This window comes from Salmo salar, chromosome 17, assembly GCF_965601325.2.
Source record: "Salmo salar chromosome 17, fSalSal1, whole genome shotgun sequence".
Classification (NCBI taxonomy): domain Eukaryota; kingdom Metazoa; phylum Chordata; class Actinopteri; order Salmoniformes; family Salmonidae; genus Salmo; species Salmo salar.
Genome location: NC_138307.1, coordinates 58,312,991 through 58,457,169, shown reverse-complemented (window position 1 = coordinate 58,457,169; position 144,179 = coordinate 58,312,991). Strand labels below are relative to the sequence as shown.

The 144,179-nt window shown below is 43.4% G+C and overlaps 6 protein-coding genes, 1 long non-coding RNA gene, 2 other non-coding genes and 3 pseudogenes across 14 annotated transcripts in view; 9 read left to right on the top strand and 3 right to left on the bottom strand.

Annotated features, from left to right (window-relative positions):
- LOC106576235 (protein ADM2) overlaps positions 1-7,056 on the top strand; it is a 17,298-nt gene extending 10,242 nt beyond the window's left edge. Inside the window, exon 3 of the mRNA XM_014153283.3 lies at positions 2,982-7,056. Within this exon, the coding sequence (XP_014008758.2) occupies positions 2,982-3,420 (439 nt within the window). The 3' untranslated portion in view covers positions 3,421-7,056. The remainder of the gene's footprint in view (positions 1-2,981) is intronic.
- An 18,635-nt stretch (positions 7,057-25,691) lies between these two features.
- LOC106576231 (uncharacterized) lies at positions 25,692-31,473 on the top strand. 3 transcript variants are annotated; one of them, XM_014153279.3, is made up of 11 exons: positions 25,692-25,815; positions 26,119-27,275; positions 27,841-27,968; positions 28,151-28,336; positions 28,500-28,578; positions 28,817-28,941; positions 29,338-29,533; positions 29,660-29,752; positions 29,963-30,028; positions 30,277-30,362; positions 31,042-31,473. In XM_014153279.3, exons 1-11 carry the CDS (start codon positions 25,738-25,740, stop codon positions 31,212-31,214), a joined length of 2,367 nt encoding a protein of 788 aa, XP_014008754.2. In that variant the 5' UTR covers positions 25,692-25,737; the 3' UTR covers positions 31,215-31,473. The 3 variants fall into 3 exon arrangements, with proteins under 3 accessions (XP_014008754.2, XP_014008756.2, XP_014008755.2); XM_014153281.3 differs by having other exon boundaries at positions 25,765-25,957; XM_014153280.3 differs by having other exon boundaries at positions 25,765-26,017.
- A 559-nt stretch (positions 31,474-32,032) lies between these two features.
- Positions 32,033-41,599, bottom strand: LOC106576252 (gelsolin-like; annotated as a pseudogene).
- Positions 41,600-48,502: 6,903 nt separating this feature from the next.
- Positions 48,503-60,827, bottom strand: ttc41 (tetratricopeptide repeat domain 41). The gene is made up of 17 exons (XM_014153278.3): positions 60,597-60,827; positions 56,266-57,105; positions 55,878-56,064; positions 55,498-55,715; positions 53,931-54,088; positions 53,304-53,787; positions 52,890-53,129; positions 52,456-52,645; positions 52,054-52,247; positions 51,877-51,936; positions 51,657-51,787; positions 51,128-51,317; positions 50,840-50,990; positions 50,491-50,643; positions 50,146-50,306; positions 49,896-50,022; positions 48,503-49,776 (listed from the first exon to the last, which is right to left on the bottom strand). Exons 2-17 carry the CDS (start codon positions 57,068-57,070, stop codon positions 49,155-49,157), a joined length of 4,071 nt encoding a protein of 1,356 aa, XP_014008753.2. The 5' UTR covers positions 57,071-57,105; positions 60,597-60,827; the 3' UTR covers positions 48,503-49,154.
- LOC106576234 (endoplasmin-like) lies at positions 59,494-69,383 on the top strand (annotated as a pseudogene). The gene is made up of 16 exons (XR_014381061.1): positions 59,494-59,578; positions 62,735-62,837; positions 63,307-63,448; positions 63,877-63,993; positions 64,392-64,723; positions 65,225-65,456; positions 65,584-65,700; positions 65,963-66,100; positions 66,219-66,296; positions 67,296-67,361; positions 67,485-67,754; positions 67,962-68,207; positions 68,354-68,490; positions 68,641-68,719; positions 68,842-68,997; positions 69,201-69,383. The product of XR_014381061.1 is annotated as an endoplasmin-like (transcript).
- Positions 66,518-73,825, bottom strand: LOC106576233 (glycosyltransferase 8 domain-containing protein 2-like; annotated as a pseudogene). Its single transcript, XR_014381185.1, has 9 exons — positions 73,575-73,825; positions 72,550-72,647; positions 71,843-72,041; positions 71,530-71,647; positions 71,357-71,441; positions 71,137-71,247; positions 70,705-70,871; positions 70,374-70,486; positions 66,518-70,211 (listed from the first exon to the last, which is right to left on the bottom strand). The product of XR_014381185.1 is annotated as a glycosyltransferase 8 domain-containing protein 2-like (transcript).
- A 3,605-nt stretch (positions 73,826-77,430) lies between these two features.
- On the top strand, positions 77,431-82,967 carry LOC106576232 (ankyrin repeat domain-containing protein 16). The gene is made up of 7 exons (XM_014153282.3): positions 77,431-77,882; positions 79,030-79,250; positions 79,381-79,423; positions 79,606-79,714; positions 79,930-80,091; positions 80,193-80,271; positions 82,606-82,967. Exons 1-7 carry the CDS (start codon positions 77,548-77,550, stop codon positions 82,758-82,760), a joined length of 1,104 nt encoding a protein of 367 aa, XP_014008757.1. The 5' UTR covers positions 77,431-77,547; the 3' UTR covers positions 82,761-82,967.
- trnay-gua (transfer RNA tyrosine (anticodon GUA)) lies at positions 78,020-78,107 on the top strand. The gene is given in 2 exon segments: positions 78,020-78,056; positions 78,072-78,107. It is a non-coding gene; the product is annotated as a tRNA-Tyr (tRNA).
- On the top strand, positions 78,677-78,764 carry trnay-gua (transfer RNA tyrosine (anticodon GUA)). Its single transcript is given in 2 exon segments — positions 78,677-78,713; positions 78,729-78,764. It is a non-coding gene; the product is annotated as a tRNA-Tyr (tRNA).
- Positions 82,968-88,492: 5,525 nt separating the features above from the next.
- On the top strand, positions 88,493-100,775 carry gdib (Rab GDP dissociation inhibitor beta). The gene is given in 11 exon segments (NM_001141733.1): positions 88,493-88,587; positions 96,017-96,124; positions 96,472-96,571; positions 96,953-97,087; positions 97,383-97,581; positions 97,909-98,040; positions 98,373-98,472; positions 98,572-98,743; positions 99,085-99,229; positions 99,319-99,373; positions 99,507-100,775. Coding segments are annotated over 11 exon segments (1,347 nt in total). The 5' UTR covers positions 88,493-88,542; the 3' UTR covers positions 99,663-100,775.
- A 181-nt stretch (positions 100,776-100,956) lies between these two features.
- Positions 100,957-102,168, top strand: LOC106576229 (uncharacterized). The gene is made up of 2 exons (XR_014381184.1): positions 100,957-101,791; positions 101,923-102,168. It is a non-coding gene; the product is annotated as an uncharacterized LOC106576229 (long non-coding RNA).
- A 1,366-nt stretch (positions 102,169-103,534) lies between these two features.
- LOC106576228 (ankyrin repeat and SOCS box protein 13) lies at positions 103,535-123,353 on the top strand. Of its 2 annotated transcripts, none has more exons than XM_014153274.3 (7): positions 103,535-103,684; positions 108,475-108,489; positions 108,793-108,980; positions 109,201-109,357; positions 109,438-109,572; positions 109,739-109,930; positions 122,789-123,353. In XM_014153274.3, the coding sequence occupies exons 1-7, from the start codon at positions 103,657-103,659 to the stop codon at positions 122,803-122,805; spliced, it is 732 nt and encodes a 243-aa protein (XP_014008749.1). In that variant the 5' UTR covers positions 103,535-103,656; the 3' UTR covers positions 122,806-123,353. The 2 variants fall into 2 exon arrangements, with proteins under 2 accessions (XP_014008749.1, XP_014008748.1); XM_014153273.3 differs by lacking the exon at positions 122,789-123,353 and adding an exon at positions 112,721-115,611 and having other exon boundaries at positions 103,537-103,684.
- Positions 123,354-144,179: the final 20,826 nt, after the last annotated feature.

Below are 144,179 nucleotides of genomic sequence, written 5' to 3'. Positions count from 1 at the left end.
GGCTGGCCCAAGGGACAAAACAGACAAGTTCACACTTGCTTGTGAAGACATTATATAAAAGCTAAGGGCATCAGCACCAGGTGAAGGTAAAGCGGTCAGGTCAGATGGTGTAACAGAGAAGAGAGGAGGACAAAAGGACATGCCAAGAACTCCCTAGGTGGGAGGTGAACCCCACAGGTACCCAAACACATTTAACCTCCTTTAAACAGCAGATTTGCTCTTTCTTTTTTCTCCCGCTCCGCCTCCCTCCAGTTACAAATTCTCCAAGAGAATAGTTTTTTAACAACATCACAGGGTCTTTATGGCTGTCTGCCAGCCCAGAATAGCCTGACTAGCGAAGCAGCCATCGTCTGCTGCGTTGGGTCGGGCTCGGGGTGGCATGTTGTGTTATGGGAGATTCCAGCGCTGAGTGAGCCACAAAGTCCACTACTGCTCCACCAGGGGTGGATGAGGGCATTTGCCACCCAACAGGGGGTTAAATGGGTATTATAAACACACACAAGCACACACACAAACTACTTGGTCGATGGGGTGGATTGGGACTGACACAATGTCTTAGGGCAGCAGGTAGACTAGCGGTTAGAGTGTTGGGCCACTAACCGAAAGGTCGCTGGTTCAAATACTTGAGCCGACAAGGTGGAAAATCTGTTGATGTGCCCTTGCGCAAGGCACTTAATCCTAATATGCTCCAGGGGCACCGTACTACTATGGCTGACCCTGTAAAACAACACACTTGACTGCACCTATCCGGTATACAATAAAACACAACCATTTTTTTATGGATGTGAAGCTGGGTACAGCACACCCACTTATCACAGACGTCAATTCAACGTCTATTCCATGTTGGTTCCACATCATTTCAAACAACATTGATTCAACCAGTGTGTGCTCAGTGGGCATTGTTAGGTACTGGCAGTCTACACACCCCATCAGACCTGTTTTTGTCCAGGGACTCCCAAATGAATCTGTTCTGGAGCTGTTTTACCTTTGTTTTGTTTATTCACCATCTCTTGTTTCTGAACGGATTAAGTTTCCTCCTTCCTCCTGTGTGAGAAACACATTTTCCACCATGGATTCCAAACACAAAAGGAGAATGAGCCTGTACAGAAGATTGTATTTCAGCCTTTTTGTGTACAGAAAGGTCAACTAAATAAAAAATTAACTGTAATGAATATAGACTATCCAAATCTCTATAGCAACCACATTGCAGTATTTATGCAGTATATAAACGTTGCTTTTTCCACACAGTCAAATACAATTTGTGCCTGTCTGGCAGCCTGGTTTTTGGCACAGACGGCGGGTGTGACTTGGCCATGGCCTGGCCACAGAACGGAGCTGAATGACTAGGTGCTCCTGGAAATAGTGCTCCCTCTGCACTACCACAGTGGTTACCAGCGACACCCACCATCACCAGGCACCAGGGCCCTGCCCTGTACGGGCAAACAGGCTGGATGGCAGGGAGACAGACACAGCTGGTGGCAAAGCTCATTCACTATTTTCTTTGTGTTGGAACTCTGTGTACATGTCAAATATAGCCTCGAAACTGTCACTGACTGACCACTCATGGTGCTGTTGCTGGAATAGCACTATATGTTTGCTTGTAAAGTAGCTAGATTGTCTAGTTACATTGGGCTTCAAGCCAACAACACACCAGAAAACTCAGTTTTAGGTTAAATTAGATGAACAAACCCATAAATGCTCAAAGTCATGTTTGTAGTCTGCAGAATTTTGACCATAAACAACATGTTTGGCAAGAGCCTGGCCAAGGCGCTGAACACATGAACTAAGAGACCGCCTTGAGGAGGCAGAGAAGGGTTTGGAACCCTGCTCATTAATATGGCCAATTCTCACTGTGTCTGTGCAGAGATTGGTTGGTTACCACTTGCACAGTGGCGTTCTACAGTGGGCCTACCCTGTTATTTTTCACAATCCAGTCAGCGTTTCACAAGGAGAACGCTGCTCTTTTTATAATTACGCTGTATGCCAACTATCATTACTGCTTCTCCTAAAGAGCAGTTGGACGCCGGTCAGAACCTGATGCTGTTTCTGTGCTCTTCAAAATTGAAAAAGGATACAAACGGGACGTTTTCTCTTCCTTGTTCTAACTTTATCATGGGAGGACATTTAGCACACAAAAGTCATACTTACTACTTAAAAGAATTGAGGCTTGATATACCTACACCCACTGGCGCCATTTTGAGAATCGAATTCCCTGACTCACTGTGGCCAGTGCTTCGTCAATATGACTTCCGCAAGGTGAGCCTCTACCTATTTATAGCATCTGTAACAAACGAAGACACAGAGACACAAATTCAAGCCCTCTGAGCAAACACACTCACAACAGTTCAGAGAAAAGCATCCCCAGTGCCAAGTTTGAGTTGAGCAGCCAGTGTCATCATCAAGACGAGAACAGATGGCAGGGCCTCCTCCTCAGCACTAAAGCCAGAGTCAATCTGAGATGTGTTTGCTAAACAGGCTGTTCCTGAAACTTGGTGATGTCTCCTTCCTGTGGACACTTGCCACAGTTTGCTCTGTACATTAGCCTTCCCTCTCTTGCGTGGATAGTCAGTAAATCTCCAGAGCCACTCTGTCTGTTTGCTTTAGCTAAGGTGGACATGGGGTCTCAATAGTTTTGACGTCCAGTATGTTGATAATACCATAATACATTTACAGCAGCCAGGTCCCCATGCTGTTTTGTTCCTGTGCTGAAAGGCCATTAGTCTCGTAAAATGCATTAAGACAGGATGGTGACACATCAACCCTCACCATGCCATTCCATGTGTGTACCATTTACTGTCAGTGTGTGTTGACATAAAATGCTGTTGGAAGTGTGCTTCACATCAGTCTGATAATAACTAGGCCAGTTCTAAAATTACTTCTCTGATTCAATGGTCAGCATTGACCCAGAGTGGAAAGGTACAGACATCAATCTTAATGACCCAAGATCTGAACTCTTGTCTTATTTTTTCCTGTATTCCCAGGTTGGAGCTGCTTAAGAAGCTTCATGTGCTGAGAGAGGAGGAGATCTTCACTCCAGAAACTGGCACCGAACTCGCCAGCCCAACAGACTCCAGCCCATCATCAGATCTCCAGCCCTCCATCAGATCTCCAAAATGGCTGCCTGGCTACCTCCTCAGAGACACACCACCCACTGTCATGAACACAGCCCATCTTGAACCTCTGGTACGAGCGAGGCGTGAGGAGGGTGTGGAGCCCCAACAGACGGGGTCAAGAGGTCGTCGCCAGGCCCAATCAGGGCCGCGGGGGGGTCACCACCACCCCCAGCTGATGAGAGTGGGGTGCGCCCTGGGAACCTGCCAGGTTCAGAACCTCAGCCACCGGCTCTATCAGCTGATTGGCCAGAGCGGACGGGAAGACTCCTCCCCCATTAACCCCCGTAGTCCGCATAGTTACGGATGAGCGACTGAAGCATACTTCTCCCTCTTTCTCTGAAAACATCAACACCCCAGCAAACTTCTATCTATAGACATGTATCTCTATTTTATGTATCACAGATAGCCTTTGTATTAGTATTAGATGTAGTCCACACCTTTTTTAGATCCTGAAATGACAATTTCTGTACTTTTTGAATGTCATTTGCCTTACTCCTCTGTACACCTCAAAAACGCATCATGCTGTTTAAGAAGAAGGAATCTGACATGAATGAAAGCCTCATAGCCGACGCTTCCCACCACCAACCACCACTGGGAACGAATACCTGTCACCCAGAGATGCTCTGGACATTTGGGTCTCGTCAAAGTCTTTGTGTTTCTCCCGGCCTCCTGACTAGTCAAAGAGCTGCAAGGGGCTCAGTTTGACTTCCTAATCCTGTTAATGTAAGAATAAATGCCCCTGTCCACCGGTCTTTCTACTTAACACAAGCCAACGCAACTGGACGTGTCTGTATAAGGCCTGATGACCTCCACAGCAGCAGTTAGCTCTGGCCCCATTGATCAAACACTTAAACCACTAATGTGGATTTCTACCAGGGCTAGGATCAGATCCCTGTCAGAACGACCCGATGAACCCTTTTACCCCACCCTAAACCCTGCCCCCTTAGATCTGCCAGGACAATTTGAGGGACCATGTTTGACATATCTGGGTTAATCCTCTGATTTACAGACCACCAGCAACCATTTGTGGGCAGACACTGACCTTATAGACACAGACACTGACCTTACAGACACAGACACTGACCTTACAGACAAGAACCTACTGTCCTCTCTCATCTGCAGCCAATGATGTTCCCGACAGTAGCGGTCTGTGGTTCTGTGAAGTATATGTTTCAACAGACCACAGCCTTGACAGCCGCAATCAGCCATAATAGTCAAGTTCAGCAGTGGCTGGATGGAGTTCTGCTTCTGGACTCATCTAGTAGAGACTGTTTATAGAAAGAGAAAGAAGAGGGTAAACATTTCAATGACTCAGTTCCTATACAAGATGGAGGTTTTCAATGTTTTTATTGTGAATCATCGCAGATCTTTTTCAGCGGATGAGATCTATTGGTTGGCTCGTGAACACAGTGAACACTCCTGCTGCCCTTATCTCAGGGTCTGAGTGGGGATATTATCCCCTTCACGTGATTCTTAAGTTCTTCCCACTAAGTCTCGACTTTATGTTTACGGCAATTTAACCAATCAGACCTAATCTCTTTAGTTGTACCGCTATGGTGGCGAGGTGGTGCACATCGTCTGCTGTATTTATAAACAAAATAAACCTTGACCGTGCCTTGCCTTGCCTTGCCCAAGGGACCGTATAACTACTAGCTAAAGCATCACAAGTTGCCAACCCAAACCCAAAATCTGCCACTAGCAGTACTGCCTAGGAATATTTAGAGGCTTACTTTGTCATTATCAATAATAAGTTATGATCCTAAAAATGGTAGTAGTTTAGTGTGTACACAACAATACTTTACATTGTATGCTTGTAGTGTGTCAAATGAGTCCAAATTAGCACAGAGTCAACAGAAAAGTTCTCTGCTTGTTACATTGTGGCTTTGTAATGACAGACCACGGATACCAAAAGTTAGGGAGCCAGAGTGCCACATTTTAAATCTGGATACGAAATATGGTAAAAAAAATATATGCCCCTAGATTCCCTTTTTCCCTTGTTATAACTGTCTCTGAAATGGTGGGCGGATGCCCTCACTAAAAATAACCAAAAACAACCTCAACTCAGCAAGCATTCAAAAAACTAGCCCAACCTTCAAAAGGTGCAGCGCCTGTCGGTCTGAAAAAACAAGCCACAACATCTCCATGACATCTTTAATACCCATAATAATCATGCAGTCTGGCACTTTGAAACACATTCAAATGTTTCATATTCTCAATGTCAGAGGATTACAATAATTGAAATAATCCTCAACGTTCAGACTATTAGTTTTTTAACAACTTTGATCCAAACTTGCTGATGTTGCTATTGCTGCAGTTAGAAACCAGGTCAGCCATTAGTCATACGTCCATGTATTTATGACTATGACTATGTAACTATCAGGTTACTGTGTCATAATTAAACAGTCACAGGAGTACCCAATATCAGCTTAGAGTCTTTTAGGGTCCAGGTTTTTACTGTTTTGTTTTGACCACAGCGTTGCCTAAATGAAATCATCCTATAACTAATTAAGTTAGTTGGGCAAGTGGTTTAAATTCACCAAATATCTGACAATACTTGACAGTAATTTTGTTTTTTTGTGATCTACATCATAGTGTGGTCTCTATCCATATCCCCCTTTCATTTTGTTTGACATATTTTAGTCTTTTTGGACTGAATCATCTTAATTAAAACTGGGGCTTTATTTTATTTTAGAGTTAGCTCATTTAATCGTGGAGTGATTCTCTGTCTCACTCTCTCTATCTCACCATCTCTCCCTCTACCACTCTCTCTCCTTCTGTCTCAGTAATTACGGCGACGCCAGGTCGCAGGTCATAATCAGTGGTTCATTGGTTCTTTAAGTCTAATCTGTTCAAAGGCTTTGTGAAACACACATGCCATTGTCTCTGCTGTAATTGAGCTAATCAATGTCTCGTGACAGACCATTAAAAGGCTTTTCAAATGCTAAGAACCCTGGTGAATCTCTCGACTTCTTAACCACCACTGTCACAAGTGTGTGTTTGTGTCTGGCCGGCCACATATAGAATCAGGAACCAACCTTGTGTTTGTTGGATTTTTGTTGGGGCCATTTTGTTTTTGCTATACTTTTTCTTTGTGTTGTGAATCTCATATGACAGTAATTACACGTCAGTGTTGTGTCACTGGCGGGTCCATAGTCATTCCTAGCAGCATAGCTGAGTGTTTTGTCTGGGTAAACTGCGTACCACCAGATTATTTACGACCTTTGACCACTAATACCTCCCCTTGTGTGCTAAGAGAAACACTCTCCATCAGTCTTACATCAAAACTAACGCTGCCATCGCCTGCCATTGTTAACTTAACCTATGTTGTAAAGAGATGCAAGAGATTGTGTTGGGTGTTCACGTCTGTATGGGAGTGTGTATGTGACTGTATGTGAGTGTGTATGTGTAGGTACTTATAGTATAGTCGTCTAAGCTAGGGATCTAACACATCACAATCCCAGTCTGTTTTCCCTCGTTCAATATTTAATTACCGTATACTTAAGGTCAGAAGCCTCTTATAGGGTCACAGCAAACTGAGCAAAGCACTTTAATGTTGTTAGTTCCTCACAACTTGAATTTCAAACATTGCAATTATATTTTTAATGACAGATGGGAGTTATTGTATATGTTGCATTTGATAAAGATCTGTATTAATGTCTTTGAAGAGTTGTCAGTGGAGTGGAGGGAAGATGATATCATGCGCACTTGTGCATATTATATATTATTAGTGGTACTATGTAAGAAAAGTAATATATTTAAGTTATCTTTGTATGTTTATATATGTATGTCACCAAAGACACTATTTATCTCGTATTTCCCACGCTTTTAAAAGGTGACCTTTTGTTAGGAAAGAAAAATAAATCCTAAATGTAGCTACATGTTCATGTCAGACAATGTCCTTCATTCTCTGTAAAAATAAAGAACTACACTGTAGTGAGATAAAGTCTAGTGTGTGCCTCTAATTTGTGAAAGTGTGTGTGTGCGTGTGTGTGTTTGTGTGCGCGTGCGTGTGTCTGCATGTTTACCTTCACGTGTGTGTGAGTACAGTATGAGCAGCTCTTCACAACAGTTATTGTTAACATCGATGCCATTGTCAAAACCAAAAATAATGAAGTTATAATCAGAATTAAGTCTACTCCGCAGAATTATACAAACATTAGAGAACATGACAGTTGCCAGCACTCATTGATATTACTACATCTTAAAATAAATATAACTAGAGGTACCAAGAACATACATATTACTCAATATTTCCTTAAAGGAACATAAAAAAAACACCCCTTCCTGGAATCTGGTAAACCTGGGCAAAAGTGACATCATAGTGGAAAAATAGATGGGTGAAAGTTCTCTTGACCATGATGCATCATTGATCCAATGTCCTTCACTCTACTACTCCTAACAGCTCGTTAATCATTATTCGTCCCAGTAAATTGAGCAAAATTCAACAGACAAACAGAGAACACAGGTATAAATACACAGGGAATAATGGTGAAGATGGGAGACACCTGGAGGGGGGTGGAGACAATCACAAAGACAGATGAAACAGATCACGGTGTGATAGAATGGCTTATAAATGCAAATGGTTTATAGCCTAAATATTGATTGTGATAAGAGACTTACATTTTTTTGTGGAATTCCACCTTCATTTTTACAGTGCTTTATTTATACAGATTAGAAACAGGAGGGTCAGTAAGATGGTACATTTCTTTGGAATTGGTACCACAGATAAGGTTTTGTCTCCATCAAGTTGGTGGCAGCTCAATTGCCACTAGTTCTGGTGTTACAAAGCACTTCATTTTAACAGCGTAGTGGAATCTGTGATGGCATCTGACAGTGTCAGTGTGTTGATCTGGTTTTTGTTGTCAGTCTATATAACACATTAACATTTACACGCCACAGTACAGGTCAGCGGGAGAGATGTAAAACTGTACTTAGTCCATAGAATTCATCTTCCTCTCACTACCATGGTATTCATCTCACAAATACAGCATATATACTTGGTGTAAATCAGCTATGGGTCGGTGTCAACCACTAACACGAGAGAGATGGAACAAGAGAGATGGAGAGAGGGGGAGGGTTTGGAAGATCGAAGAGAGGAGGGAATAAGAGAGGGAGCTGGGAAGAGATAGGAGGACGTGGAAAGATGCACGTATGGAGAGTATAGACCCCTTTCTGTGTTTGCAAACATTGCCACACGGGGGCGATGCATGCAAGTGCTCAATGCCAGCAAAAAAAGTAGCAATTTACATGTTGCTTATGAGTGTATTTCACACTATTTCATAATTGGATTTTAAGGCTTGTGTGAATGTCCTGCTTAATTTAATGTTTGTGTCATCATTGCAAATCAACTGCATTATACTTAAAAAAAACACTTCAACCAGTAAAATGGCTCTTTGGCTAGCGTTTGCTACAGCGTATGTCAATGAGCGTCAGCATTCTAGCTAGCAACTGTTATTTTTGCAAAGATCCCAACCAAATATAATCTTAGCGACTGTTCAAGCAATAACTAAAACATCATTGTAAGCGTATGAGAACCCCCAAAAAGTATTTTGTTAGAAGTAAAAACACGTAAATCTATGTTGAATGGGAACAGATGGAGATGGCTTTCTGACTGCCGCCAAAAGTCACGTGCATCTGTGCTTGATGTCAGTGTGTCTTGTAGTGAAAAAGGGCCTATAGGAGATTGTGGGAAAGAGACAAGAAAAAGAGGAGAGAGATAGACAGAAATGGAGAGGAAGGTAGGGATTGAGTGAGACAGATAGAGAGAAATACAGATACATATCGGAGAGATCTATAGTATGTCAAACGCTGCTGGTCAGGTGATAAACTGACAGAACCCAGAACCCTTCTTTCCACAAACACCTGACTAGAACCCCACATGTCAGGGTTCACCCTCTTCCCCTGTCATAACATTTACATTCCATTACATAGGAGTTGCGTTGCAACACACACATGCACACACTATCAGGCTGAAAAGTAATGTGAAAGTGTATAGGTTTGCAGGACTCTGTCAGCCACTTTCATTGGGGTTTCTCCATGTACATTTTTGTGGGTGTTTTGTCTTCCAATAAAACGCTTGTTGAGCAAATTAAGAAATGCTAAGTAAATCCTCAAATCTGTAGAATCATGCAACCCAGATACAGTGCCTTCAGAAAGTATTTGCAATTTAAAATGTGTTAATTTGAGATTTTGTTTCACTGATCTACACACAATACCTCATAATGTCAAAGTGGAGTTTTGTTAGTAGAACATTTTAGAAATGAATAGCAAATGTAAAGCTGAAATGTCTTGAGTCAATAAGTATTCAACCCCTTTGGTATGGCAAGCCTAAATAAGTTCACTAGTAATTTAACAAATCGCATAATAAGTTGCATAGACTCATTACGTTTTCTATAATAATGGTTAACATGATTTTTGAATGACTAACCCATCTCTGTACCCCACTACAATTATCTGTAAGGTCCCTCAATCAAGTAGTGAATTTCAAGCACAGATTTAACCACAAAGAACAGGCAAGTTTTTCAATGCCTCACAAAGAAAGGCACTGGTTGCTAGATGTGTAAAAATAAAAATAAAGTAGATGATGAATATCCCTTTGAGCATGGTGAATTATGAATTAGGCTTTGGATGGTGTATCAATAAACCCAGTCACTACGAAGATACAGGCGTCCTTCCTAACTCAGTTTCCGGAGAGGAAGAAAACTGCTCAGGGATTTCACCATAAGACCAATGGTGTGATATGAGAAAAATGAGGATGGATCAAAACCACCGTAGTTAATTCACAATACTAACCTAATTGACAGAGTGAAAAGACGGAAGCCTGTACAGAATAAAAATATTCCAAAGCATGCATCCTGTTTGCAACAAAGCACTTAACTAATACTGCAAAAAATGTGGCAAAGAAATTTACTTTTTGTCCTGAATACAAAGCGTTATATTTGGGGTAAATTCAACGAGCACCACTCTTCATATTTTCAAGCATGGTGGTGGCTGCATCATGTTATGGGTAAACTTGTCATCGGCAATGACTTGGGAGTTTAAGATAAAAAGTAACAGAATAAAGCTATACTGAACAAAAATATAAATGCAACATGCAACCATTTTAAAGATATTACTGAGTTACAGTTCATAGAAGAAATCAGTCAATTGAAAGAAATTCATTAGACCCTAATCTATGGATTTCACATGACTGGGCAAGGGCTGGCATAGGCCCATCCCATGCCCATGGGTGGGCATGGGATGGCATAGGCCCATCAACTTGGGAGCCAGGCCCAGCCAATAAAAATGAGTTTTTCCTCACGAACGAGCTTTATTACAGACAGAAATACTCCTCAGCTTTTTGATATGCCACGCCTGTCAGGTTGATGTATTTTCTTGGCAAAGAAGAAATGCTCACTAACAGTGATGTAAACAAATTTGTGCACAAAATTTGAGAGAAATAAGCTTTTTGTGTGTATGGAAAATGTCTGGGATCTTTTATTTCAACTCATAAAACATGGGACCATAACTTTACATGTTGCGTTAATATTTGTGTTCAGTATATACACACAGGCAAAATCCTAGAGGAAAACCTGGTTCAGTGTGCTTTCCAACAGACACTGGGAGACGAATTCACCTTTCAGCAGGATAATAACCTTAGGCTGGCCAAATCTACATTGGAGTTGCTTTCCAAGATGACATTGAATGTTCCTGAGTGGTCTAGTTACAGTTTTGACTTAAATCGGCATGAAAATCTATGGCAGGACTTGAAAATGGCTGTCTAGCAATGGTCAACAATCAAGTTGACCGAGCTTGAAGGATTTTAAAAGGAATAATGGGCAAATATTGTACAATCCAGGTGTGCAAAGCACTTAGAGACTTACCCCAAAAGACTCACAGCTCTAATCGCTGCCAAAGGTGCTTCTACAAAGTATTGACTCAGGGCTGAGAACACTCATGGAAATGTGCAAAAATGTCTAAAAACATGTTTTCACTTTGTCATTATGGGGTATTGTGTGTAGATGGGACAAGAAAAAAAAGATTTAATCAAATTTCAATTCAGGCTGTAACACAACAAAATGTGGAGTAAGTCAAGGGCTATGAATACTTTCTGAAGACACTGTATAAAACGACAGCCTAAACTCCTTTAGTAGTCTCAGTTTGCTGTTTTGCTTGTTATCTTGTAAAAGACAAAGCTGCTTGTTTTGGGGGGGCCAGGGTAAAAGCCAGGGTAAAGAATGATTATCCACGGACACTGCAACTTTAGATATAGACTCAAGGTTTATTTAGAGCAACCACACAACTTCAGGGGACAAATAAATGATTCAATCCTATGAACAAAGAGCTGGAACCTGAAAAGGCATCAAACTCTTAACTCGAGCTAACCCCTGCTCTTTACACCCCAGAGCCCCAGCATCCGGTATCAAAATAAAAGTCCTCCGATTACGGTCCCACACTATCACAGTACTGCTATGGTTTATTACAGCTTGTGTCTATGTCTATGTTTGTGTGTCTGTGCGTGTGAGAACACAGACTTCTTCTCACACTGTCTTCATTGATATACAGTAGACGTTGTCAATTCTAATCGGTCAGCTGGCAGTAGAGTTTGGCTTCTAACCTTGGTCTCAAGCTCTATTTGAACTCAGCACTACAGATAACCTAGGAACAGAGATTGGTCTCAAGGTTGAAAGTACTGCTTAACTGCCAACCCAATGCAACTTTGTAATGTCAGTGTTTAAACCTTGTGATTCACTCACAGAGGAGTTGTCATGGGTTATTTTCTGGGCAGACTCGGTACCTTGCAAGGATCACGTAGATCTCTGTGGTCAAGCATTCTTTCACAATGACGAGAGACAGGCCATCGTCTGAGAGGGCAGGGAGGTTCACACTCTGTGAAAGAGAGAGAGAGACGGAGAGGGAGAGGTATGAGTGAGATGGTAACTCTGGTCAACTGAGATTAAATGGTTACATACACACACATACACACACATACAGTAGCTCAGTGTAACTCACTTTATCCGGCTTGAAGATTACTACAGGTTTTGATTTGAAGTGCCACTGACATGCGTTCAACAACTTTGTTACAGTGGATAGTTGAAGAAAGTGTAACAAGTATAGCGCATGCACACACACACACACACACACACACACACACACACACACACACACACACACACACACACACACACACACACACACACACACACACACACACACACACACACACACACACACATCAAGACTCATGGTGTCAGATCTCATTTGCCTGAATCTTACTGACAGGAAGCAGGCTATGACTATCATAATAAACACTCATGGGTGGGTGATGGATATATGGCCTGCTTTAAGCCTTAAGTAAAACATAATTTAACTGCTGTAATCACACATAAATCTCTGGACTCTAGTGTGGAAACAAATGTGAGAGACCTAGAGGCTCAAAGGCCCTGGAAAATCAGCAGCTGCGCTTTTCTCACTTGTGGGAAAACTAAAGTATGGTTTACTGTATTGGGGAACTCCAGAATCAATAGCGCTGTGAAGTCATTAGGTCTCATGTGATTGGGAAACACCCTTGCATTTCTCTCCGAATGTCCGAAAGCTACAGTTCCATACTGTCACATATCTCATGTGTCTGGCCATGTTCACTAACTACTGTAACACCCTCTGGATACCATACAGTACCACACCCTCTTACACACCAGCCAAGCTTCTGGGAGAGTGCACTGGTTCTCTTTTGATTACCATGGAGGTAACTCACTAGATCATAGTTGCCTCAGATTCCTGCAGGACAGTAAGATGATTGACTGTAATGTGTGGGTGGTGTCAATTTAGACGTCCTGTCTCGTCCGCTTCATTACATTTAAAACCCATGGAGTCGGCCATATTGAAGTTTGCATTACATGGAAGTATGGGGTCATTCGAGTCTGGTGTCATAATTGAACGTAAGTGTTGCCAACTTAGGTCTATTACATTACACACCATAGGCCAGGTTGGGAGAAAATGGGTGAGAAGGTTCATGCTAGCAGCCCTGGGGAATAATATTCTTGACATGTACTGTAACCAATACACTTAACACTTTTAAGATAGACTAGGAGTGACATTCAAAGTAATTGCCATTTCATTATTAATGGATAAACAGTAGTGTGTGTGTGTGTGTAAAAAGCAGCTGTTAGGCATTAATAAGTGGGGTCATTTTAACCTCAGTCATAGAGATGAAATAGAGAAGTATGGAGAAGGGCTCAGCTGGTCTGTGAGTTCATTCACTCCACAGGCATCAGCAGCGACAGAGGAGCGTGACTCCGCACCATGCCTCACATTCTCAGTTCTCTTTCACTCTTGCTCACACATACACACACACACACACACACACTCATATGCATGCACATACACACACTTGCACGTGCAGACACACACGCTCTCTCACTCTGTCTGTGCTTCAGACCTTACCTCAAAGTGACACAGCATTCTCTATTCTAAAACCACACTGGCTAGACACCCAGTCAGTTCCTAAACCCTCCCCTGAACCCGCGATCTCCAAACCTGGGTGAAGAAGAATACGTGCCGTCTCACACATAGTATCTCTCCTCAAGCAACCTCTTCACCCACTGAAAATGGAAAAGATGACCCGAATAATTATAGGCAATGCTATTACTACCCTGCCACACAAGATTATAATTGAACACAGATCAATTATAATCATTATGCAATGTGTTTTTGGATTAGCTGGGTTTGACGTTGTAAATAGAGGATATGATAAATATCTATCCAGATTTTATTTCATGTCACATGAACCTCTGGCATGACTGATGAGAAATGATTTATTTCCTTTTCTGTTTAAACACTTAAAATACTTGGAATGTACGTGCTTCAACATCATATTGTTCAAATGATGTCAGGAAACATGTTGTCATGTTGTCGTTGGCAATATACCAAATTGATGTAACAGTTCAACAATCCAACTACAAATGACTTACCCAAGGACAAGCACCATTGATTGACACGTTCAAAGCAGTGGAGGCTCCTCAGAGGAGGAAGGGGAGGACCATCCTCCTCAGTGAATTTCATAAAAATAAAAATAGTGAAACCTTAAAAAAAGTTATTCTTTTTAGATAAAACTATACGTCAGCAAATAATTTATTAAAACACACTGTTTTGCAATGAAGGTCTACAGTAGCCTCAGCAGCACTCTGCAGGGTAGCACCATGGTGTACCTGGAGGACATCTAGCTTCTGTCCTCCTCTTGGTACATTGACTTCAATTCAAAACTTAGGAGGATAATGGTTCTCACCCACTTCCACAGACTTCCACTTTAATTATGGCAACTTCCGGACCTATCAGAGCTCTTGCAGCATGAACTGACATGTTGTCCACCCAGTCAAAATATCAGAGAATTAATCTAGTACTGAAAGCACAAGCTACAGCTAGCTAGCATTGCAGTGCATTAAATGTGGTGAGTAGTTGACTCAAAGAGAAAGAAAGACAATAGTTGAACAGTTTTTAACAAATGCATTTCTTCCAAAATGAAGGATAAGCAAGAGAGAGAGGGAGAGAGAGTGCCAGAGATAGTTATATTTGGTTGTATTTTTTTAAACATTCACTTAATGTTAGCTAGAGAATGCAGCTTGCTAGTTTAGCCTACTCAAACACCCGGCTCAAACAGAGAGAGATGCTATGTTAGCTAGCTGACTATGGCTATCCAACACTGGAACTCTTCCAAGTCAAGGTAAGCTTTTGGTTTTATTAATTTATTGCCACCAGGTCCCACCGATGTATCTGCTCGTCGAACATCTCATTCCAAAATCATGGGCATTAATATGGAGTTGGTCCCCCCTTTGCTGCTATAACAGCCTCTACTCTTCTAGGAAGGATTTCCACTAGATGTTGGAACATTGCTGCAGGGACTTGCCTCCATTCAGCCACAAGAGCATTACATCACTGATGTTGGCCGATTAGGTGTTCCAATTCATCCCAAAGATGTTCGATGGGGTTGAGGTCATGACTCTGTGCAGTCCAGTCAAGTTCTTCCATACCAATCTCAACAAACCATTTCTATATAAACCTTGCTTTGTGCACGGGGGCATTGTCATGCTGAAACAGGAAAGTGCCTTCCCAAACTGTTGCCACAAAGTTGGAAGCACAGAATCGTCTAGAATGTCATTGTATGCTGTAGCATTAAGATTTCCCTTTACTGGAATTAAGGGGCCGAGCCTGAACCATGAAAAACAGCCCTAGACCATTATTCCTCCTCCACCAAACTTTACAGTTGGCACTATGCTTTGGGGCAGGTAGCGTTATCCTGGCATTTTTAACAACGCACACCTTTTAATTGAAATGCATTCCAGGTGACTACCTATTGAGAGAATGCCAAGAGTGTGTAAAGCTGTCATCAAGGAGAATGTTGGCTACTTTGAAGAATCTCAAATATAGAATACACTTTTTTTGGTTGGTAGATAAAAGTAAGAGTTGTCAAAAATATATGTAGTAAAGAGAAGTACATACAGACCTCAGAACTCATTACACTAACTCTACATTACACCACATGGTAAAGTCCAAACCAGCTTACTTAGGGGGAAGGTCCTTCTTCACAGCATCTGTAACATGTTGCTCAATGAATGCCTTCCCTCACATTGTTGTGTGTGGAGAATTGACAGATATCCATTTACTAGTGATTACAATGGTTGATAACATCACCCTCTTTTGGTTACTAAAAGTACTACAAGTATTGTCTTCAAGGCAGGATCCCATCTTCATCTTTCACAACATACAGTACCAGCAAAAGTTTGGACACAACTACTCATTCAAGGATTTTTCTTTATTTTGACTATTTTCTACATTGTAGAATAATAGTGAAGACATCAAAACTATGAAATAACACATATGGAATCATGTAGTAACCAAAAAAGTGTTAAACAAATCAAAATATATTTTGTATTTGAGATTCTTCAAAGTAGCCACCCTTTGCCTTGATGACAGCTTTGCACACTCTTGGCAGTCTCTCAATTAGCTTCACCCTGAATGCTTTTCCAACAGTTTTGAAGGAGTTTCAACATATGCTGAGCATTTGTTGGCTGCTTTTCCTTTACTCTGAGGTCCAACTCATCCCAAACCATCTCAATTGGGTTGAGGTCAGGTGATTGTAGAGGCCAGGTCATCTGATGCAACACTCCATCACTCTCATTATTGGTCAAATAACTCTTACACAGCCTGGAGGTGTGTTGGGTCATTGTCCTGTTGAAAAACAAATGATAGTCCCACTAAGCACAAACCAGATGGGATGGCGTATCGCTGCAGAATGCTGTGGTAGCCAAGCTGGTTAAGTGTGCCTTGAATTCTAAATAAATCACTGACAGTGTCACCAGCAAAGCACCCACATACCTCCTCCTCCATGCTTCACGGTGGGAACCACACAAGTGGAGATCATCCGTTCACTTACTCTACTTCTCACAAAGACACAGCGTTTGGAACCAAAAATCTCAAATTTGGACTCATCAGACCAAAGGAAAAATGTCCACAGGTCTAATGTCCATTGCTCGTGTTTCTTGGCCCAAGCAAGTCTCTTATTATTATTGGTGTCCTTTAGTAGTGGTTTCTTTGCAGAATTCGACCATGAAGGCCTGATTCACGCAGTGTCCTCTGAACAGTTGATGTTAAGATGTGCCTGTTACTTGAACTCTGTCATGCATTTATTTGGGCTGCAATTTCTGAGGCTGGTAACTCTAATGAACAAATCCTCTGCAGCAGAGGCAACTCTGGGTCTTCCTGGTTTCATCACAGCGCTTGATGGTTTTTGCGACTGTTCTGAATTGACTGACCTTCATGTCTTAAAGTAATGATGGACTGTTGTTTTTATTTGCTTATTTGAGCTGTTCTTGCCATAATATGGACATGGTCTTTTACCAAATAGGGCTATCTTCTGTATACCACCCCTACCTTGTCACAACACAAAAGGAAATAAATTCCACAAATTTACTTTTAACAAGGCACGCCTTTTAATTGAAATGCATTCCAGGTGACTACCTGATGAAGCTGGTTGAGAGAATGCCAAGAGTGTGCAAAGCTGTCATCAAGGCAAAGGGTGGTTACTTTGAAGAATCTCAAATATTTTTTGGTTACTACATGATTCCATGTGTTATTTCATAGTTTTTATGTGTTCACTATTATTGTACAATGTAGAAAATAGTAAAAAATTAAGAAAATCCCTGGAATGAGTAGGTGTGTCCAAACTTTTGACTGGTACTGTACGTTATACCAACATTTTGATCCAACTATACAGAAAACAAAGGTTTGATTTGATATCTTGAATTAATCAATTGTCCGTATAGGGACATTTATCAGAAGAACGTATTGCAAAACATAAATATTTTAATAGATCTCAAACAAAAATAGGGTTGGTATCAAAAGTGGTTAAACAATAACAGTTCAAAGACTATATGAAAAACAGTGGTCACGGTGCGAGTATGGTCTCTAGCGCCACCTGGCAGAATAAGACGGTCTCTCCTCCCTGTCCCTGGCCTGTCTGTCTCACCAGTGGTGTGCTTCTCTGTGTGTGCAGAGGGAATCCAATCTCTATTTTCAATGTTATGACTGTCCGTTCCTCCAGCACGTACCTGCCAGGTAGGTGGCACCAGCCTGCCCAATGCAGCACTCCGGTCCTGTCTATGGAATGAAAGCCCGGTGCTGAAGCAGGTCTGGGTTTGAGGTCTGAGATCAGGTTTCTGTTGTCACTCTGTGGCCCGAACACTGTGGTCTGGAAGGCAGGCCAGGGCCTGGGAGAAGACAGGTGGTTCTGTCAGGGGTTTTTGTTTTGGTTCTTGGCTGGTTCCTGATCTGAATCTGGTTCTGGCTGTGTGTGGAGGGTCTTGTTGGATGGGGCTGACAGGGAACTGTTTACGGAGGGGTCCAGAGTGGTGTGTGTGGTGCCCCTGTACCAGGCCAGGTGGGAGTGGAGGGGTACGGCTGTGTTGGGTCTAGTCCCACTGCTTAGTCTCCTAGTGGAGAGGTGGGAGAGGGGTCTGGACCTGGGGACACAAGGGATCAAAGGTCACCTGGATTCTGTGTTTAAAACCCTAAAAGGACAAAGTTCAACTCTGTTAGTTTAAGATTCTTTACTTGAGGTCCTGGGACACAACAAGCAACTCCAGTCTAGACCCCATTTTTTGCAGTTTGCTGTAGTTTATGTTCAATGAGTAGAGTGTTTATCATTTGGCAAGCGATTGCATCGGTCAGATATTCCCTTACCAACCCAGTTGCTGTTTGAGGTGTGGCTTAACTTTCAATCCTGCACTGGGTCTTACTGTTGTAAGTCTCTGTCAGTGTGTGATCAGACCCCAGGAAGCACATGTACAGGTCCAGAGCTCTCTGCAGCAGTTCAACAGCCTCTCTACTCTTTGTATTACTGGGGTCCTGACACAGAAGCCTGCCCCCATTGGGATATTTAAATAGACACAATCGCAAGTCCACAGCACAGAACAAAAAACACACAATCACATGGATCCAAAAACACACAGCAAAGGCAGACACAGATGGACAAACAACCTAGTACTGATTTTATCCTGTGGATTAATGCTGAAGGACAAATAACATTTATAATTAAAGTGTGAAAGGGGGTGGTAGCACTCCTAATTAGAAGCTGAGATAATGATCAAGTTTTTCTGTTTAGTTTCTTGTGGGCTTTTTACAATTTTTTCTCCCCAATTGGTAGTTACAGTCTTGTCCCATCGCTGCAACTCCCGTACGGACTCGGGAGAGGCGAAGGTCGAGAGCCATGCGTCCTCTGAAACACGACCCTGCCAAGCCACACTGCTACTTGACACACTGCTCGCTTAACCCAAAAGCCAGCCGCATCAATGTGTCGTAAGTAACACCGTACACCTGGCGCCCAGCCCACCACAGGAGTCGCTAGAGCACGAAGGGACAAGGACATTTGTTGTGATGCCTCAAGCACTGCAGAGCCTTAGACCGCTGCGCCACTGGGGAGCCCGTTATTTTGGAAGATACCTGTATATCACAGGAGGCTGCTGAGGGGAGGATGGCTCATAATAATGGCTGGAATGGAGTGAATAGAATGGTATCAAACACATGAAAACCATGTGTTTGCTGTGTTCGATACCATTCCATTTTTTTCTGTTCCAGCCATTACTATGACCTGTCCTCCCTAAGTAAGGTGCCACTAGCCACCTGTGCTGTATATACTGGGAACTATTGAGGCGAGATGGAGGGAGGAAGAGAATGCATAGACTAAATAACAGGACAAAATTATGTCCTCAATTTGAATGGATTGCTATTAGTGGGGTTATGGTAAAGAAGGAGTTAGAAGAACCAGAAGCAGAAGCAGAGGAGAGGGGGTAGGAGGACAGGACATCCGTCTCACCCTGCTGTGTCAGCACTGGTGTCGGCCCAGACGTCTGCCAGGCATTCCTCCACCTCCACCACTAGAGGGTGTTCTCTACCATACCAGCGCCTCCTGGTCTTCAAGGCAACCTGGAGGTGCTTCAGCACCATGCGAGTCATGCAGGCTATGTCGAACACAGAAGTCACCATGTTCATTTAAGATTGTCTAGGTTGAGTAATAGCATATGTCATTCACATGGGTTTCACATCTTACTGATGGGAAGCAGGCTATGACTACTATAACAAGCAATCATGGGTGGGAGATAGATATGGCCTGCTTTAAGCCTTTAGTAAAACATCATTTAACTCCTGTAATCACACTTAAATCCCTGGACTGTTGTGAGGAAAGAAATGTGGGAGACCTAGAGGCTCAAAGCCCTGGTAAATCAGCAGCAGTCATTTTCTATGTAGTAGCAAAATGGTTTACTGTTTTTTGGGGAACTACGGAATCAATGGTGGTGTGGCAACTTCGACATTAGGTCTCATGTGATTGGGAAACACACTTGCATCTCTCTCTGAATGTATGAAAGCTACAGTTCCATGATGCCACATACCTCGTATGTCTGGCCATGTTCACTACCCAGCTGGCACATAATGTTCTGAGAACCATATGCTTTTTACAGCTTGGTGAGAGTATGGTTGTCCTATGGTTATTTTGCATATAACCTTCCCACCTTCCTACACACAATACCCCATAATGTCAAAGTGGAATTCTGTTTTTCAAATTTTGGACAAATTCATAAAAAATGAAAAGCTGAAATGTCTTCAGTCAATAAGTATTCAACCCCTTTGTTATGGCAAAGCTAAATAAGTTCATGAGTAAAAATGTGCTTAACAAGTAAAATAATAAGTTGCATAGACTCACTCTGTGTGAAATAATAGTGTTTAACATGATTTTTGAATGACTACCTCATCTCTGTACCCCACAGATGCAAATATATGTACGTCCCTCAGTCGAGCAGTGAATTTCTAACACACATTCAACCACAAGGACCAGGAGGGTTTACCAATGCCTTCGCAAAGAAGGGAACCTATTGGTAGATTGGAAGAAAAAGAGCAGACATTGAATGTCTTGAGTCAATAAGTATTCAACACCTTTGTTATCCCATTGAGCATGGTGAAGTTATTAATTACACTTTGGATGGTGTGTCAATACACCCAGTAACTACACGATACATGCGTCTTTCCTAACTCAGTTGCTGGAGAGGAAGGAAATTGCTCAGGGATTTCACCACGAGACCAATGGTTACTTTAAAACAGTTTCAACATTGTAGTTACTCTACAATACTAACCTAACTGACAGAGTGAAAAGAAGGAAGCCTGTACAGAATAAAAAATATTCCAAAACATGCATACTGTTTGCAACAAGACACTAAAGTAATACTGAAAATAATGTGGCAAAGCAATTCACTTTTTGTCCGGTATACAAAGTGTTATGTTTGGGGCAAATCCAATACAACATATTACTGAGTACCACTTCATATTTTCAAGCATAGTGATGGCTGCATCATGTTATGGGTATACTTGTAATCAGGATAAAAAAGAAACGTAATGGAGCTAAGCACAAGCAAAGTCCTAGAGGAAAACCTGGTTAAGTCTGCTTTCCACCAGATACTGGGAGATTAATTAACCTTTCAGCAGGACAATAACCTAAAACACAAGACCAAATCTACACTGGAGTTGCTTACCAAGAGGACAGTGAATGTTCCTAAGTCGTCGAGTTACAGTTTTGACTTAAATGTACTTGAATTTCTATGGCAAGACCTGAAAATGGTTGTCTAGCAATGATCAATAACCAGTTTGACAGAACTAGTGCTAGCTGGGTAAGTACTGTAACACTCTCTGGGCCATGTTCACTAACTACTGTAACATCCTCTGGGTAGCAGGGAGGTAACTTACTAGACTAGATCATAGTTGACTCAGATTCCTGCAGGACAGAAAGATGATTGACTGTAATGTATGGGTGTTACGTTCCCCAGTTTCTGTGTTGTTGTGGGTTGTATGTATGTGTATGTATTTCAGGAAATGGTTTCCTGGATTCCCCCAAGGAGCTGATAGGTCGGCCCCATTGCAGATTGGAGCTGACCCCGTTAACCTAAGCTAGCATTGTTATTCAAAATCTTATTGAAACATGTTCTCAGAACGTTAATTCATTATCTTCAAATAACCTAGAATTTACATTCTCTGAACATGAATATAACCTCACCAGGAAAACAATCATGGAACCACAGTAAACCGTTCTAAGAACCTCCCTGCAAACTAAAAATTAAGTTCCCAGAACTGCCGAAATGTTCACTTCTGTTTCGAAGAACGTTTAAAAAAAGCATTCCTCTTTACTAGTCAGGTAACTTACTAGACTAGATCATAGTTGCCTCAGATTCCTGCAGGACAGAAAGATGATTGACTGTAATGTGTGGGTGGTGTCAATTTTGACGTACAGTGTCGGCCACATTGAAGTTTCCAATATTTTAAAACACATAGGCTCGTCCACATTGAAGTTGTCATTATATGTAAGTATGGGGTCATTGGAATCTGGTGTCATATTTTAACTTAAAGGAAAAATACACTCAAATACGATATTTTGGAATTTTTGTCATTAGTCCACTGTTGATACAGTACCAAAATGTTTTGCAAGACAAGTTTTCTTAGTTGACCCTCGAATCCCGATCGGTTGGTCTGAAATTCTTAGTTGACCCTTGGATCCCAGGTCGGATCCTGCTCGGTGGCCATGGACCTTGGGTCTGTGTGAAAATGTGAAATACGGACCAGTTTCAAAATTATATTTGAAGAGTTTGAATGCTGTATGAATGGTTGTGCAACACTTTTGAATGTGGGTCAAAAGGGAAATAAAATGTTTTTTCGCCCATCTACCGGTTGTCCCCGCCTCCCGCTAGCACAGCAGGTGGGAGGCTGGGGCGTCAGCGTGCACTAGCTAGATTGATAGTTAGCGACACCGTGTGCTAGCTTGAAAGTTAGCTATCACCCGGTGTCGCCTCCCGTCTGCTGTGTAACGGAGTCCTCTTTAGGACTAACTGGCTCCCTTACAATAAAAGATAGCAGTTTTGAAACAGCAGTAAAAGTGCAGTAACTGCAGTCGACTGTGGTATTTTGGATGCAGTATAATTACTGCATAATTACTGCAGTAAAAAAAACGGTATTATTTTGGACACAGTATTTGCAGCATACTGCAGTTATACTGCAGTGGGTGCTGCAGTTATACTGCACTATGACTGCAATCTTTTTTGTAAGGGCAAAGTTACCACACAGTGTCCTTCGCTACCCGCCTGCCGAACACCTGCTTTCACCGTTGTTAACAGAACTGCGGGAAAACAGCGCGAAGGACACTGTCTACCGGTGTACAGCTAGCTAGCTATCATTGTTGCCCCTGCCAATTCTTCTGTGGGGTTTATAGGCTGTTGGCATCCAACATTATTGTGCATTCATTTTAGGGCTAGGCATTCCACTAGCGGGACAACTTCTGGTGAAACTGGAGGGCGCGCAATTCAAATAAATAATCATAAAAATTATGGCTATTAAACATTTAGGTACATATGTGTCTTACATCGGTTGAAAGCTTAAATTCTTGTTAATCTAACTGCACTGTACAATTTAGAGTAGCTATTACAGTGAAACATGCCATGCGATTGTTTCAGGACGGCGCCCCACATAAAAATATTTTTCCACCTGCACAGGATTCATAAATTCATAAATAGCGATTAAATATTCACTTACTTTTTGAAAATCTTCCTCTGATTTGTCATCCAAATGGTCCCAGCTATAACATGTAGTGTCGTTTTGTTAGATAAAATCCTTCTTTATATCCCAAAAAGTCAGTTTAGTTGGCGCCATCGATTTGAGTAATCCACTCGTTCAACATGCAGAGAAAGGAATCCGAAAGTCTACCCCTAAACTTTGTTTCAACTAGTCAAAATATGTTTCTATTTACTCCTCAGATACCCTGAAATGTAATTAAACTATAATATTTCTTACGGAAAGAAGTATGTTCAATAGTAAACCGATTTTAGCAAGTGGGTCCTGTCTTCATGGCGCGCGCAAACACGAATTTCCAAGACTGTGTCTCTGTACTAAAACTGATATTTCTTATTTGTTTTTGAAGTTACAAGCCTGCAACCTTGAACATAGACTGCTGACACCCTGTGGAAGCCATAGGAATTGCATCCAGGGAGCTAATTTTCAGTATGACCAAAAACTTGCCATTCTAAGAGGATGGTCTCTCTCAAAAAAAGTTCTGGTTGGTTTTTCTTTGGATTTTCTCCTACTATATCTATTGTGTTATATTCTCCTACATTATTTTAACATTTCTACAAACTTCAAAGTTTTAACATTTCTACAAACTTCAAAGTGTTTTCTTTTCAATAGCACCAATTACATGCATATCCTGGCTTCAGGGCCTGAGCAACAGTCAGTTTACTTTGGCACGTCATTCAGACGGAAATTGAGAAAAAAGGGGCCTAGCCCTAAGTTAACAGCACCTTCTGTACTGGAGCATCCCCACCTCCCGCCAGTCCTAACTTAAAAATGGACCAATAGAAGTATAAAGAGGGTTTCCTGCAGATGCAGGAATGCCCACATGCAGGAATCACCCGAAATGCGGGCTGCGATTGCACCCTTCTCAATTGTTGTGGGATAGGAGGAGGATGCAGCAGAAAGGAGTGATAGTAGGCTTTGTAACATGAGTTTCTGAAACATGAAGTCGTTCTTTGCCTTTATGAAGTATAAACTGAATGAAAGAAAGTACAGGGAGGAAAAACCGACAGGGAAATCGTCTATATGAATCTCCCCTGTGAGCGAAATGACCCCAAAAATTAGACGTCCATCGGAGTCGGGCGGTGCTCACATGGTCATTTATATACATTGGATACTGTGGGACAAAAGGTCGGTGCTGCTCTTGGCTCATATTTTCAAGACCTGAGCTATTAATGACTTGAGTCAAGTGTGATATTTGTCAGCATAAAGCTGAGTGACTCACTCATACACTGGTTTTGTGGCTTTAGTCCAAAATAAATATGCTGTACTATAATGCAGAGTTACCGACACATTCTTTGCGATCATCTTAAATAAATAGAATTGTTGTCCAATTTAAACTGCCCATGTCGTGTGTGTGCGAGGTAGATTGATAGCCTATCTAGGCTAGAGAAAATATTGTATCCTAATGTTGAAAGGCTGCCAATGTATTGACTGTGCAAGTCAAGGTGGATAGGTATAAGAAATCTCAGGACAACTTCTCTCTTCACTTACGAATCTTTAATTAACTCTCCAGATGGTAGGGTACATGATCGCTAGTATTCAGACCTGACATCACACAGAGCAAATCAATCAAAACCAATCTCAGGCTGTGTCGACTAATACTGTAAAGCATATCTACATTTACTTTAGAACAAAAATATAGGCTATTATAATGAGTTAGACCTGAGTTAGGCCTATAGAAATAGCATACCAAAATATATTTATATCCCTCTATAACACACAACACTCATTGCTGTACTACGTAAGTCGTTTCTTTTTGTTGGTATCTGTACTTTACTTTAATATTAATATTTTTGACAACTTTTACTTCACTACATTCCTAAAGAAAATATTTTACTCCATACACTTTCCCTGACAACCAAAAGTACTCGGTACATTTTTAATGCTTAGCGGGACAGGAAAATTGTCAAATGCTGAAGTTTAACAAGAGAACACGTGCTCATCCCTACTACCTCTGGTCTGAATGACACGCTAAACACAAATATATCTTTTGTAAATAATTTCTGAGTGTTGGAGTGTGCCCCTGGCAAATTGTGCCATCTGCTTTGCATAAGGAATGTTAAATTATTTATAATTTTACTTTTACTTTTGATACTTAAGTATATTTTAGCAATTACATTTACTTTTGATACTTAAGTATATTTAAAACCAAATACGTTTAGACTTTTACATTCACTTTTACTTGAGTGACTTAATATTAAGGTATCTATACTTTTACTCAAGTGTGACAATTGGGTACTTTTTCCACCACTGCATAGCGGGAATATTAATCTAGACCTACAAATCCTAATCGTTGGGAATGCAGATGGGAGACTCCTGATCAGAATACCAAGCAGGCAGCCATTGCGAGTGGAGTTTACCAGTCAAATTGCTAGGGTTAGAGGTTCCAAATTCGTTCAATATGTTATATTTCAATAGTACATCCACCACCACAGAGTGGCAGTAGCTAGCTTTGGTCACAGTCACACACACATAAATTGTTAACTTGCTAATGCCGAAGAAGAGATGTACCTTTCCGGCTGTGTCGTTTTGGTCGCAACGGTTCCACTTTCCACACGTGTTCAACCAGGTGCACTTGTTTTTCTTTACGAGTTTTATCATATTTGATTTACGTAGCCTGTATTTGGGTGAACTATCACATGTTATGTAGCCGCTAGCCAGCTAGCTATAGTAGCTAGCTAGTTATCCCAAAATTGATCACACTTGTGCGCGTATGTACGAAAAAGTCAACTTGTGTTTTCATATGCACGTATTTCGCTAATCGAATTATGGTAACTAGTTAACGTTACATAGCTGCTAACGTTCATGCCTATGCATGCTGTCACATTTTAGGAAACAATGGAAAGACATTAATATAGTCTTTCTGTTACAGATAGAGAAAACAGGTTATGCTGTAGCCACCATGCTGAGGACTTCAACATCCACCGAACAAGGGGCAAGTGAGAATTCCATATTGCTTGAGATGTCTCGAATATCCCCTCTTCTATTTGAAGACACTCCTGAATTAATCTCATCAGTGGCACCTGATACAGTCGAGGGATGCAAAAAAGCCAAAAAGAAGAAGAAAAAGACTAAAGCACTATCTGAACAGGGACCAGAAGGACCAGCAATTGAGCATAATCAAAAGGATGGTCACCAGTTGACAGTAGAGAAAAGGGGTGAAGAACCTAAACATAAAGAGCAAACAGTGACCGAGCTGGAAGTGGTGGAGAAAGAGAGGAAGAAACTCAAAAAAAGAAAGCAAGAGAAGCAGCTAAATGTTGTTCAAGATGAAATGGAGGTACCAGATCCTGAGGAACAAACTGGTGGGAAAACAAAGAAAAAGTCAAAGAATCTTCCAACACAACAGGTGGGAGCGGAGGGAGTGACTGCTGATGAGAAGAATATGAATAGCCGGAAGAAAAAGAGAAGACATAATGACATTGAGCCAGAACCGAGGATAGACTGTGTCCTCTCAAAGGCTGCAGTAGACGTTTCAGCTGTAACTGCACCAGATGAGGCCAGAAAGAGTAAGAAGAAGCACAAGAACAGACAAACAGAACTTGAGGAGGGAGCGGAAAGCCGTCGGACAGTTTCAAGAACAGCAGATGATCCAGAAATCATAGAACTGCACACTGAAACAGTCAAGAGAGGTAAAAGTATGGTAACTGAGGCAGAGGAGAATGTAAAAGAGAAGAGGAAACGAAAGAAAAAACACAAAGAGAGTGATCTGAATGATTGTCCAGATAAAGCAGACCTTCCTGGTATAAAAGAACAAACTGAAAGAAAATTGAAGTCAAAGAGGTCGAAAACAGATGGAGGGTCTACAGCTGTGGAGGGCAGCGGGAGAAAGAAAAAACACAGCAGAGAGTCAGACAAGGGACTGGACAGTGTCCACTCTGCAGAAGATGTTTTGGATTTAGCTGTTCCAAATGACAACAGGACTCATGATGCTGGAACAAACGGTGAGACAGAGGAGGGTGCCCATTCAGTCATGGTTGAGACAGGGACCCAACACAACAATCCCAGCCTAAAGGAAGAAACTCTATGGTGAGTAGAAGGAAACCTGGTTCACTTGTATTGAAGTGTGAATCTAGCATATTTTGAAAGAGTGATTTCCTAAGTGAACACAACCATTGACAGTAGGGCAATTCCACAATAAGTGTGATGCTGAGACTCAGATTTTTCATTTTAATGTATGCCCAACAAAAAATAATGTTTGAGAAGTTAAACGAACCATACAACTCTAGGCACAATGATAACTTTTAACCATTTCCCCTGAACATTTTACGAACACTCATTTAAGCTACTTGTTGAACAGTGCAGATGCAAAGATTGGTTACAGAAGGAGGGCACCAGGTGCACAAACCCTCATTCTGTTACCAAACTTTGAACCTGCACTGTTTTTCAACTAAATGTGTTTTTGTAAAATTTGTGGAACTTTAACTTTGCAATCATTGGTTTTTGTTTGACATTTTTAAAGTCAAATCTGAGTCCCCGCGTCACTCTGTTACTGTGGAGTCGCCCAGAGGCATTTGCTGGTGAAAACCAGATGTTTTGTGAATGCGGTGTACCAGAATTTAATTTAGAATTGTCTCCCCTCACAATGCTACAGTGTGGACGACTGGCAGGCTCTGAATGATCTCAAAGAGTTCATTCCAAATGTTGAGTCAAAGTCGGTTGACGAGATCAATAAGATGATAAAGTATGATCTTGATCGATTCAAGGAATTCCGAAGACAAGGTAAGCCTATTCTTGAGTCACTCATGGTTCAATATTTGAGTGTTTATCACGCTGTTATGTAATATTGTAGCAATGATATGTAAGATTTTACTGTGTTTAGAGATGAGACTGAATTGTATAATTTGTTTTATCATTTTAGACCTAATCAGTTAAACCCATGTGGAATGTTCTGTTGTTCCTAGGCCTTTCCCTGCGAAGTGGAAGATTCAATGCACAGGAGAACGAACAACTCAAGAGTAACGTCTACGACTTCCTGGCTCTCACTGGGATTCAGAGTGGCTCTATGCTCTTCCATCCACAGCGCTTCAAAGAGGAAGAAGGAAATATCAAGAAATTGAAGAGGCAGCACAGATTCCATGAAAGAATAGGTGTGTCATCTTGTAGCCAGGTTCATTCGATTAGAGAACTTTATCTGACAAGTTTTATCCACATTACATCCCTGTTCTTCAGCATTGTCTACAGTGGTCAAAAAAATATGCTTAGGAATTTCCCAGAAAACTGATCTCACCTCTTCCTAACCTGTTGTTCCAGCTGAAGGAATACCCAGGCCTTGGCATCAAGTCTATATACGTGGGAGGAAATTATTTGATGGCAGCAACTACAAGGGCAGGTGAGACGGGGCTAGTTACTATAAGGAAATTACCATATCGGTCATAAACGGCTATGATGGCTATACATTATGTTGCCTCTATATACAGTGTACGAAAGTATAGTAATATTGAATTTACATTTTCTTTAGTGTTCACAACTGTGCTCTTGTTCTGATATGAACCACTTTATGGTTTGCTAACATTTGCAGACACATTGAGGCACTTTGAATGCTTATTTCCTTGATTTCCTTACCAAAGGTTCACCGAAGAAGAACTTCACTCTTTGAAGAAATTGCAGACGTTGCACGGCAACAAGTGGGCGACGATCTCGCAGTTGACTGGCCGGAGCGAATCGTCCCTAGAGAAACGTTTCGCTCAAATGTGTAAGTCGTTGGGAACTGGACTCCGCATAAGGTGACTGACTCATCGCCAGTGTCCCCCCCCAGCGCCTTAGTTATTGTTTTTGTCTTGTTGATGAAACAGAAGAGAGGAATATCCAGCATCGTGGTAAAATGTTTTATTACATATTCTGCAGTTCTATCACGCGTGCAATGATGGCCGAAGGAAAATAACTGGTGTGTTTGAAGTAACTTCTTTGTTGTTGTTGTAATATCCCAAACAAATGTGGCAGTTTCACCAAGTACTGATTACAGCTTTAATATATTGACTCTGACATCCTTGCCGGACATCCTGCTCCACTTATCTTTTTGGGGAAAATGGTTGTTAGCTTTGTATGACCTGGGGCAATGCTCCCGCTTCGTTTGGTGTGTATTTCTCAGCTGCAAACAAAGGTGCGTGGACCGAGGAAGAACTGAAAAGACTAATGGAAGCTGTGCGGAAGCACCTGGTGGGACAGGCAGAGCCTGGCAGTGGACCAGCCACCATCAGGAAAGAGAAGCTGTACAGCAACATCCCCTGGAGAGATGTGTGCCAGACGGTTGAAACGCGCCACTGGTTGCAGTGTCGAATAAAATGGTGGGCAGGGGGTTTGAGGAGTAATTTTACAAAATAAACAATTCTCATTGAATTATTTACACAAACGTTCAGATTCAGAACTTTTGTCTGACTTTTTAGACTTTGTCTTTGATCCTATTTTTCCAGGTTGGCTGTTTTGAAGCACAAAATGGCATATGGACAACCAGTATTCAATGGCGGCACAAATTCCTTACAGGGCAAAGTGGATTTGATCAAAGCGTAAGTGTGTTTATTTCCATTCAATCTATGCGATGGAGAATCTGTTTTTTGCTACTTTGTTTTAAGATTTATTAGCCGTCTAGTGACGTTGACTTGGACCTTTCTGAACTGTTGTGATACACAGGACAAACGGTAGACTTTTGGTCCTGATATCTGCATGTGAAACTGTTGCATGGTGAAATTTTAACCATGTCATTTTTGACCTTTCAGGTTGAATGCAATGCAGATAGAAGATGCTGCAGATATCGACTGGGAAGAAATTGCTTACATAATTGGGTAAGAGGTTATTAAACACAGATTGTTGTTTTAGACAATGTGTCATGGATGACCTTGTGTTTGACATTTTCACTGAGGGAGGTTTGTATGGCGTTAGTATTCACTTTTAGGATTGTCTAAGTCTCTGAATACAACGCTGAGATCAATGCATGACAAAGCCTTTACAAATGTTTTCCATCTTCTAGGAGTGTGATGTACGTTTTGTAATGCAGTGCTATGTGCTAACATTTGTATGTATTTCATTTAAGGAATGTCACGCCGCGCTACGTACAGACACACTACTACAGGCTAAAGGTAGCCAACGTTCCATTGTGGGAGAGCATGTCCTTCTGTGGTAGGTGTAAGCTACTGTCATAAACACTATTCTGTTATTTTACAGAGTAGGGCAGTCCCACTCCTTTTGTATTTGTTGTTTATTGGACAGGACAGAGTGCGAAGTAGAGGAGCGCTAGAGGACTGGGTCAGATTCAAACCCAGGCTCACAGCGGTAGTACACAGTACCTGGGAGCTCGAGGCAGCGGCTTAGACCACTGGACCACCCAATAAGCTCTATCGCTAGGTTTTTAGCATTTTGTTAGAATAGTTAAGTGTGAATCACTATGATCATTGTTTACATTTTATTTTACCTTAATTTAACTAGGCAAGTCAGTTAAGAACAAATTCTTATTTTCAATGGCGGAACAGGGCCAGAAGGACAGATTATTACCTTGTCAGCTCAGGGATTCGATCTTGCAACCTTTCTGTTACTGGCCCAACGCTCTAACCACTAGGCTACCTGCCGCCCCAGACATAAAGGGAGAGGAAATGTTGCTATGTCCCCCTTGACCGTACTATTTAATATAATGAAACTTTGGGGAAGAGAGCTTTGATATAGTCCCAAATCACACCTATTCCTATAAAGTGCACTCCTTTTGACCATGGTCAAAAATAGCACACTATATAGGGACTAGAGTGCCGTTTGGCATGCTCATGGTTTGCTGGAACCATTTAATCTCTATGTATTTTCTTTTCAGAGATCATCGACTTCCTCAACAGTAGAGTTCTCCCCAAATTTGAAGAGCGCCTCCAAGTTCGGTTAAAATCAGGAAAGGTGGTGTCCAGAAACGATCCTCAAGAGCTCTTCCTCCTCTCTGAGATCTTTGATAATGAGGACAGCGACTACTACAGCGAGGTTCAGAACAGTTGATGAAAACAAAGCACATGGTCCCTGTGGGGGTAGCTGTCTGCCCCTCTGTCCCAAAATTAAGGATTCAGCTCGTTCATTGTGGTTATTGACGATCAACTTATTTGTAATTAAATGTTAATTTGGTTTTCTGTAAGACATTAATGTCATCACTCCATAACAATTTGTAATTGTTTTGTGCGTTTGCAAAATCTGACAATGCCATTTTTAGTGCCCCTTTCTTATTTTTGAGAATAAATGGCTTCTAGTTGCCCAGTCTTGATTGGCCGGTCTTCATCCATTGCGAGCGTGTTTATGAAAATCACTAAACCAAAGCCTCTTAGCTATTGACTAAAATTAACAGAGCTGGTGTCGGGCATCATACATTTTATTTAGTTATGTGAATGTATTTGACTGCTTCCAGTTGTGCTTTGTTGAAGCTTTTCTGTTTCTGTCCACTGTTGGCATGTTTGATAGACATGACATACCCTTGGGGTCGTTATGGAAACCCAGTCTGCACAAGATTCTCAAACAGGAATATCTGAACTCTGCTCAACAGGGCATTGTACAGAAGCAAAGAAATCCATGTCCCATTAATTACAAATGTAGTAATGTACTGCTAAAGAAACATGGGCTAACAGTATTAAGTGTGTAAGAAAAGGAAATTACATGAAGATTCTCTCTTCCAGAAACAGCAATAGTGTGAAGATATTATCTATCACAAATTGGTATCCATGGGCAGTCTAACAGTTGAAAGGAAAGGGGATACCTAGTTAGTTGCACAAATTAGTCAAAGGCTTTGGGTGAAGTTGCCCCTAGGGGAAACCTCACCCTGGAGTGGTTCAGACACGGAGTCCAACCATGGCCCGTTCAAGGGGATCACTGCTCCAGTACCCATGGTCCCAGCCCAAGAACCAGCCAGTGAATGTGGGAGGCTCATGACCTTGCTTTAACTTCACTATGGGTGTACTGCTATCCCGCTTGGTAGGGTCCGTCTCTATGTAACAAACCGCTGACCACAGAACAGGAAATATGCAAGAGGAGTGAGGAAAGAAAACATTTAATTTAATGGCACATTTAAGTTCCCATCGGCACTTTTATCAGGTAATTATGTGATCTTGTTTTAAACCCACCATTGCTTACCTGAGGCTATACCCTCTCTTCTCATGAGCTTCACCTCCAATCCAAACAAAGATCTGAAGAGTACATGGAAAATGTTTAGCGAATCAACAGGGGTGCATTATTAGCAACAACAAAACAGGCACGTTCAGCAGGATGCAACGTCTCGGAACATTCAGATCTAAATATGCTATGTAGAACAAACAAGCCCCACTGACATGTGGAATAAGGAATCGCATTGGTTCTTTCATGGGATTTCTACAATGTTCGGCTATGGAACGTGGCCCTGGTTGCACCTTGACAATCCCTCTACTAGTCACCTGTTCCCAGGTGTCCAAGAGCATGACATCATCTGGGGCCAGGTCTTGTGTCATCTCCCCAGGCACCTCTTCAATCTGTGGAAATAATATTGTGGCATTTTGACAACGGGCCAGGTCAGTGCACATTCAGGAGGACAAGGAAATGGTTTCCCACACTGTTACGTATAAAATGTGGATCAAAGGCTATTTCATTCACAGAGGAAACTGAATTTGTCCAAACGTATATTCAAATCATGTCAAAAATGTAAACAGGAATGCAGCAAAGTAAGCTGGAAAATGCTATACTACAGTTATAACAGGGCAGACTCACAACAAACTGGCCAGTTTTGTTGGAGCAGGCAAACAGGCGGTGGACGAACGTCCATTTTGTTTTTCAGTCTGGCTGAGGTACGGTAGTCCGCTTTACCTCCCAGAGCATCCCAAAAGTCATCTTGACACACAAACACATACAATTGTGGATCTGGAAGAAGATGGAGCGGATGGATAAGCTTTGTCTTTTATCCTCATCAGTAACATTCTGTGGCTATTGGCTAAACATTTCCTAGTGAATTCGACTGCTGACAGGGAACGTACCTGCTTCTTCACCCTCGGCCAGCTCTGAGGCTGAGACCCCTAGAAGGTCACTTAGCTTTTGAGCTCCATGTTTCTCACTGTCACCTGTCCCCTTTCCCACCCATATGAAGGAGGATGCCGGGGTCACCAGCACAAAGCCATCATTGGAGTTCAGATTTGAGGCAGCAGCATCAACCTTGAGTGGAGAGAGGAAGAGAGGAGGCAGTGAAAATACTGTACACTGGAGGTACTAACTACAGTTCTGCCATGGCAAACGGACTGTAGTCAGCTTCACCAAGAAACCAACCGGTACATCACAATGGATAGCAACTCAACTATCTACTGGGGTGTATTAGTGTAGTTTTGGCTTGTTTGCCTCCATTTGGATCCTAGTGAATACACCCCAAGAGTAACCAAATAGGTGTACCTACGAAACATCCTTTATTGAGCTCTTCCCACCTCACCTTCCATCTCCTGTTACTCAGCTCTATGGCACATGTGCAGCCAGCAGGGTTGGACCGCACCTGGAACAGCTCTGTCTGCAGCCTGGACCTGGCCACCCTCTCTGGAGGTACCACCCTGGTGGGGTGGGCGGGCTCCTTACCCTGGATCACCCACACCTTCATCACGGTAGAAACAGACAGAAAATCATAGAGTGAGTCAGATACCTGGCTTTTAACCTTCCCTCATTTCATTTCATTTTACATACCAATGCTCTGACCCTGTTGATATCCGTGTCTGAATCCTGGCTTAGGCAGGCCACCAAAAATGTTGAAATTTCCATCCCCAACTACAACATTTTCCGTCAAAATAGAACCGCCAAAAGGGGGCGGAGTTGCAATCTACTGCAGAGATAGCCTGCAGAGTTCTGTCATATTATCCAGGTCTGTGCCCCAACAGTTCGAGCTTCTACTTTTAAAAATCCACCTTTCCAGAAATAAGTCTCTCACTGTTGCCGCTTGTTAGACCCCCCTCAGTCCCCTGCTGTGCCAAGGACACCATATATGAATTGATTGCCCCCCCATCTATCTTCAGAGTTTGTACTGTTAAGTGACCTAAACTGGGATATGTTTAGCACCCCGGCCGTCCTACAATCTAAGCTAGATGCCCTCAATATCACACAAATTATCAATGAACCTACCAGGTACAACCCTAAATCCGTAAACATGGGCACCCTCATAGATATCATCGGGACCAACTTGCCCTCAAAATACACCTCTGCTGTCTTCAACCAAGGTCTCAGCGATCACTGCCTCATTGCCTGCGTCCGTAATGGGCCAGCAGTCAAATGACCACCCCTCATCACGGTCAAACGCTCCCTAAAACACTTCAGCGAGCAGGCCTTTCTAAACGACCTGGCCCGGGTATCCCGTAAGGATATTGACCTCATCCTGTCAGTAGAGGATGCCTAGTTGTTCTTTAAAAGTGTTTTCCCTACTATCTTAAATAAGCATGCCCCATTAAAAAAAAGGTAGAACTAAGAACAGATATAGCCCTTGGTTCACTCCAGACTTGACTGTCCTTGACCAGCACAAAAAACATCCTGTGGTGTACTGCATTAGCATCGAATAGCCCCCGAAATATGCAACTTTTCAGGGAAGTCAGGAACCAATATACACAGTCAGTTAGGAAAGCTAAGGCTAGCTTTTGCAAACAGAAATTTGCATCCTGTAGCACTAATTCCAAAAAGTTTTGGGACACCGTAAAGTCCATGGAGAATAAGAGCACCTCCTCCCAGCTGTCCACTGCACTGAGGCTAGGAAATACTGTTACCACCGATAAATCAACGATAATTTCAATAAGCATATTTCTACGGCTGGCCATGCTTTCCACCTGGCTACCCCTACCCCGGCCAACAGCTCTGCACCCCCTGCAGCAACTTGCCCAAGCCCCCCCCCCCCCCCGCTTCTCCTTCACCCAAATCCAGATAGCTGATGTTCTGAAAGAGCTGCAAAATCTGGATCCCTAAAAATCAGCTGGGCTAGACAATCTGGACCCTCTCTTTCTAAAATGATCTGCCGAAATTGTTGCAACCCCTATTACTAGCCTGTTCAACCTCTTTCGTATCGTCTGAGATCCCTAAAGATTGGAAAGCTGCCACAGTCATCCCCCTCTTCAAAGAGGGAGACACTCTAGACCCAAACTGTTACAGACCTATATCCATCCTACCCTGTCTTTCTAAAGTCTTCGAAAGTCAAGTCAACAAACAGATCACCGACCATTTCGAATCCCACCGTACCTTCTCAACTAGGCAATCTGGTTTCCGAGCTGGTCATGGGTGCACCTCAGCCACGCTCAAGGTCCTAAACAATATTATAACCGCCATAGATAAAAAAGACAGTACTGTGCAGCCGTTTTCATCGACCTGGCCAAGGCTTTCGATTCTGTCAATCACCGCATTCTTATCGGCTGACTCAATAGCCTCGGTTTCTCAAATGACTGCCTCGCCTGGTTCACCAATTACTTCTCAGATAGAGTTCAGTGTGTCAAATCAGAGGGCCTTTGTCCAGACCTCTGGCAGTCTATGGGGGTGCCACAGGGTTCAATTCTCAGGCCTACTCTTTTCTAGCATCACTACTCTGGACAGTTCTGACTTAGAATATGTGGACAACTACAAATACCTAGGTGTCTGGTTAGACTGTAAACTCTCCTTCTAGACTCACATTAAGCATCTCCAATCCAAAATTAAATCTAGAATCAGCTTCCTATTTCACAACAAAGCCTCCTTCACTCATGCTGCCAAACATACCCTCGTAAAACTGACTATCCTACCGATCCTTGACTTCGACTATGTCATTTACAAAATAGCCTCCAACACTCTACTCAGCAAATTGGATGTAGTCTATCACAGTGCCATCCATACTACCCACCACTGCGACCTGTATGCTCTCGTGTGCTGGCCCACGCTACATATTCGTCACCAAACCCACTGGCTCCAGGTCATCTATAAGTCTTTGCTATGTAAAGCCCCGCCTTATCTCAGCTCACTGGTCACCATAGCAACACCCACCGGTAGCACACGCTCCAGCAGGTATATTTCACTGGTCATCCCCAAAGCCAACACCTACTTTGGCCACCTTTCCTTCCAGTTCTCTGCTGCCAATGACTGGAACAAATTGCTAAAATCTCTGATGCAGGAGACTTATATCTCCCTCACTAACTTTAAGCATAAGCTGTCAGAGCAGCTTACCGATCACTGTACCTGTACACAGCCCATCTGTAAATAGCACACCCAACTACCTCATCCCCATATTGTTATTTATTTATTTTTGTTATTTTGCACCCCAGTTTCTCTACTTGCACATCATCATCTGCACGTCTATCACTCCAGTGTTAATGCTTAATTGTAATTATTTCGCCACTATGGCCTATTTATTGCCTTACCTCCCTACATTTGCACACACTGTACATAGATTTTTCTTTTGTGTTTTTGACTGTATGTTTGTTTATCCCATGTCTTGATTAAAAATGATCTGGACCGTATTATCGGGGCCAGACAGTGATAAATCAAAACAATCCAGTCACCTGTACTGCCGCTCCTCCCAACTCGTCATCCAGCTGAGCAGCCAAGATGGCCGAGGTGCCAATTTCATCCTGGCTAGAATCCACTCTTTGCCTGTGAAAAAGGAGTACTTTTCAAGTGCTATTCACATACATTTATGCTTAGGTTATATCATACAGTATAGTTGGTTTAGATGTGTCTAATACAGTATGTAACAAAAGCCCTGGTACACATAAATGATGAAGCCTACAGTAACGATAGAAGGACGATAGCAGTTTTTGCTGTAAGACTATGTAATAACACATAAAGCTTCCAGAAGGATAATCTCCATTGTTTTTACCATATGTAGATGACCAGTCCATTACGGCCTCCATGCTGGTAGTTGTAGAGGATGATGTAGCTGTCTCCCCCATAGAATCGCCCATAAGTGGAGGGCTCCACAGGCACCTTGTCAGCTCCCTCAATACGCCAGATCTACGTAGGTTAACAGGTAAACACAGTTCTTACTAGTAGTTGTCCATGAATGAAAAAAAGGTAACACCCCTTGCAGTTCTTTTCTCAAAGGCTTGTTTGTGAGATTGTGACACCTTTTTGGTGGGTGTGCAGGCCCACAGTCGTAACCCTTAGGGGCTGTAAGTATCCCTTTACTGAGGACACATAACTACCATAAACCTTGAAACACAATATTTAAGGTTAACTACCATCGTACTATATGGTGTTTACTTAGGAAACCCCAGTATCCCCGGCCCCCCCAAAAAATGTCCTTACCTGCTCTTCTCCATTCCCCTCGTCCACCATCCCATGCTGAGCCGCCATGGCGTCCGAGTGATGGCGAGTAGAGGCATCGAAGGGCACCTTCTTGATCTTGGCGATTTTGTTGGACACGTAGGCGGTTCCCAACCCCACTGTATGGTCCGCGTCACGCCAGATTTTGAAGAACTGCTTGAACAGAGGGGTCTCCCCATTCTCAGGTAGGATCTGGGTGTTTCGGGTAGCCCATCTTTGTGATAAACTGTTCGGCAGCACTCATCACCGCACTTCTCTCCTCTGTTAGCATCCTTACCTGTTTTTATTCCAAATAAACTCATGATTAAACTGCAAATGCTGAAGAACTAAGTGACTTCCAGGCACAACAGTATTCAAAAGAAGTGTCTAATCAAAGGGAAGATAAAAGCTTCTGGGTTTTACAGTCAAAAGAATTCATAGAGACCAGCTGCTGAGAAGAAACCAATACCTTTCCAGACAAAGATCATGCCATTGGGGCCATTGTCCAAGATAAAGCAGTCACTTAACTCCAGGGAATTCTGTGAAAACGGGTTCTCTGATGCTACCATATCCATGCCCATATCCCCACTGGCATTTGACACCTTTTGGAAAAACATTTCAATGTAATATTGGTATTTGAAGGTCTGCTCAAAAACTGCTTATTACATAGTATTTAACGATTCAATTGTTTAATTCAAAAATGGATCTGACCTTGTACAATTTCACCAGCTTCCTATTGGACACGTCTGTATTTGTGTCATCTGCATTTGCCTCAGGCAAATCGGGTTTGGGTCCAATAATCTGGAACGAGACCACAAGTCAGGCATCTCACAGCAAATTATCACCATTATGTTAAAAGGTAACTAACTATAGATGTTTATTGGAAACATAAACAGTTGCATGATATGAAGTGTATAGAAATTGACAATTTTTTCCGTCCCTTTCTCCTCATTGAAAGACTCACCTCCAGCATCTTCTCACATTCTGCCCCCTCGTCACATATGTACAACTCAGCCCACCCACATCGTTCATTGTCACGGATATCCTTTGACACCTGAGTGGCCTTCAGCTTCTCAAAGTTATTGGCCTTGGAACCACACCATTGATAAACCTCCTGTAATACAGACGAGTGAAGATTATCAGTACAGTGGACCAAGTGTACTACTGTAGCTCTAACTCCTCTGCCTGTTGACTATGTTAAAGCATACTGCAACGTATACAAATTATCTTTTACATTATTCATGTGGATTACTTACAATAACAGCTTACTAACATGGGCAATGTGTCACAGTCGTTGTAGGAATGAGAGGACCAAGGTGCAGCGTGTGTGTCGTTCCACATTTTATTTACTCTGTGAAACTATGCAATACATAAACTGAATAAACAAAACAAACCATGACGCAGAGGTGAAACAAACACTACTCAAAAATAATCACTCACAAAACCCAGGTATAAAAAAACCCTACTTAAGTATGATCTCCAATTAGAGACAAGGACCAGCTGCCTCTAATTAGAGATCATACCAAACCAACCAACATAGAAATACAAAAACTAGAACCTAACAACATAGAAATAGAACACAGAATAAACCCCCCTGTCACGCCCTGACCTACTCTACCATAGAAAATAACAGCTTACCATGGTCAGGACATGACAGTACCCCCCCCCCCCAAAAGGTGGAGACTCCGAATGCAACTAAAAAACAAAAGGGAGGGTTGGGAGGGTAACCAGTGTCAATGGCGGCTCTGGTGCAGTACCCAGAACCTTATCATCCAGCGCATCCTCCAGAGGAGGCGGCGGCTCTGGTTCGGGGCGTAACCCCCGCTCCGCCCGCTGATCCCTCTGCTTCTGTGTCACCGGACCGTAGATCATCGCCAGAGGTTCCGGGCTGCAGGCCGCCGCCTCAGGACTGGGAACTGTCGCCGGAAGCTCTGGACTGGGAACTGTCGCCGGAAGCTCTGGACTGGGAACTGTCGCCGGAAGCTCTGGACTGGGAACTGTCGCCGGAAGCTCTGGACTGGGAACTGTCGCCGGAAGCTCTGGACTGGGAACTGTCGCCGGAAGCTCTGGACTGGGAATTGAACAGCTCCTCTCTCTTCAGCCTTCCACAGCCCTGAGGCTGGGTATTGTAGTCCTATGTACATGTAGTCATCAGAGGAGGACTACAGCTAGTCCGACTCTTCTCTGGAGCTGAAGCTAGGCCAGGACATGCCTGGGGCCACAGTTCTGGGTGTGTGGGGCTGGCACAGGTGACGCCAGACTAGTAACACGCACCTCTGGGTGAATGCGGGGAGCAGGAACAGGTCGTACCAGGATGGATAGACTCACTGGATGCCGGGTACGTGGAGCAGGCACAGGATATACTGGACCGTGGAGGCACACTGGAGGTCTCGAGCGTAGAGCTGGCACAACCCGTCCTGGCTGGATGCTCATCCTAGCACGGCAAATGTGGGGCGCGGGCACAGATCGCACCGGGCTGTGAATACGCACTGGTGACACAGTGCGCAGCGCCGGCGCAGGATATCCTGGACCGAGAAGGCGAACTGGAGACCAGGAGCGCTGACCTGGCACCACCCTTCCTGGCTGAATGCTCAACCTAGCACGGCAAATGCGGGGCGCGGGCACAGATCGCACCGGGCTGTGAATGCGCACTGGCGACAGTGTGCATCACAGCATAACACGGTGCTTGCTTCTTCACTCGGTCTCCACCCTGACTCTGCCAAACTCCCCGTGTGCCCGCCTCTCATGCTTCCGTCGTTGCCGTGCTAGTTCCTCGTAACGTTGCCGTTCTGCTCTCGCTGCCGCCACCTGTTCCCATGGGAGGTATCCCATCCAGCCTGGATCTCCTCCAACGTCCAGGATCCCTTTCCATTCAAAATGTCCTCCCAGGTCCACTCCCGATCACGCTACTTGGTCCTTTGGTGGTGGGTGATTCTGTCACGGCTGTCGTAGGAATGAGAGGACCAAGGTGCAGCGTGTGTGTCGTTCCACATTTTATTTACTCTGTGAAACTATGCAATACATAAATAAACTGAATAAACAAAACAACAAACCGTGATGCAGAGGTGAAACAAACACTACTCAAAAATAATCACCCACAAAACCCTGTCACGGTTGTTATAAGGAGCGGACCAAGATGCAGCGTTTTCGTAGTTCCACATATTTATTAAAAGTGAAACTGAATGCAATACACTAACAACTTGAAAATAGGAAAACAACCCGTGACGCAGAGAGGACAACACACTACTCAAAAGACAATAACCCACAAACAACGAGAATACCCCCTACTTAAATATGATCTCTAATCAGAGGCAATGAGGATCAGCTGCCTCCAATTAGAGATCAACCCCAAACAATCCCAACATAGAAATAGAAAACTAGAATTTAAACATAGAACTAGAAAACATAGATCAGACACAAAAACACCCCCCTGTCATACCCTGACCACTCTACCATAGAAAATAACAACTTATCATTGGTCAGGACGTGACAAACCCAGGTAGAAAAAAACCCTACTTAAGTATGCTCTTCAATTAGAGACAACGAGGACCAGCTGCCTCTAATTGGAGATCATCCCAAACAAACCAACATAGAAATACAAAAACTAGAACCCAACTACATAGAAATAGAACACATAGAATAAACCCCCGTGTCACACCCTGACCTACTCTACCATAGAAAATAACAGCTTACCATGGTCAGGACGTGACACTTATTGAATGTCTTTCAACATTCCAGTAAAAGCATGAGCTGACGCACACCCCAAAATGATAGTGGAGGTGCTGACTAACGGAATAGTAAACTTTGTAAAAATAAATACATTATCGCGTACTCGAAACATACAGTATGATTCCAACAATTTAACAGGTAAACCAACGTTTTGGTCCACAGTACCTTCTACCCAGCACACAGTTCCTTCTTGGGTAGAAGGTACTGTGAACACTGAAGAAAAGACTGTGCCAAAACGTTAGTTTACCCATTCAATTGTTAGTAGCATACGTAGACTGTGCGACTTCCTTTGTTTCTTTTTACACGCTTTTGAACATTACCATGTACTTCAGTCCAGTTTTGAAGTAGCCTGAAAATGTTCTTGACTCATAACCCTGCACCTCACGGTACTGAATAGGTTTGCCACCCAGGTAGTCATCCATTTGGATGGTAAAGATGGCAGCTGCTCCACTCTCATCTTGTGTACAGTCATCTCCTGCACGACCAGAGAAATAATGATCGTTCACATTTCAAACATTATTTTCACAAATAATGGAATGGATTTCAATTGTAAAAGTGCATAAACACACATCAGTGGACTGAAATGTATAAACACTGTACAACATTTCAAGAAATACAGTCATTCCAAACAGATAAGTTTTACCATGCCAGAAGTGAAGGTCATACTGTAGATGCCCAGAACGTTGCTTGATGGTATTAAGTGAAATCTCCACCAAACCGGGGCACCCTGTCGTGCAAAACACTGGCCCATTGTTTCAGCTGCCAACATTTCTTTTCTTGCCTGGCTACCAATCCGCATCACTCCGGCCAAATGCCTCACCCACTAACATTTCTTCTCCATGATGACCAATAGAGCAGTCAAATGAAATACCGTATGAGTCATCAGGCAATATCCCCCCCTACAATAAAACCACCTTCTGCATGGATGATGTTCTCATGTCAGCAGATAAAAAAATATTTTGCTCTGGTTTAGTTAACAGATACTAGTTATAGCCTTCGTGGGTTAACCTACTTTCCCTTTACACTTTTCAGAAAACGAATGGACACAGATTAAGCCTGGTCCTGGACTGAAAAACACTTTAAAATGGAGAATCTCCATTGAAGACCCTTCTTAGTCCAGGACTAAGCTTAATCTTTGTCCAGGAAACTGGCCCTATATCATGCCTAAGGCTTATCTTGCAGTTTATAAACTGCCCAAGAAACCTCTCATGATTATTGTGCAAGGGAGTCATTAATCATGAGATAAGGTAATACTTGAGGGAGTGCCTCATGACTACCCAACGTCTCAAATTAACATTTGAGAAGATAAGTAATTCAATTAAGAAATATTTTCTAATGTAGAAAACAACTGTATACAATTTAAATTGTAACATTTATTCAACATCCTATTAGAACATCTTAACTTTGTTTTAACAAAAACAAAAATCCACAACGATATTTCATTGTTATTTCTGACTTTCAATTAGGAAGGTAATCAAGAGAATTGGATAACATAATAAGCTATTCTAAAGTTGTAAACTTTTAATGTCAAAACAAATCTTAATTCAAAACAAAGTAGCCTGGTGTGTACCTGGTGTGCAATAATAAATAAACGATTATGCTTGTCGTTAGCGGCTGGTATCAAGAGGTTGCTCAGCAATAGAGTGACACCGCGCTTCCGTAGATTGTGTGGGATAAAATGGCTGTATGGGCGACTCCCTTCTGCACCAGGTACAGGTAACTGCCAAAATAAAGGAAACATCAACATAAATCGTCTTAATAGATCGTTTGGCCACCACGGCTGCGTTTAGACAGCCCAGTTCTGATATGTTTTCAACTAATTGGTCTTTAAAACCAATCACAAAATGTGTTTTTCAAACCTGATCTGATTGGTCAAAATTTGTGAAATAAAGATCAGAATTGGGCTGCATGTGTAAATGCAGCCGATGACCCAACAGCTTCAATGCACATTGGCATAGATTCGACAAGCGTCTGGAGCTATATTGAAGGGATGTTACACCATTCTTCCACAATTTGGTGTTTTGTCGATGGTGGAGGAAAAGGCTTTGTCAGGCGCTGCTCCAGAATCTCCTATAAGTGTTTAATTGGGTTGAGATCTGGTGAATGAGACGGCTATCCATAGTAAAAAATATATATAGTATTCCAATAAAACTATTCTATTAGAATCCACAAGAAAGATCTATCAGATCAGATTGTATCCTTTAGGAGTCCAATAAGACTGGTTCCAAAATCTGATCAGATTTTCTTTTGGATTCAGGATTTATTATTGGAATCCTATAGTGTAGTACCCCGTATTATCAGCATATTCAACAGCATTTAAAACCTCTCTGGGGTATGTGGGACGCTAGCGTCCCACGCGCCAACAGCCAGTGAAATAGCAGGGCGCCAAATTCAAAACAACAAAAATCTCATAATTCAAATTTCTCAAACATACAAGTATTATACACCATTTTGAAGATAAACTTCTCGTTAATCCAACCACAGTGTCCGATCTCAAAAAGGTTTTACGGCGAAAGCATACCATTAGATTATGTTAGGACAGCACCTAGACAAGAAAAACCACACAGCCATTTTCCAAGCAAGGAGAGGCGTCACAAAAAACAGAAATACAGCTAAAATGAATCACTAACCTTTGACGAGCTTCTTCAGATGACACTCCCAGGACTCAATGTTACACAATACATGTATGTTTTGCTCAATAAAGTTCATATTTATTTCCAAAAACCCATTTTACATTGGCGTGTAATGTTCAGAAATGGTCCTGTGTGGCTCAGTTGGTAGAGCATGGTGTTTGCAACGCCAGGGTTGTGGGTTCAATTCCCACGGGGGACCAGTACAGGGGGGAAAAAATGTATGAAATGTACGCATTCACTACTGTAAGTTGCTCTAGATAAGAGTGTCTGCTAAATGACTAAAATGTAAATGTTTTGCCTCCAAAACTTCCTGTGAATGAGCACATCAATTTACAAAAATACTCATCATAAACATTGATAAAATATACAACTGTTATGCATAGAATTAAAGATAAACTTCTCCTTAATGCAACCGCTGTGTCAGATTTCAAAAAAGCTTTACGGCGAAAGCACACTTCGCAATAATCTGAGTACAGCGCTCAGACACCAAAACAAGCCATACAGATACCCGCCATGTTGTGGAGTCAACAGAAGTCAGAAATAGCATTATAAATATTCACTTACCTTTGATGATCTTCATCGGAATGCACTCCCAGGAATGCCAGTTCCACAATAAATGTTTGTTTTGTTTCGATAAAGTCCATATTTATGTCCAAATACCTCCTTCTTGTTTGCGCGTTCAGTTCACTATTCCAAATGCAGAAGGCGCATGCACTAAGTCCAGACGAAAAGTCAAAAAAGTTGCATTACAGTTTGTAGAAACATGTCAAACGATGTATAGAATCAATCTTTAGGATGTTTTTATCATAAATCTTCAATAATATTCCAACCGGACAATTCCTTTGTCTTTAGAAATGAAAAGGAACTCAGCTCGCTCCCACGGCCGCGTGTGACTGAGCTCATGGCCTACTGCCAGACACCTGATACAAACAGCTCTTATTCTCTCCCCATTCACAGTAGAAGCTTGAAACAACGTTCTAAAGACTGTTGACATCTAGTGGACGCCTTAGGAAGTGCAATATGACCCCACAGACACTGTATATTGGATAGGCAATCACTTGAAAAACTACAAACCTCATATTTCCCACTTCCTAGTTGGATTTTTCTCAGGTTTTCGCCTGCCATATGAGTCTGTTATACTCACAGACATCATTCAAACAGTTTTAGAAACTTCAGAGTGTTTTCTATCCAAATCCACTAATAATATGCATATCCTAGCTTCTGGGCCTGAGTAGCAGGCAGTTTACTCTGGGCACGCTTTTCATCTGGACGTGAAAATACTGCCCCCTACCCCAAAGAAGTTTTAAGAAATATATTACCTTCAACAGTGTTATCTTGTGAACAATCCATCAATGTTTTTGAATTATTGGTGTCGTAAAACATTTTGCTAACGGGTTAGCAATTATCATGTTTGACATTTCAGTGGAAATACTGCTAGGCCTACGATCAGCTTTTTGATAAGCGGTTTAACAAACAAATAGGTTCCGTATTATCGGCATACGGTCCTCAGTTATTGGCCACCTTACTATTTTGTTCAATTACAAGATATATCAGTTTAATTTTGTTCAAAAAAGAGATACCAACCTCGTATCCGAAATGTTTAGATATCTGGCTAGCCTTCCAGTAAATAAATAAATGACTTGCCCGTCAAGTTTTCATTGTGTAGCCCAGTGCGCAATTCTGTAGACTCTTAAAATGGTTCTGCACCAACATCTTCTAAAAATAAAAAAAATACAAAAAATAATAAAAAAATATAAATAAATACAAATAAATAAAAAATAAAAAATGTATGAAATGTATGTATTCACTACTGTAAGTCGCTCTGGATAAGAGCGTCTGCTAAATGACAGTGTTGTAAACAAACAATGTCTCATTATTTGTTTTACAGATGAATCTTATGTTTTGAGAAAGTAGATAACAGTTTAATACTAACATATGAGTATGAATAATTTAGGTAAAAAGTTTGATATTAAATGTTGTGGTCTGTCGCGCAGTCGAACTTTACAATATACAAGGTGTCCCACAAAATATGTATTACATTACTGAAAACTCAAAACCTAACTTAACTTACATAAATTGCAATGAAAATCGGTGGTCTGCTAGCTAGAAGGGTGTATTTAGTCGCAAAACGTACCGTTATTTTCCAGGTCATTTAAAGGTTGAGCTCGAGTTGATTTAATCCTCCAACCGCTAGTGTCCGAAGTGATTTTTTTTTTTACTAGGGTAAAATGTTTTTTTTTTTTTTTAAAGGGAATCAGAGTTATGTTATAGTTTTTTTCCAGCAAGACAAACAGATATAGAGACGGATACAGAAAGTGGTTAATTAATGGCACAGACAATTGGCTGAGCTGTGGCTCAAACCCCTGTCACCGAGGGGGCATATCTGTTCTGGAGCCAGGAGTTTAGACCGCTAGACCAGAATCCAGCACACTGCTATGATTTTTCTATTAGATTATTGACTATACAATCCAATAGGATACGCATAATCCTATTGGATTCTAATTGGATCCTTGTATTGGAATCCTATAGGAGTTCAATGTCTGTGTGCGTGTACGTGTTTGTGTACGTGTGTGTGCAAGCGAGAGAGAGACCAAATAATGCATGCAGAGCAGAATTAGGCTGATACCCGCTAATTATCAAAATCCAGAAAAGAGCCGTTAAATTCTACAACCACCTAAAAGGAAGCGATTCCCAAACCTTCCATAACAAAGCCATCACCTACAGAGAGATGAACCTGGAGAAGAGTCTCCTAAGCAAGCTGGTCCTGGGGCTCTGTTCAAACACAAACAGACCCCACAGAGCCCCAGGACAGCAACACAATTAGACCCAACCAAATCATGAGAAAACTAAAATATAATTACATGACACATTGGAAAGAATTAACAAAAAAACTGAGCAAACTAGAATGCTATTTGGTCCTAAACAGAGAGTACACAGTGGCAGAATACCTGACCTCTGTGACTGACCCAAACTTAAGGAAAGCTTTCACTATGTACAGGCTCAGTGAGCATAGCCTTGCTATTGAGAAAGGCCGCTGTAGGCAGACCTGGCTCTCAAGAGAAGACAGGCCATGTGCACACTGCCCACAAAATGAGGTGGAAACTGAGCTGCACCTCCCAGCCTTCTGCCAAATCTATGACCGTATTAGACACAAATTTCCCTCCGATTACACAGATCCACAAAAAATTTGAAAACAAACTCGATTTTGATAAACTCCCACATCTACTGGGTGAAATACCATCACAGCAGCAAGATTTGTGACCTGTTGCCACAAGAAAAGGGCAACCAGTGAAGAACAATCACCATTGTAAATACAACCCATATTTATTTTCCCTTTTGTACTTCAACCATTTGCACATCGTTACAACACTATATATATATATATATGTATGCATAATATGACATTTATTTTTTATACTTTCTATAGAAACTTCACGTCAGGATAGGCAACCGAAATGAATAATTCATGTATGTGTGTTATATTAAACATAGAGGAGGGAGTAAAATGTAGGCAAGCAATAAACATTTCAGAACAACTACTAGTTGAGTAAGACATGGGAGAGATGACAAATTTTGGCAAAGAGATTTATTTCTAGACTAATACACTTGAAACAAATTGGCAAACCGAAAACTGCCGACATTACTAGTGTTTTCTCAACTCGCAAGCAAGTCGCAGCATTGAAGAATTTAGTCGGCAAGACGGAGTTGCTCTTCCTCCCGGGGAAGGACTGCCCGTTCCATGATCTCGCCATCACGGTTGACAACTCCCTTGTGTCCTCCTCCCAGAGTGCTAAGAGCCTTGGCGTGACCCTGGACAACACCCTGTCGTTCTCCACTAACATCAAGGCGGTGACCCGATCCTGTAGGTTCATGCTCTACAACATTCGCAGAGTACGACCCTGCCTCACACAGGAAGCGGCGCAGGTCCTAATCCAGGCACTTGTCATCTCCCGTCTGGATTACTGCAACTCGCTGTTGGCTGGGCTCCCTGCCTGTGCCATTAAACCCCTACAACTCATCCAGAACGCCGCAGCCCGTCTGGTGTTCAACCTTACCAAGTTCTCCCACGTCACCCCGCTCCTCCGCTCTCTCCACTGGCTTCCAGTCGAAGCTCGCATCCGCTACAAGACCATGGTGCTTGCCTACGGAGCTGTGAGGGGAACGGCACCTCCGTACCTTCAGGCTCTGATCAGGCCCTACACCCAAACAAGGGCACTCCGTTCATCCACCTCTGGCCTGCTCGCCTCCCTACCTCTGAGGAAGCACAGTTCCCGCTCAGCCCAGTCAAAACTGTTCGCTGCTCTGGCACCCCAATGGTGGAACAAGCTCCCTCACGACGCCAGGACAGCGGAGTCAATCACCACCTTCCGGAGACACCTGAAACCCCACCTCTTCAAGGAATACCTGGGATAGGATAAAGTAATCCTTCTAACCCCCCCCCTTAAAAGATTTAGATGCACTATTGTAAAGTGGTTGTTCCACTGGATATTATAAGGTGAATGCACCAATTTGTAAGTCGCTCTGGATAAGAGCGTCTGCTAAATGACTTACATGTAAATGTTAAATGTAGTTTGTGCACGTTCACGCGAAGGGGGGGGGGGGGGGGGATTCCGGCAGGGGGGAGATTTTCGGCACAACACCTGTCGGGTTCCTATTGGTCAGTTACCCCGCTGCCTGCCCGCAGCATGAACCATTCGGATCGTATTGATGTATTTGATACCATTCTACCAATTCTGCTTCAGCCAGTACCACGAGCCCGTCCTCCCCTATTAAAGGTGACACACACACACTCAATTCTACACAAGCACACACCTTTGAACTCATGACCCAAACTCTACATTACATGGTAAGGTCCAAACCGGCTTAGTCCTACTTCACAGCATCTGTAACGTGTTGCTCAATTAATGCTTTCACTCACATCGTTTACTAGTGCTTACAATGGTTGATTACATCACCCACTTTTGGGTCCTAGAAATACTGTAAATATTGCCTTCTGAGAGAAAAGGTCAATGTTGTTGCACAACAGGATGAGAAGCTAAACCATCTTACAAAACATTTGATCAATATTTAGATGCAACCCTACAGAAAACAAAAAAGGATCGATTCATTTGACAACATGAAGTGAAGTCAAATAATTATTTTCTGTACAAAATAGGGGCCATATCACTCCATTTTAAACATGCAAAAATGATATTTTAATTTATATGGGAAAAAAATGTATTTTGACAAATTTCAATATTGAAAAGAAAACAGCTGATTGGTATCAAAAGTGGTAAAAGAATAAACACTCAAACAGTTCAGTGGTCACCATGAGAGCAGTCTTCTCTAGATCCTTCTCTTCTCTCTAGTGCTTCCTGGCGGAATAAGACACTCTGTCTCTCCAGCTCTGTTCTCCTCCCTGTCCCTGTCCCTGGCCTGTCTGTCTGACCAGCGGTGTGCATCTCTGTGTGTGCAAAGGGGATCCAATCTCTCTGTTCAAAGCTGTTACTGTCCGTTCCTCCAGCACGTACCTGCCTGGTAGGTGGCACCAGCCTGCCCTATGCAGCACTCGGGTCCTGTCTATGGAACGAAAGCCTGGTGCTGAAGCAGGTCTGGGTTTGAGTTCTGAGATCAGGTTTCTGATGTCACTCTGTGGCCCGAACACTGTGGTCTGGAAGGCAGGCCAGGGCTTGGGAGAAGAAGACAGTAGGTTCTGTCTGTTGTTGTGGTTCTGGTACTTCACAGATTCTGGTTTCAATTCTGGCTGTGTATTGCGGGACTTGTTGGATGGGGCTGACAGGGAACTGTTTACGGAGGGGTCCAGAGTGGTGTGTGTGGTTCCCCTGTACCAGGCCAGGTGGGAGTGGATGGGTGCAGCTGTGTTGGGTCTGGTCCCACTGCTTAGTCTCCTAGTGGAGAGGTGGGAGAGGGGTCTGGACCTGGGGACCCGAGGTGTAAGAGGTCTCCTGGATTCTGTGTTTAAAACCCTAAAAGGACAAAGTTCAACTCTGTTAGGTCCAATGACCTGTAACTTTCTCTTAGATCCTATGAAAATGCAAGAAGAAAATTAGCATTTTAAATTGTGTAGGAGCTAAAGAAGGCTTACTGTTGTAAGTCCCTGGTCAGTGTGTGATCAGATCCCAGGAAGCAGATGTACAGGTCCAGAGCTCTCTGCAGCAGTTCAACAGCCTCTCTACTCTCTGTCTTACCAGAGCCATGAAATATCTGCCTGCCTGCCATGACACACACAAGCTAAACATATTACACTCTGTGCAGTTGCTAACAGTCTAGAAGAAAAAAAAGTGTAAGAATGATTGAGAGTTGTGGTGCTTCTGTTTGAAAAATGAAATAATTACCAAGTTTGATCAAGGTGCCTGCGAGGCTGCATCCCTTCGCCTGAAGACGTGGCGATGTGGGGGAACAACGCTTCATGTCCTGGTCTTTGACGTGCACCGTGTGTCGATACAGCTCCACTGCTAGCCTCTGCCTGAACCTGAACATGTCACTCTTCACCACACTGTAACATTAATATACTGTCACTGACTGAGTTAACTACTGAGGAGGGGATGGGAGGAGGAAGAGAGAGAAGAGGGAGAACAATGACAGAGAAGAAACTACTGAGGAGACAATGGAGGACACAATTAATGACGAAAAAGAGGAGAAGAAGAACCAGAAGAACACTAGAAGAGATGTAGTCTCACCCTGCTGTGTCAGCGCAGGTGTCGGCCAAGATGTCTGCCAGGCATTCCTCCACCTCCACCACTAGAGGGTGTTCTCTACCATACCAGCGCCTCCTGGTCTTCAAGGCAACCTGGAGGTGCTTCTCAGCACCACGTGGGTCTTGCAGGCTGAGTCTGTCACATATACATTTAAAAAAAATCATGACATTAATCTAAGCTTGCCTAAATTGAGACATACAGTACCAAAAGTCATTCACATGGGTTTAGGTCTAACAAACAGCAAAAGACATAGAAACCCCTGTAGCTGAACCTATGAAGTATAGAAACGTCCCACATGAGACTATACCTATTTATGCTATTTAATACACACCTGTGTATCCCACAGAGCAGTGATACAGTGGCCTCAGCACACAGGTGGAGTTTGTGGTGTCCCATATTGATGATGTCACTGAGTATCTGAGAGGCCTCGATGGTTTGGTCGTCTGCAAACAGCAGCTGGCAGAGTACACAAAGCAACTGACCTGATAGGGGTGAAACATGAAATACATATCATTTCAGCACACTAAAAGCATTTACTTACGTTGTGAATGAAACAATACATCAGGTTGATTATTTAAAAACATGAGACCCATAGTGCCCCAACACTCTGGACAGATACCCTTTCTAACAGTGATTCTCTCATGTCTCTCAAGGCAGGTAATGGTGAGAGTCTGGGCAGTCTTCAGAGCTGATCTACAGTATGTCTCTGCCTCCCTGTGCTGGTCCGTATCCACATAGAGCTCAGCCAAAGTCTGCCGCACTGTGAGCAGTAACATCACACTCTCCCTGTCTCGGTCCTGCTCACCAGCCTGAAATGACAGGAAATTGGGAAGCAGAGCGATCATTTCAGCAGGCTGTATGAAAGCCTTTCATAATTGTGTGAAAGTCTATACACTAAGAACATAAAATGGTATTACTAGAGCAATTATAGTGTTAAAGCAAAGTCTTAGCATAGTGGCTAGGTTTTAAAGGGATAATCTTCTGGTATTTATTAAAATTAGTCCACTGTTGATATAGTCCCGAAATGTTTTGCATGTCAGCAGTTAAGTTTTATTTTGCATCATCATGATGATGTTGCCGGTATCAACAGTGGACTAATGAAAGAAAATAAAGTTTCCCTTTAAGAGTGAGCGGTGGGTCTAACTAACCTGCGTGAGGGTGTTCTCAGCCTGCAGTAGGATCTGCTCTGCTTCCCCCTTCCTGTTCAGACAGAGCAGCAACTCAGAGACCAACAACTCCACTCTCCCTTTCACACCTGGATCCCACTGACAACCCTCTTCTACAGGTGGGGAACAAACAACAAAAACAGTCATAATCATCACTGAGACATCATCAATAATCAAGTTGTTATCAGGGATGAATAATTACCTTTGCCGTCACTTTGGGACTCAGTCATGAAGGCCATGTTGCTGTGTACCTCTCTCTGCTCTGGATTGAATGGAGACAATAGCTGCATTATTTACGGATGGTATATCTACAGTTTTATGATGTTATAACTGATCGCCACTGAATGCATGTTGAAATATGTAACCGTGATGATTTTACCTGTATGTGTAGCAGGAGGGAATGCCCATCGCCCTGATTGGATAAAAGTAGGAGGGTGGCTTCCCTTACCCAGCAGGCTCTGGTACGAGGTGTTGGGGTCATAACCTCTGAGGATCAGGAGAGTCCAGTACCTGACAACATCCATTCTCAGCTGAGGAGACTGGCTCCAAGTTGTAGACAGGTGCTCTACAGTCCTAGGGTCAGATAGTAAGTGGATACCGTTATGTAAATAAATGATGGATAAACATGTGAATCTGTAATCTGATAAAAAGGCTCACCCAGTTTTGATGTGTTAGGTTAAATATATGATGACAGTTAATCTACGGCTAAACTATTTTACCCAACAGTAACTGTGTGTTCCCCTAGTGTCCTTATGTGTGAAGTGTATGTCCATGCTCTTACTGTGGATCTATGAAGAAGGTGTGTAGCTCCCTCCAGGCCTCACTCTGCTCCAGGTGCCAGGGGAGCTCCTCCAGGATCTGAGGCCAGCTACAGAGCTCCCTGCCCTGCCTCTGGAAGAACTGGGCCAGGCTGAGATGGTAGCCCTGTCTGGTCCTCCTCAAACCCCCTGAACCTTTACCGGGACGGACCCCTACAGATCAAAAAGTAGAAGACTAAGGAGAATTGGAAATGAAATGATTGGTCAGTTGGACTCTTTAGTGCAGAAGAGTTCCACTTACATGCAGATACTCCACTTTCATTGTTAGACAAAGATGATGAACCAAGTAAAAAGCACCACCATGTTGGAAGGACCAACAAATGAAGGCCATTGTAGAATGTCCATTCTATGCTTTCTATTTCTAGGCTTGTAACTTCCACTCCCGTCTGCCACTCACTCAGCAGGAGAAGGTCCATAGCTTGGCCCATTGATTGATGGGTGAGGCACAGTGTTCCATTGGGTCTCTCCTGTACCCAGGGTCCAGCAGCAGTGCGGAACCGGGCCCACTCCATAGGTAGAACCCGTAAGGACCCAGGATAACCAAGAACCTCCAGCAGGACCAGGACCTGCTCCTCAGTCAGCCCAGCATGGGAGAGGTGAACCAGGCATAGAGTGTCCCATACCCAGCCTCTGAGATCTGGAGAGAAGGAAGCAGTAAGGTTAGATGCAACAATTCATCATAGAGTGCCTACCTAACAATGTTAATTCTTCACCTTTATTGAGAAAACACTACAGTGGTTATTCTTGCTGTATGGCACTTAAAAAAAAATAATTCCCAACTGAATAACTAGAGAGGGTAAAATGATCCCACCTATGTTGGACACCTGAGAGGTAGGTCCTCCTGTTCCTTTGGCTGGACTGGCCGTACCCTCACTGACCCCGCCATAGTCATTGATCCAGCGCTGAATCACCCTGGCCCACAGCTCCGCCACAGAATCCACTTCCACATACTCCTCTATCAACTCCTCCTCCTCCTCCTTCCCCCTCAGGATGTGGCACGTCTGCAGCTCGCTAGCCACCACCGCCAGGAACAGCGGCAGGCGGCCCATTCCCAGCCTGGTAGTGGTTCCCAAGATGAATTGCAGCAGGGTCCTGTGCGGCTCCTGGCAGGGAAGGGTAAGGTGTTGGAGCAGGACGCTGCGGCGGACCCAGGGGTCTGATAGGCCGGGCCAGGGGAGGGTGTGAACGTCTGGGCGGAGGGTCAGCCTCTGGTAGGTTACGTCTGTGGAGGTCGCTGTAATGAGGATCTTACACTGGGGAGGCAGAGGGTCAGGGAGCCAGCATAGGTCCTTCACCTGACAATGAATTAATAAACGTTAGGAATTCATGTTCACTATATAAAATAATATGCTTTGTTTTTAATCTTGATTTATTTCAATGTAAAATACACTGTACAAGAACCACCACTAGTAGTGGTCTGGGCAAAGTAAGGCATTACCTCCTGCATTGAGAGCTCGAGGGTCCCGGTAAGTCTGTCTAGTCCGTCCAGAACTAGAACACAGGGTCCCAGAGCAGCCGCAGCAGAGAAGGCCTGAACCACAACATGACCTGGCTTTACATGGTGCTGCAACCCCTCACTCCACTCAGCCTGGGGCCCTAGTACAGAGACACAATAACAACCCCTCACTCCACTCAGCCTGGGGCCCTAGTACAGAGACACAATAACAACCCCTCACTCCACTCAGCCTGGGGCCCTAGTACAGAGACATAATAACAACCCCTCACTCCACTCAGCCTGGGGCCCTAGTACAGAGACACAATAACAACCCCTCACTCCACTCAGCCTGGGGCCCTAGTACAGAGACATAATAACAACCCCTCACTCCACTCAGCCTGGGGCCCTAGTACAGAGACACAATAACAACCCCTCACTCCACTCAGCCTGGGGCCCTAGTACAGAGACACAATAACAACACCTCACTCCACTCAGCCTGGGGCCCTAGTACAGAGACACAATAACAACACCTCACTCCACTCAGTCTGGGGCCCTAGTACAGAGACATAATAACAACCCCTCACTCCACTCAGTCTGGGGCCCTAGTACAGAGACACAATAACAACACCTCACTCCACTCAGTCTGGGGCCCTAGTACAGAGACATAATAACAGTAAATGTGTAGCCTTAGCAATGACTTAAAGAGAAATACCACTCAAAAACGATATTTTGGTATTGGTTTCATTAGCCCACTGTTGATACAGTCCCAAAATGTTTTGCATGTCATCAATCAAGTTTTCAAGATATAGAACTTTCAAAATATGTGTCACAGTTTGATGAGTGCACTAATGAAACAAACACCAAAATATTGTTTTTTTGTAAAATTTTCATTTGAACAGTTTTCCTCCTGGGCTGCACTAAAAAGAAATAGTAAAAGCACTAATAGCCTCTGTCTATGGCCGTCTGTTTATGCCATGGCCATGTGTGTCACTGAACCACAATGTATCTGCATGTGTGACATGGTTGGTGTATCTTGTAGTTTATTTTGTGCTGTTTTATTGTATTATCATGTTGATTTGTTTATTGTTTGTTCTCAGGGCACCATTGAGAATGAGACCCTGGTTTCAATTAGGTTCCCCTGAACAAATCAAATGTATATATCAAAAATAGAAATGCCACACTAGTTACTTAGAAGAGTGAGATGAGAGGGAACCATCGGTCTGTCTCACCGGTCTAGACCAGACAAGCGGTATGACAATGTTGACCTTGTTCCTTTCTGAAGAACAAGGTCTGTGTTTGGTTTCTCACAAAGTAAATACATATATATATTTTTAAAGTCAGTATTGAAGTACATCTTATCTAGCAGTAAAGGTTATATTCACAGGAAAAGTAATTGAGTGTAAACAAATTTCTGAATAAATGTCAAATTGGGAATGTAAGTACACAACAGTGCTATAACGGGTTACATTTGGAATTGATGGGTTAGATGACAAAGAAGTGAATAGGTTGATGTTATTGTAGTCGTTTCTATCCCTCACAGACATAGGCAATAACACTCCGGAGTGTTTACCATAATGGGCCAGGCGTAGCTCAGTGGTGATGCGTCTCAGTACAGATCTGATATCCACACTGGAGCTGCTGATTCCACAGAAGTGAGGGATGGCCGGGATTCTAGGATTCTTCGTCCGGAACTCCTGAAGCCACCTGGCGGCCAGTGAGGACTTCCCACAACCCCTCTCACCACAGAGCAGGAAAATCGACCCCTCGGAATCACGTTTGTCATAGTGGCTGAGGGCAAAAGGAAATAGGAAGGACAGTCAAAATATGTTTTTCATTGATAAAAAAATATCTGAACACTATGAATGCATAGCTCCATCTACTTTTAAGTATGGCAAATCTCACAGTAATCCGTCACTGATTCCAGCTTAATGTGGACACCAAAATTCTTACCCTGTTAACTTAATAGTTGAATTCCTTGAGGTTGCTAGACTCTGAGACGTGTCAGAATGAGTGAGAGAGGCAGTAAATGTGTTGAGTGCCTCCAGGACAGCAGTGGTCTGGGTGGAGGGGGCAAACCAGCGACACAGAGCCTGGACAGCACCTTCATGATAACATCTATCAAGGGAGTCCAGGAGGCCTAAAGAGCAGGGGAGAAAGCACTGCTTTAGGGCTTGGAAGATCAGGCAGACCACGGAAAAACACAAATATGAACCGGACTGAGCTAAGTTAGTCATCTTCGCCGTCTTTTCAAAGCTGGTTGAACTAAATGGAATTAAACAAAGTAGATGTAAACAGAACTAGATCAACTAACAGAACTGAGCTGCACTGGTTCACTTACCTGAACAGGTTGGCTGCAGGTCCAGCGACCCATAGAGCTGTTCCATGAGGCCCTTCCAGTCCCTCTTCACTAGGTCCCCCAGATCCTGCAGCGTTCTGAAAAACCTTACAGGTTGCAGGCTGTCCACTACCCTGTTCTTCAGCGCCCTGGCTCTGTGTCTCTCCTCCTCTGTCAGTTTGGAGAACACGCTCAGCAACAACCTCTGACCTTCATCTGTGTACCTGTCTTCATCCTCCTCTTCCCCCTGGAAAGAGTAGTCTCTGAAGTAGAAGAAGCAGTGTCTGGTGTCACCCATCAGGGCTGCCTGGGTGATCTGCAGCTCTGTCAGGGAGCACTTCTGGTTCCTCCCTGTGAGGACCCAGGGGTAGCCTCCCTCCGCTGCAACATGCAGGTTCCTCTCCACCACTGAGAGGGCTTCTCGTTCTGGACCAGCAGCTGGGAGAGGTGTGGGGTCCTGCTCCAGCCTGAAGGGGCCATATCGGTGGCCCAGGAGGCAGAGGAAGGAGGAGGAGCGGGTGATAAGGTCTAGGCTGATCTTCAACTGCTGGGAGGAGAGGGAGGTACTATTGTCAGGGAGGTCAGAGGGACGATGGCTCTCCCGGTCAACCCAGTGGGTGTCCAATGGTCTGAAGCAGGTGCCTCTGGCCTGGCAGAGGGCATCCAGGTGGGGGAACACCTGTGTTCTCAGGTAGTGCCACTCCTGAGACAGATCTCCAGGTACGGAACACAGCACGGGCTGGAGAGGAGCAGTAACAGGAGGGGCGGTGGAGTACGACCCTCCCCGGCCTCCCTCCTGTGGTTCCATCTCAGGCCGATGTAGCTGTGACCTGCTGTGCCTGTCTGAACAAAATAATGAAAAACAAGCATATCAAGAATAATCATCAACTAGATATCTAGCTACAGTGTTTGGCAAGTACATGGTATTATTGGTGTAAATATTAGAGGTTGACTGATTAATTAGGGCCGATTTCTTGTTTTCATAACAATCAGTAATCGGCTTTTTTTTAATGCCGATTATGGCCGATTACATTGCATTCCACGAGTAAACTGCGTGGCAGGCTGACCACCTGTTACGCGAGTGCAGCAAGGAGCCAAGGTAAGTTGCTAGCTAGCATTAAACTGATTGTTTTTTATAAGATAAATCTTCACATAATCACTAGTTAACTACACATGGTTGATGATATTACTAGGTTAACTAGCTTGTCCTGCGTTGCATATAATCAATGCGGTGCCTGTTAATTTATCATCGAATCACAGCCTACTTCGCGAAACGGGTGATGATTTAACAAAAGCACAATCGTTGCACGAATGTACCTAACCATAAACATCAATGCCTTTCTTAAAATCAATACACAGAAGTATATTTTTTTAAACCTGCATATTTTGTTAAGAAATGCATGTTAGCAGGCAATATTAACTAGGGAAATTGTGTTACTTCTCTTGCGTTCATTGCACGCAGATGCAACAGTTTGGGCCGCCTGGCTCGTTGCGACCTAATTTGCCAGAATTTTACATAATTATGACATAACATTGAAGGTTGTGCAATGTAACAGCAATATTTAGACTAAGGGTTGCCACCCGTTCGGTAAAATACGGAACGGTTCCGTATTTCACTGAAAGAATAAACGTCTTGTTTTCGAAATGATAGTTTCCAGATTTGACCATATTAATGACCAAAGGCTTGTATTTCTGTGTTTATTATAATAAAGTCTATGATTTGATATTTGATATAGCAGTCAGACAGAGGTGGTAGGCAGCAGCTGGCTCGTAAGCATTCGTTCAAACGTTACTGCGTTTGCCAGCAGTTCTTAGCAATGTTTGATGCACTGCACTGTTTATGACTGTCACGGCTGTCGTAAGGAGAAGCGGACCAAAGTGCAGCGTGTGTGTCGTTCCGCATTTTATTTATAATGCGAAACTATGCAATACATAAATAAACTGAATGACAAAAAACAACAAACCGTGACGCAGAGGTGAAACATACACTACTCAAAATTAATCTCCCACAAACCCAGGTGGGACAAACACCAACTTAAATATGACCTCCAATTAGAGACAACGATGACCAGCTGCCTCTAATTGGAGATCATCCCAAACAAAGCCCAACAGAAATACAAAACTAGAACATAACATAGAAAAACTAAACTAGAAAACCCCCCTGTCACGCCCTGACCTACTCTACCATAGAAAATAACAGCTTACTATGGTCAGGACATGACAATGACGTCAAGCCTATCAACTCCTGAGATTAGCCTGGCAATACTAAAGTGCCTATTAGAACATCCAATAGTCAAAGGAAAATGAAATACAAATGGTATAGAGAGAAATAGTCAACGCATCATAATTCCTATAATAACTACAACCTAAAACTTCTTAACTGGGAATATTGAAGAACTGGGAATATTGAACCACCAGCTTTCATATGTTCTGAGCAAGGAACTTAAACGTTCTCTTTTTTACATGGCACATATTGCACTTTTACTTTCTTCTCCAACACTGTTTTTGCATTATTTAAACCAAATTCAGCATGTTTCATTATTTATTTGAGACTAAATAGATTTTATTAATGTATTATATCAAGTTAAAATAAAATTGTTCATTCAGTATTTTTGTAATTGTCATTATTACAAATATATATATAAAACATTTAATAAAAATTGTGTGATTAATCGGTATCAGCTTTTTTTGGTCCTCCAATAATCGGTATTGGCGTTGAAAAATCATAATCGGTCGACCTCTAGTAAATATGCACTGCAAAATCATGACATGCAGGTAACAGTGCATATTTCCCACATAAAACTGCTCAGTGACTGGATATCTACATAACTAGAGGGGAACATTTAAGAAAAATAAGATAAACATCTAAATTAAGATGAACTCACACCTAATAAAACCCAATATGTGAAAACATCTAGCTTGATGTAGGCCTAACCTGTAACATAAATGAACACTTGAGTGTGTCAGATATGTAACATGTTTGGTGGACTGTTGACAGGACCCATTTGAAGCTGCATCACGGTGTCTTCTGACTGGCCATTTTTCTGGCAGAAGTTACGGGAAGCGAAGGCATAGAGAAATGGATTCAGGCAACTGTTGGCATAGGTCAGTAATACAACAAAATACAACTTGGTAGAGAAGTTTTTCAAGTTGTCAGACTTGGCCAAATATCCTGACATGTTTAGCATGATAACAACTTGGAATGGCATTGAACAGATGACAAAAGTCACGATGATACTGGTCACATGTCTGGTCATCCTGGACTTTTGGGAGAAAGCTGAATGTTTCACTGTCTTAATGGAGGTGGATGTAGGATGTTAGTAGGAGGGAGACAGATAATACTAATCCAAGTATCGCCATCACCAAACCTCCCACCCCAGGGCTATACTTTAATGTATTATAAGAGATGTTAACACAATGGAGATGGTTGTCCTCCCCCTCCAACATGTTGACTGTCAGGAACGGTGAAGATATTACAACCACAACTCCCCACAGTATGGGAAACAACCACCTCCCCAAACTCCCATCACGCCACCTGGCCCAGCACTGGGGTGCAGAACTTGGTAGTCGTGCTGGACACTCATCAACAGGACGGTCAGCAGGCTGGAGAATGTACAGCAGTAGGCAACGAAGACAAAGAGCTTGCAGAGACTTGCCCACGTCCCAGCTGAAGAGTATTGCATAGACCAATAGCGGCACGCATATTAGCAGGCTCAGCATATCTGACACGCCAGGCTCAAGAACAGTTTCATACTCAATTTGTATCTGTACAGATGCCAACAGCCGATCACAGCTTTCACTGCTATGTTATGCCCAAAAGATAGCAGAGAGCCAGGACCACTCCAGTGATCATGGTGCCAGTCAGTGGAATCGGGGGAAATCTGGAATTCCAGAGGTGCAGTTGAAGTTGGAGGAGTTGAAACTGTCAATCGTTCTGAGACTGAAGATGAGGGAGAAGGAGTTGAATTTAATGTAGACGAGCAGCTGAATGTTGTTAGCAGTCGAGAGGTGGGTTGGTAGTGTCTGCAACTGAGTCGCAGGCATGGTATCAATGTGAGGAAGGAGAAAGACTCTGATCACATGAAAAAGAAAGGGGAGGGTCTATTCCATACCAAATATGTTGTGTTGAGGTCTACAACCTGTGACAGTTGCACAAGCAAGTGAATGCTGGCATTTGAAATAGATTAGTAGCTATTCCTTATAGACTCATTTCATAAATCAAAGCAGAGATGCACACGCACGCACCTGTGGACACACACACAGAGGCACAAACTATGCCACAACGTGTGAATGGACAATAGTTGACAAACAAAATTCCATAAAAGTGTTGATACCTGTACTAGCGGCCAATAGTTTGTTCCAGAGATGGTTGCCAGATCACAAGGCTGTCTGCGTGATCCCGATTAAAATTAACGTTACAAATAAAATCCGATTTTTTTTCCCTAGCAAAATATATGCATTTGGCAAAATAAAAGCATGTTTGTAGGTAGTCTGAGGTGCTTGATCTTTTTAGTACAACGTCGATGTCAATGCATGCCTAGTACTTCGCTGAGAAGTTGTGTATGACAAGCCATAGCAACAGTGGTAGTCAAGGTGAACGTATGGGCTTCCGGATGAGCCTCTCATAACTGTAAATGTGCTGACGAATGTATATATTTCTAATGACGTGTTGCAATGTATCAGACGTGATCTTATCGCTTTTTATGATAACAAAATCCTTGTTTAACGTGTAATTCGGCCAGTGGACACTAGCCACGCTTTGAACATGTACAATCGGACATGTAATACTACGATTGTAAGATTGAAGCGGCCAAAGCTTCTGCCATTGGTTATTGTTGTGCGTGTGGAGCAGCTATAGTCCACTTCATCAATCCACCTCCTCTAAAGGGGATCAGATAAAGTAGTCTACAACCCTGGACGCACACAGTTTCAAGCCTATGCCGGGGTGTAGGAATAAAGTACAATATAGTAAAATACGGGACTAGGACTATAGTGATATATTCTTTCTATTAAAATGAAGCGAATGTGGATTGTATGCCTCCTTTGTGCTCTTCTAGCTTTCAGTACGTATGAGTTATAAATTGCATAATAGAATAGAATTTCAACTTCTTTGCTGCTACTTGTCATGTCATGATATTTTCTTATAGTTGCAGTATAAGCAGCAGTGAATGTGCTAAAATGCCATCTTTTGATTGCAGTGCAATGTTTTGTTGACCGATAAGTGTGTCAAATGGGTAACATTGTAGAAAACCTAGGACTGATTTGCGAGTTTCTGGTACTTTCTCTTCATCTGAATCCTGTGGAGCCAGACTAACATTGAAATAAATGCCTAATGCTTCTCTTTTTTCATTCATCATATCTGGACGTTATGGTTGTTTGCTTTATGGGCACGTTATTCAGATTTTTACTTAACATTTTGTACATATTGACACTGCAATGTCATACCTAAGACCTCTGCTTCCACAACCACACCGACTAAACAGAAGCACGATTCTAAACACCCTCATCCCACACAGTTATGCTCTATTTGTTCCAGTTATCAACAACTAACTACCAATGGTGTAAAAAGTACCCAATTGTCATACTTGAGTAAAAGTAAAGATCGAAAATGACAAGTAAAAATCATACTTGAGTAAAAGTAATTGGTTTTAAATATACCTAAGGATCAAACATAAAAGTATAAATCATTTCAAATTCCCAGACGGCACCATTTTCTTTTCTTTTTTTTTAATTTACGGGGAGCCAGGGGTACGCTCCAACCCATAATTTATACACGGAGTTTAATACATCCGCCAGATCAGAGGCAGTATGGATTACCAGGGATGTTCTCTTGATAAGTATGTGAATTAGACAATTTTCCTCTCCTGCTAAGCATTAAAAATGTAACGAGTACTTTTGGGTGAAGAGGGAAAATGTATGGAGTACAAAGTACATTATTTTCTTTCGGAATGTAGTTAAGTAAAAGTATAAAGTTGTCAAAAATATAAATAGTAAAGTACATTTACCTCCAAAAACTACTTAAGTAGTACTTTCAAGTATTTTTACTTAAGTACTTTGCATCACTGCTAACTACCCATATAATAATCTGTTTGCTGTGGACAGTGCAATCAGTTTGCTATGTGGGTATAAAGATGGAAACCGAAAAGGTATCAAATCTTTATCAGCAGTGAAAGTGAACTTTTTCCCGGAGCTTATCAGTTTATTAGTACAGTATCGGTCCGTTCTGAGATGGAAAAGTGCCATGCCCTCTATGGAAGGAGTCAATGAGATGTAGTATTGTGGCTGTTATGCTTCCAGATAGAGGGGAAGACTGGCTACCAGATGAACTTAGTGAATTTATGGCCCAGTGGTTGTTCTGTCACATGACATGGGTCAATTTAAGTTATTAATACAAAATAGTTGTATTTTTACTGGGTATAAGTTTTTATTGTTTAAACCCTCAGATCTATGTTTAATTTTATTTCATCTACAGGTTCTGTCAGAGCGGAGGATGAGGTTGACATTGATGGGACAGTGGAGGAGGACTTGGGCAAAAGTAGAGATGGCTCCCGGACAGATGACGAGGTAGTCCAGAGGTAAATGTGTTTAAATATTTCAGCAGAGTGTTCTGTCATGCAGTAAGTCTTGAGACTAACTGGTGACAAGAGCGCCCCATTAGACTTCTCTACTTCCTCCCTCTTTTCCAAAACACAACCCTTTATACTGACCTTACATGAACCATGGGAACTACTTGCCTTCTCTCCTTTCGGCTTGCTATTTTCAGTAAAAGATAAAACCCATGTACCATCCTCTTATTTGCACAAAGACTGAGTGGAGATTTGTTGATGTACTATTTAATTTTTGGCTTTACATCCGTTCCTATTAAGCCTGTAGAAGTACACCTGATCATTCTTCAGTTCGTTAGAGAGCAACACACAACATTTATACGGGGTTTCCCTATTACCAGTCACGCAGATGAGGCCTCTATAAATATTCTCTTTGGGGAAATCTTGAGTCTATGTACCTTGTTTGTGCTGATCTCTGATTACACTTCTGTTCTTCCAGGGAAGAGGAGGCTATCCAGCTAGATGGCCTGAACGCAGCGCAGATAAAGGAAATCCGGGAGAAATCAGAAAAGCATGTCTTCAAGGCCGAGGTGAACAGGATGATGAAGCTCATCATCAACTCCCTGTACAAGAACAAAGAGGTTAGTGTCTGCTCCGATCTATATAGACAATGGTGTTTTGAACGTTTACGCTTATAGTAATAATAGGGCAATACAATAAATATTAATTTCTTTAACTCTCATTAAGCAATATTTTGTCATTTGTTTAATTAGAAATGAGTTCACAACGAGTCCATCTGGCTATCTATCATTGCATAAACCTGAGAGGTTCAGCGAGGTAACTTAAAGTCATTGAATAAGGGTTGAGATAGTTAGGAATGTCGTTTCGGGGTGGTGCTTCGCCCTGCCGGCATCTCTGGGTAGGTGGGGGCGAGCGCACCAACTGACTAGTACACCCACTGATGGGAGCGGCCATTAGTATTGTCTTTGTATTGTAGTTTAAAAAAAAAAAAAAACAACACAATTTTCAAAAGAATCATTTGGTGATGTTTCTTTTTGTCTGTGTCCAGATCTTCCTGAGGGAACTGATCTCCAACGCTTCCGATGCCATGGATAAGATCCGGCTGCTGTCCCTGACCAATGACGAGGCACTCACTGGTAATGAGGAGCTGACAGTGAAAATCAAGGTCTGTTAAGGTACCTCAGCGTTAGCTTTCTGTGTGACGCCCCCTTTCAGTCCTCCGACTGTGGGCTAATTAGCAACCCTTCACTGAGCTATCTGGAGTGAAACCTGAGACCGAGAGAGTAGTTAGGATAACATCTCTAAATTTACATCTCAGTTTTTGCTTTGCAAAAAGGGACATCAAAACTTTCAACACCTGCGGCAGGACATTGTGTGCTTTCCCTTTGAGTACATACAAATGAATAATAATTACTGTACACACTTGGTTTGCTTTTCTTTTATTCGAAATGTGCATAGATTAATAGTAATAAAACAAAGTTTCAAGCTAAGTCTGTCATGTACAATGCAAAGTAATCCAAAACCCAATATAACATTTCACTGTTTGTTTCTCCTCACCTCCAGTCTGACAAGGAGAAGAACATGCTCCACATCACCGATACTGGCATCGGCATGACCAAAGAAGACCTGGTCAGGAACCTGGGCACCATCGCCAAGTCCGGCACCAGCGAGTTCCTCAACAAGATGACAGAGATGCAGACGGAGGGCCAGTCAACCTCTGAGCTGATTGGTCAGTTCGGCGTGGGCTTCTACTCTGCGTTCTTGGTGGCCGATAAGGTGATCGTAACCACGAAGCACAACAATGGCACGCAGCACATATGGGAGTCTGACTCCAACGAGTTCTCCGTCATCGAGGACCCCCGCGGGGACACCCTCGGCAGGGGCACCACCATCACGTGAGTCAGCAAGGCAACTGTCAGCAAGTAGCAACCATTCAGTCAATCTAGCATTAGTGTATGTGGATGATTTGTACTTACTATGGCAATTTTAGGCTGGATATGGACAGCTCTGTTAACAGTCTATGATGAAGAAGAATATGGTTAGTTGTTGTTTAGCAATGTAAACCCTCATAACAATAATACATGTTATGATGTAGTTATTGCCTCATTTGTTCAGATCTTTTTGGCATTACTGGCTGTGGAACATTCAATCAAAAGGCTGTCTAAATTAGACAGAGACCCAAATGTTAAACCAAAGCTGAACTAATAAATGCTCCAAATTTGGATTTCACTGTAATGGACATTTGTTTCATTACTGTGCTTTTATTTAAAGGTCAAGAAGTCTGTAGTCTCGCTCAGGCGGTACAGCCAGAGGAATCTACTTATGTTTGGAAAGGTTCACAACTGTAATGACTAACATGAAGCTCTTCACTGCAAAGCATTCTTTTTCTCCCCTAGTTTGGTGATGAAGGAGGAGGCAACAGACTACTTGGAGCTGGAGACCATCAAGAACCTTGTGAGGAAATACTCCCAGTTCATCAACTTCCCCATCTACGTATGGAGTAGCAAGACTGAGACTGTAGAGGAGCCTATTGATGAGGATGAGACAGAAGCAGATAAGGATGAAGACCACGTTGAGGTTGCGGTGGAGGAATAGGAGGAGGACAAAGACAAGCCAACGACGAAGAAGGTAAAACATTGTTTTGAAGACTAACTACTGTCTGCAGCAGAAATGGATCCCATCGAAGCGAATCTCAATGGAAGTGTATCTTTCAATTTTAACGACTGTCCTTTCTCCTTTATTTTTTTCCCCTCAGGTGGCGAAGACAGTGTGGGAGTGGGAGCTGATGAATGACATCAAGCCCATCTGGCAGAGGCCTGCCAAGGAGGTGGAGGAGGACGAGTACAAGGCCTTCTACAAGACCTTCTCCAGGGTGGGTGTTTGTCTAGAGTTTATTCAGACTCGCTCTCCTAGCAGATACTAATCCATTTAGTGGTTACATAGAAGTCTGTATTCCCATTTAGATTTAGCAGACACTGGTCTCAATGGGTGATCTTAGGTCAGATATGACTCATCTGACTGGACATGAACTGAAGTGGTCTTGTCAGGCAAATCTTCAGTTGCCAGGCAACTGGTTTAATGACAGATAGAGGTTGTCTATGTAAATAACTTCTCACTCTATTCTGCTCATGCAGGACACAGACGAGCCCATCTCCCACATCCACTTCACAGCAGAGGGGGAGGTCACCTTCAAGTCCATCCTCTTTGTGCCTGCCGCAGCTCCCCGGGGACTCTTCGACGAGTACGGTTCTAAGAAGAACGACTTCATTAAGGTGCCACAGCAGTTATTTGGTTACAAAGCAACTATGGATTGGCATACAAGCGGTTCTCAGTGCAGTATTGATGTGTCGTAATAGTTCTCTGTCAGTAACAAACTTCCATCTCTCTCAGCTCTTTGTGCGTAGAGTTTACATCACTGATGACTTCCATGACATGATGCCTAAATACTTAAACTTTGTGAAAGGAGTGGTAAGTATTATTCCTTAGTAGATGCATAAACTAATCCAAAGAGCACCGACAGGGTTAAGTCTGGATACCAGTCTGTTTAGCCATCATTCCACTCCTTGCCACTCCTGTCATGCTAAACATTGGCATATGATAGGGGTACAATTAGTAAAATGTTAGCTAATCAGACTGGTACCCAGTGTAACGGTTGTCGTCGGGAATAGAGGACCAAAACGCAGCAGGAATGTGGATGCTCATCTTGTATTTATTTTAAAAACAAAGTGAACACCAAAATTAAGAACTCACGAACAACAAAACAGTCTTGTCATGCTCACACAGGCAAAACAAGAAACAATCTCCCACAACACTACACCAAACAATTACCCATATATAGGACTCTCAATCAGAGGCAACGAGAAACACCTGCCTCCAATTGAGAGTCCAGCACCCAAACTTAAACATAGAAAACCTAAACTAGACAGAATGCAGAAATACAACCTAGAACATACTAACCTAGAACATACACCCAAAACCCAGGAACACATAAATCAAACACCCCTCTACAACACACACAAAACCCCCACCATACAAAACAAACATCCTTCTGCCACGTCCTGACCAAAACACTAAACAACTACTCCCTCTGCTGGTCAGGACGTGACACCCAGGCTATATAAGTGCACCCATTGAGGATTGATTGAATGTTAAAGCTGCAATTTCACGTAGAAAAGTGTGTTATAGATCTATAATTCTCATTGAAAGCAAGTGTAAGAAGCAGTAGATCTGGTTTGTGTGCTATTTCTATGCTTCCTGTTCTTAAGTTTAGTTTTTACGTCTTTCGTTTTTTTACTCCAGCTTCAAACAGCTGAAAAAACTATATTTTTGGTTATGGAAATATATTTCTCAGCGGTTTACATGGTACAGTAATTTTCTACACAATACAAACTTAGAATTTTAGCAACCAGGAAATGGCAAAGCAATTTTTGCATATTGCATCTTTAAATTTCTTCTCTGTTCCATCAGGTTGACTCCGATGACCTTCCTCTGAACGTCTCAAGAGAAACTCTCCAGCAACACAAACTTCTCAAGGTGAGGCTTGCTTTCAATTCCCTCTATCAAACAACGAAACCCACCTGGACCTCAACACTAAACTCAACCACTTTTCACTCAACAACTCCGCTAACAACATACTTAACATGCCTCTTCGGCCAGGTCATTCGCAAGAAGCTGGTGCGCAAGACCCTGGACATGATCAAGAAGATCGCAGAGGAGCAGTACAATGAGAAGTTCTGGAAGGAGTTTGGCACCAACATCAAGCTGGGTGTGATCGAGGACCACTCCAACCGGACCCGTCTGGCCAAGCTGCTGCGTTTCCAGACCTCCAACAGCAACACGGTGCTGGCCAGCCTGGAACAGTACGTAGAGAGGATGAAGGAGAAACAGGATAAGATCTACTTCATGGCTGGGACCAGCAGAAAGGAGGTGAGGGTCTGGATGAGAACACTGTTTTGTGATAGAAAATAGAATATGTAGGTTTGTAAATGTAGAGCATAATAGCGGAGTTAGTTATAAACCTTGTAATGAAGAGTCAGGATCTGTAAAACATAGTAGCCTCCTTCCTATATCAAATGTCCGACAGTTTGCTGTATCGTGCCCTGAGCTTAATTTCCCCTCCATCTTTTCCGTCAGGCCGAGTCGTCTCCCTTCGTGGAGAAGCTGTTGAAAAGGGGTTACGAGGTCGTCTACCTGACAGAGCCTGTGGATGAGTACTGTATCCAGGCCCTACCGGAGTTCGACGGCAAGCGCTTCCAGAACGTGGCCAAGGAGGGCGTCAAGTTTGACGAGAGCGACAAGACCAAGGAGAAGAGGGAGGCCCTGGAGAAGGAGTATGAACCTCTCACAACCTGGATGAAGGACAGGGCCCTGAAGGACAAGGTTAGGGGTCTTCTCAATAGGCTCAATGGGAATGTGCATTGTTATTGGATAGACACTAGTCAGATGGCATCTCCTCTGTTTGAAAATGTTTGCCCAAGTCTTGAAAAAGCTTAAAGCTGAATCTTCTCTGTTTGATCGGTCTGTAGATCGAGAAGGCTGTGCTGTCCCAGAGGCTGACCAACTCTCCCTGTGCCCTGGTAGCCAGCCAGTACGGCTGGTCCGGTAACATGGAGAGGATCATGAAGGCACAGGCCTACCAGACAGGAAAAGACATATCCACAAAGTGAGCAATGTGAAACCATTTTGACCTAATGTTCAGTATATGTTCTGTAGGATAAGACCTTACAAGAACTCGTAGTGGCTCAAGTCCTAGAGGGTGTTGACATAGTTTCTGCTTATTACCATGTTGACACCTTTTATTTCTGTTGTCCAGTTATTATGCAAGCCAGAAGAAAACACTCGAAATCAACCCCAAACACCCTCTGATTAAAGAAATGTTGAAGAGAATAAATGTGAGTACCATTTAGAATTCAACACAAATTGCTTTTCCGGGCATACACCCTTCTATTTCAAATTTACGCCAATGAATCATACATACTGTTAGGAACCTATCAAATTCTCCTCCCTACCTCAGGAGAATGCAGAGGACCAGACGGCCTCAGACCTGGCTGTGGTGCTGTTTGAGACGGCCACACTACGGTCAGGCTACCAGCTGGCTGACACCAAGGCCTATGGAGACCGGATAGAACGCATGCTCCGACTCAGCATGAACGTGGACCTCAATGAAGAGGTACGCTCAATATAACTAACATTACCCATGTGTAAACAGGATCTGAATACTTACTGCTACTTCACCAATATAATAAACACTGACTATGCAAAGTGTGTTATAATGCAGTACATTATGGCTGGATTCTGTATACGAGAATTGATTTGGGGAATGGGCACGAAGAGGTATATCTTCGCTTATCTTAACTTCCTTACCTGTCACAGCCAGAGGAGGAGCCAGAGGAGGAGGTTAAAGCAGATGAGGAGGAAGATGAAGATTTGGTAAGATGGGAGGGGAGTCTAGCACAGAACTGGGGAAAAGAGTATTAGTAATGTTAGTAAGACACGCAATAGATAGTGATGGTCCTTTTTGCTTCATGTACGGATGTGTTTTTCATTTTGCTCTTTCCAGGGAGCCACAGGAAGGGATGAGCTGTGAGACAGACTGAGCGAGGGGGTGGGAGGGAAGGGTGAGGGAGCGAACTGGGGGGCAGAGCTTTGACTGGAACTAGGTCCATTTTCTCTGATGAAAAGGATCGGGTGGGTGTTTGGATTTTAGGAGCTTCTGTTGATTATTTTCTACATTTCTACATGACTGTAAATTTGTTAATATTTAACTGAGCCGGTTATGGTTATGGAGTGCTGACTTCCTGTCACAAGAACCATTAAATGTTTCTGGAAAGGTAATCTCTCACCTGTGGTGTCTTCTTTTTACCTGTCATTTCTGTTCTTTATTAGCCAATAGTCAGCCAATTCAGACTTTCCACAGTCAAATTTCCAGCTTTTTACTTAGGAAAAAGCTTTAAGAGATCACATTGTTGAGTTTCAAGTCAAAACAACCAATACAATTATGCTCACTCATCTCACAACGACCATATACATTTTGATTCTGTACATGTCTAGCTTGGAGTTCTTGAAGACGTTTTGATAGGAACCCTCAAAGAAATACCATCTCAAAAAATGTTAAAACAGCAATAGGATTTATCAGAAAGAGGCCTCCACAATATTTACTGTTCACAGTCTGAAATGACCCTACACAACCTCTGTTCAACATCCCTCAGATTTTACCCTCAGGCCGTACCAACAAGAATTTCCCGGTGGGGTCTGGGATGAACCACTTCTCCCACCGGTCCAGGTGGACACAAGGGTAGTCCCAGAGCTTGAAGCGGCCGTTCCAGTGCAGCAGATGGGCCCCCTGGAGGAAGGTCTCAGAGTAGCGGGCGTCTGGGCTCCAGCCTATAGGAGAAGAGAACAGAATACACAGTAAATCAGCCTCTAGAAGTAGCTCTATCCTACATTATGACACCCAGGCCTGTGTACCAGAGCCATATCTCTATACGTGGCTCTGCTGTGCTATGTATGAGGTGTGGTGATGTCATCAAGGTGAGGCGATCTCACCCAGGTGTCGGACGTGCCACAGAGGATCGATGATTGTGTATTTGTCATGGAACACGATCAGCATAGGAGGAGTCGCCACGCCCCCTGCCATGGCACTGCTGTATATGTTTGCCCTAGGGAAGGAGGGCATCAAAGTAGAACATTTATATTTAATTTCCCTTATAATATTGAAATGAAACAGAAATATTAAGCTTTCATAGTAATATCTGCTTATTATTTATTATTGTTATAGACAGCAGGGTTCATTTATTCTGGATTCACCTGGTCTTAGGTCAGTTTGGTGGTTATGTGGAAAAACATGATCACAGGTCAAACATACTTCTCTACTCACTTTAAGTTCTCCTGCAACCATTTCTCCAGCTGTTTGGTGATCTTCTGTTTCTTCCACTCTCCAATGTCGGCCACAAACACCCCAGCGTTGAAGGAGCAGTCGCTGGGGTTGATCCCCAGGTCTCTCACTTCCTGTTTCCTGTAGTCCAGGAAGCCCATGTACGATGTCTGGGAGACAGGGTCATTAGGGAAGGAATTTGATTTGGATTCAGAATCGGAGACAAACTGATAGTTTACTCAGCGTTGAGATTTATGAGACAGCTTGTCAGGTTGTTATTTCAGAAGAGAATTAGAGAGTATCTTCTAGGCTAGGTGTAGGATAAACTCAAGTTCAATATATTGTCCTTTTACCAGGATTGATTGTAATAGAGGTACCTCTGATCTTATTTTGGCAAAAAATGCCCTCTTGTGGCAAAAAAGAAATGACACTGACCTGCATGCCCATGCTGCGCACCATCTCGTGGGTGGAAGGCAGGTCAGCCTGTGGCGAAGGAAGCAGCATGGCCTTTCTCCAGCTTGGTATGGTACAAGTCCTTGATGTCACCTGTCGTTACTGAATGTAAATACTGAAAATGCAGACACCAATTTATGTCAACTACAGCTCAAGACAAAACTGGACTGTATGGCACAAAGATAAGGACACATTTCTGCACCTTGCACAATGATATCGTCGTCTAAGTAGATCACCCTCTTGTGGCTGATATCAAGGAGCGGCAAGTAAAAGCGCACAAAGTTCAGCTGCAAAACAATCAAAGCAGGGACTTTAGGGACAGTGACTGTGGTTAGGTTATAATTACTTCCTATGTGAGTGTGTGTGTGTACTCACTGGGTGCAGCAGATCTGGTCGGGAGGAGTCTGGTTTCACCTTCCCTTTCAGAACCATGGGGTTGAACTCCAGAATCTTATACTTGATGCCCTTCAGCTCGGTCTTCTCTATGTACTGTCTATGAAAACACACATGAACATAATGACAGTTCAACTCACTCCATTTTAAAGTAATTTCTCAGTTGTCCTTTGAGGCCTTTATTGAAACAATTCAGATAATCAATTCATTAAAACATCCTGGGTTGGTACTAGGAACTGAAATTGCTACACATCAAGCAGTGACAATGGAAGGGGGAGGGATTAGTGTGAAACACCTTGTCAGCTTGATGGAATCACGAAGAGTGACAATGTAGAAGAACACGCTGGCATCTGTGTTGCTATAGATGCTGTTGGTTGCCATGGCACTGCCCATTCGTTCCTCCGCAGCACAGATGACCACTGGGATGTCATCCTCTCCCTCCGCAGCCTTCTCCACAGGACCTTTTGGCGCACGCTCTGGGTCCTTCCTGGTTTCTGTGAGGGAAGTACAACCAGTTTGGGCTTGGTTAAGTTTGACCTAGATAGTTTGTGTGTATGCATTGATACGTAGGCTACGTGTGCCTTTCTTTTAAATTATGTAGTTCTGTCCTTGAGCTGTTTTTGTCTATTGATGTTCTGTATTATGTCATTCTGTATTATGTTTCATGTTTTGTGTGGACCCCAGGAAGAGTACTGTAGCTGCTGCTTTTAACAGCTAATGGGGATCCTAATAAAATACCAAAAGTAGTCACATCTATTTTTAAAAGCTATTACAACTATTTCAATTGCTAAATAATTTGCCCCCTAAAAGCTATCCCATAAGAGGCAAAGGAAATGCTTATTTTTAAATCAACAAGCATTCATAGCCTCATGCCAACTGCTGTTCTTAGCAGGTTTTTGTGCTGCCAAGTCCTAGTTCCTTTCTCTTGCTGTGGCCTGCACCTGGCTCTCAGGTCAGCATGTCTATAGAGTGGGACCTGTTAAAGAAGCTGGAGGGAATTACCTGTGAGTTTGAGTTTGGGCCGAGACGGGCCTCTGAACAGCTTACTGTGCGGAGTAGACACACTATGAGAACCAGCATCATGAGCAGGATATGGTTTACTGTGACACAGCAGAGAGAGAGGGAGAGAAAGGGACCATTCAATAAAGTCAGATGCAAGGGAACTGAAGCAGAGGTCCTTCCAAACTGGATCAGTTCAACTTAAGCACAGTTTCCACTATAATGCTGTCACCTCTTATCCAATCATGGCAGATCACATATTGCTGAGATACTCAAACAAACGACTCATCCTCCAGGTGGCACGACTAATTCTACCTAATAAAATAGTTATACCTTCTCTTCCTATCCACACACCTCAACCATGTGTCAGCTGTAGTCAACCTGAGTGGCATCAATCTTGTGCTGACACATTCACCCCTGGATGACCTAAACTGTCTGCCTCAACAATAACAAATAAAATAGTCATTAAAATATTGCTTCACTTCTGGAAAATTTTAAAAGCCAGGCTACCAACTGTACTCTGTGCCAAAAATCACCTGTTTGTGTTGTTTGAGTAAAGGCATCTGTTAACTTTCTAAGTAAAGTATAGACTGTAGAAAATAAGGGTGTAGAACAAGGCACAACTGTTGTGAAAACTAATGAAAAAATCCTTTAAATAGTTGCATCATGTATTGAATGTGAAGAACAGATGACTTAGATGATGAAATGGGACTATTTTACAGGCTCGCTTTCCTGGTTACCTCATCAGTGTTGAGGAACATTTGGGATTGGCAACACACACACAGAGAGAGAGAGTCTCAAACATAATTTATGGAGGTGTTGGAAGCGTTCCATCTCAGCTGAGGCAAAGTATACTCCAGAGGAATCTGGGGGGGTTTTGCTTTACCATCTCCGCTACAGCCACCACGTTTACAAGAGTATTTACATGCAACAATGTTTTATTACTCATTTAATATATATGAAAAGGTAATGATGTCAAAACTAGTATAGGCGAGGGTAATTACAGGGGCAATCCTGTGGTCACTCACTTTTCCTCAAAAGAGCCATTGTTCATGTTTCTTCCAGCCACATCTGAAAAGACAGAGAGAACCCAGAGAGCAGTGAGATTCAAAGGCAGACAGACACTAAGACAAATAGACAAAGAGTAAGCGAGGGAGGGAGTGCCATATTCCTTGGCATTGGTGCACAGCTGAGGATCCAGAAGGGTGTCTTCACAGACATAAATCCTTCCCAAAGGTGCTCCCGAACAAGATCTGACAGTCCTCTCAGATAGTCACAGTCCTCCCCACTGCTGTTAAATACAGGAAAACCCCTCTGACAAACATACCTCCAAATCAACACTAATAGTTTAATATTGGGCTTCACATGAGCCCGAGTTGTTTACCAGTACCCCTCAGGGTACCTCGCCTATCCACAGGAGGCACTTAGGAAGAGTCATAAGAACATAGGCCTAATGATTGGCTGCAGATGAGGAGGCAAAAGACGGAGTACTTCGGGCAGAGTGAAATGTGATTGGGGGTACAGTTAACAAAAACAAATGTTGAGACCAACTGGTTTATAATATTAAATCATTTAGTGGGTGCTTATATTGTCCTATTTCACACATGTAAAAGTGTTTATTATACACATGTGTGAATTGGAGATGTGTTTTTTGCATATTCCAACTCCCCCTGAGACACCCTTAAAGAGTGGGGTCACGGCCAGGGTCACTATTGTCCAGCGCCCCTGGAGCAATTAGGGTTAAGTGCCTACTCAAAAGCACATGGACCAATTTCTCACCTTGTCAGCTCAGGGATTTGAACTAGCAACCTTTTGTTTACTAGCTCTGGCTCAATGCTCTAATCGCTAGACTACCTGCACCCTAGTCTGTTTCCACTGAAACATTTGCTGATGGAAATAAAGATCCTGCAACATTATGATGTTTATGCTATGAGGATCACGTACCCTACACGGTATGATTGTCCACACACCGCATCTGTATTTATGCTGCAGTAGTTTATGTGTCGGGGGGCTAGGGTCAGTCTGTTACATCTGGAGTATTTCTCTTGTCTTATCCGGTGTCCTGTGTGAATTTAAATATGCTCTCTCTAATTCTCTCTTTCTCTCTTTCTTTCTTTCTCTCGGAGGACCTGAGCCCTAGGACCATGCCTCAGGACTACCTGGCATGATGACTCCTTGCTGTCCAGTTTCAACTGTTCTGCCTGCGGCTATGGAACCCTGACCTGTTCACCGGACGTGCTTGTTGCACCCTCGACAACTACTATGATTATTATTATTTGACCATGCTGGTCATTTATGAACATTTTAACATCTTGACCATGTTCTGTTATAATATCCACCCGGCACAGCCAGAAGAGGACTGGCCACCCCTCATAGCCTGGTTCCTCTCTAGGTTTCTTCCTAGGTTTTTGGCCTTTCTAGGGAGTTTTTCCTAGGGAGTTTTTCCTAGCCACTGTGCTTCTTTCACATGCATTGCTTGCTGTTTGGGGTTTTAGGCTGGGTTTCTGTACAGCACTTTGAGATATCAGCTGATGTACGAAGGGCTATATAAATACATTTGATTTGATTTGATTTGATCTGCAGAACTGAACACACATGAGAATGTCATGACTTTTGTCATGACTTTTGTAACTGGTCACTCTCTATATTACTTTATCAGTATGGTAAATGTATACTGTACCCCAAGGTGTTGGCTAATACAGTTATATCTAATGCAGTATGCAGTACATATTGCACTGTTTCTCTCTGTGACATACATGGCTCACTAAGGGCCTGGTGAATCAGCACGCATGTGGATCTGCTTTTGAAAAGACTCTTGGTGCTTCCTTCCTAGTGGCATTTTTCAGTAAGCTTTAGTCTGTCTCTCCCTAGAGGCTCTTTCTATCCCTCTATTTCTTATGCTTAAATTCTAGCTCTCTCTCACCCACTGTCTCTTTTGGATGTAATGTGTAAGTAAACAGTAGAGAGATGTAAACTACTCTATAAACAATCAATAAAAGTGACATGACAAGTTGTGTTGTTTTTGGTGCTGGATAAACTAACAACTAGTTCAGCTGTGAGATCATCATACTGTACTCTTCTGCCCATTTTCAGAGAAAATACTGCAAATCCACTGACGTCAGATGGCAATAATAATAATATCTGTATTAGTTCAGACTTTTCACACATGCTGCAGACAGATTCTCTGGGCAAGTTCTCCTCCGTAGAAAGCATCACTATCCAAGACTGAGCCAGCATAAACGACTTGGTAATGTTTTTTAGTGGTTGTAAAATATCCATTAGGTGAAGCGTTTTGCGCCCTTGTCCAATTTCCTCTCTTATACAACATTAACATAAAAAGGGTTGTGTTCATATGTTTTTTAAGGGGTTTCAGACTCTTTTCAGTGTTCTCTACACACATTTTAATGCTCTTTGGGACAACTTTCTCTAAATTAGTCCAAACTAATCTCAATAATAATGAAATGTACAGAGATGGATAGTCATAGATATGGCTTAATCAGGAGTTTACAAGATTACGTTTTTTTTAATAGCCTACTGTATGTGAGATTTAAAACATATAGAAGAACTAGGAAATCCTCATTAAACAAATATTTTACTCTGTTCTGGTAGATGAAATGCACAGTTTCTTCACAAAAGTGAACCGTCATTCAAGGTGTCAAAGAAGTCAGTGCCAACTGTTATTTTACACTCAGCCTCTGCTACCGCCACATAAAGAACACCATACAACCATAGTCTGGCTTCATAACCACACAGGCTGCCTCAACTATGATAAGGGAACATAAAGTAGGCTCCTAAGTAGCCTAGTTGCTGCCATGTTGCACACCTTTTACATGGAAAGCATATGTTTATTTTTTTTCATTATGGGCAACTACTTAGGGGATATCCAACCCAGGAAATACAGTAGAATTACATTAGTTTAAAAAACAATTGCACAAATAAAATGGAAAAAAATATCAGATGAACCTATAGCAATCTACTCAATGCATCACACATAGATTATGATAATGACAACAACAAAAAACATGTATGAATATTACCTTCTTAAAAAGGGGTGTGTCTCCTTTTCTAGCTTTAGAGCAATGCAAGCTATGGACAACAACGCACACAATCAAAGCAAAACTCTAAATTCAACAATGTGTCATAAAATAAATTAACTTACAGGGAAAAGGTGCCACAATTATTCTCAACGCTTAACTATCCACCGGTCTCTGCGCATGATCTTGAATTAATGCTACGAAGAGAAGCTCCTTCACCCACTCAACTTTACTTTTATTTTCTTCTTCAGGAAGTTCTTTCCAGATGTTTTTAATCTTGTTCACCCATGGAAAGCTCCGCGGGTGCCACATGCCTTCTTGTAGATAATTACTGAGATTGCGTTACACTCTACAATAGCAACTGTGCTTACTAAATTATTTCTCATAGGATGCATGTTTTTTTTATAGCTTACCTTTACATGTTTTAGCCTATTGTAAAAAGAAAAGTAGATCTATAGGCCTACAATTGAATAACTTTACTATATAGGCCTACATAATTTGTGGCAACTACCATTGCAAGCAGAAGTTATTATTTACAAAGTCTAAATCAACCTATGCATTATCATTCAATAGAAGTTATTTTGAGAGTAATGAATATCAAAAACTACAAGCCCCAGTGCACAGTTCTGCTACAGGCTACTGGACGATCAGAGTGTATTACCGAATTTCTTGCAGGAACATGCTGCAAGCTATTTTTAGCCCATAGCCTATGGTAGAACAGTGTTGTGCATTGCTTTAACGCATTATTGTCAGGTATTAAGTTCACATTTCCTGTCTTTTGAGTTTTTACGGTAAAAAGTAGAGTAGAACTCAATTGAAATGTGTAGGCTTTTGGTTGACCAACAATTTAACCTACTTGTCACCATTTAAGCTACTTGTCACCCTAGCTTCTGATCAGATACACCATCAAGCTATTTTAGCAGTTTAAACGGTGTCAAATAGTTAATTGTATTACATTATATGTACGATGGATGATGAGAACGCATTGAAATATTTAATCAAGCTTACCCAGGATGGCGAATTGTGCACACTTAAAAAAGAACTTGGTGGCAACATTGTTGCACATTTTGTCAACAAAAAACATTTCGGGAAATCGGGTGATACATTGTTGCATTATGCTGCCCGTCATGGCCACTTGGACATTGTGCAATTTTTAGTAAAAGAGATTGGGATGGACATAGAGCTTTACAATACCGACTACAAAAGAGCTCTGCATGAAGCTGCGTCCATGGGACAGCGGGAGTGTTTGAGCTATCTGCTCACTGAAGGAGCCAAAGTAGACTGCTTAAAAAAGGCTGATTGGTGAGACAAACATTAACACGCAAGCCATGTGCAAACATTAAGACAACGTTATTCTATATATATATTTTATTACATTTTGAAGTGTATTTTAGGAAAAAATGTATTGAAAAACACATTTGTTTCTCCGCTTTCTATCCCCTTCGATAGCTCAGTTGGTAGAGCGGAGGACTGTAGAGGCTAAATGCTGAAATCCTTAGGTCGCTGGTTCAAATCCGGCTCGAAGGAAAATATTTTCTTCGGCCCATGTCATATCAGTTCGAAGTTTTTTCGCCATGTGCATAAATGCTTACTCGCTAACTCTCCTCAACAATGCATTAAAATATCAATCAAGAATCAAATGCCAAGTCCAAAAATAATAATACAAAGTAATAAAACTCGTTGTGAGATGTACACAATAGAATAAATAGTATGATTTATAAAATAATATATGTCCAATTATGATGACTGTTATACAAGTAGTAAAGTAACTTGGAATAGCAGCTTAAAAATATATAGTAATAATAACTAGTAACAGCAGTGGTGACCCTGTGTGCGTGTGTCATGTATACCAAATAACAAATTAGTTGTTCTAAGATTCAATTAAAGTTCTGGTTTCAATTGATCATATAGGTACTGATTAATTGAATGACCAGAGTCAAATTCATTAGAGAGCAAATGGAAGCAACCGGCTGAAACGGGGAAGGACAACCAGAATTTGTCAAATAAGAGAGGCTTGTGTTTTTTCAGTTGCAAAACGGTTTTCTACCCTGTGCACTAACGAATACGATCCTTCTTTTTCTGAACACATATATCTCCCTTCGATAGCTCAGTTGGTAGAGCGGAGGACTGTAGAGGCTAACTGCTGAGATCCTTAGGTCGCTGGTTCAAATCCGGCTCGAAGGAAATGTTTTAATAGGTCCATGTAATATCACTGTGCCTGCATTGTATACCATTATCAACACACTACTATGAATATAACAAATCATTAAATACTACACAAAATTGGGGTGGGAGGGTGAGTAAAAAAAAAAATATATTGATTGTATTGCCTTTGTGACCCAATAAAAACAATTGTTTACCAAAATAATTACCTCACAAAATGCAACACGTACGTGAATTGAGATATGTGCAATTCTGGTCCACCATCGTGACCCACCTCTACTTTCAGGACCCCTCTGATGATGGCCTGCACCCGGAGGAACCTGGGTGTGATCCAGGAACTGCTGTCCCACGAGGCCGATCCCACGCTGAAGAACAAGGACGGCTGGAACTCCTTCCACATCGCCTGCAGGGAGGGAGACCCAGCGGTCATACAGCACCTCCTACTGGCCAACCCGGAAGTCTGGAGGACAGAGAGCAAGACACTGAGGACTCCTCTGCACACTGCAGGTAATCTCTGTGCTAACAAATCAGACATGTCACAGGTCTGGACATATTCACAGGTATTTTGAACAATATGCATAAAATATATATTTTTCTGGTTCATTACCCTTTCTCTGTCTATTCTCTGTTCCTACAGCGATGCACGGCTGTGAAGAAGTGGTCAGCATCTTGGTACAGAGGTGTGTTTGTCTATGTTTGTGTGTGTGTGAGAGGCGGTATGAATTAGGATATGTCTCAGAGGATTTGCATACTTGTGAGAAGGCATGTTAGAGTGTCAGTGTTGAGGCTCTGTGTGTTAAAGTGATCATGTGTAATTGTGTGTGGGTGTAGCGCTAACTGACCCTCACTTCTCTGTTTGCAGGTGTGGTTATGTTCCGGATGGCAGGGACAGCTGTGGGGTCACTCCCTTTATGGACGCAGTGAGGAACGGACACATATCTGTGGCCAAACTACTGCTGGAGAAGCACCAGGTACACTGGAGACTCTGAAGGAAAATAACATTTCCATCTATCAAAACATATCTGAGATAACTGAAATTTGCACCAAAAAATCAACTTGTCTGTATCTCACTTAAATTCCACCATAGTCCCCTTGGGAAAATGAATCCACCTCAACCACTCCAGTACCCCTGGACATTGAATAAGATACTGACCTGTATATACTTGTATTCTCGTGTGTCACACAGGCCTCTCCGACTGCAGCAGACATCCTGGGGGCCCAGCCGGTGCACCATGTTGCTGTCACAGCCCAGGAGGAGGCGCTAGAGTTCCTAGTGAGGGACCTCGGAGTGGACGTGAACCAGACAGCCACTGACATGCAGCTCACTTCCCTGCACTACGCTGCCAAGGTTAGCTCTATTCTGTAAACGTCTATAATCAGGCCTATCCTGTACATAAAGGCAAATTGTGTGCATAATATTATATCATGCCTGATATTTTATATTTTCAGGAGGGCCACACAAGCACAATCAAAACACTCCTCACATTAGGAGCAGACCTTCACGTCAGGGACAAAAAGGGAAGAACAGGTACTGTAGAGAAATGGTTCCCAAACTGTGGGGCGAGGGGTTGGCGGGGGGGGCACGGGTTCCCCCCCTCAAAAGTATATTATAACTTTTTTTTTTTAAATGAACTCAATCCGGCTTTAAACTGAAAGTTTTAATAGTAGAATGCACAAGATGTAATTTCACAATTGGGTAGTGCATCATCAGATCCTCTTGTCATGTTAGTCTTCGCATACCTTAGAGAGCTATTTAAAACTTGTCAAAATGTCCAAATCAACTAGCCCATGTCAGCTAATGTTTTTTAAATGTATTTATCACATGAATACATATTAACCATGGGAAAATGTATAGAATTGCAAGAAAATTTGCTTTAAGACTGCAAAGTTTCTTTGCACCCCATGACAAAATGTGTAGAATTGCACAAAATAAGCTTTAAACCTGCAACATTCTCTCCACCAACAAGAGTGGTGTGAACAGTTTGTATCATGAACAGTGCTTGTGCAGGGGTGGCGCGGGATGTTTCCCAATGCTGGAAGAGTGAAAAAGTTTGGGAACCCCTGTGTAGAGGCATAATGCTGTACATTATGATAATTGCACTTTGCTTGTAGCAATACACATTAATCAAAACAACTGATTGGAGGCCAAATCTGAATTTGTGCAACAAGAAAAACTGGAAATGTAAGTTTACATAATACAGGGAACAGGATGTGTTCTAATTACATAACTTCTGTCTTGCGTATGCAAGTAGTTCTGGCACTAGAACCAATTCTCAAACCACTCTATTTAAAAAAAAATATGGTACTTTCTACTTAACTAGGCAAGTCAGTTAAGAACAAATTCTTATTTCAATGACGGCCTAGGAGCAGTGGATTAACTGCCTTGTACAGGGGTAGAAAGACAGATTTTTACCTTATCAGCTTGGGGATTTGATCTTGCAACCTTTTGGTTATTAGTCCAACGCTCCAGCCTCATATAGTCACAAGTACAGTTGATCTTGAATGCAGGTCATTGAATCCTGCCCTTGGGCACCCTGTGTTAGGGGTCATCACAGGTCCAAAAAGTTGGACCCGTTCCAAAATGGATCTGGGGCTTTCCCACCCGACCTGATATGCATAAAGTAATTTTCAAAAAACCTGTTCAGATCAGAGAGTAGAAAGAGAGAAAGAAACCTCAGACTGGGCGCTGCCAGCTCCATCAATAAAAGAGTGATATTGGCGAAATGATCCACATTTAGGCCCTACGTGTCCTTAAAAACTGCCTATTACAAATTACAAAAAAACTATTTGTTGTGTTTCGATGGGTAGCATATTCAAAACTTCATAGCCTATTGTTTCATTGGTTTTTACTGTCCTCAAACATTAACTGTCCAACTCACTGTTTAGCTGTTGGAGATTTGAGCGCTAAATGCATCAGGGCATTGCATGCATACAGGCCTAGACGTCCACTAGAAAAGCTTAGGCCTAGCCCTAGAGAGAAAGATAGATATGCTGGCGCCATGTTCCCAACACCGACATGCATTTCTTTATACTTGTCAGATGGAACTTAATTTGGCCAACAAAAAAACACTTGTTGCATATTTAAAGAACTGGTTTAAACCTTTACAAGCGTTTTTAACAGACTAGGCCTATATTGTAGCAACTACCTATCAAATGACAGCAATAGGCTAAAGCTATTTATTTTACAACAGGAATACTTTTAACCTATGTTAAACTAAACACTGAGTACAAAGTTAAAAAAGACAGTTAACTTAATTTAGCCAACAAAAATGTCTCATAATGAAACAAAACACTTTTTGCATATTTAAAGAACTGGTTAAAAAGTTTAAAAATTGCATCAAACCTGAATAGCGAGTTGCACTCAGTCCATTTGGCCATGCCAACTTTCTTCTCATCTTTGTCCACTACAATATTAAAACTTGTCCCTGAGGACATTCCCCTTGTCACCTTCTTTTCATTATACTATTTCTCCTCTAACTTTCGTTTTACTTTAATGAAAAAGGCCTCCATCTTAGCAATCAACAGTAGCCTAGTTCAAGGCTCCTTTCACTCCTTTCGCGTGTGAGGTGAGCAGGGGTAACCAGTTTCCACTGGACATAAGCTACAAGCTCATTCAGTTCTCATCGCCTCACACACATTAGATTAGCAGAGGACGGATCCACCCGAGACCCGTGGCAATTATATCAGACCCGACCCAGATCTGAGACACAACTTTGGGTCCTGGGTTGGATCTCTGAATTTTGGGTCTGTTGGACCCGTGAAGACCTCTACCCTGTGTGTGCACTGTGCAGATCTCTGCGCCAGCAAGTATCTAACATTGATTAATTAATCTACTGCCTGTGTCTCTCTGTGCTTCCCCCAGCTCTTCATATGGCGTGTACAGGGCAGCATGCAGAAGCGGTCAGGACACTCCTACAGCTGGGGCTAGTAGACATGGTAGATGCCTCGGGCACCACTGCTCAACAGCTTGCCAAAAAAACAGACGTGCTCAGAGTGTTTGATTGTGATTTGACATAAACTACTGTCTGAATGGAGAATCAATAAATTATGGACATTAATGGTATTCTGATGGCAGAATAATAACTTCATATCATTTCTTTCTGTGTGGATTTTGTTGATGGGGATGAAACAATACAGTGCCTTCAGAAAGTATTCACACTCTTTTACTTTTTCCACATTTTGTCGTGTTAAAACGTGGGATTAATAAAATAATTTAAAAAATGATATATCTTGAGTAGATAAGTAATCAACTCCCTGAGTCAATACATGTTAGAATCACATTTGTCAGCAATTACAGCTGTGAGTCTTTCTGGGTACATTTCTAAGAGCTTTGCACACCTGGGTTGTACAGTATTTGCACATTATTCTTTTTTAAATTCTTTAAGCTCTGTCAAGTTGGTTGTTGACCATTGCTAGACAGCCATTTTCAAGTCTTGCCATAGATTTCCAAGCCGATTTAAGTCAAAACTGTAACTAGGCCACTCAGGAACATTAAATGTTGTCTTGGTAAGCAACTGAAGTGTATATTTGGCCTTGTATTTTAGGTTATTATCCTGCTGAAAGGTGAATTTGTCTCCCAGTGTCTGTTGGAAAGCAGACTGAACCAGGTTTTCCTCTAGGATTTTTCCTGTGCTAAGCTCTATTCTGTTTCTTTTTATCCTAAAAAAACTAGCATACCCATAACATGATGCAACCACCACCATGCTTGAAAATATGAAGAGTGGTAGTAAGTGATGTGGTGTGTTGGATTTGCCCCAAACATAACACTTGTATTCAGGACAAAAAGTGAATTGCTTTTGTTGTGGAAATTCTTTACAGGGACACTTGAATTCAATCTTAAATTAATCATTATTTATTATCAGCATGCTGGAGAGGTTCCAACCAACTCAATGCACCAAGTACACATGCCGATCAGGAGCTCTACCCGGGGCAGTCCCGTTAGTTCTCTTATATACATACAAGTTATATTTGCATTTACATTTACATTTACATTTTAGTCATTTAGCAGACGCTCTTATCCAGAGCGACTTACAAATTGGTGCATTCACCTATAATATCCAGTGGAACAACCACTTTACAATAGTGCATCTAAATCTTTTAAGGGGGGGGTTAGAAGGATTACTTTATCCTATCCCAGGTATTCCTTGAAGAGGTGGGGTTTCAGGTGTCTCCGGAAGGTGGTGATTGACTCCGCTGTCCTGGCGTCGTAAGGGAGCTTGTTCCACCATTGGGGTGCCAGAGCAGCGAACAGTTTTGACTGGGCTGAGCGGGAACTGTGCTTCCTCAGAGGTAGGGAGGCGAGCAGGCCAGAGGTGGATGAACGGAGTGCCCTTGTTTGGGTGTAGGGCCTGATCAGAGCCTGAAGGTACGGAGGTGCCGTTCCCCTCACAGCTCCGTAGGCAAGCACCATGGTCTTGTAGCGGATGCGAGCTTCGACTGGAAGCCAGTGGAGAGAGCGGAGGAGCGGGGTGACGTGAGAGAACTTGGGAAGGTTGAACACCAGACGGGCTGCGGCGTTCTGGATGAGTTGTAGGGGTTTAATGGCACAGGCAGGGAGCCCAGCCAACAGCGAGTTGCAGTAATCCAGACGGGAGATGACAAGTGCCTGGATTAGGACCTGCGCCGCTTCCTGTGTGAGGCAGGGTCGTACTCTGCGAATGTTGTAGAGCATGAACCTACAGGATCGGGTCACCGCCTTGATGTTGGTGGAGAACGACAGGGTGTTGTCCAGGGTCACGCCAAGGCTCTTAGCACTCTGGGAGGAGGACACAAGGGAGTTGTCAACCGTGATGGCGAGATCATGGAACGGGCAGTCCTTCCCCGGGAGGAAGAGCAGCTCCGTCTTGCCGAGGTTCAGCTTGAGGTGGTGATCCGTCATCCACACTGATATGTCTGCCAGACATGCAGAGATGCGATTCGCCACCTGGTTGTCAGAAGGGGGAAAGGAGAAGATTAATTGTGTGTCATCTGCATAGCAATGATATGAGAGACCATGTGAGGATATGACAGAGCCAAGTGACTTGGTGTATAGCGAGAATAGGAGTGGGCCAAGAACAGAGCCCTGGGGGACACCAGTGGTGAGAGCACGTGGTGCGGAGACAGATTCTCGCCACGCCACCTGGTAGGAGCGACCTGTCAGGTAGGACGCAATCCAAGCGTGCGCGGTGCCGGAGATGCCCAGCTCGGAGAGGGTGGAGAGGAGGATCTGATGGTTCACGGTATCAAAGGCAGCAGATAGGTCTAGAAGGATGAGAGCAGAGGAGAGAGAGTTAGCTTTAGCAGTGCGGAGAGCCTCCGTGACACAGAGAAGAGCAGTCTCAGTTGAATGCCCAGTCTTGAAACCTGACTGATTAGGATCAAGAAGGTCATTCTGAGAGAGATAGCAAGAGAGCTGGCCAAGCACGGCGCGTTCAAGAGTTTTGGAGAGAAAGGAAAGAAGGGATACTGGCCTGTAGTTGTTGACATCGGAGGGATCGAGTGTAGGTTTTTTCAGAAGGGGTGCAACTCTCGCTCTCTTGAAGACGGAAGGGACGTAGCCAGCGGTCAAGGATGCGTTGATGAGCGAGGTGAGGTAGGGGAGAAGGTCTCCGGAAATGGTCTGGAGAAGAGAGGAGGGGATAGGGTCAAGTGGGCATGTTGTTGGGCGGCCGGCCGTCACAAGACGCGAGATTTCATCTGGAGAGAGAGGGGAGAAAGAGGTCAAAGCACAGGGTAGGGCAGTGTGAGCAGGACCAGCAGTGTCGTTTGACTTAGCAAACGAGGATCGGATGTCGTCAACCTTCTTTTCAAAATGGTTGACGAAGTCATCCGCAGAGAGGGAGGAGGGGGGGGGGGAGGGGGAGGAGGATTCAGGAGGGAGGAGAAGGTAGCAAAGAGCTTCCTAGGGTTAGAGGCAGATGCTTGGAGTTTAGAGTGGTAGAAAGTGGCTTTAGCAGCAGAGACAGAAGAGGAAAATGTAGAGAGGAGGGAGTGAAAGGATGCCAGGTCCGCAGGGAGGCGAGTTTTCCTCCATTTCCGCTCGGCTGCCCGGAGCCCTGTTCTGTGAGCTCGCAGTGAGTCGTCGAGCCACGGAGCAGGAGGGGAGGACCGAGCCGGCCTGGAGGATAGGGGACAGAGGAAATCAAAGGATGCAGAGAGGGAGGAGAGGAGGGTTGAGGAGGCAGAATCAGGAGATAGGTTGGAGAAGGTTTGAGCAGAGGGAAGAGATGATAGGATGGAAGAGGAGAGAGTAGCGGGAGAGAGAGAGCGAAGGTTGGGACGGCGCAATACCATCCGAGTAGGGGGAGAGTGAGAAGTGTTGGATGAGAGCGAGAGGGAAAAGGATACAAGGTAGTGGTCGGAGACTTGGAGGGGAGTTGCAATGAGATTAGTGGAAGAACAGCATCTAGTAAAGATGAGGTCAAGCGTATTGCCTGCCTTGTGAGTAGGGGGGGAAGGTGAGAGGGTGAGGTCGAAAGAGGAGAGGAGTGGAAAGAAGGAGGCAGAGAGGAATGAGTCGAAGGTAGACGTGGGGAGGTTAAAGTCACCCAGAACTGTGAGAGGTGAGCCATCCTCAGGAAAGGAACTTATCAAGGCGTCAAGCTCATTGATGAACTCTCCAAGGGAACCTGGAGGGCGATAAATGATAAGGATGTTAAGCTTGAAAGGGCTGGTAACTGTGACAGCATGGAATTCAAATGAGGAGATAGACAGATGGGTCAGGGGAGAAAGAGAGAATGTCCACTTGGGAGAGATGAGGATTCCAGTGCCACCACCCCGCTGGCTCGATGCTCTAGGGGTATGCGAGAACACGTAGTCAGACGAGGAGAGAGCAGTAGGAGTAGCAGTGTTATCTGTGGTGATCCATGTTTCCGTCAGCGCCAGGAAGTCTAGGGACTGGAGGGTAGCATAGGCTGAGATGAACTCAGCCTTGTTGGCCGCAGACCGGCAGTTCCAGAGGCTGCCGGAGACCTGGAACTCCACGTGGGTCGTGCGCGCTGGGACCACCAGGTTAGAGCGGCAGCGGCCACGCGGTGTGGAGCGTTTGTATGGCCTGTGCAGAGGAGAGAGAACAGGGATAGGCAGACACATAGTAGACAAGCTACAGAAGAGGCTACGCTAATGCAAATGAGATTGGAGTGACAAGTGGACTACACGTCTCGAATGTTCAGGAAGTTAAGCTTACGTTGCAAAAATGTTATTGACTAAAATTATACAGTACTGCTGGCTGGTGGAGTAGGCTAGCTAGCAGTGGCTGCGTTGTTGACTTTGAACGTGTAGCTGGCTAGGTAACCTGATTGATCTTATTCATAATTCATTCATCATTAACGTTTGCTTCATTCACGTGACCAACCAATACTGGGCCATGCATGTGACAGACTAATACCTCACGAGGCTTCTTCTCTCGGATGCTGAGACCTTGAAACTGAGATATCCCTTGTTCAAAACAAGGGTCTGGGCGTACTGCCAAATTGCAGATACTGATAGTGAGGATTCATTCAATCACTTTCATGAACACAGAAATTGGTTATTAGAAAAGCACAAACATAAAATGTTCCATCACACTTTGCCAATTTTTTTGCACATTCACTTTAGTGCCTCTTGCCCGCACCTCCAACAACACTTCTTTCAGCATCTGGTCCCCCATCCAGGGACTGACCAGAACTAAGCCTGGTTAACTTCAGAGGCAAGCCAGCAGCAGAATGCAGGGTGGTATGCTGCTGGCTCTTTGTAGGGACTGGGTGTATTGATACACCATCCACAGTTTAATAACTTCATCATGCTCAAAGGGAAATTCAATGTCTGTTTTATTTTATTTTTCTCCTACCAATAGGTGTCCTTCTTTGCGAGTCATTGGAAAACATCCCTGGTCTTTGTGGTTGAATCTGTATTTGAAATTCACTGATTGACTGAGGGACAGAGATTAAGTAGCCATTCAAAAATCTTGTTAAACAATATTATTGCACACAGAGTGAGTCCTTGCAACTTATTATGACTTGTTAAGCACATTTTAACTCCTGAAATGATTTAGGCTTGCCATAACAAAGGGGTTGAATACTTATTGACTCAAGACATTTCAACTTTACATTTTTTCTTAATTAGTAAAATGTTTGGTAGTGTGTAGGCCAGTGATAAAAAAAAATCTACATTTAAACCATTTTATATTCAGGCTGTAACACAACAAAATGTGGAAAAAGTAAAGGGGTGTGAATACTTTTTGAAGGCACTGCATGTGACAGTTTGGAATATAAAGGATTAAAGAAAGGATTAGGAGAGTTTTTATGTTGTTATGATTGTGTGAGTTTGTCACCTGACCTACTGACTCAACAAAGCAAACAGAGGATGCAATGTGGACTGGATCCTGTCCATCCGGAAAGACTTGCTAAGTGAACCAAGGTGATCTATGCATAGCAAACGCACACAGATATATACACACACACACACGGGAGAAAACATACACACACCGTATAATGGAGCTATTGGCAATGTCACAAAGAGGACACCTCTGACAAAATAAATACTGAGCATAGGCAGGTGGTGGACTACGGTAGCTACAGGAGACTTTTACAAATTACAAGACGAATAAAAGCACGATTCTTATGAAAAATATATTTTGGGAAATGTTCATTGATAAGTACATAATCGATTCATTACCAATACCCAGAAATGTGAGAAATGTTCTCCGTTATTGACAGGCTCCTCCCCTACAGTGAAGCAGAATCGCTTGACGTTGAACTGCAGCCCCTTTCGTTTCCAGCTTTGCAGATCTCCATTTTCTTCGGGCCACTATTCAGGAAAAGAGGAGAAAATACTTGGGAAAATGAATGAAGAATACGACGTTATCGTGCTGGGTACCGGACTGACGGTGAGAATCATTTTACCATGCCAGTTCGTTCCTTGAATAATCTAAGCGATGCTCAGAGGCAATATATTCCTTCAATTGCCACTTTGTGTGCGAGCTTTGCTAACCCGCTAGCTAGCGTAGTTCAACTATCGGCTGGGCCTAATAAGCTAGCTAGCTAACTACTGTCAGTGGTCACGTCTGTCAATGTCTCAATGAACTTAACTTTCGGTAGCTAACTAGGTAACTACTAATACGTTTAACGTCATTTAAGGTGGTGCCTCAGTCTCATATTCATGCATGCTGTTTATCAATCAAGTTGGAAAATCTAACTGGCATTGGTAGCTAATTGGTTAGCATGATAGCTGGATAGCCATTGTAGCTAATGCCAGCTTTGTTTAGGCTAACGTGTCCCAGTTTGACAGTGTAATGTCCTTTTTTAGTTTGAAAAAGTGTGCATATGCTCTCATGTTGAATGTGATACGAAGGTAGTGTAATTTTCGAATTGGATACTCATTTATGTAACGTTACTATCACCATGCGATGAAGCTTTATTCACGAGTGCTTGGATTTTTCAACAGGCGGTGGTTTTGGTTTGTTTTGTGGAGGAGATTCTCCCCGCGAGTATTAGTTTAGTTACTGTAGTTAACTTGTAACTAGTTAGCTAATCTAACTGATGTACACTGTTAGTACACTGAACACAAATATACGCAACATTTTCAAAGATTTTACTGAGTTACAGTTCATATAGGTAATCAGTCAATTGAAATAAATTAATTAGGCCCTAATCTATGGATTTCATATGACCCAGAGTACAGATATGCATCTGTTGGTCTGGTTTGACCACCATTTGCATCATGCAACGTGGTTGATTGTGGCCAGTGGAATGTTGTCCCACTCTTCTTTAATAGCTGCACAAAGTGTTTGGATATTGGCGGGAACTGGAACACGTCCTACACGTCGATCCAGAGCATCCCAAACATGCTCAATGGGTGAGATGTCTGGTGAGTATGCAGGCCATGGTAGAACTGGGACATTTTCAGCTTCCAGGAATTGTGTACAGATCCCTGCGAAATGTGTCTGCATTATGCTTAAACATGAGGTGATGGCGGTGGATGAATGGAACTAAAATGGGCCTCAGCATCTTGTCACAGTATCGCTGTGCACTCAAATTGCCATCAATAAAATTAAATTGTGTTCATTGTCCATAGTTTATGCCTGCCTACCATAACCCCACCACCATCGTGAGGCACTCTGTTCACAACGTTGACATCAGCAAACCACTCGCCCACACAACGCCATCTGCCATCTACAGTTTAAACCGGGATTCATCCATGAAGAGCAAACTTCTCCAGCGTGCCAGTGGCCATCGAATGTGAGCAGTTGCCCGCTGAAGCCAGTGACGACGCCGAACTGCAACCAGGTCAAGATGACGAGCACTCAGATGAGCTTCCCTGAGATGGTTTCTGACAGTGTGCAGAATTTTTTTGGGTTGTGCAAAACCCCAGTTTCATCAGCTGTCTGGGTGGCTGGTCTCAGACAATCCCGCAGGTGAAGAAGCCGGATGTGGAAGTCCTGGGCTGGCGTGGTGGCCGGTTGGATGTCCTGCCAAATTCTCTAAAACGGTGTTGGAGGTGGCTTATGGTAGAGAAATTATCCTGCAGCTGCCCTGGTGGACATTCCTGCAGTCAGCATGCCAGTCAGCATGCCTCTCTCAGGACTTGAGACATCTGTGACATTGTGTTATGTGACAACTGCACATTTTAGTGGCCTTTTATTGTCCTCAGAACAAGGTGCACCTGTGTAATTATAATGCTGTTTAATCAGCTTCTTGATATGCCACACCTGTCAGGTGGATGGGTTATCTTGGCAAAGGAGAAATGCTCACTAAAAAGGATGTAAACAAATTTGTGCACAAAATTTGAGAAATTAGCTTTTTATCTATATGCAACATTTCTGGGATCTTTTATTTCAGCTCATGAAACATGGGCCTAACACTATCATGTTGCATATATATTTTTGTTCAGTATAAATAGCTAGCTAATTCAGTGTTTGTAAAATGATTGGGTAGTGAACAACAGACACCTGCAATTTATGAACCTTACTCCACCAAACCCGAACATAGCGAGCTAATGTCACATAGCTCAGGGTTTCCCAAACTCTGTCCTGCCCAAGCACTGCACAGCTCACTCAAGTTATCAAAGCGAAAACCAAAACGTTCACCCAGGGGGAGCCCAAGGACCGAGTTTTGGAAACCCTGATTTCGCTAGCTAGTTTCTCAAGTTGATTCTGCAGTACTAGTTAATTACTTTGTATCCACTAGCCAGCCAGCAAATTATATTTTTATCAAAGGATATTCTGTCACAGATATTAGTTCTCGTACATTTTGTAGCTAGCTCACAAGAACATGCATGGAAGAGAACCAAAATGACCGATAGTATGTTGTTCCCACTGCTTTACTCAGCTGTAAAACACTTGGTTGAGGCATGACAGGAAAAACTTGATAGAATTTACTGTACTGTGAGGCCTCACTCAGATCTATTTACAGTTTCCTGTCTGTCTCGCATGTCTGACTCAGGTGGGGGAGTGTGTTGTTAAAAATAACAGTTCAGCAATAGATCACACACAAAGACAATCATACTGTTACATTGGGAAACAATCCATTGCCAAGGTTTGAAAGCAATACTTTCACTGATACAGGTCCAGCTAGTTCCTTTGCTGTCAGTCACACTGACTGTGACATTCCATGATTACATAACTTAGGAATTCCATATTCCATCCAGGAATTGTGTGAAATTGTTCAGAATCCTGTGCAGCCACGTTTAGTGTAGTCCACTCCAACAGGATGTGGCAGTCAGGAAGGCATTTTGGCTTGTCAGCAGTAGGGGTAGGCAGCCTGGTTGAGAGTGTTGGCTTTTGGGTTGGTGACTCCTGTGTTGTTTTAGACTGCAGATGGGTGTGGTTCGGTCGCAGAGGAACTGAGAGTACAGTGCAAGTTTAAGTTCTGCAAAAGCAAGACAGACCGTTGGCAGAACTCTGAGGCATCACGTATACTTAACTGGCGCCATATACTATGATACAGTGGTATGATACGAGAGATGGGCTTAGTTCCAACTGATGCAGGTCAACCCTAGCAAGGATCCAGTTCTGTTTGGCATTTATTCAAGCATCTCCCTGCCCGCCACACACTCCACCCTGATTGTGGTCCATGTGGTTGAGAAAGACATGGTGGGGAAAGGAGAACTGGCTGTTCTGGGATATGCTTTTATTGTATGTATCCTCCTCTCTCTGCAGCTGGGGCCTAGCAAACATCTACCTCTAGTCTGGGGGGGATGGTGGTGTCCTTGTCCGTCTGTCCCCATACTTAAAGGATGGGGGCGGCAGGTAGCCGTTAGAGCGTTGGGCCAGTAACCAAAAGGTTGCTAGATCGAATCCCCGAGCTGACAAGGTAAAAATCTGAACATCCCCTGAACAAGGCAGTTAACCCACTGTTCCAAGGCCATCATTGTAAATATGAATTTGTTCTTAACTGACTTGCTTACTGTAATTTCCGGACTATTGAGCGCACCTGAATATAAGTCGCACCCACTGAATTTAAAAAATAGATATGATTTTGAACATAAATAAGCCGCACATGTCTATAAGCCGCAGGTGCCTACCGGTACATTGAAACAAATTAACTTTACACAGGCTTTAACGAAACACGGCTTGTAACAAAAAAAAAAAAAATTAGCAGTAAGCTTTAGTTGTCTTTTTGCACTGAGTCGATTCCTCACGCTGCTGTTTCCAACGTCTTATCGACTCATTAAGACCAAGCTCCCGTGCAGCAGCTCTATTTCCTTTTCCAACAGTCAGATCAATCGCCTTCAACTTGAAAGCTGCATCATATGCATTTCTCCGTGTCTTTGCCATGATGAGGGTGACAAAATGACTACCGTAATCAGAATGATGGGAAGTTTGAGAGCGCTCGATTTAATCTAAACAGTAAACAAAAAAAGTTGTTGACCTTAACCCGTTCGGCAATTTCATTGGTCTAATGAAAGCTTCATGCCGCCAAAAAACTGTGCACGTCACAGAATGTGTTTTAAAAAAAATAAAAAAAATAAAAAAATCTATATATTAGCCGCGTCATTGTTTTAAGCCACGAGGTTCAAAGCGTGGGGAAAAAGTTGCGGCTTATAGTCCGGAATTTACGGTATTTAAAGGTTAAATAAAACAAAATGAGGCCCAGGAGGGCGTGGTCATCAATATTATGGCCCCTCTTTTACACCATCACTTGATACTGTTGGTTGTCATGTGATGCCATTATTGGGATGTCATTCATATGATGTAATTTGAGAGTCCTGGCCAAGCTAAACTTTTTCCTGATAGAAGGATAGAGGGCTGCAGTAGCGGATGAAACATGGAGGCATTAGATTTAGGTAATAACTTTGGGTGTCATTCAATTAGAGCAAGGGAAGAAGATGAGGTGATGGTTCTAGTACTGTGTGTGGATCCTGAGAGTGCGCAATGACATTACAGATGCAGTCCAGATATTGGATCCCAACCTTTTGGAGTCACACATGAAGGAGTTGTGGGGAAATGTCAGCCAGGGTGGCACTGGCACACAGTCACTCTTGTTCCCAGCGTGACTCACACTGTGGCCTTTTGAACTTCAGAGAGCCGCCCAACACTTTACCGTCTTCAGAGTGGGCCTCAGTCAGTCACTCGTCATAAAAATCCACCTACTTGTTATAGGGCTGCTATGTTAAAGATTAAACTGTGAAATCCCCCCCCCCCCCCCCCCCCATCCATTTACTGCCATATATTCTTCTGGAAGTTACAGCACCAAAAGAAAATATCTTTTGTCACACACCAGATAGTGAAATGTTGTTTAACAAGGTCAACCATAGTAGAACGGCGCCCCCGGATCAAATTGGGCTTAACTGCCTTGACAACCTTGACACGTCGACAGGTTTCTCACCTTGACGGCTCGGGTATTCAAACCAGCAACCTTTTTCCTTATTGGCCCAACACTCTAACCACTTGGCTACCTGCCACCCTCCATGTATATTTAATAGATTTACAAAACCGTGATGAGAAACAAGGACAATTTTACGCCACACAACCAAATTGAACATGTCTCCAGCTTTCCTCTGATTGTCTTCCTAAATGAATAGGGACATATGAACAGCTTGCCTTCCCACATAATCCGAAATCCTCAAGACACGTTTGGACTTTCAGTTGCACCTTTTATGGTGCCCTTTTCCCACGAAAGAAATACATCTGTAATAATTGGTACTAAAATGGTAAATTGGTCATTATGGATGGAACATCAAAGGCATTACCTGCACCTTTTTCTAAGATGCCTTTTATGAAACAGACATTCCTCATGTGCTTGTGGTAGACTACCAGTCAGTGAGATGAGCACATGCTTCCACTGCGGATGTGCAGCACAGGCAGTCCTGCATCTCGTTAATCTCACGTTGAGTGACATCGATGCTTCTCTCTGAGAGTGGACATTGATTTTGTTTCCCTGAGAGACCTGACCGGTCAGTGCTTTTTTTTAGCTCAGTAAAAGTCCCTGTTTGTCTAACGTTAAGGCCCATGGTCAGAAAATGCAGTGGTGAGGAAATGATACTGTTCTTAAACTTGCCCAGCCCCAGACAGAGGGGTTGGCTAGGGCCAGCATGGGGCAGGCTAGTGGGTCAGGGACCCTGTATCCCCATGATGATGGGAACAGCAGAGGCAGGGTGCTGTTTTTGTACACCGGAGCCCTGTCCTAAGTTGCCCTGATCTGAATGGGGCTGACTCTAGGGAGATGGAAACTGAAACAATAGCAGAGTCACTTCCTGTGACACAATGCATTGTGTCAGACCTGGCAGCAGTGCACACCAGGAGTGTGGAATCATGATGCTGTGGTGTCCTGTTTGTCGTATTATTAGTCATTGTCAACACAGTGTAGCCTATAAAATGTCTCTCCCACAAACACAACCTGTCACCTCTTCTGCCCCCATTATATTCAATCTGAGTCATTCCACGGTCTTATCTAGGGTGATTTGTTACAGTAAGATCAAATATGTAGGCAGAAGCTACTGGATGAGGTAAACATCTGTCAGCACAGTGTTCTGAATCAGGCTGCATTTCAGTTGAACTTTTTTTCTGAATATTGTCCACGGAATCACATGACGCAGAGTGTATTGCTGCTTCTACAAACCAGCTGCCGTGATCTTAAGGTCTTTTGAAAGACGGTGGGAATTCGAGTCAGTCACGTGCGCACCTTTTCCTCTGGCCGGCCGGCAGTACTGTACCAGGCAGCCCGTGATTCTTGACTAACTTTGGAGAAACTATTGCCTTTACAGAGGAACTCTAATCGCAGCCTAGCACTGCAAAGGGAGAAACAGAAAGCTGCTGATCGGCAGCTTGCTTGTCCTATCTAGCCTAAATTCCGTCTTTTAAATGGAGCGTGAGTTGAATTGGACGCTCAAACCTACTCCCCTCTCTGCATAGCTCCCCTCTTCAGTGGCTGTTGCTAAAACCCTTTATTTTGTGGCGACACTGTCACTACAGACTGCCTCTACTCTAGAATGCCAGAGAATGTTGAATAGAGTTCTGTGTTGTAGATTCTGGAATCTCCTTCTCTACTGTTAACCAAAATGGAGATCATACTGAATTAACTCTGTGACTCTGGTCCCACCCACGCCCCCGCCCTCTCCTCCACTGCCCTCTTATCAAAAGTGTCGAACACACACACACACACACACACACACACACCACACACACACCAGAACTGAGGCCATCTTCAGTCACAGCCTTAGCTGGTCATGGTAGTTAGGCTACATAAGTCTACTCTCCCAGAGGATTCATCAGTAGATTTAATGTTTGTCTGTTGTGTCATATCAATCCTATTTTTATGAAATTCCTGCTTATTAGGCTAAATGATTGCTTACGCTATATAATCAGTGTTAATCCATCTTAAGTACACACACGGCTAGCAGAGGGGAAGCATGAGTAGACCACTAGCATAAGCTATCATTATAGAGACCCTGCCAGCTGGACTGGTCCACTGTCGCCGGCCACACAGTCAGTTATCAGATTGGAGCATGAAAAGACGGGGCTAAACCAGACAGGGACCACATTCATTACTTTGACTACATCTGCGACAAAGTCTCAAATGTTTCCTTGTCTAGTTGAATCTGGGCTGTGTGAAATGTGAGGCTTTTAGTGCATTTTCTGCCGTAACGAGACCGTGACTGTCTGTGCGTCTGCCATTATGAAACACAATCCTATCTGGAGAAGAACAAAACTGATACCAGCAATATTCATACAACAATACAATCTCAAACATGAAAATCAATATCTAGGATTCAATTATCATTCCAAATGTTTGACCTGTGCGATATTGGCAACTATCCAGGTTTAAGTGATTTGTGTGATGCTCAACCCCCTCTCCTTCCTGTCTCTCGTCCAATAGGAATGCATCCTGTCAGGGATCATGTCAGTGAAGGGGAAGAAGGTCTTGCACATGGACCGGAACTCCTACTACGGGGCAGAGAGTGCCTCCATCACTCCCCTGGAGGATGTAAGTCAACCTCTGACCTCTACTGCTTGACCTCTGAGGCGCTGACCCCTAAGACCAACCTCGACAGGCCACACAAGACACAAACTAAGACTGTACCATTCTCTTACACAAGATAACAGGCAGGATGCCTACTCACCCATTTCCCAGAAATGTTTGTAACCGTATGAATCTGAATGATGAGGCATGAGGAAGAGAACAAGGAACTAGTCATACTAATCTGAATATCCTTAAAAATGGGTGACAGCACATGATCAATATAGTCAGTTGCTGCTTATATATGCACTCTGTTGTATTCCTCTTGGCTAAATTGCTGCTTCAACAAAATGGCAAATTATTCTCTCTTTTAGCTGTATAAACGCTTCAGTCTCCCAGGCGCCCCACCGGAGTCCATGGGAAAAGGCCGGGACTGGAATGTGGACCTCATCCCGAAGTTCCTCATGGCCAACGGTAAACACTAATCACCACTTTTTATTATGTATTATATTAACTAGGGCCAGGAGTTTTCCTGACCATGTCACCAGACAAGGAAAAACTCTGGACCTTAGATATAACACTTCATCCTTGGTCTCAGGGGAAAAGAAGGGATGAATACCAAAAATGTGATTCTGGAATATTCGGTAGTTGGGTCATGGCCATATTTGATAGTGCGACTGATCTTGTTGCCTAGCAATGATTGGATGTGGTTGACAGGATGAGGCAACAGAGAGAACTTTCAATTGGAAGACTAATAAAGCTGTATATGTAAAAGTGATTTTGAATTGGATTGAACTTTATTCTCATAACCTGTCTGGGAAAGGTAACACTGATTTGTCTGTCTCACCTGTGCAGGTCAGTTGGTCCGCATGCTGCTGATCACACAGGTGACGCGCTACCTGGACTTCAAGGTGATCGAAGGCAGCTTCGTCTACAAGAAGGGCAGCATCTACAAAGTGCCCTCCACCGAGACCGAGGCCCTGGCATCCAGTGAGTGGTACAGGGGGACTAGGGGAAATAGAGGAGAGGTTGGGTTTTGTAGTTTTTATGTCTGATAAGCTCAGGTTGACTCTGCATACAGTAAACTTTTAATCAAGTCTAATATCCATCCGGCTTACAGCAGTCTAAAACAGTGAATTGTTGACATATCATACGTCAAAATGTCTTACTGTCATCACAGCTCCTCACAAATAACCTCTTCCTGGTTCTGTATTGTCTTGCTTTTCAGCTCTCAATCATGTAGATAATTAGCTACCCCTGAATAGCACAACTCTCTCCCCTACAGGTCTGATGGGGCTGTTTGAGAAACGGCGCTTCAGGAAGTTCCTGGTTTTTGTGGCTAACTTCGATGAAAACGACCCCAAGACCATGGAAGGCGTGGACCCCAACAAGACGACGATGAGGGATGTGTTCAAGAAGTTTGACCTGGGCCAGGATGTCATCGACTTCACAGGACACTCCCTCGCCCTCTACCGGACAGACGAGTGAGTCACCTGCATCATCTTATTGGCTGAGCCAGAGATGGAAGGTGTTCGGCCATTTTGGGGTTAACTAAAAAGCATCAAGAGTTCCAGGTCGTCTTGTTTGCAGTTGCACTACGTTGATTATCAGATTTCAGGATATAGCTATATTCTGAGACTGTGAAAAAGGTGACCTGGAATGTCACCATTATGACACCTTTTAGATGACATGGCAGCCTCACAAGCACAGGGTGTCAAGGATAGTCATCCTATTTTCCAGTCTTTCAAGAAACTTGGTTATATATTCAAAGAAAGTACTATATTCATTCTTGTCTCTCCCCTCTCTCTCAGGTACCTGGACCTGCCTTGCATGGACTCGCTAAACAGGATCAAGCTCTACAGTGAGTCTCTGGCCAGATATGGCAAGAGTCCGTACCTCTACCCCCTCTACGGCCTGGGGGAGCTGCCCCAAGGGTTCGCCAGGTAAGGCTCAACTCTGACCTGTAAACATATGTCATTTCCCGTCTAGCTGCCTTTTTGTTTCATCCGTGTTTTGGCTTGTTGACTTTCACTATGCAAATAAAAGTTGGACTCATTTGAATCCAAATACAATGTTTAGCAGTATGCCCAATGATTACTTCTTATTTTGCTGTTGGACTGTTCGAATTTAGATGGGTCTTTTTCAAAGTGTGCTATTTCTTGAAAGTATACAATAGAATTCTGAACCGTGTGCTTCTAGTTAAAATTGACATTGTCAGAGAATTGAACATGCTTTACAGAATCTCTCCCTCTCGTTCCCTGTCTCCTTCCTGTAGACTAAGTGCTATCTACGGAGGAACCTACATGCTGAACAAGCCCATTGAGGAGATCGTCATGGAGGATGGAAAAGTAGTGGGAGTCAAGTCTGAGGGAGAGGTAAAAATCGTATTTCTCCCCGGCTTATATAGTGGCCATACTCTGAGGACTAGAGGAAGGCATGTGTAATCTTGGCGCTAATTCTTAAACACCCCCCAGATCGCCCGCTGTAAGCAGCTGATCTGCGATCCCAGCTATCTAATGGACCGCACAACCAAGGTCGGTCAGGTGATCCGAGTCATCTGCATCATGAGCCACCCCATCAAGAACACCAGCGACGCCAACTCCTGCCAGATCATCATCCCCCAGAACCAGGTCAACAGGAAGCACGGTGAGCCCCGCTGCAGGAAGTGATGTCACCACGCAAGGCCCCTATGGAAACAACACATGAGATTTATAAATTGAACATGAGAGACCATCTTCACGCTCAATTACCCAAAAGTATTGAGTACTTAAGACTAAGATGATAACAAACATCACGTAGCAGGTGTAAAAGAAACCCCTGAGGGGGGTCCCCACATCCGGGTTTAAGGGACCCCGATGAGGGTGAGATGATGGTGAAAAGGGTGGCATGGACCTAACCATATCACTGCCCCAACTCGCACCCAACTCGCACCCAACTCGGGCAAGGAGTGAAATATTGAATTTGCTAATATTTTTTTTATCCCCCAGATATCTACGTGTGCATGATCTCCTATACTCATAATGTGGCAGCACAGGGGAAGTATGTGGCCATCGTCAGCACCACAGTGGAGACGGACAACCCTGAGATGGAGGTCAAACCAGCCATGGACCTGCTGGAGCCTGTCGAGCAGAAGTACGAGCCTCATCACTAAACTGTTGATGTTGGATGTCTCCCACTAGTCTTTACTACGGTCATGTTGACTTTGTCATTTCTCTCTGCAGGTTTGTGAGCATCAGTGACCAGTACGCACCAACTGACATGGGTGCTGAAAGCCAGGTGGGTCCATTACTTCTGTTTGTTTCTGCTTACCCCAGTCAAGTCCAGTGACCTTGTGTTAACAAAAATACAACTATTGCTTGTCTTGTTTGCCTGTGTTTAACCATCTATTGTTTTCTTATTGTTGGCGTAGATCTTCATGTCCCGTACCTACGACGCTACCACCCACTTCGAGACCACCTGCGACGACATCAAGGACATCTACAAGCGGATGACGGGAACCGAATTTGACTTTGCCGAGATGGAGCGCAAGAAGAACGACATCTTCGGCGACGCAGCTGACCAGTAGAGAAATGAGCGAGTCTGCAACACTCGTGAATATCAGATATTTGCCACCGACAACTGAAATCTTAAAAAAATAAGGAAAACCATCCAAAAATATAGATAAAATGGGTTGGCTGACGATCCAAGTATACGTTTTGCCCTTTATGGAAGTTCACCCTATATATGAAGTTACAATATAGCATCGCTGGAAAAGGGGGCCAGGTGGGAGTTATGCATTTTATAATCACATTCAGACAGTTGTTGCACTGAACATTGGTATACATACGCCCTACGTTCTTTTTCATAATGTAACTGATCATTTTCTCTCCTGGATGTGGGCGTTTAGTCCAAATATGTCAAATCAATTGATCAATCAAAAGAAAACAGTACCACGGTGTGGGAGGGTCAAATCTATTTTGTTCAAATACTAATAATAAATAATGCAACCATGTAAAAGCATAAGTGTTTTGGGGAAGTGAATCATGAAATGTGATCAGATCAGTAGTATTTTTCTTGTCAGGTGTTTTTGTTGTTGTGAGGGAGGTAAGTGAGTGGCTTGGCTTGTTCCAGTTATGAAGCACTATTCCTAACAAGCTGTAACCAAAAAAGGGTTTGGCCAGCAAAGCTTCATTTGACCACCAAAACCATGTGAGAGAGGAAGCTTTTAATTGTTTCCTGTTACCAGCTAATATAAATACTCCCATCGATTGTGATTGGGGGGGCCTTGTTTTTTTTGTTTTCTTCATTTATCAGCTCCCTTGTCCTAGCGGCTCATCTCCAGCCTCTAGTAGCCAGCCCTGGGCAAGGCATCTTACTGTACCTAGGCCAAGCCACTGAACGAGCAAGTGTAGTCAAACTACCTGGACCTGTTTGCAGCAGCTTGAGTAACCATAATGTAATAGAATACTGTTATTTCCTTTACTATTAAAAATGAACAGTCCCAAGCAGACTGAAGCAGGTTGGGGATTTGTGATGAGGTTGACTAATTGCTTTAAAAGGACCAAATGTCTACTTTGGCAGTATTGATATGACAAGGGCCCTGTTTAAATGTCATCAATGTAAAAAAAAAAAAAGATTACAAAAAGACGGTGCTCAAATGATTTCTGTACTGCAAAGTAAAAATTAACTTGTGAAAAAACAAAAGTATGTGTTGTCCTTATTCAGTAGTGAGTCGATGCTAGTATTGCTGTATGATGGGCTTTTGTGTGGTCATTTGAGTATCGGGAGCTTTGCCTTTGACACTTCCTCTTTAATACTATTTTATATCATCAACCTAAACTGTCTGCTGAACCATCTATGAACTTTGCACTGAAGAGGACCTTTGAGTTATTTATTGATGCAGAACTAAAAACAGACAAGAACAGTGATTCTTATGACATTAATGAAGTGCAAAGAGTACTCTGGATTTGGTGAATTCCTGTTGGCTGGTTGGTATTAATATGGCAGCCTATTTGTAACCGTTTTAATATGTAATGGTAAAATGCACTGTTAACATGGCATGTCCACAGAATCAAAAAGCTGTTACATGTTTGGTACTTAAAAGTCCCAAGTTATTCTCAAGTTTAGAACTACAACTCCCAAAAGGCTCTTCGGCTTCCCTGTCCCTATCGTAACATTAATCGTCACATGGACCCTGTTCCTATAAATAAACCCAGTCCACTCGTGTTGATTTTGTTTCTGTCCCGCTAATATTTCTCAATGGAAAATCCTGCAATAATGGAAATGACAGCGCCACAGCTTTCTAACTTTGGAAATATGGGTGAGTCTTCGATTTGGGCAAACAGACTATCAATTTTTCAATCTGAACTACATAAATTCCAATTATTGACGGAAAGGTGGTGAATGTAAATATGTTCGCTTTTATTCATTGCCCAACATTGTTCATTGGATGAACGCATAATTGCGCAACCAAAGGGTAAATACGCAGGAGGTTGCGTTTGTGCCAGAGCCTCTCCCCTTCCTGCTAGGGTTTTGGGCAGACAGAACTGTGTTCATGAGGCCGCGACCTTAGGCAGGGCCCTTCAGGTGGAACAGCTGATTGAGGGTGGAGCATCTGTAAACATGGTGACAGTAGACAACATCACTCCGCTCCATGACGCCTGCATCCAGGGACATCCAAACTGTGCCCGACTGCCACTAGATGCAGGGGCTCAGGTGAGGCAGCTACAGTAGGGCTAAATATATAGAGCTGTAGCAAGACACCAATACACCTACAGCATGTGTAGCAGTAGTGGTCCCACTCCCTCTATCTCTTCATCCCTTCCTCTTTACCCCCTCTCCCCCAGGTGGACATGAGGACCATCCATGGTAGCACTCCTCTCTGTAACACCTGTGCTGCGGGGAGCCTGGAGTGTGCAAAGATGCTGCTGGAACATGGAGCCAAAGTCAACCCCTCCCTCACAGCACTCACTGCCTCTCCCCTGCACAGGCCTGCATAAAGGGTAAGACTGGGGCATGATGATGGGGTATATGACTGGGGAAATAGTGATAAGGCAGGGTCAGGTGGACTGGAGGAGAGAGAAAACAAGGCAGGAGAGGGAAGACTGACCAGGATAGGAGGGAAGAGACTGGTGGAATAGGTTTTAAACAGGAGAAGGAGAGGTAAGAGGACTGGAGGAAGAGGTAAGGCGATAAGGGGTATCACTAGGGAAAGTGAAGTAGGAGTGCAAGAGAAGGGGTGGGTGTGAGGAGGATGCACCATATGTGTATAGATATGTGTGAGAACTTCATATCTATAACGTTTGGTATCCGTCTATATACTGTAGGTAATGCAGATATAGCGAGGCTAATGATAGAGCATGGAGCCTTGCTAGAGGCCTTTGACCTCCAGTTTGGTACCCCGCTACATGCTGCCTGTGCCAAGGAGCATGTGGACTGTGCCAGGGTGCTGCTCAAAGCAGGTGAGGATGGGGACAAAGAGGAAAACATTGTCTCAGGCGACTGCTGTATTCATATCAATGGCTCTGTATGACTATACTGTGTTTATGAATACGTTTTACATACAAGTATTTGTTATGCTGGGTGGACACTGGAATTTCATTCACAAATCTGCCAAAAGGCCACATTTTCCTGAGGAAATGTAAGTATCGACTGTAAACAGAATGTGTTTTCTATTCAGGTGCCAAGGTGAATGCAGCTAAGTTCCATGAGACGGCTCTCCACCATGCTGCCAGAGTAGAGATGGTGGACATGATTGAGTTACTGGTGGACTTTGGAGGCAACGTGTATGTCACAGACAATGACAACAAAAAGCCCATAGACTACACCAAGCCTGGCTCTCCCACTGAACAATGTTTACAGTATTATGAAAGTAAGTCCAGAGGCAATAATATTTTCCATTTGTGTTTCTCCATCACTTATGTGACTTTTGTCATTGTGGCTGTCTGATTATCTCTAGGTACTCCTCTGAGTCTGCAGCAACTTAGCAGAGTGGCTCTGAGGACGTTGCTGGGTACCAGAGCTCTGGAGGTCGTAGGTCAACTGGACATATCTCAACTTACCATCAGCTACATTCTCTGAGACATGAGGGGTGCTGATGCTGCCTTATGAACTGACTCATGGATGGATTCCAAAAGGAATATCAGGAAAAGGAGAAAGCTTGAATACTAAGTTGGGACACATCATCTTCTTCTGAATATGTTTTGTTTACTGTGGGACACACATGCAATATGGTGTGATGTATTACTACGTTATAAGCAGTAACAATACATTGTAAAATACATTTCAAGAAGGCCTGCAACAATGATGTTATAATATTGTATAGAGATGAAAGCTTGTTTTAACATGGTTAGGGAAAATAAAGCCAAACAACTTCAGTTCTCTACTTTTGCAGTAATATGAACATTTTGACAAAACATTTGTACTACAACTCCCAGCATGCCCTTAAATCCGTCAAAGGCCATGTCAAAATCAGTCACGTGATGTGTCAGTGCCGCATGCACACAGCTCAAATGTGTTTGTTTACTTCTCGCTGGACGTAATTTACAGTTTTTCCACATAAAACGGGATTTGACCAAATTATGGAAGTTGAAACTGCCAGACCATACTGTAATATTCATATGTGAATACATACTGAATTATAATTGGATGCATTTTACCGCCGTATCATACTGTGCGGTGATTGGTTAAGACCACCCAGACGGTTAGGTCATGGGCAGTTGATCGTGGTTGGAGATAGGCTAACATGTAGTTGTAGCTAGTTAATAAAGAGTTATGTTAAGAAACATCCTGTAGTTCTGCGTTTTATTATTTTGTACAAAGTGTACAAAACAAAACATGGTGTCAGAGTAAATGGTCTTAAAAGATGGATTTTTCTGGAGTTCCTTCACCTCGAATGGACTGGGAGTCTACAAACTTACCCGATGCATGGCGTAAGTACAAACAGCATGTGGAGCTAATGTTCACGGGTCCCCTGAAGGAAAGAGGAGAAGAGGAAAAATGTAGCTACCTGCTCCTCTGGATCGGTGAAAAAGGGAGAGATATTTACAACACATGGACACTTACCGAGGCTGAATCAAAGGTACTGAAAACATACTACGATCGTTTTGAAGCATATGTTGTGCCGAAGACTAATACAATTTTCGATAGGTACAAATTCCATGAGAAAGTACAGGGAGCTAGCGAGTCTTTTGAACAGTTTGTGACTGAGCTGCGTCTGCTTGTGAAAGACTGTGATTATGCAAACAAGGATGAGATGGTCAGGGACCGTATTGTATTTGGAATACACTCACCGCGAGTGAGAGAGAAACTTTTGAATGTTGGGTCTGAGCTAACGCTGGACAAAGCTATCGACATAGCCAGATCTCACGAGCTAGCACAGGCTCAGATGAAAACCATTTCGCGCCGCAGCACGAGCGCATCACGTGAACAAGCAGTGCACGCAGTCAGGCAGACATCAAAGCACACCTCCGGTGCCCAGAGAGAGCGTTTCAGAACGGAGAGAGACATAACTCCAAAACAGAGCGACACAGACTCAAAACGCCCCAAAACATGTGGATATTGTGGATACAAAGTGCATGGCGAACAAGGAAATTGCCCAGCTAAAGGCAAACAGTGTACTAAATGTGGTAAATGGAATCACTTTGCAAAAGTGTGCAGAGCTTACCGTGGAAAAACAGTACACACAGTGAGTGAAGATGAAATGTCAATCAAAGAGTCAAATGATGATGAACTGTTTATTGATTCAGTGACACAGAAAAGTCACATATCAGAGACAGAGCAAGCCTTTGCTGACATTGAGATAGGAACACAAGGCACAAAGCTAAAGTTCAAACTAGACACTGGTGCACAAGTAAACATTATTCCTCTGAATAAGTACCGCAGCTTGACATCTGAGTGCGAGCTACAGCCCACCATGCGCAGACTGAATGGTTATGGTGGTGAACAGCTCCCAGTAAAAGGCACATGCACTTTCAAATGCAAATACAAGGAAAGTGACATGATGTTGGACTTTTACGTTGTTGACACTAGAGCACCTGCAGTGCTAGGTCTTAAAGCATGTTTAGACATGGACCTCATCAAGCTAGTTTTATCAGTAACAGCACCAGTAGAGACAGAAAATGTACTGGAGGAGTTTGCTGATGTCTTTACAGGAATAGGATTATTCCCAGGAGAATGTACCATTCACCTTGACCCAGACGCAACCCCTGTGGTCTACCCACCGAGAAAGATTCCCCTTGCTCTCCGTGCCCGTCTGAAGAAAGAGTTGGAGAGCATGGAGCAATCTGACATAGTCACCAAGGTTACAGAACCGACTGACTGGGTAAACGCGTTAGTGGTGGTGGAGAAACCACGCACAGGCAAGCTCCGAGTATGCCTCGACCCAAGAGACTTGAACAAGGCTATCAAACGGCCCCATTACCCTTTACCGACGCTAGATGGTATCACGCACAAGCTAGCGGGAGCACACTACTTCAGTGTCATGGACGCTAGATCAGGCTACTGGGCTATCAAGCTCACAGAAGAGTCATCTAAGCTCACAACATTCAACACACCGTTTGGACGCTACAGGTTCCGTCGCCTGCCTTTTGGGATTATCTCAGCCCAAGACGAGTTTCAGCGAAAGATTGACGAAGTATATGAAGGCCTCGACGGAGTTGTGGCAATTGTGGACGACATCCTTGTTTATGGTCGAACCAAAGAGGAGCACGACCGAAACCTCCGCGCGATGCTGCAAAGGTCCCGCGAGAGAGGAGTCCGGCTCAACCCCGAGAAGAGCACAGTCAGCGCTACAGAGGTCAGCTACTTCGGACATCTTCTCACAGCGAATGGAATCAAGCCAGATCCACAGAAGATCTCAGCCATAAAAGAAATGGAGCCACCAAAGAACCGTGCAGAGCTGGAAACAGTGCTTGGCATGGTCAACTACTTAGCCAAGTTCGCACCCAGCCTCTCCAATGCTAATGCACCCCTGCGTCAACTGCTAAAGCAGTCCAGTGAGTTTCTTTGGGACAAGCAACACGACATTGCTTTCCAGAATGTGAAAGACTTGATCACGAGAGAACCAGGACCAATCCTTGCCTACTACGACCCCAACAAAGAGCTCAGACTCCAAGTGGACGCGTCGAAGTATGGACTAGGTGCAGTGCTACTGCAAGAAGGAAAGCCCATCGGCTACGCTTCCAAATCTCTCACAGACTGTGAAATCAACTACGCTCAAATCGAAAAGGAGCTCTATGCCATTCTGTTCGGATGTAAACGTTTCCATCAGTACGTATATGGACGACAAGTCATTGTGGAATCCGACCACAAGCCCCTTGAGTCAATCATGAGGAAACCACTAGCTGCAGCCCCGCCAAGGCTACAGAGAATGATCCTTCAACTACAAAAATACGACTTCACAATCACTCACCGTCCAGGCAAAGACATCCCTGTCGCAGACACACTCTCCAGGAAGTTTCTTACCTACAAGGACAGCAGCCTCAGTGAGGGCATGGACATGCAAGTGCACACTGTGTACAGCAACTTACCAGTTAGTGACACGAAACTGAAGGAGATCCAAGCAGAAACAGAAAAGGACTCACAACTCACACAGCTGAGGAAAGTCATACAGGATGGATGGCCTGAGGAGAGGAGAAAATGCCCTCAGAGAGTCTCAGAATTCTGGAACCATCGTGATGAACTATCACAGATCAACGGAATCATTTTCAAAGGAGAGAAAATCATTATTCCTACCAGTCTCAGAGAAGAGATTTTGACAAAGATCCATGCTGGACACATGGGCATGGAAAAGTGCAAACAGAGAGCACGGGACATTTTGTTTTGGCCTGGAATGTGCAAACAAATAGAGGACATTGTTGGTAGATGCACCATCTGTCTTGAAAGACGCCCCTCAAACACCAAAGAGCCAATGTTACCTCACTGTATCCCAGACCGACCCTGGCAGGTTGTGGCAACCGATCTGTTCACCTGGAACAACGAGGACTACATCGTAACAGTGGACTACTACAGCAGATACTTCGAACTCGACAAGCTTCACAGCACCACATCTGCAGCTGTGATACACAAGCTGAAAGCAGCCTTCGCCAGGCATGGCATTGTAGAGACTTTAATATCTGACAATGGGCCCTGTTACAAATCAAATGAGTTTGAATCCTTCACAAAAGCATGGGAGTTCACACATGTCACCACAAGCCCACATTACCCTCAAAGTAATGGCCTTGCTGAAAAATCTGTGCAGATTGCTAAATCACTCATGGACAAAGCAAAAGCAGACAAGAGAGACCCCTACCTCAGTCTCCTTGAATACCGCAACACTCCAGTTGACAACTTCAAATCACCAGCCCAGCTGTTGATGAGCCGCAGACTTCGCTCAACCCTTCCCAGCACCAACCAGCAGCTGCAACCTGAGGTTGTCAGCTACAAGGAAATGCATGAAAAACGTGCACAGAGACACCAAGAACAAAAGCGATACTACGACAGGTCAGCTAGACCACTGCCACCACTGATCGACGGAGAGTCAGTTAGAATCCAGGAGCATGGCCTCTGGAAACCAGCAGTCGTCATCCAGCCAGCTGACACTGAACGTTCATATCACGTCCGCACAGCAGAAGGAGCAGTGTACCGCCGCAATCGTCGTCACTTACTGAACACAAAAGAACAACACACTGATGAGATGAACTGTTCCCCTGAAAGAGAACGTGATGGACTAAACACACACACAGCACAACATACACCACACTTACCTGCAACACCACAAGAGCTGTTGACTGACACAGAAGCATGCTCAACATCATATCGCACAAGGTCAGGAAGAGAGGTCAAGCCCAGAGCTGTCCTCGACCTGTGAAATGTCAAAGGGTGTAGGCGGATCGCTGCCCTAAAAGCGTTCCAGACTGTAAACTTGTTATTGAAAGTTCACTTGACATGCTTTGGTATTGTATTTGTTTCAAATGTTAAGATGTCATTTCTACAGTGAAAGCTGAGTTGCTGAGAATCCCTTGTTTGAAAAGTTGGATCATTGTTTCAGAGTCTATGTTGATTCAGTTGGTGTATTATGCAATATAAATGGTTACTTACCTTGAGTTCAAACTACAGAGCATGTATCCAAAAGAAAAGCTTAGAATATGTAAAACATTTGTATTTTGTTTAAAAGAAGGGGGATGTAATATTCATATGTGAATACATACTGAATTATAATTGGATGCATTTTACCGCCGTATCATACTGTGCGGTGATTGGTTAAGACCACCCAGACGGTTAGGTCATGGGCAGTTGATCGTGGTTGGAGATAGGCTAACATGTAGTTGTAGCTAGTTAATAAAGAGTTATGTTAAGAAACATCCTGTAGTTCTGCGTTTTATTATTTTGTACAAAGTGTACAAAACAAAACACATACTTCTTTGGAGACATAGGTGCCTATAAAAGCATTTCGGCTCCTTGAAATTGTATGCCAGCTAGCTAACATTCATTTGGTTACTGCATGTCATAGCTAACAAGCATGTGTTGATGATATAACAGCAACGTAAATCAGCTACATATGTGCCATGTTGTGTTTTACTCCATATCGATTGTCAAGTAAAGGTTTACGTTGGCAAAATGTGATGTCAACACAAGAGATTATCTAGCATGCACTTACCTAGCGCCGGCTGATTATGTAGCAATAGGTATTCTCTTGCTGTTTGCTCTCTGGCTGATGACTGTGTGGCTTGCCCCAGGCTGCTGGTCGGAGAGGACCGAGGTGCACAAGGCGGCCTCTGAGGGACATGCTGCCCAGCTGCAGAAACTCATCCAGAGCGGAGCCTCCGTCAACATAGTGGCTGTGGACTCCATCACCCCCCTCCATGAGGCATGTGAAAGGGGGCAGACCCAGTGTGTCAGACTGCTACTGGATGCGGGAGCACAGGTGAGACTGTCACTAAGTTGAGAGAGAGAGATGAGAGAAATAACGTCAATAAATGAGGTAGGTTAGCCATAGAAGAATACAGGATTGTCAACACACACTCTAGTCATATCACAGGAGAAAGGTGTGACCCAGATTCAACACAGGTTAAAGATCAACAGAAGAGAAAGTAATGTGTTAATTAGGATATATACATACATATAATGGCAGTGTTGTCCTGTAGGTGGATGCCCGTAACACGGACGGTAGCACCCCTCTGTGTGAGGCCTGCTCGGTCGGGAGCTTTGACTGTGTGAGGATGCTGCTGGAGTATGGGGCCAAGGTGAACCCCACCCTCTCTTCCCGGACCACCTCACCCCTACACGAAGCCTGCCTGGGGGGTAAGTGTGTGGCAGGTGTAGGATGAGCGTGCATCAAGATTGTTTGAGAACTTGTGACTTGGTCTGTTCTTGTGTTTCAGGAAATGCTGACGTTGTGAAGATCATGATCGCTAAAGGTGCCAGCCTGGAGGCATATGACCTGTACTATGGGACCCCACTTCATGTGGCGTGTGCCAACGACCACACAGACTGTGTCAAGGCACTACTCAACGCAGGTGAGCATTAGAGAATAGCACTATCTAACAACAAATTATTTGATTTTGAAGAAGAAGAGCACAATGAAGATAGTCCTGAATAGAGAATAAAACCCTGGGTTTGAGTTCCCAACTCTGAGGTGAACCTTTATTAATAACCTCTTTTGTGTGTCATTTGTTTCCTCAGGTGCCAAAGTGAATTATGCTCGGCTGCACAAGACGGCCCTGCACCATGCTGCTAAAGTGAAGAGTGTAGACATGATCGACATGCTGGTGGAGTTTGGGGCGAACATCTACGCCAAAGACAAAAACGATAAGAAGCCCATTGACTACATCGAACCCGGTTCTCCCGCTGCACTCTGCTTAGAGTTTTATGAAAGTAAGTCAGTGTGAGAGAGGTTTTTAAACTACAGTTACCAGTTATAAGCTATAGACATGTACTGTACCCATATGTTTTTTTTTTTGTGGATTTCTAAGCAATGTCACAGTGTCACCAGTAGGTGGTGCCCATTGCTAATTTTTCAGGATCAAAAAGTTACAGGTAGTGGAAAAGTATATATTTTTTAAAATAATAACTTGATAATGTTGAACCCATCAAAAACAGCTGTTTGAACACTTCTTAATTGGTACACAATACTCGGGTCAAGGTAGATTTCATTTCTTCCTGGTACGGAGCCTCCTTTTTTTTATGGGCCTAATTCTTCTTCTTATTTTTTTTCCCATGTACATTCGACAAGCTAGTTTTTTAGCTAGCTAGCTTATCAGGCTATCTAGTGTTATCGCAAACTTTGTTTTAGAGGTGAATAACTTGCAGAAAGTAATCAATTACTTTGGTAAATAAACTAAACCATATTCATACAGGGTTTTATGACAGTAGAAATAATCCAATGATCATAATTGGGTAAGGAAATCCAATAATTCCTTCAGCAACCAAAACAAATTATCTGCACTGACCGCCATCTTGCGTGCCATCCTTTATGGGCCTAATTATAGAATGACATATGAAGTAGCATCCATATTAATTTCAAATCAAACTTTATTTGTCACATGCGCCGAGTACAACAAGTGTAGACCTTACCGTGAAATGCTTACTTACAAGCCCTTAACCAACAGTGCAGTTCAAGAAGAGTTAAGAAAATATTTACCAAATAAAAAGTAACACAATAATGTGAAGTGACTACACATAGATAATAAACAGCGAGTAGCAGCAGTGTACAAAATAAATGGAGCGGGAGGAGGGGGTTTGTCAATGTAATTGTCCGGTGGCCATTTGATTAATTGTTCAGCAGTCTTATGGCTTGGGAGTAGAAGATGTTAAGGAGCCTTTTGGTCCTAGACTTGGTGCTCCGGTACCACTTGCTGTGAGGTAGAAGAGAAAACCGTCTATGACTTGGGTGACTGGAGTCTCTGATAATTTTATGGGCTTTCCTCTGACACCACCTATTATATAGGTCCTGGGCCGTACGCACTACCCTGTGTAGTGCCTTACGGTCAGATGCTGAGCATTTGCCGTACCAGGCGGTCTTGGTGTGTTTGGACCATCATAGTTCGTTGATGTGGACACAAAGTAACTTGAAAATCTCGACCCGCTCCACTAGAGCCCCGTTGATGTTAATGGGGGACTGTTCGGCCCGCCTTTTCCTGTAGTCCACGATCAGCTCCTTTGTCTTGCTCACATTGAGGGAGAGGTTGTTGTCCTGGCACCACACTGCCAGTTCTCGGACTTCCTCCCTATAGGCCGTCTCATCATTGTCGGTGATCAGGCCTACCACTGTTGTGTTGTCAGCAAACTTAATGATGGTGTTGGAGTCGTGTTTGGCCAGCAGTCGTGGGTGAACAGGGAATACAGGAGGAGACTAAGCATACACCCCTGAGGGACCCTAGTGTTGAGGATCAGCGTGGCAGACTTGTTGTTGCCTACCCTTATCACCTGGGGTCGGCCCTTCAGGAAGTCCACGATCCAGTTGCAGAGGGAGGTGTTTAGTCCCAGTATCCTTAGCTTAATTGAATAGGATCTCTGTGGTTCTAGTAGTAAAGATTTGTCATTTAACTAACTAAAATGTATTACCTTTCAATGTGGCATGAACACAACCAGTCATGATGTTTTCATCTGATGTCAAACCATAAAAGGCTCATGTAGGCTACACGCGCACATTTGTCCACTCACAAATTAATTCCAACAGCCAAACAGTGCTCTGTGCCCCAACCATTTGATGAATGGAAAGAAACATCTGTTAAAACACCAGAAAGTGTAATGACATTCTGCGATTGTCATTCTGCCTACAATTGTAGCCTGAATTGATGCGTCTACTTGTAGCCTGAATTGATGTCTGTGCGCGTCAGTCTTATCCAGTCATCTCTGCCTTGGAAAAATTTCAGTGTTCTCCTCGAACAACACCGCATTATGGAGTGTCGATAATATGCCACCCAATTTCAAGTCCATTTTTCATGCGGCTGACGTGGTCATGATAAATAATGTTGTAAAAGCTTACAGTTTTTTAGTCATTTTGTTTTAATTGTTGTGATAGGCTCATTATTTACCGGTATGGTTTATCCCATCTATTTCTTTTTTTAGGATGCAATACCGGACTGTACTATCTTACTTTAACCCCTGACGATACGCAGTCTTACGTCAGAAAGATATTTCTCCAGTATTTTGAACATAGGCTAAGTCCATCTGTCCTGTCCCTCAAATTAATGTCTATCCTATTCAGGTTCCAGGAGGCTGATTAAATTAGTACCGGTCTATAACATTCAGCTTAGCTACCTGTCAGTAATTGACGATGAGACCCAAACCCAGACAGATTCCTCTGCCACAGAGCCACTCGTGGAATGTGAGACCAGGTCTGTGTGAGAAGCCACACAGCAACAGTATCCTAGGCATCAGACACAGACACCTCTTGTAAGGAAAAATATTAACTTTATTTCATGAAGTGCAAGGACATTGTGACATACAGTTTTAAACATTTGCTCAACTCAGTCCTATTGTTGGGTTATGCAAGCAAACGACAACATAATATCCCTGCTCAAAAGCTCCAGTCTTTAAAGATACTAAATAGGACCCATATCTCTGACTGTGTATTGACACTTGAGTACTCTATTCCTGTGTTCTATATATTGTGGCTAGAGACTACATCTCCCCTAAACCTTTGCGGTTGTCTACCTGTAGGTACTCCATTGAGTCTGCAGCAGCTGAGCAGAGTGACCCTGAGGACGATGCTGGGTATCAGAGCTCTGGAGGTCGTAGTTCAACTGGACATACCAAAGCAAATCATTAGCTTCCTCTGTTACCACTGACACCATTATCTTACTAAGGAGAAGGAAGGAAGCTCAGACATTGAAACCTTTCTATAAAACATCACAATTATCATAATGCTACAGTCTGAACTTTAGATACCACTCGATTAGATGCATAAAAATAATATGCAGACAGCAAAGCACAGGTTTCCAAACAGTATTTTTAAGCAGAGCACTTTTTTCTTTGTCTTCAGAATGTGTGCCATATCAACACATTAGATGCATATTTAAAGAACAGAAGCATAGGAGGTTTTAATGGGGACTTTTTACATACAGTTTATTCTTAACTCCCATATCTTGTAAACCTACATGAAAGACAAATGGAGGGAAAATGAGGAAGTGGGGGAGAGTAGAAAAGAAATGGAGGAGAAGAAGTGATTTTGGCAGCTGATCCTGCCCACTCTGCAATACCATCTGTGTACACTACACCAGCATTTTAGTCGCCATGACAATGCGGCAGCAACACATCCCAGATCTCCGGTACATCCTCAGGGATGAGAAACGGTGTTGCAGCAGGAGGATGAGCGGCGTTCCCGTTGACACGCTCCAGATGTCACTGTGTATCCCAGATTCCTCCCTGACATCGGAACGGAAACCACACCTGACAACTGGATGTGTTTGAGGCGGACATTGTGGAATCCAGGCAACAGAGAAGCACCATGGAAAACAATCCGGCTTTTTTACCGTTAGCGTCTCTGATCTGTTGCATCCGCTATAGCTGAGACGGCCCAGGCCTGAATACGTTGTCTGTTTTTGGGGTATGTGATGGATTCCTCAGATTCCTTTGGGGTTTATGGATTCCTCAGAGTTACACGATGTCTCTCTGGTCACTATTGGTACTGTTATTTGACATAACCCATCTTAATAATGGGAACGAGGAATATGTAAGGCAATGTGCATTAATCAAAAAATGTGTTTATAAAAGATAATGACCTATTTAATCTCTCCTCACTGGCCACACTACCTCATTTCAGTGTGGATAATTGGGTAATATTTGGTTGAGACGTTAATCAATGAGATTACAACCAATATTAACCCACTCAAATTAAATTCCAATAGAAAAACAATGTTGATTTTTCGTTTCGTTGTCACCCAAATATTTAGCACTGCGCTTTCAACCATTTTAAAGCACAGCAAAGCTCAAATGGGAATACAATGTCAGATATTGATAAATCCCTGTGCTTAATCTAATAGCAGAACCAAATGACCTGGATTGCAGTTGAGATTACATTAAAAGTACATGAGTGCAAAAGATCAATGCCGTTTTGAGATTCTGTGCAGATTATTACAGCAGTTGTTGTGATCTCCACAGACCTGTGACCTATGCATGCTATCTTACACATGCACTCTTTTATATGACTACAGTAACCTCAAAATGTGGTCATGGATGTGTTACTCTTTTTTAAGTTTGAATGTTACATTCGTTTTTTAAGATAACTTTAGTCTAAGGCTATTTACTGTATTACAAAGTAATATTGTGTTTTGTTGACAACACAACCAAATATCAACATTTTAAAGGAGATGTATCTTGTGCTTGGATAGTTCCATCTGTGCCACTGACTTAGTCTGGCTTTAATTCCAATTTGTCTACAAATGAATGATTGCTATGTTGGATTCACGACTCCATCTAACCGAAGACAAATGTATTTTCCATATAGATTCCACGTCACAGTATGTTGACAAATTGTTGAAACAACGTTTATAGTACCAAGTACAACGCAAGTGACTATCCTTTCAGATAATCCATCTGTTTAACCCATTTTGGGAACTGTCAAGTTTTTGAATGCACTCGAAAGCAAAATATGCCCTCGAAAAGTAACTTAAGTCAGTATCATCAATAATCTCAAGCAGCTTCCCCCCCCCCCATTGAGCCTCTTCCAAATCTGTGCTGAGACAGCATGTCTGCTGGACTATTGAGTAAATGACATATCTATGTCAAGTGTGAAGGTTGTCAGATCATCGCTTGCAGCGTTCGAGAGCTTTTTACCAGGACAGGAACCTATTTGGAAGTGTTTTCTGTGGAAACAACGCGGCCTCATCCATTACCGTCTTAACCGTTCAGAACACAAACATAAATAAAGTCAGGAGCAGAAATAGCTGGAGCCATCCCTGTTCACATGAAGGAACGAGGATAAATGCCCTCTTTAAAATAGCTTGTTAAAATAACTGACCCCGGTTCAGAAGGGATCTGCTACTGCTAAGTCTTAAAATAGGCTGACCATGTAGATGACGGTTTGAAAGCATTTTTCTCAGTCTTAACATTAAGATGAAACAGACGGAGGAGACGAGAACAGGCATGAGAAGAATGTCCAGTTATAAAAAAGAAAGAGAAAAAAAAGTGCAATTTTGGGATTTTGGATCAGCCTTTAAAAGGAATGATACACCTGTTTCAGAAGCTCTTTCTCTGGCTGTTCAGATAAGGCAAAACCAGTCAAAGGTATCTGCACAGAGATTTTAAACATCAGGTATTTGGTGCTGTGTCGACAACAGAGGTTATTTTTCAATCAAGCAATGTAACATCAAAGTAGACTGGATCTAGCATGCTGCTTGCACACTTGATACAGTGTATTCATGAATCAGTATTGGGTACTAAGAATGCTACAAATACCTATTTATTATGATACATGTTTATGTAACTGTTTAAATCTGTCAGAGTCAAATACTATTGTAAATAATATATCCTCCACAGAAATGTATGTATAGATGACTGTTGCTCTGTATACTGTAAGACTGGCATTGTGTGTTAATGAACGACATTGTTGACATGCTCGCTGCCGTTTGGATTTTATTACGATAAGCTCGATTCATTCATCTAAATTGGGTCAACTGTTAGAGTAGGCCAATATCATGATGAACAGAAATGGAAATGAGGAACAAGATGGATCTCCAGCCATAATTTTGTCCAGTGTCCACTAGGATGTGCCATAGGTTAGGAATTTGTTTTACAACAATCAATCTCCTCGCTCACTCGTCATGTTACAAAGCAGCTGCACTGCCAGAGCATCAGGCCATGTTGCGTCTCTGAGACAAGGAAAACATGTGCTCCAACACTAGTAGACAAGAGGCTCTGAGTACATCTGTTTTCCTGAGTTGTCTGAGCTGATATGGAGATATAGTGAACCTTGAACTGTCCATTTGAAGACATTGATTAATAGGCTAGCATTTGAGACAACTACATAAAAGGATTAAAATGTGCTCATTCTTGAGGGAGGCGAGAATACTCTCATTCACCCCCCCCCCCCCCCCCCCCCCTTAGATTACAGAATAAAAGGCTAATCGGTTAGTAAGAGTGAGATGGATGGGACTACTGTATTCCCCTGTACTTCCTCTGTTGCTCTCCTAACACAAAAACAACAGGTCACGCTGATGTGCTTTCCTAGATGACATCTATCTGTACTATCTCAGAGATATCCCAAGGTTTATACGTGGAATGGAGTTAGTCTAGTTAGCTTTCAACCTTTGGCATATCTACTGAGAGGTTCGAGTTCAATGTGTATTATCCTCACATCTTTGTTAGCAATAAGAGACAACTCTTCACCTCTTTGTAGACAAGTTTGTAAACTTCCTCGGGGGAGGGGAGAGATTAAGGATGGATGTAGATAGATCAGGCAGGAATCTGAGAGGCTCAGTGTGTTTCAGAGGAGAGATAGACTTAATGCTGTGATGGACTGCTAGGCTTTACTTGGAGAGCTCTTCAACTCCAGTTAGGAATCCTTCCCCCACTCAACGAGGAGCAGATGTGAGACAGTGTTTGTGCCAAGCTGGGACTCTGATAGTTACTTTCAACTATGAGTAACTGATTTAGGACCAGCCTGTCCTGCACTCAAGTCTTCACCTTAACCATAATGGGACTAACAACAAAATTGGCCCCGGACCAGTTATTAAAAGCTTGGTGTAATTATAGCTTCTCCACTCCCATGTAATTATAGCAATGGGTTAGAAGTTCATATTAAGGACAATCTCTACCACACCATAACTCAGAACTGGTCAGGCACTACAACACACAGCACACACAGCCTCTGTCTGCTTGTTAGAGTAAGAGGCAGTGAGGCACAATTTTGGGTGTTTTGTGTCTCCTAAATCTGCTTTAACGGTGACTGGTGGGATTGAATTATTCCGCTGAACTGGTAAATAAAGCACGGCGATTGGGAGGAGAATACTGGTTTGAAAGCAGCTCTTCTTTGAAGTGATCCTAATCTGTATGATTGAATGGACGTGTGTTTGACTGAAAACATCATCAAACGCATAGGCACACCTGTTTATGGCCTTGGTCTGAAATCACGTGGGACCTCTTCAGCGGTTCACTGCAGTATAGCTACAACAGATTGGTACTCAAAACATGGTTAGAATGATCAACTCTTCATAACTGTAGCTTTAATACCTTTTAATACATTTTTAGCACCATCTAGCTAGTCCACCTAGCTAGTCCACATCTAGCAAGCTAGTCCACCTAACACGTCATAAATTAAAAGTCACTAAGTCAGTATTCCAGAGGATTTATCCAGAAGGCCTCTGGCTGGGCGTTGTCATTCAGACTTACTGTAAAACAGCCTGGTCTCCTCCAGTCTGAGAAAATGTGCACATCTGTCTAGTCAGCCACACACACACACACACGCACACGCACACACACACACACACACACACACACACACACACACGTCCCAGAAGCACAGCGAGCGGCCAGATGACCACACCATCTGGTTATATTTCCTAAAGGGAGTGTCCAGGCCAGTTCTACCCCACCCTGCTTCCTAGTCTTACACAGTACTACTCCAGTTCAGTCAGCAGTTTCTTCTTCCCAGACAAAGTCTCTCTCCAATGACACGTACGCCTGGTCAGCAGTAGTCAACTGGCCCACACCTCAGACAGACAGGAGGACCGAGACGGACAGACTGTCCTGGGCTAGCCCAGGGAGGACAGGAGGACCCAGACGGACAGACTGTCCTGGGCTAGCCCAGGGAGGACAGGAGGACCCAGACGGACAGACTGTCCTGGGCTAGCCCAGGGAGGACAGGAGGGCCCAGACGGACAGACTGTCCTGGGCTAGCCCAGGGAGCACAGGAGGGCCCAGATGGACAGACTGTCCTGGGCTAGCCCAGGGAGCACAGGAGGGCCCAGATGGACAGACTGTCCTGGGCTAGCCCAGGGAGCACAGGAGGGCCCAGACGGACAGACTGTCCTGGGCTAGCCCAGGGAGCACAGGAGGGCCCAGATGGACAGACTGTCCTGAGCTAGCCCAAGGAGCACAGGAGGGCCCAGACAGACAGACTGTCCTGGGCTAGCCCAGGGAGCACAGGAGGGCCCAGACTGGCACTATGACTAGAAATGCAGGCAAAAAAGTACACATGCATGCACACACTTTATTTTTCTCACAAACACTTTAACAGACTGATTGTGTATGAGTCTGTCATATTCTTACACACACTCTCTCCCCATCTCTCCAATATCCAATTTTTCTTTGTAAGCAAGTCTCAGCTTCTCGTGCTTCAAGCCTGCACTCTATTGAAAGATAAAGAAGAAAAGCTAAATGCTGATTGGATTGGTTTGAGACCTCGGGGGGCCTTTGGCAACCACAGTACAACAGACGTTTAAGAAAGAGCTGTGAGCTTTTTCAAGAAGACAAAGCAGCAAATGTGGAAGCGGTTATTTCCCTCCTCAGAGGCCTTCATCTACATCTGCAGTTGCGTTCACATGGTGCCTTTTGTCAAAGCTATTGGTTATGGGTATTTGACACCTTAGGGGCAAAATTCACATGCACACCCGACATATATGCAAACACACATATAGACACACAACTACCCCCTTCTCACAAAGCACATTAAATATCCACACATTCTCAGAAGTCGAGTATTTAAACTGGTCTGATTTCCTTTGCGCACCACAAGAAAAAGAACAATGTTCTTTGTGAGCAGTCAAACACATATTTGGGTGAAGGATAAAAATGCTAACACGTTGTACAGTGCCTTGCAAAAGTATTCATCCCCCTTGGCGTTTTTCCTATTTTGTTGCATTACAACCTGTAATTTAAATGGATTATTATTTGGATTTCATGTAATGGACATACACAAAATAGTCCAAATTGGTGAAATGAAATGAAAAAAATAACTTGTTTCAAAAAATTATAAAAAATGTAAAAGTGGTGCATGCATATGTACTCACCCCCTTTGCTATGTAACCCCTAAATAAGATCTGATGCAACCAATTACCTTCAGAAGTCACAATTAGTTAAATAAAGTCCACCTGTGTGCAATCTAAGTGTCACATGATCTCAGTATATATACACCTGTTCTGAAAGGCCCCAGAGTCTGCAACACCACTAAGCCAGGGGCACCATGAAGACCAAGGAGCTCTCCAAACAGGTCAGGGACAAAATTGTGGAGAAGTACAGATCAGGGTTGGGTTATAAAAAAATATCAGAAACTTTGAACATCCCACGGAGCACCATTTAAATTCATTATTAAAAAATTGAAAGAATATGGCACCACAATAAATCTGCCAAGAGAGGGCCGCCCACCAAAACTCATGGACCAGGCAAGGAGGGCATTAATCAGAGAGGCAACAAAGAGACCAAAGATAACCCTGAAGGAGCTGCAAAGCTCCACAGCGGCGATCTGAGTATCTGTCCATAGGACCACTTTAAGCCGTACACTCCACAGAGGTGGGCTTTACGGAAATGTGTCCAGAAAAAATCCATTGCTTGACGAAAAAAATAAGCAAACACGTTTGGTGTTCGCCAAAAGGCATGTGGAAGACTCCCCAAACGTATGGATAAGGTACTCTGGTCAGATGAGACTAGAATTGAGCTTTTTGGCCATCAAGGAAAACGCTATGTCTGGCGCAAACCCAACACCTCTCATGTTTTTCATCGGCAGGGACTGGGAAACTGGTCAGAATTGAAGGAATGATAGATGGTGCTAAATACAGGGAAATTCTTGAGGGAAACCTGTTTCAGTCTTCCAGAGATTTGAGACTGGGATGGAGGTTCACCTTCCAGCAGGGCAATAACCCTAAGCATACTGCTAAAGCAACACTCAAGTGGTTTAAGAGGAAACATCTAAATGTCTTGAAATGGCCTAGTCAAAGCCCAGACCTCAATTCAATTGAGAATCTGTGGAATGATTTGAAGATTGCTCTACACCAGCGGAACCCATCCAACTTGAAGGAGCTGGAACAGTTTTGCCTTGAAGAATGGGAAAAAATCCCAGTGGCTAGATGTGCCAAGCTTATAGAGACATATCCCAAGAGACTTGCAGCTATAATTGCTGCCAAAGGTGGCTCTACAAAGTATTGACTTTGCGGGGGTGAATAGTTATGCATGCTCAATTTTTCTGTTTTTTTTGTCTTATTTCTTGTTAGTTTCACAAAAAATATTTTGCATCTTCAAAGTGGTAGGCATGTTGTGTAAATCAAATGATACAAACCTCCCCCAAAAATCAATTTTAATTCCAGGTTGTAAGGCAACAAAATAGAAACAATGCCAAGGGGGTGACTACTTTCCCAAGCCACTGTATGTAACCCAAATATCCCTGTATCAATCAATCAAATGTATTTATAAAGCCCTTTTTACATCAGCATTTAGAAGGAAATGATGGGTCTGGTTGTATGGCTGTAGAATAAGGTCCTGAAGCTACTGTCTCCTGCGTTGGTTGGTGGAGCTGGCCAGAGAAACAATGTGATCCAGAACAGAATGTACTCCAGGTTGTTTCCCTGTTGCTAATAGGCCTGTTCTCATTCTGACAACCATCAATTTGACATTTTATCGCCCACAATAATGACACGGTGTGACAGGCTGCCCAACCTGGATTTACTACTGCTTCTTACGTTATGAAACACTTTTACTGCATGTTCCTATCTGGCGGTTTGACCTTATTTAGACTAGGAAAGCAGTGTCAACTAGACCGGTTGTTCTCTGTACAGGTGAAATAACTATGTTAGTGGGGGAACGGGAGGACGAGAAGGAGGGAGATGTGTCTTTTTGGCTGTAGAAGAAACTGCGCAGTCAGACATTGTGTAGACCGTTATGTTCTTCTAAGGTCTTGTTTATTACCTGCTGATTTAATGCAGATGATAAATAGTTTTCGGGGAAAATCTCTTTCTCAAACAGGACAGGTACTATATTACCCTGTCCTTCTTCACTGACATAACTAAAGACCTTAGTGATCAAAGACAGTACAAGGACATGATCCTATCATTTCCACAGTAGTATGTATCAATGAGCCAAGCTAGTGAATAACAACAGAGGTAGGAGGGTAATAATCAAGTTTGAATCTGAACTTTCCCACTCTGGGATTTACAACCAGTTTGTTATTTTGGGCGAATAGGTGGATTATAACACTCAGAATGATCATGCCTTAGTGCTTTATAATTTGTGGGTGTTTGAGAGGAAAAACATAAGAAAGAGTTGAGTAAGTGATTCTGTGTCTAGTTTGTTTTCATGCCAGTGTGTGTGTGTTTTGGTCCATTGCGTGGCGACGACAGTAAAGAAGAATTCAAGGTTTGATTCAACACAGCATTTTTCAGTGGCCTTAATTCATGGCTGTTGCTTTTTAAGGCTTGTTTATATGGAGATAAGATTAGCCACTAAGTAACAGTGTGGCGCCTGAAAGCTGCAGAGGGGAAATATTTACACCTGTGACTGAGTTTCTGTCTCAGTTTAGTGGTATCACATAGTTCTTCTATTTTGGGCTTAGTGCCGTGACTGGTCCTTCCCCCACTTCATTCAGGGTCTGGCCTGTTTATTTTGAGGTGATTGTGTTGGTTAGTGCTCAGATATTCAGGCATTGGAATTCCTGACGTTCTTCAGGCACGTATCTCTCCTCTCAGCTCACCTTCCCTAGCTGATTCAGTGGCATGTGGCTTATATCAAGAGTGATAGGAGGAAAATGGCTTTGTGTGTGTTCTTGTGAACGTGGGTCTGTCTGATTTAACACGATGCCTCCCACGGGCTAACTGCACCATACATCCTCTAACTATGAGTTTTATGGCGTGGGTCTCGTGCTGTGTCCTCAAAGCCCTGACCTTTGACCTGGAGACCAGCTCAGATCCTCTACCCTGGCACTGCTCAACCATGACCCCCAAGACAGGACAACATTTACCTCATCTCTACTCCATCTGTGTGTCCCCGCCCCTTTCTCTCTGACTCACACTTGTTACCGTACTAGAGATATTTGAACAAATCAGTTGAAGATGCCCCATTTTACGATTTTCCATTTGAAAAGTTTACCTCATAACCTCTCTCTGAAAAAGTGGTTCTGATGAGAATAGGTGAGGGGCTGATTCCTGGAACTGACTCTACCCCCCCCAGACCCTAACCCCATTTCTGCCACAGTGACCCCCCTTTATGACCTCCAGAAGAGCTGTGTCCTAGGAGCCAGAGGTGAGGGGTCAGTAGGGGGTGCCTGTCGTGTGTGGCGGCCTGAGTGAGAGGGTCACCCAGCTGCTCTAATCAGTTGGGTCTAGGACGACCCTATGGGACATCTGCCGCATGCCTCACATTCCGATATACACACACATAGTGGTGTAAAGTACTTAAGTAAAAATACTACTTAAGTTGTTTTTTGGGGTATCTGTACTTTACTTAACTATTTATATTTTTGACAACTTTTACTTCACCTCATTCCTGAAGAAAATAATGTACCAAAAATGTACCAAATGGTGCCATCTGATTTGCTTCTATAAAGAGTTTGAAATTATTTGTACTTTTACTCTTGATACATAAGTATATTTTAAACTTTTGTTCAAGTAGTGTTTTACTGGGTGACTTTCACTTTTACTTTAGTTCTTTTCTATTAAGGCATCTTTACTTTTAAAATTGGGTACTTTTTACACTACTGTGTATATACACACACACACGCACACAAATTGCAATACATTGTGAGAATTGTCTCTAGAAATTCCCAGCCCTCAGTTAATTGTGCTTATTCATTCCTACACACTACAGGCAACCTTGGACCATGAGAAGCCAACATCACGTTTATACCACAACCCCACACACACGTATCAAACAAGCAAAGCGTCAATACAGGATTAAGATTGAATCCTACTACACCGGCTCTGACGCTCGCCGGATGTGGAAGGGATGGCAAACTATTACGGACTACAAAGGGAAACCCAGACGTGAGCTGCACAGTGACAGGAGCCTACCAGACGAGCTAAATGCCTTTTATGCTCTCGTTGAGGCAAGCAACACTGAAGAATGCACGAGAGCACCAGCTGTTCTGGATGACTGTGTGATAACGCTCTCGGTAGCCGATGTGAGCAAGACCTTGAAACAGGTCAACATTCACAAAGTCGCGGGGCCAGGCGGATTAGCAGGACGTGTACTCAAAGCATGCGCGGACCAACTGGCAAGTGTCTTCACTGACATTTTCAACCTCTCCCTGACTGAGTCTGTAATACCTACATGTTTCAAGCAGACCACCATAGTCCCTGTGCCCAAGGAAGCGAAGGTAACATGCCTAAATGATTACCGCCCCGTAGCGCTCACATCGCTAGCCATGAAGTGTTTTGAAAAGCTGGTCATGGCTCACCCTCCTGTACTTCCTGTTCACCCACGACTGCGTGGCCAAACACGACTCCAACACCATCATTAAGTTTGCTGTCGACACAACAGTGGTAGGCCTGATCACCGACAACGATGAGACGGCCTATAGGGAGGAGGTCAGAGAACTGGCAGTGTGGTGCCAGGACAACAACCTCTCCCTCAATGTGAGGAAGACAAAGGAGCTGATCGTGGACTACAGGAAAAGGCGGGCCGAACAGGACCCCATTAACATCAACGGGGCTCTAGTGGAGCGGGTCGAGAGTTTCAAGTTACTTGGTGTCCACATCCCCAACGATCTATCATGGTCCAAACACACCAAGACAGTCATGAAGAGGTCACGACAAAACCTTTTCCCCCCCAGGAGACTGAAAAGATTTAGCATGGGTCCCCAGATCCTCAAAACTTTCTACAGCTGCACCATCGAGAGCATCCTGACCGGTTGCATCACCGCCTGGTATGGTAACTGCTCGGCATCTGACCGTAAAGTGCTACAGAGAGTAGTGCGTACGGCCCAGTGCATCACTGGGGCCAAGCTTCCTGCCATCCAGGACCTATATAATAGGTGGTGTCAGAGGAAAGCCCATAAAATGATCAGAGACTCCAGTCACCCAAGTCATAGACGGTTTTCTCTTCTACCTCACAGCAAGTGGTACCGGAGCACCAAGTCTAGGAAGGCTCCAAAAGGCTCCTTAACATCTTCTACCCCCAAGCCATAAGACTGCTGAACAATTAATCAAATGGCCACCGGACTGTTACATTAACCCCCCCCCCCCCATTTGTTTTGTACACTGCTGCTACTCGCTGTTTACTATCTATGCATAGTCACTTCACACCTACCTACATGTACAGATTACCTCAACTAACCTGTACCCCCGCACACTGACTCGGTACCGGTGCCCCCTGTATATAGCCTCGTTATTGTGTTACTTTTTATTATTTTTTACTTTAGTTTATTTGGTAAATATTTTCTTAACTCTTCTTGAACTGCACTGTTGGTTAAGGGCTTGTAAATTAGCATTTCATGGTAAGGTCTACACTTGTTGTATTTGGCGCATGTGACAAATAAAGTTTGATTTGATCAGAGCAAAACTATACCTTCCTCACATAAATATTGACAAAAGTCTGGTCTGCTACATCACACGTGTAGGATCGATAAGCACTCCTCCACACCTCCCCTGGTGGTTTTAAACCCCCTACAACCTACACTCTAAGAGAAAAAGGTGCTATCTAGAACCTAAAAGGGTTATCCTATGGAGGCAGCTGAAGAACCCTTTTGGAACCCTTTTGTCTAAGAGTGTAGACCTGTCGGACACACACAGAGTATCGACATGTCTGCTAATCTACAACATGTAGTCCCCAGGAACCATACAGGGTATTGGGTAATGTCTGGATTCCTTACATGGTGGTTGACTAAGAACAAATGCAACCACGCAGTATAGGTTGTCTCAGTCTGGTAAGGTTGTCTCAGTCTGGTAAGGTTGTCTCAGTCTGGTAAGGTTGTCTCAGTCTGGTAACGTTGTCTCAGTCTGGTAACGTTGTCTCAGTCTGGTAAGGTTGTCTCAGTCTGGTAAGGTTGTCTCAGTCTGGTAACGTTGTCTCAGTCTGGTAAGGTTGTCTCAGTCTGGTAACGTTGTCTCAGTCTGGTAAGGTTGTCTCAGTCTGGTAAGGTTGTCTCAGTCTGGTAACGTTGTCTCAGTCTGGTAAGGTTGTCTCAGTCTGGTAAGGTTGTCTCAGTCTGGTAACGTTGTCTCAGTCTGGTAAGGTTGTCTCAGTCTGGTAACGTTGTCTCAGTCTGGTAAGGTTGTCTCAGTCTGGTAAGGTTGTCTCAGTCTGGTAACGTTGTCTCAGTCTGGTAAGGTTGTCTCAGTCTGGTAAGGTTGTCTCAGTCTGGTAAGGTTGTCTCAGTCTGGTAAGGTTGTCTCAGTCTGGTAAGGTTGTCTCAGTCTGGTAAGGTTGTCTCAGTCTGGTAACGTTGTCTCAGTCTGGTAAGGTTGTCTCAGTCTGGTAACGTTGTCTCAGTCTGGTAAGGTTGTCTCAGTCTGGTAAGGTTGTCTCAGTCTGGTAAGGTTGTCTCAGTCTGGTAACGTTGTCTCAGTCTGGTAAGGTTGTCTCAGTCTGGTAAGGTTGTCTCAGTCTGGTAAGGTTGTCTCAGTCTGGTAACGTTGTCTCAGTCTGGTAAGGTTGTCTCAGTCTGGTAAGGTTGTCTCAGTCTGGTAAGGTTGTCTCAGTCTGGTAAGGTAATAGTCTTGGAAATGAGAGATATTGGCATCCCAGCCACCAAAAATATTAAATAATAATAACTTAACCGTCCACAGTTTTCCGTTAAAGGCAACTTGCCTAATGTCTACTGCGGGTGTCTGAAAGCTCCAACACCAGGCAAGTGAAATAAGAGACCCTGCTATAAGTGTGTTTGTGTGTGTGATCATTTTAACGTTTCAGCACGGCCAGCTGGCGGTCCTAAATGTTATTGGGATTTTATTGCTCAGTCTCATTTTTCAGGAGGAAAACCCACAATGAATATTTTACAAGACCGTTAAAATACTTCAGACAGATCACAATGGTCATAGCAGAGTGAGTTTGATGCCGGACACGTGCATACACACAGACGGCCATGCACACATTCACCAATTCACACAGACAGACACAAACACACACACAAACTGTTGAGAGATGTTCTGGAGTGTGTATGTATGTGCCATGTTGAGGTGTAGGGGCCAGGGCTCTTAGAAGATCAGGTGTGGGTCTTCAGGCTTTGAACCCAACGAACGAAAGGTCAAATGTTAAATTCTTAAGAAGGGGGTCAGTGGCAGTTAGTTTCAACAGCTTGTCCAAGAGCTACAAACATGGTACATTTTCATAGACCATGCAAGTCGAGTGGTTTGTGTCAAAGGACTTGAAACAAGAGTATCAATAACATGGATTTTTCAACACTACCTGCTTAAAACTCCCTCAGAAGTTAATACGTCTGAAAATAGAGTGCTGATTGAAAGTGCTTTTTGGTTGTCAACAATATTTCTTGAGCTTTCCAACTATCTTTACGTAACATATCATTTTTTGACACTATGAATTTGAGATAAACGATGGAATAACCTCTGGCTGTTATTGGACTGTTTTACATATGAAACGACCACAGATAAGATCCACAGTAAGAGGGCCCTTTCTCTGTAGTTAGTCCATAATGTTTTTTAGAAGTGCTGCTATCAGATTATGCCAGATCTTGGAATGACATACGTTGCTTTTCCCCTCCAACATCTCTTTTGTTACTGTGGTTATATAACCCTTTTCCAGGCAATCAGATGAAGCAACTCTCCAATGGTTTCAGTAAGACAAGACCTTGGAGAGAGAGAGAGTGTGTGGTGGGAGGAGCTAGGAGGACTGGCTCATTGTAATGGATGAAATGGAATAAATGGAACCGGATCAAACCCATGGAAACCACGTTTAACTCCGTTCAATATATTCCATTCCAGCCATTACAATGAGCCAGTCCTCCTATCTCCTCCCATCAGCCTCCTCTGACACACACACTCTTAGGTCTTCTTGTACTGATTGCTTTGTCTAAGTGTCTGGAAAAGGGTTATACAAAAGAGATGTAGGGGATTAGTCTACCCATATGTGACTTTCTCTCTTTCTCTTTTCATCACCCTATCCTTAGGATTTAAATGGAAAACATCTTCCCAACTAATGGGTCTTTCCAATCCAGGCCTCCTTTGGAAGACTCCCTTGTCTGTGGCTACACCTGCTGCTGGTTTATGGACCTTACCGTCTTGATGGAAACGGTGACACCAACACACACATACCCACTGCTATTCTCCTGGAGCCTTTGATCTGACGCCTGGACCAACTCTTTCCCAGGCCTCCCAACACCTACCATACATTGACATTATACTTTCCCAGTCCTTCACTACTTCCAGGCAGCGGTCCACCTCCACCCAACCACCCTCTCCCTGCCCCCTCCAACCTGTGTCTCACATCTGCTTTGCTGGCTAGACGTGTAATTTCACCTGTTACGTCATAGTCTTACACTCAGGCACTCCGGACACACATACAGACAAAGCTATTAGAACCGTATGCTCAACAGGGTCTGGCACTACCAGACAAAGAGCCTTTTCATGCAAAACGTCAGCCTCTCCTTCCCAATACCAGCAAGGTCATCTCTACTTTATTGCTTGTTAATGTGTATGGTGTACGGGGAGACTATTGAAAACAGGGGAAAACGCACACATACAATTGAAGCACAAGATCTGGACAGAAGATGAAACACATAATCCATGATCAAAATGTCTTCTTTTTAATTGTTTTACATGAGACATTTCTTATTATATTGGGACTAGTCCGCATTCACTCAAACAGCTGCACTGTTGCTGCCCTCTAAGAGGTGAGTCACCTACTTTAGACTACATTGGCTTTGAAAGGGGACCTGACACCTGCTTGGGAAGTAAATGAACACCAGAGCAGGATGACAGTAAACCCTCTCAGAGGAACTAATGAGAGCCCTTCCTTAGTTCCTGCTGGTTCAGGTTGCTGCTGAAGGAGTGGATCTGTGGCTCTGGAGAAGTTGTGACCATCCATGACTCACCAGTGACAAGACCGTCTATTCATCACCTGTGCTGATCACAAGTACTGACTGCTACTATTCTGTTGTACTTCTACTATAGCCATAAAGACAAATTCACTTTTATAAGGACTTTTGGATCCAAAACAATGACTTCTCTTATTAGATATTCTTATGAGAAATAGATTGGGTAAGTACAACGTCTAACAATTCAAGTGTGAAATGAGCATTCCAGTTCAGTAAAACACATTTTCATTACAGATTGGCATCGCGTGAGGAAAATGCCCTGCATGATTTAACTGATTTCATGGAGTGGACACACCTTGTTGCTGGGGCACGTGAGACCCAGCGGGCCAGAACATCTGTGGGGCTCAAAGGGACAGACAGGCTGGGGTCAGACGTCTGGTGCTAAACGCTTCTGGGAAAGGGTGAGAGATTTAGGGAGGGGAAAGCGGTTAGGGGGGGCAAGAGGAAAGATGGAGGGAGAATGTACATTAAGCACACTCTTAGAAAAAAGGGTCCCAAAAGGGTTCTTTGGCTGTCCCTGTAGGATAAACCTTTTTTAGTTCCATGTAGACCCCAGTACCTGGAACTAAAAGGGTTCTACCTGCAACCGCAAATGGTTCTTCAAATGGTTATCCTATGGGGACAGCTGAAGAACCCTTTAAGATTATAGATAGCACCTTTTTTTCTAACAGCATACCACCAAACCAAAGGGAGAGAAATGTAATAGGTGAGAGAAAAGGATGGAAGATAAAAAAAGGGAGGAGGGGAGAGAAAGAGGGCAGAAAGGTATGGGAAGGGAGGAGGGGAGAGAAAGAGGGCAGAAAGGTATGGAAAGGGAGGAGGGGAGAGAAAGAGGGCAGAAAGGCCATGGGGAGGAAGAAGGGAGGAGGGGAGAGAAAGAGGGCAGAAAGGACATGGGGAGGAAGAAGGGAGGAGGTGAGAGAAAGAGGGCAGAAAGGACATGGGGAGGAAGAAGGGAGGAGGGGAGAGAAAGAGGGCAGAAAGGACATGGGGAGGAAGAAGGGAGAAGGGGAGAGAAAGAGGGCAGAAAGGACATAGGGAGGAAGAAGGGAGGAGGGGAGAGAAAGAGGGCAGAAAGGACATGGGGAGGAAGAAGGGAGAAGGGGAGAGAAAGAGGGCAGAAAGGACATGGGGAGGAAGAAGGGAGGAGGGTAGAGAAAGAGGGCAGAAAGGCCATAGGGAGGAAGAAGGGAGGAGGGGAGAGAAAGAGGGCAGAAAGGCCATAGGGAGGAAGAAGGGAGGAGGGGAGAGAAAGAGGGCAGAAAGGACATGGGGAGGAAGAAGGGAGGAGGGGAGAGAAAGAGGGCAGAAAGGACATGGGGAGGAAGAAGGGAGGAGGGTAGAGAAAGAGGGCAGAAAGGACATGGGGAGGAAGAAGGGAGGAGGGGAGAGAAAGAGGGCAGAAAGGACATGGGGAGGAAGAAGGGAGGAGGGTAGAGAAAGAGGGCAGAAAGGACATGGGGAGGAAGAAAGGGAAAGGAAAGTCATCACCAATTAGGACGGCAGGGAGTGAGCTGGCTGGTGTGTTTGAACTGCCAGAGCCCTGGGCCCATTAGCTGTACTAATGCAGCGTTTGGAGGGAGGGAAACCGAGCCCCCAGAAAACCTTTTAATGTCTGCCATAACTCCTTTACCATGTGGAACATCCAGAGCCTTTTTAGCATGTCTGCTGTATGCATTTGGAACTGAGCCAGATAACTGTGCCACCCCAACCCTCTCCTACTAGACCTGCTATTAGAAGGCGTTTGTGTGTGTGTGTGTGTGTGTGTGTGTGTGTGTGTGTGTGTGTGTGTGTGTGTGTGTGTGTGTGTGTGTGTGTGTGTGTGTGTGTGTGTGTGTGTGTGCGTGCGTGCGTGCGTGCGTGCGTGCGTGCGTGCGTGCGCGTGCGTGTGTGTGTGTACGTGTCACGTCCTGGCCAGTATAAGGGTTAATTGTTATTGTAGTTTGGTCAGGACGTGGCAGAGGGTATTTGTTTTATGTGGTCCGGGGTGGTGTTTTGATAAAGGGGTGTTTGATTTAGTATTTCTGGGTTTTTGGTTTAGGGTCTATGTTTATGTATTTCTATGTGTAGTCTAGTAAGTGTGTTTCTATGTAGAGTTAATTGGGGTGGACTTCCAATTGAAGGCAGCTGTGTGGTGTTGCCTTTGATTGGAAGTCCTATATTAGTTGGGTGTGTTTGTCTGTGTGTTTGTGGGAAATTGTTCTGTGTTTAGCCTTGTGCCTTGCCAGACTGTCTGTGGATCGTTCGTTTTCTTGTTTGTTGTTTTTGTGTTCATTTTGATTTAATAAATGTTCAAAATGAACAAACACAGTCCTGCTGCATTTTGGTCCTCCTTCACCGACGATAACCGTGACAGTACGTGTGTGTGTGCGTACATGCATGTGAGCACGCTTTAGGAAATTAGTACCAATTAAACTGGGCAGTGTCTGCCTTATTAGAAAAACTGTGTTTGTACAGGGAGCACTGGAGAGAAATAAAAACAGCCAGCTCTGTGAAAAAAGTGCACTGATCAGCAGCACAGACACCCACACACACCCACACAAAGACAAGACAGAGTCAATAATTTAGGGAAACTCCCAGCCTCCCACACCTACAGCTATAGGAACTTAATTTGACCAACAGTATCAATCAAAAGTTTGGACACACCTACTCATAGAAGGGTTTTTGTTTATTTGTACTATTTTCTATTTTATAGTGAAGACATCAAAACTATGAAATAACACATGGAATCATGTAGTAACCAAAAAAGTGTTATATATTTGAGATTCTTCAAAGTACCCACCCTTTGCCTTCGATGACAGCTTTGCACACTCTTGGCATTCTCTCAACCAGCTTCATGAGGTAGTCACCTGGAATGCATTTCAATTAACAGGTGTGCCTTGTTAATTTGTGGAATTTCTTTCCTTCTTAATGCGTTTGACCCAATCAGTTGTGTTGTGACAAGGTGGGGGGGTATACAGAAGATAGCTCTATTTGGTAAAAGACTGAGTCCATATTATGTTAAGAACAGCTCAAATAAGCATAGAGAAACGACAGTCCATCATTACTTTAAGACATGATGGTCAGACATGAAGGTCAGGGTGTATGCCTTATGATTAACGAGACGTGGTGTGACCATAACAACATACAGGAAATCAAGTCCTTTTGTTCACCTGACTTAGAATTCCTTACAATCAAATGCCGACCGCATTATCTACCAAGAGAATTCTCTTCGATTATAATCACAGTCGTATATATTCCCCCCCAAGCAGACACATCGAAGGCCCTGAAAGAACTTAATTTGACTCTATGTAAACTGGAAACCGCATATCCTGAGGCTGCATTTATTGTAGCTGGGGATTTTAACAAGGCTAATCTGAAAACAAGGCTCCCTAAATTTTATCAGCATATCGATTGCGCAACTTGGGCTGGCAAAACCCTGGATCAATGTTATTCTAACTTCCGTGACGCATTTTTAGCCCTCCCCCGCCCTCCTTTTGGAAAAGCTGACCACGACTTAATTTTGTTGCTCCCAGCCTATAGACAGAAACTAAAACAGGAAGCACCCATGCTCAGGTCTGTTCAACGCTGGTTCGACCAATCGGATTCCACGTTTCAAGATTTCTTGGATCACGTGGACTGGGATATATTCCGCATAGCGTCGACAAACAACATTGATGAATATGCTGATTCGGTGAGCGAGTTTATTAGCAAGTGCATCGATGATGTTGTACCCGCAGCGTCTATTAAAACATTCCCCAACCAGAAACCGTGGATTGATGGCAGCGTTCGTGCAAAACTGAAAGCGCGAACCACTGCTTTTAATCAGGGCAAGGTGACCGGAAACATGACCGAATACAAACAGTGTAGCTATTCCCTCCGCAAGGCAATCAAACAAGCTAAGCGTCAGTATCGAGACAAAGTAGAGTTGCAATTCAACGGCTCAGACACGAGAGGTATGTGGCAGGGTCTACAGTCAATCACGGACTACAAAAGAAAAAACAGCCCCGTCGCGGATCACGATGCCTTGCTCCCAGACAAACTAAACAACTTCTTTGCTCGCTTTGAGGACAATAGAGTGCTACTGACACGGCCTGCTACCAAAACCTGCAGGCTCTCCTTCACTGCAGCCAACGTGAGTAAAACATTTAAACGTGTTAACTCTCGCAAGGCTGCAGGCCCAGACGGCATCCCCGGCCGCGTCCTCAGAGCAAGCGCAGACCAGCTGGCTGGTGTGTTTACGGACATATTCAATCAATCCTTATCCCAGTCTGCTGTTCCCACATGCTTCAAGAGGGCAACCATTGTTCCTGCTCCCAAGAAAGCTAAGGTAACTGAGCTAAATGACTACCGCCCTGTAGCACTCACTTCCGTCATCATGAAGTGCTTTGAGAGACTAGTCAAGGACCATATCACCTCCACCCTACCTGACACCCTAGACCCACTCCAATTTGCATACCGCCCCAATAGGTCCACAGACGACGCAATCACAATCACACTGCACACTGCCCTAACTCATCTGGACAAGAGGAATACCTATGTAAGAATGCTGTTCATCGACTACAGCTCAGCATTTAACACCATAGTACCCTCCAAACTCGTCATTAAGCTCGAGACCCTGGGTCTCGACCCCACCCTGTGCAACTGGGTCCTGGACTTCCTGACGGGCCGCCCCCCCAGGTGGTGAGGGTAGGTAACAACATTTCCACCCCACTGATCCTCAACACGGGCCCCACAAGGGTGCATTCTCAGCCCTCTCCTGTACTCCCTGTTCACCCATGACTGCGTGGCCATGCACGCCTCCAACTCAATCATCAAGTTTGCAGACGACACTACAGTGGTAGGCTTGATTACCAACAACGACGAGATGGCCTACAGGGAGGAGGTGAGGGCCCTCGGAGTGTGGTGTCAGGAAAATAACCTCACACTCAATGTCAACAAAACAAAGCAGATGACCGTGGACTTCAGGAAACAGCAGAGGGAGCAGCCCAGGAGGTTGAAGAAATTCGGCTTGTCACCAAAAACACTCACAAACTTTTGCAGATGCACAATCGAGAGCATCCTGTCGGGCTGTATCACCGCCTGGTACGGCAACTGCTCCGCCCACAACCGTAAGGATCTTCAGAGGGTACTGAGGTCTGCACAACGCATCACCGGGTGCAAATTACCTGCCCTCCAGGACACCTACACCACCCGATGTCACAGGAAGGCCAAAAAGATCATCAAGGACAACAACCACCCGAGCCACTGCCTGTTCACCCCGCTATCATCCAGAAGGCGAGGTCAGTACAGGTGCATCAAAGCAGGGACCGAGAGACTGAAAAACAGCTTCTATCTCAAGGCCATCAGACTGTTAAACAGCCAGCACTAACACTGAGTGGCTGCTGACAACATACTGACTCAAGTCTAGCCACTTTAATAATGGAAAAATGTATGTAATAAATGTATCACTAGCCACTTTAAACAATGCCACTTTATATAATGTTTACATACCCTACATTACTCATCTCATATGTATACACTGTACTCTATACCATCTACTGCATCTTGTCTATGCCATTCGGCCATCACTCATTCATATATTTTTATGTACATATTCTTATTAATTCCTTTACACTTGTGTGTATAAGGTAGTTGTTGTGAAATTGTTAGGTTAGATTACTTGTTAGATATTACTTCATGGTCGGAACTAGAAGCACAAGCATTTCGCTACACTCGCAGTAACATCTGCTAACCATGTGTATGTGACAAATAAAATTTGATTTTGATTTGATTTGATTTGGAAAATTTCAAGAACTTTGAAAGTTTCTTCAAGTGCAGTCACAAAAAACCATCAAGCGCTATGATGAAACTGGCTCTCATGAGGACCGCCACAGGAATGGAAGACCCAGAGTTATCTCTGCTGCAGAGGATAAATTCATTAGCGTTAACTGCACCTCAGATTGCAGCCCAAATAAACGCTTCACATACATCTCAACATCAACTGTTCAGAGGAGACTGTGTGAATCAGGCCTTCATGGTCGAATTGCTGCAAAGAAACCACTTCTAAAGGTCACCAATAATAATAAGAGACTTGCTTGGGCCAAGAAACACGAGCAATGGACATTAGACCGGTGGAAATCTGTCCTTTGGTCTAATGAGTCCAAATTTGAGATTTTTGGTTCCAACCGCCGTGTCTTTGTGAGACACAGAGTAGGTAAAAGGATGATCTCCGCATGTGTGGTTCCCACCATGAAGCATGGAGGAGGAGGTATGTGGGTACTTTGCTGGTGACACTGTCAGTGATTTATTTAGAATTCAAGGCGCACTTAACCAGCATGGCTACCACAGCATTCTGCAGCCATACGCCATCCCATCTGGTTTGCGCTTAGTGGGACTATCATTTGTTTTTCAACAGGACAATGAGCAAACACATCTCCAGGCTGTGTAAGAGTTATTTGACCAAGAAGGAGAATGATGTAGTGCTGCATCATGACCTGGCCTCCACAATCACCCGACCTCAACCCAATTGAGATAGTTTGGGATGAGTTGGACCTCAGAGTGAAGGAAAAGCAGCCAACAAGTGCTCAGCATATGTTGGAACTCCTTCAAGACTGTTAGAAATGCCTTCCTCATGAAGCTGGTTGAGAGAATGCCAAGAGTGTGCAAAGTTGTCATCAAGGCAAAGGGTGGCTACTTTTAAGAATCTCAAATACAAAATATATTTGGATTTGTTTCAAACTTTTTTGGTTACTACATGATTCCATGTGTTATTTGATAGTTTTGATGTCTTCACAATTTTTCTACAATGTAGAAAATAGTCAAAATAAAGAAAAACCCTTGAATGAGTAGGTGTGTCCAAACTTTTGACTGGTACTGTATATTGTCACAGAAAAATTATCCTGCAGCAACAGGATTTTAACGGTTAGTCCATAATGTTGCTGGATCGGTGGTTAGGCTATGAGCTGGCCAAAAGTAGGCTATGTAAAAAATGTACAATACTGTTAAAGGGATACTTTAGGATTTTGGTAGTGAAGCCCTTTATCTACTTCCCCAGAGTTAGATGAACTCATGGATACCATTTTTATGTCTCTGCATCCAGTATGATGGAAGCAAGAGGTAGTTTTGTGAGCCAATTCTAGCTAGCGTTAGCGCAATTACTGGACATCTATGGTATCTACTAGCATGCTAGCAGATACCATAGACTTCCAGTCATTGCACTAACTCAAGTTAGCAAGTGCGTTAACGCTAGTTGGGTCATTCCTACTCAGCGATACCCTTTCTGTCCCCAGCAAATATAATTTCTTATTTAGTGCAAAAAAAGGTTCAAATGTGGACTCCAAAAGGCTTTAAATATAAGGTCAGGTGTTATTTACCTTAAAATCACAAAAATATGGATCTTGAAAGGGAATTGTATGTATTTTGATCACTTTTTTTCAGTGGATGTAGGTGTTTTTGCCATGTCCCCGGGTGTTATTCATCAACTTCTACGATAAATATATGCCATAAAATAATAACTTATTTAAAATGTTTCTTTATTATTTTATAGTCCTAGTTAAAATCTCTCATCAAAAAATGTTTTGTTCATTATTATTATTATATTACTTTTGTGTTTATAATTTTCTGAGCTCCCTGATTTAGCTTTCCACCTGTTACCTTGTAGTAATTCCCCTTAAAAATAAACAGCCCCTTCCCACAATTACATCACATTCAGCAAGTGTCATCATTTTTTGGTTGGGAAAAGAACGGTGCAAAGCTGAATAAATATAAACACTCGGCTGTATCTATTTTTCCATGTTTCATGCTGTTAGTCTGTTTGTATCCACCCTGTTAGGCTAAATTATAGAGAACATGAATTGCATTTCAAAATGTCAAAACACGTTTGATATAGAAGTTAAAATCCTCTTCAAGTGTCAAACAATTATGCTAGCTCAATCTCAATCACCCACAGAGCGATGGCTAATTAGGTTCCACCCTGTTAGGATTATGCACCTAACAGTGGTGAATTGTATTGTTTTTTTAGGTGCCTGAGCTTGACCAATATGTTGTTCTGATTAAGTCAAAGATGTCCTTTTTGTTGTTGTTGTTGTTTTGTTATGAGGTCCAGAAGGCACCGGACCGTAGGAATGACCCGTCTAGGAACTTCCTTCAAACTGCACGCAGAGAGATACAAATGGTATCCACAAGTTCATCAGACTCTGGGGGAGTAGAGAAATAGCTTCATTGCCAAAATCCTGAAGTATCCTTTTAATATAAACTTGTGTGTGTGTTTTCAGTGAATTTACGTAAATCACGAAGGTCAACTGCAGGAAAATTCTCAGCATCAAAAGTTGATCAAATTAAGATCCTTCATTTGTAAGGGCAAGGTTTAATGAGATGAGCTGATAAACAGGAAAGATCATGGAAAAGGTATGAAAATGGGTGTGGGATTTTTTTGGTGAGTTTGTGTGTGTGTGTGTGTGTGTGTGTGTGTGTGTGAGTGAGTGAGTGAGTGAGTGAGTGAGTGAGAGAGAGAGAGAGAGGCAAAAAAAGATGAAGGTAAGTAATGAGAGAGAGGGTGACGCAGAAAGAAAAGACGGAGAGATAAAAATTGGCTATCCAAAAGGTACAAAGTATTAATGTAATGATGGTTGGCGTCATCTTGTTTGAATGGCATGTTCAGCACTCTCCGCATCCACTCGTATAATAACCAAACCCTGGGTTGTCTGTTTCCACTCCAACACACTAGAGTGCACTTAAACAAACACCCAGACTCCAATCTCCTCTGTTGTTATTAGCGACTACTGTTAGACAAGCTCGTGGACAGGGGAGACCATCAATTCCAGGCCAGCGAGGTCATTTGTGCGGTTGTTCGCATTCACGACACACGTTGACCACAAGCTGCCAGAGCAGCAGCAATGAAGCTGCCAGAGAAGCAGGAATGAAACCCACTCAGCCACCCCCGCAGTAGGAACTAGGAACTCTGGGATACTATCGAGCAGGTACATGGGGTTTCTTTCTCCAATCCACCTGGCCTGCACCTCTCATACAGTACATACCCCTGTAACTGAGCCACCATGTTTAATCTAGACTTTTTCCTCCAGTTCAGTCCCAATCTGAAGGAGGCCATTGTTGCAGAGAAGCACAGAGGTATTTTTGGCAGGTTCCTATCTCTCCAACAGAGGACAGACAAATTGTACCTTTGGCTGCCATGGTTCATATACACAAAGAGAGGATTTAAAGTTCAGTTGATTGCTTGGTTTACTGCCCACGATGAGAAGGAGAGCGAGAGAGAATAGGAGAGACTATGGGGAAATGAAGCTCTATCTTATCTGGTAAGTCATCTAGCCTACACCTTGAGCATGCCAAGCCATTATACAACAGGCTGGCAGACACACACGCATGCAGGCACACACGTCTTACAGAACTTTTGCATCCTTTCGGTGAGAACAGAAGAGAGAACATATCTGTAGCTATATTTAAACATCCGAAATGTCCTACGTCAAGTAAAGGTCGGACATAGAAATGGAATTATTAATTATATATAGTTCAATGAGATCAACATTCTTGCTAGGTTGTGACCTTTTCACCTCAGACACACCTTGTTTACTAACTTTAATCCACCAGAGGAGACAGACAGAGATAGACAGAGAGATCCCCGGCATCAAATGACAGATAATAATTACACTATTACTCAATACAGAGTAGCCCAGCCAGCGTGTTACAGTGCTTCTACCTCAACTCTGCCCAGCTACTGCCTGCTCTGCAGTCCTGTTTAGCAGGTATGGTTAAGGCATGGTGAAGGGGCAGCTCAGCAGCAGGGTTGCGTGCTAGCGGTAAATCTAACCTAATTGGCCGTCATTAGACTATATCACACTTCATCACCCAGTCACCAAGAGGTGAATCAGGGTGCCAGGATGCCTGAATCTGGGCCAACGACCTGTCACATACACCCCTGGAAGCTCATTGGATGACACGGGAGCCTGAAGTACACACAACGTGTGGTCATGACCCCTGATGAGAGAACAAAGGACACACATGAGAGGTTGTGACCCTGTTGGGTAGAGTAAAGAAAAAACATGCATGGGGGTTTGAGTGACACATGAGGTGTCCATTAAGTTTAATGATGAGCACGTCCCAGACAGCCTCTTTATAGTCCCCATCGCCACTCTGTCTGATAACGCACGCCGCCTTACAGTCACCAGTCTACAGGTTAGAACACACACATCAAATATAGAGCGAGGCAGATCTGGAGATCAAAACAAAGTGCTGATATATGAGCGTGAGATGAATAAGACAAAAAAGAGAGTGATCAAAGTGGGAGAGGAGAGGAGAAGAGAGAGAGAGAGGAAGAGTGAGAGAGGATCTGGAGAACATCAGTGTAGTGGACAGGGTACAACTCAGTAAGCACCGCAGAGCACTGCCAGAAGAACCCAGGAGCGCTCTGAGTGTGTCTGCGTATGTCAAAGTGTGTAAATATGTCTGCATGTGTGTGTGTGTTGAGTGTGTGTCAGCAACTTGTTCCTACAACGTGTTAAAATTAGACGTTCTAGCACCTGGAGAAACATCAGACAGTGGAGAAACAGAGCAATATCAAAATCAATAACCACACAGAGAGATATGTAGATAGAGGGGACAGACAGATACAGAGAGGAAAAGAGACAGAGAAGGGAAGTTAGAGGGAGGCTGAGAAAGATGTGAGTAGTGGGGTCATTTCTGCCACGTGCATACTGTACAGTCTGTAGCCTCAGACTCAGATAAACACATGAGCTCTTTGGCTGCAGGGAGAGACAAAGGCTAAACCACTGAGTCAGCCAAATACAGTCTTAGGAGGAGAGGAGAGCCAGAGCAATTAGAGAAAAGGAGAGCAAAATAAATCAGAAGAGGAGAGAGTCAAAACGGAGAGAGAGAGAGAGAAAAAGTGAGAAATTGAGAGAAGTACAGCAGTTTGGCCAGTAGCAGTAGCCCCCGTCTGGAGCTGGGGAACCTGAGAAGGTCCTCTCAAGCTCTGCTGGCCAGATCTGGGTTGACAGTATACCAGACAGGAAAGGAGAGGAAAGACCCAAACCACTGGTCTGCACACTCTTCTCACTTCAGCATTTCCTCAGGAAACATCAGAGGAGAGGGGAGGGGAACTGGGACCTGGTCAACCAGCCAAGATGAGGTGCTAATTGAGTTCATGGTAGATGAGTATCAAAAGTAGAGGTCCCTCACTTTTGTTTCAAAGCGTCTTTTCAAAGGCTTCCTGGTGCCATGTTTCAGCAGAGCGTGCACGTTGTCAAAGCAGTAGCCGGTGATACTGAGTTGAAAGGTTGTACAGCAGCTTTCGGGGTGGGGACGAAGCCGGGGAGGTTTTACAAGGTCTAAGCGATGGAAAAATGCTGAGGGAGAGATTTTCCTAAAGCCCTAGGTTGAACTAGTTCCAAATTCAGCAAGATAATTATTTATTTCACTTGTGTAAGCTGTTTTACCATCGGGCCAGTAGTATCCGAGGTCTAGGATTACTGCACAAGGATAAGGTGAGGTACAAGACAAGCCATTGAATTTTAACGAGACACTGCAACGTTTTTATAATGTTGCAATAGACTGCAAAAGCAACACAAAGTTCCCTTAAGTTAGTGTTATTTTAGTGAACGATACAGCAGCCATTTTTTCAAGACAGCATCTGTAAAATCAATTCACATCATCGTGCTGGTAATTTCAAATGTGTAGCACGTGCAGCTCTCTTTTCCTCTGCAAACAGAGGTACACCAGAGGTATACAACTGAAAAATATAACCCCTTGTATTTCCCATTCCCACTAATTGAGGACATTTGTTAACCTGAAAGTGTGTGTTTAAAATCCGCCGTGTTTGCTGTGGGCCTTTAGAAGACACCGTATTAAAAGCTTTAAAGATCCCATCTCTCTTCTCCACTCTGTTTATAACTCTCTGATGTGTGTTTGCAGGCAGATAAAGAACGACCTCTGGAGCAGGTCTAGAAGCAGGGCTTACAGATCTGATTGCTGCCTGCCTGGGTGGCTCTATCTATGTTTGACTGGCTCACACGGGTGTTTGAACGGCCTTCACGACAACCCGGGTTTGATAAGTGTCAGAAGACAACTCCTGGCCCGGGTTAAGAGCGCTGTGGCACGCAGGTCTGTTGTTTGGTGAGGATTAGATTTCAGCCTCAAGCTTTTAGCTAGTTACTCCTCATCTCTTCCCTTCTCTCCATCACCCCCACCTTCCTTACCCTACGTTATGCTCTTATAAAAGAAGGTGCTATATGGAACCGAAAAGGGTTCTTTGGCTTTCCCCATAGGAAACCCCTTTGAAGAACCTGTCTTCATGTAGAACCCTTTCCACAGAGGGTTCTTGCTGGAACCAAAAAGTGTACTCAGTATTCCCCGCAGTTTGTTTTCTACCAAAACTGTGCAACCCCTCCTAACCCTCCCTCTCTCCCTTCATCTTGCCTTTTGACCCGTTTTGACTGGGGAATCAAAGGCAGGCTTTGCTGGGTTAACAACAGGAGCAGGGAGGCTGGAGGATCATTTCAGAGGAGAGCGGACATGAAAAGAATGAGTGAGTGCGATAAAAGAAGGGATCCTGCATCACGGCCATCAGTTTAAAGAGAAAGACAGTCAGTCTGGTGATTAGAGCGTGCATCACGGATCACAGACCTTACTGGTGCTCATCATCACAGAGAACTGCGTGGCCAGGAGTTGTTTCACAAAGCCTGACTTACAGCGCATCACAGAGAATTGGCAAAGGAGTTTTTTCTTGAATCTTGATCTAAATGGGTTTGCGTACGAGCGATTATGTGTTAGTAACAGTTCACATAAATAACTGGTCAGGCTTATCACATAGAGAACTGGCATAGGGGTTGGCCCTTGATTTTCAAGGTGCTTGCGTGCGAGCATGTGACTATGCTTTAATGCTTTTGACCAACTCTCAAAATACAATGCATGCATTGTATGATATTCTATACACTGACTGCACCTCAAACTGCTGTACTGTCATGTGTTGTACAAAATAATCATGTTAATTCATAATAATTAATACATTTCTGCTACTGTACTGCAAAGGAAAACAAGGTTAATGAATGACTCTTTCACTCATGCCTTTCATTCTACCCTTCTCTGCCTCCCACTCTACCTTTCTCTCTCTCCCAGTCCTCTCTCTCTCTCTCCCTCTCTCTCCCACTCTCTGTCACTTTCTCTCTCTCCCAGTCCTCTCTTTCTCCCTCTCTCTCTATCCCACTCTCCGTCGCTTTCTCTCTCTCCCAGTCCTTTCTCCCCTTCACGCTGAGGTAATAGGGCTCCTAGCTGTGTCGATCTCCTCTGGATTAGGCAGGAATGCAGCTTTACATGGAGGTTTCAACTGGACTGTTCTTTTCTAAAGTGTCTCCACCTCTATCAATAGCTGACTGCAACGGATCCCATGCCTGAAAACAAACTGACTGACTTAGTCTAGGCTTAATACTGCAGTGGCTGGCTACTGTATTTAGAAACCTTTCCTATAACCCAGTTGGCCAGAAGAGTCCACACGCACATATACACACAGAACCTCATAGGCAGATAGTTCTGTGGTGCCAGACTTAGAATACGATCTATCACCCTATTTATCACACGTATCACACGACTAATGCAATTATGACATCATTTGGCCTCCTTTTAAATCCAGGTTCCCAAACAAAGCAGTGTAGCTATACTTATTTGCGGTATTGTAAAGCCTAAGGCCTCAGTGCAGCACAACACTGACATTCAGTGGGGTGATCATTCACTCAATTGTGGTCACTCAAACATTTTATCATTCCACTCTCCATCTCACTTCACAGCAGTAGGACGCCCTTCATTAGCCATTCAATTCTGTCAGTCTCAGTTGTAATCTTTAGCTGTCTTCTAGAGAGTTGGTTATCGCTTCTGACAACTCCAGCTCCCCCAGGAGGGTGGAAACCATAATGTTACATCACTACATCGGAGGGCCAAGGTGTTGTCCTGAAGCACACATCCATCAAACCTCCATTGGCAGCCTATGTGTTTTCTTCCTCAGGGAGAATTAGAATCACCTCTCTCTGTTGACTCTCCTGCTCTGTCAGACCAATTACCCTTTAACCCAATGAGATAAGACTAGAACTGAGTTTCTCAAGGACACAGTCAGTTTGCCTAAGAAAATTAACCATTTCCTCATTCTTCACAGGAGTCACAGGAAGAGAGCAATGTTCACACAACCACTTGTAATCTGTTGACTCTGTTCTCTGTTCTTCTTGACCTCACCTTTCCCACTCCGGTTTAACCCATAAGAGTCTAAGCCCTGTCTAAGCCGGGGAAGTGTGTGTGTGTGTGTGTGTGTGTGTGTGTGTGTGTGTGTGTGTGTGTGTGTGTGTGTGTGTGTGTGTGTGTGTGTGTGTGTGTGTGTGTGTGTGTGTGTGTGTGTGTGTGTGTGTGTGTGTGTGTGTGTGTGTGTGTGTGTGTGTGTGTGTGTGTGTGTGTGGGGGGGGGGGGGGGGGGGTTCTTCTAAGCTATATGGAGTTGATTTAAGGTCATACCAAGGATCATTTTGCTGTTTGATATAAATAAAAACAAATATTCGATGACAATTTTTATTTGGCCTTAGTGCTATTAGCCTTAGCCCATACAAACGCATCGAACAACAGATAATCCCAAAAATGTAACATGTATTTAACCCCTTATTTTTGTCACTTAACAGTCTCCATACATACTGTACTTCCATAAATGTTTTCAACTGGCACAGAGGGACCTTCAGACGAGTCTTGCGAGGCCTGTGGGAGTCCGAGACATGTACATGTTTGTGAGAGTCATTTTAGTGTGTAGCCTAAACTATTCGGACGCTACAGACAGAAGTTGGCAGATCGGCTGTACCGACTTCAGACGAGTCCCAAGGCACTTGTGGGGGTCATAGAGCAAAATGGAGAACACCACCATGTTCGTAGGAGTCTCATCTTTCCATAGGTGGATGCAGTGGATTGAGAAGCATCCAATGCAAAAAAAAACATATCTCATGCTTAAACTGACCCATTTTTTTTGTATAATGCTAATTTGATTTACGAGGGGGCGTGTACATCAACCTTATTTCTTTTTTTAAACAAGAGTAAGAGAGATATCTAAAACATAAAAACCTAATCTCTTGAATTTTAACCTCTAAAAATCAGCCACCGTGAAAAGTCTAGAAACTAAAGTGGGTAGCCAGTAAGTGTGTTTTAATGCATTCAGAAGAGTTTAAAGAGGGATCTGTGAAGAGCTGTGCACAGCCCAACAATAAAGAAACAACAATGAATGAGCTCATATCCAAGGATAGTGTAGTGACATCAGCAGGGTATCATCAAGGTGTAAAAAAGGGCCATTCAACTTTCTGTGACAGACAGGCCGTACTTTGGTCAAAACACTACTGTCCACACTATAAAACCCTAGCCTTCTCCTTCATGGGAAAGCTTTCATTCATTAGCCCACTAGCCCGTTACTCCACCTCTCCTGTCTCCAGTCCCCCACCATGTGTAACGTACAGCGTGTGGCAGATTTGGAGTTTACATAAGCGCATAGCTTTCAACTGGGCTAACCTCTGAGCTGAGCTCTGGGACGCTTGGCTTGTGAGGAGGCACTGTAGGCAGACGTATTGCACCATCAGGCAGTACAGTCTCCTCAAACACCCACTCTGCCTCAACTCTGGACCTCAGCTCTCAACGGTCCAGCGCAGGGCCCCAATGCTAAAAGTTAACAGGCAGGCCTGACGTCAACTCTCCAGATGAAAGGTAATGATCACTGACACATTATGGGAATGTAATATGTTACTTTGGATGCTGAGCGTTTTTTTATTGGTGGAATATTATATATGTTTTTTTGTGTTTTAATTTCATTGTGTTGTCATTGTAAAGATATAATTCAATAACACTGTAAAAAAAATAACTTAATAGAACAACTTCTGGCTTTGGTCCATGAGTTCATTACAGGTTCAAGACACTGGTGACTAGTCCAATATTCAATATGGCAAAGAAACATGCTATCAAAAAATGTATTCTGAAAATAGCATTCCAAAGGCCTCATTTTTCTTCCAGTTAGCTACCTGTACTAAGTGAGAGGAGACTTCTTGACATAAAACACTGTTGTTCATTCTTCAGCGATTCACACTGGTTCACATGGGATCAATGGTTGATGACGAATGGGACAGATAATGAATGATAAATTCCCCGGTTCGCTCTGCTAAGGGAAACCACATGTGCTCTCTCTCTCTCTGTCCTGATCTGAGTCCCTCACTTGAGCCAGAGAAACAGAGAATAA

Coding starts and splice junctions, on each gene's coding strand:
- LOC106576231 (XM_014153279.3), top strand. CDS start 25,738: ATGCCGAAGAAGAGATGTACCTTTCCGGCTGTGTCGTTTTGGTCGCAA. Junction 28,337..28,499: donor CAGATTCCATGAAAGAATAG/GTGTGTCATCTT, acceptor CTGTTGTTCCAG/CTGAAGGAATACCCAGGCCT. Junction 30,363..31,041: donor GGAGAGCATGTCCTTCTGTG/GTAGGTGTAAGC, acceptor TTTTCTTTTCAG/AGATCATCGACTTCCTCAAC.
- ttc41 (XM_014153278.3), bottom strand. CDS start 57,070: ATGGAACCACAGGAGGGAGGCCGGGGAGGGTCGTACTCCACCGCCCCT. Junction 53,788..53,930: donor TCGAGCTCTCAATGCAGGAG/GTAATGCCTTAC, acceptor ATTCATTGTCAG/GTGAAGGACCTATGCTGGCT. Junction 51,937..52,053: donor CCCTCCTGCTACACATACAG/GTAAAATCATCA, acceptor CATTCAATCCAG/AGCAGAGAGAGGTACACAGC.
- LOC106576232 (XM_014153282.3), top strand. CDS start 77,548: ATGGATGATGAGAACGCATTGAAATATTTAATCAAGCTTACCCAGGAT. Junction 77,883..79,029: donor TGCTTAAAAAAGGCTGATTG/GTGAGACAAACA, acceptor CTCTACTTTCAG/GACCCCTCTGATGATGGCCT. Junction 79,715..79,929: donor TACTGCTGGAGAAGCACCAG/GTACACTGGAGA, acceptor TGTGTCACACAG/GCCTCTCCGACTGCAGCAGA.
- LOC106576228 (XM_014153273.3), top strand. CDS start 103,657: ATGGAAGTTGAAACTGCCAGACCATACT. Junction 108,981..109,200: donor TACTGGATGCGGGAGCACAG/GTGAGACTGTCA, acceptor GTTGTCCTGTAG/GTGGATGCCCGTAACACGGA. Junction 109,573..109,738: donor CAAGGCACTACTCAACGCAG/GTGAGCATTAGA, acceptor TTGTTTCCTCAG/GTGCCAAAGTGAATTATGCT.